The sequence below is a fragment of the Anopheles marshallii genome, chromosome 2 (assembly GCF_943734725.1).
Source record: "Anopheles marshallii chromosome 2, idAnoMarsDA_429_01, whole genome shotgun sequence".
Classification (NCBI taxonomy): Eukaryota; Metazoa; Arthropoda; class Insecta; order Diptera; family Culicidae; genus Anopheles; species Anopheles marshallii.
In genome coordinates, this window is record NC_071326.1 from 92,086,994 (window position 1) to 92,231,172 (window position 144,179).

General features: G+C 37.8%; 7 protein-coding genes across 7 annotated transcripts; 3 read left to right on the top strand and 4 right to left on the bottom strand.

Moving 5' to 3' along the window:
* The first annotated feature begins 37,580 nt into the window (after positions 1–37,580).
* LOC128708635 (protein folded gastrulation) lies at positions 37,581–40,104 on the top strand. The gene has a single exon (XM_053803615.1). The coding sequence runs from the start codon at positions 37,660–37,662 to the stop codon at positions 40,102–40,104; it is 2,445 nt and encodes an 814-aa protein (XP_053659590.1). The 5' UTR covers positions 37,581–37,659.
* Positions 40,105–42,732: 2,628 nt separating this feature from the next.
* LOC128709694 (phospholipid-transporting ATPase ABCA3-like) lies at positions 42,733–48,463 on the bottom strand. The gene is made up of 7 exons (XM_053804704.1): positions 48,192–48,463; positions 46,616–47,856; positions 45,169–46,540; positions 44,781–45,087; positions 43,752–44,701; positions 42,976–43,698; positions 42,733–42,910 (listed from the first exon to the last, which is right to left on the bottom strand). The coding sequence occupies exons 1-7, from the start codon at positions 48,461–48,463 to the stop codon at positions 42,733–42,735; spliced, it is 5,043 nt and encodes a 1,680-aa protein (XP_053660679.1).
* A 2,790-nt stretch (positions 48,464–51,253) lies between these two features.
* On the top strand, positions 51,254–53,415 carry LOC128707576 (NEDD8 ultimate buster 1-like). The gene is made up of 4 exons (XM_053802532.1): positions 51,254–51,642; positions 51,705–51,915; positions 52,027–52,269; positions 52,336–53,415. Exons 1-4 carry the CDS (start codon positions 51,254–51,256, stop codon positions 53,413–53,415), a joined length of 1,923 nt encoding a protein of 640 aa, XP_053658507.1.
* An 891-nt stretch (positions 53,416–54,306) lies between these two features.
* LOC128718845 (putative ATP-dependent RNA helicase SoYb) lies at positions 54,307–60,993 on the bottom strand. The gene is made up of 11 exons (XM_053812461.1): positions 60,817–60,993; positions 60,512–60,739; positions 60,183–60,441; positions 59,235–60,114; positions 58,533–58,788; positions 58,295–58,474; positions 57,319–58,161; positions 56,721–57,151; positions 55,749–56,654; positions 55,421–55,676; positions 54,307–55,347 (listed from the first exon to the last, which is right to left on the bottom strand). The coding sequence occupies exons 1-11, from the start codon at positions 60,991–60,993 to the stop codon at positions 54,307–54,309; spliced, it is 5,457 nt and encodes a 1,818-aa protein (XP_053668436.1).
* A 641-nt stretch (positions 60,994–61,634) lies between these two features.
* On the top strand, positions 61,635–62,403 carry LOC128707330 (28 kDa heat- and acid-stable phosphoprotein-like). The gene is made up of 3 exons (XM_053802282.1): positions 61,635–61,644; positions 61,821–62,291; positions 62,369–62,403. Exons 1-3 carry the CDS (start codon positions 61,635–61,637, stop codon positions 62,401–62,403), a joined length of 516 nt encoding a protein of 171 aa, XP_053658257.1.
* Positions 62,404–62,921: 518 nt separating this feature from the next.
* Positions 62,922–63,686, bottom strand: LOC128708510 (UPF0488 protein CG14286). The gene is made up of 2 exons (XM_053803489.1): positions 63,464–63,686; positions 62,922–63,310 (listed from the first exon to the last, which is right to left on the bottom strand). Exons 1-2 carry the CDS (start codon positions 63,684–63,686, stop codon positions 62,922–62,924), a joined length of 612 nt encoding a protein of 203 aa, XP_053659464.1.
* Positions 63,687–64,361: 675 nt separating this feature from the next.
* LOC128708291 (SET domain-containing protein SmydA-8) lies at positions 64,362–68,779 on the bottom strand. Its single transcript, XM_053803266.1, has 4 exons — positions 68,756–68,779; positions 65,923–66,059; positions 65,699–65,839; positions 64,362–65,640 (listed from the first exon to the last, which is right to left on the bottom strand). The coding sequence occupies exons 1-4, from the start codon at positions 68,777–68,779 to the stop codon at positions 64,362–64,364; spliced, it is 1,581 nt and encodes a 526-aa protein (XP_053659241.1).
* Between the last annotated feature and the right edge of the window lie 75,400 nt (positions 68,780–144,179).

A 144,179-nucleotide genomic window follows, 5' to 3' on the forward strand; every position in this document is an offset into this window, starting at 1 on the left:
ACAATAAACTGGCTTTTAGCTGATTAATTCTAATTCTGGAAAACACATTATCCATCCATATCCAGCTTGAGCTTACCTTGTTTGTGTTGCCTTTATGGGACGTAGATGCATTGCGTTTCAGTGAGAGAACTTGCACATTATGCAGGCAACTAAAATATAGATGTTTTCTCAAGAACTCAGGGCCATATTTGTGTTTACCATAATTACACCGTGAGTTCAAATGCGATCACCAGACATAAATTATCAATTTCCATTTATGCGTTTTCATGTTCCGTTTCAAAAATTCGCTTTTCCAATGTGTATTGCATTCTAGTAGTGGTGATGCGTCTGCTCACATGCGCATATTTTTGCATCTGTTGTGTGACGCGTTTTGTTCGCTACGGTCACTCATCATTGTCTGCAGCCCTGTAGTAAAGCAGCATCCTATACGTACGGCCTTTTCTTATGACCATATCGGAGGGAAGTTGGCAATCGAAGCTGGTGTTGGTTGGTTGGAGATCACCTTGTATTTATTGTACAATCAGCATAACAGGAAGGTAGAACCAGAACCCTCCTGAAGGAGCTCTTTGCAGATGGTTATGGAATGTGCAAGTCTATGTTTGTCGTCTCCTGAAATGAGTATTCGAAAACGTGTTTTAGCTACTCTACGATCTAGGTAAAGCTCGAACAACCTAAATATATAGTCTTTATGAGATTTTCTTTCCGTAAAACTTGTTCGTCATTTGTTTCTTCAATTTGTTTAAGGCGTATCCATCTGTTTTCAACTTCACTAAGTATTCGGTGAATTCTATCTGCAAGTTATCCTCGTTTTCACTTCTTTTTCACAAACAATTTCATCTAAGAAAGTTAAGCGAAGAACATGACCTGACAATCATCATTGCTGCAGAAAGTTTTAAATTATTCTAGGCAGCGACTTAACATACCATAAATTGGGGATTTTGTGTGGGAGCAATACAAATAAAGACGTTGTAATTGTGGTTACATTTTCACATCTTGAACGGTGCATGTCAGTGCTGGTGCTTAAGATCCTGCGTACCTCTGCATCGTACGTTCGGTACACAAAGAGCATTGACATTTTGATTGATTTATTTGTACATACATATGTACATGCACCTATTGGTTCTATTGGCAACTATGTAAAGGTTTCCTTTGAGGCGGTGCGTCTGGTGATTGATTGATATATCAAACAGGGATGGAAACAATTTTTAGAAAAGGGAACGATTAAAAAAAACTAATGTATTAGTCTTTCCATACACGCTCAGATACTGCAGATGCATCCTAAACATTCAAAACGCACTACGAGCAGAGTAATTGTTTTAGAGATGACTATGTGTCATTTAACTCACATATACTAGCTAGCAATCGAACTATTGCTAGATAAAGCAATCCTATTACAGTGGCTCTCCTCCATAAGAAGTGCATATCATTTGACCCATCACTTATTTACGGCACATTGGAAAACGTACGCAATGTATTTCCAATTGTGGTAGTCCGATTCAAAATCGAACGATTTTTAATTTGTCATTCCTCTTGCATCTTTCGCTTCATAATGTGCATTATGAAAGCCGTGAAGTGTCAACCGGACAAGATACAGCCACTCATTGGTCGGCAATTGTCGATCATAAATAAACTAGAACGTGACCTCTTTTTCCTCACGCACTTGTTACAAAATACAATCTAAAACATAACAAAACAATCATTTCCATTAGGAGAGAAGGAGAATTCTATTATTGCCTTTTCATGTGTTGTACCAATTAGCTGTAAACTGACATGCGATCAGGCACACTTGGACGCAGAGTGTTGGATAACGATGCTTTTCAAAGAATGAATTTTGTAGTCCGCGTACGGAGCAATATGTAATATTTTACGAATTCAAGTTTTTTCTGTTCAACCATCATCCATCAGACCGAAACAATTATCAATTCGTTAAAAAATCCATTTGGCTACTGTAGCTATAGCATTCCTTGAAGTGAAGTGACGTTTATGAAGTTAGATAGATATGTCTGTTACATCATCTGTGACATTAAGGTACTCGTATTACCAACCTCAAATTGAAGAGTTCAAAACATCTTCCTGCCGTACCGTAAACCACCGAAACTGATGGTTTGAATTTTATGCACCGGAGATGTTTTTGGACGGCGGTACTTTTTCGACAGCAGGTAGATAATCGGGCATTTGCTTTCACTTAGGGCATGTTTTTTTTTCTTTATTGTTGTTTTGTCGCATTTCCTTTTAGGCTTTTTGGTAAACATTCTGCGGCAAAGGGCCTTTATCACGGGGTGTTTCGTTTTTGTCCAGATCAAAACATGCGGAATGGACTGCTTCTTGATATGTGTTGTGATGTGAGTTTAATTTTTACCTATTTTACCTTTGGAATTTTACCTTTACATGCAGTATGTACGATATGAAGCAAAGGAACTGCTCCCAAAGTTGAACGAATTTTACGAAAAATAAAAGACACATTATAGAATCAACATGGGCCAATATAATGTAAATGACATAGTGCAATGAGGTAGAATTTAGACATTTTATCAATTGAGTAAGAGTCGCTCAAATGTTAAATCGAAGAAAGGAAATCAATCCCATTTGTATGAGGATGCTTGTATAAGTTTCATCATTTTTAATAAACCCGCTTAAGTGCCACTGCAAATGAAATATAATTCAGCTTTACTCCCCACACGATTCTTCACAGCACGTCCAAAATTTCAAAAGTGTAATGACTTCTTAAGCATCTGAATCATCGCCCGTTCCAATGGAATTAAAATTGGTTATCTCCTTGAACCTTTTCCCAGGTTAATAACGTCCCAAAGAGTGTCGTATAAAAGGGCATACAGGGCCGTCGACAGATTTCCCTTACTAGACGATCTTTGCGCCTGTCAAGTCGTAATTTGCTTTTCTCCTGATCGCTTCTCGTTCTGTTGTTATGCTCTGGTGATCGCTGTTGGCGGTGAAGACTAATGCACCGATGAAGATCATCCCAAAATGGAACTAAGCAGAGACTGCCACTTCTGTTAGTGTGCGCGATATTAAGGGCAAGATTTCGTTACGATTGTTAAGTGCTTTATTTTCTCACTTTTTCAACGCGACACACGTTACGAGAGGAAAGATGAGGAGTAGGCGAAGTTTACCATGCATTAGAACACCGGGTTTTACCGTTAGACCCGTACCGTTCGACCCTATGTTGGATTCTTGTTGCTAGGATTGATGATTCTTCTGCGTGCAGATGGGGAGAAGATCACGTGGATACTTCTTTTTCAGTTTTTTTTTTTAAATTAGCTTTGGCATATAGCGAGCAGTATTGTATAGACCGGCATTGTACTCGATTTCTCGGTCAATGTTTCTCACGATTGCAATTTTATATCAGTTTTGTGTGTATATGTGACATGTAACGTGTGTCGAGAAGCATGCAAGGGAGTATGGGGACAGTGTCAAGATTTGCAAACGTTAATTCATTATTCGTACATGAGTGGGCTACAATGCGAAAAGAATGAGAAACCTAAGAGAAACCAAACAAACAGCGAGAATTTTCTTTTATGAGTAGAAATATATGCCCGAGATTTTGTATGTCGTGTAATGTGATCCGCAGTTTGGCATTAATCCCACTTTAGGAATGTCGGTTACGTACGGAACCAGTTACTTGATATAGCAGACAGACCGCTCTGCTTCCCAGACGCATCGTTTTTTGCATCGATGCATTTGTCGCCAAGGTGATGTCACGTTCAAATGTTAGATTACGAAGAGGTGTTGTGATCTGCGTCGATTTCAGTGGAAAGTGTTGGATTACACATCCTATTTTTCGTGAATGTGTCAATTGATGTAGGCAAAGACATCAATAGAGTTATATTTTAAAATCAAACATGTATTTTTCTTTTGCTCCTCAAACCTCACGGTTGTGGAAATTGTTACTGTTCTATTATAATAATATATACTAAATATGGGTGTTATTATTATGACATGGTTTTAGCATGACATGATAGCTCCAAACATTTCATGGCAATGCATGCAATATGCCCATAGCGGGAAAAAATACGCCAACAATGTTGCAGAGAGTACAAATTGCCTATTCCGCAATGTGAAATCCGGTGGTGTAACTGGTAGCTGGTCAAATTTCAAACGACAGGACCGGTTCAAAATTACATACAGATCAATCCCCTATACCCAGAACTTTACAAGGACTGTTTTCATTTTGTTAATCGTCATATGATAACTAAATCCAATATGAAGCATCTTAATCGCTCTGCGATGGGCATTCAATGCATTCGGACGTATTGAAAAGTGAAGACAATAAGCTTTGTCCATGCGATCAAGCTCATCCAACCGCAAGACTAATTTAATACAAATGACTTTTCCAATTCGCCATTAACGCACCTATAATCTCTGACTGAAGGGGAAGTAGGCTGATGCATTGTGTGTGTATTTTTTTTCAATTTCAAGTGCGCCAAGTTCAAAGGGAGGTTGAATATCTTATAAAAGAACATTTGAAAAAAAGTGACATGTAAAAAATGACAAGGAAAGTTGTAAGGCGAGGTAGCTTTGTCGATAAGTACACATATGCGATCACTTGCTAGCGCTTTAATGATTATCCAATCGATCTAACCTGTCAAAAACGTAAACTTGAATTGATTTCATTATACCTAACTATTCCATTAGAGCGTAGCCTTTGCCCTTGATTAAGGGTGCGGTAACGTGAAAAAAGAAAGAGCTTTTGAACCAATTTGCGCTTGCGAATATCTCCTAAAGTTCGTCCTATACGATCGAATAATACAATCACGAAATATGTCTGCACAACATGTTTCGTTCGATTGGAAATGGTTATTAATTACAAGTAAGTCAAGAGCGTTCAAACTCGATTTGTTGTAATAGTTTGCTTTCATCTCATATCATCATCTCGAAGATCATGTTCCGAGAAGGAAAACGCATTGCGCGATTGCGTAGCTTATGTTTTTCAATACTAGTATGCTAGACCAGTTGCCAATGAGTTGCCACTTTCGCGCCATTCCCTTTGAGGTCATCAGCGCCGGTTATGAGGTTATCTGTGATGTTTATGAACCTACGTTCCAATATTTTTTTCAACTCGCGCACATTAGCAGTGTAGCGCGGTGCGTGATTTATCGGTGCGGATGAATGAGAGTGCCCGGATCGATTTGGTACCGTACCCTACCTCATGCTATTTTGTTACACTCTTTTGTCTCCAGTGACCGGTGTGAAATTGGTGAAGAAAGAAAGAGGAAGGTAACGGTACGGTCAACCAAGTTCATCGTGATGCGGAGATCATTGACATGCAAGTTCCCTCGAACTTCTTGTGGAAGTCGTCGTAGGGAGCCGTATAACTAATGAGTTCGCTTCAATCCTTCATTTCGTTTCAACTCCACAAAAAATACTCGGATCTTCCAAGGGCTCCTTTCGATACAGTAACGACGACATAATCATAGGCCGGAGGCCAGAGACCCCTTCATTTCACTACTTGAAATTGCGTAAAAATGATTGACGCTTGTGTCACGCCAGGTGCACCAGACATGGATGCCAGTTTGCGATCCATTGTAGATCACCCTATCCAGAAGCATTTAGGTGATCGGGAACATACCTGTTACATGATACCTGGCTCTACCATTTCCCTAACAGTTTCTTTAACGGAGTTCGGGTTTCAAAGCTGTTGTATAGTTAAAACGAACAGACACACACCTTCCTTCCAGCTCATGTCCATCCAGTACAGTTACTGCAGTCACGAGGAGAAACAATAAGTGCCGGTACATGAGAACCAGAATTAAGAGACCGCCGACGAAAAGTCAACGAATATACGAATCTGTCACTGAGATTTGTTCGTAATTTTTGTTTGTAATTTGTTCGTATTTCGATCGATTTTTGTGCCACTATAAAACAGTTGATTATGAGGCGAACATACGAAAAGCAATGGAGAAGTAGTATGAATTTGAAAATAGACAGACAGGAAGCAAAACAAAACTGGAATGGAATGCAGAACGTGGAATTCTCTGAGATGGTGTGCCTTCAGGGTTGAGTCGCATCGAGAACCATCTTGATTAAAAGTGATCAACATGGATGCTATGAAGTGGTTAATGTGTTCTCCCCAACATTATACTGCCGTTCGAAGGATTATGAGTGACCTAATCGCAAGCACACATACAAACATAAGGTTGATGTATGTAATTTCGCAACCCATCATCTTACGCGAACGATGAGGATTGGATGGAAGGGAAGTGAACGAAGAAGAATCAAATGCAAACCCACTGTGTAACTGTTTCAAAGTGGCTTAGAATAAATAGTCGGCTTTTTCCGTCGCTTCCTTGTTTCTGCTATGGAGGGACCGTTAGAACAAATGAAACAGTTACACTTTCAGATCTTGATGAGGCCCAAAAATCGCAATGAATTATTGATGTAGTAGTTGATGATTAAGCAAATCACATGCACACTTTAGCATATTCGCATTGCCATATTAATGTTGATTTCGTTAAAATGTTGTAAAAAACTAAAATAATTTATTTGCATTACCAGATAAATTATGCATATGTTATATATGTTTTATATAAACATATAATTATGTAGAAAGAAAAGAACGCACATGCGTACACGACAAAGGTTAGGCACAAAGAGAGCGGTTCGCTTCACGTTATGCGTTGACCTGTCAACGCAGCCCTGCTGCCAACCTGTAGTGTTTATTCTATTGCAGTTTATAAAGTCTCGTTAAAGGTGTTGATAATGATGGTGATGATGTTGCATTATAATTATATGTTTTTATCATCAGATGAAAATTCGATCCTTTTAGCAACAATACTTTTACGACCTATGCGTGAATCATTTGAAAGTTCAATCAACCGCCTTTCAGCATGATCCAGAATCGAATTGTATTTTTAGACTTCTGCTGATTTTATGTGTCTTTATTGCTATGAAATTTAGAGCCTGGGTGTTGCCCGTGAGTAGTTTTCCATGCAGAGCACATACGTTCCTGCTGCGGAAGTATCGAATTGCAAGTGCGGGGTGTCCTCTGTTGGGGTTTCCCTGCCTCGCTTCATCGGTGTGGCGAGGGATCGACATCTGAAATAGTTCGTATTTACACTTTGCTCTACCACTTCCGTAAAATTAATGTTTTTTACGACGTTAAAACACCAACGCTCGGAGGCAGATCGGTGTCTAATAACCTTCTGCGCTTACAGAATGGTTTAGAACATGCAAAATAATTTCTCTTTTATGTTTGAGTACGTTACACCTACTTTAGCCACTTCGTCTTTCGCGGTAGTGCAAAATTATTCCATTCAGAGGACCGTTAGGGTGTACCGTCGTCGGTAAAGTTAAATTTAAAAGTGTCGTAGTTTTTATTTTTTGAGTGCTGGTACGATTTACGATAATGACCTCAATGTTTGCACGGTGCTGTTGTTTGTCACCGTGATGGATGATGCAACTGTGCTATAACCGAATCGAGAAAGATTAGTTGTAAGCAACGACGATGAATAAGGAGAAAAGTTAAATTAAACCTTCACCTTTAGTTATGAAGTCTTTTTCTTCTAACTTTGTATTTATTTTATTTTTTTGCCACAGATTCTTGTATGGAATATTCAACATATCTGCGTTTGTCTTCCAAATTATGTTTCAACATGTAAAAGACTCCTAACAAAGGTAAGCAGATGCATAGACTTCTTTGGTTGATATTTAAAGCTTTGACGAGTTAAATCTATTTTTTCTAAAGTATCATTACGATATAAGTTTTTTTTGTTTTATTTACGCTTATTGTTTTAAATTTTGAATGAAATATTTCTTTTCTTTTGAATAAAATCAATTACAATTATAAAATCATTTAACTAGAGTGCTGATAACGCCAAAAAAATTCATTCATCGTTTGCGTTTCTCTTTTCACAATTCTTCACTGACTTTGGCTAACAATTCCACATTTTTTATCATACCAATCACTCGTTCTCCAAGCGAAGTCGTAAACGAATTCCGTGTTATATCCACGGCTATCAGGTTACAAGTGTGGTGCGATTCGGCACGGCCGGCAAGGTTGAATTGTTTTTTTTTCTGTCTCTTACTCTATTTAATCAGACCGTGCATATGTTCCAGACGGTCACCAAACGCATTGCGAAACGCATGACATACGCAGATAATATACATTTGGTCAGTTTTTCATCGTACAGTGGGAAAAGGGAACAAAACACAAGCTGGTAAAAAATGATTGGTTGCTGGTTTGTCGTGATTTTGGCTGCGATACTAAAAAAAGTGATGTTGTTATAATGGGGAATGCTTTAAAAATGGAAATTATTCGTAAGGTAGTCAATTGGAAAGGTCATTACAACCAACCAAAATTAAGCAAATGGGTTAAAAATAACTTCCAGGACAAACGCAACGAAAAAATTAGCGATTACACATCTGCTTGTGCATTATAAACTAATGGCCGTCTGGGGAATAAACTAATCTGTAATTCTCTTAATAAAATACAATTGAGGAAAAAAACACTTACGATAGGTCTGGCATTTCATAACTATCTTTTAGTTATTGTGGTAAATGAGGTTTACACTGGTGTATGAAAAGTTTATCTCTTGTAAGAAATGAAATTTCAATGTTTTACGCACTTGACGCAAGGTAAACATATGGCTCATGAGTTGTAAGATTCAATTATTAAATCATACACTAAGGCTGCCAGTTATCCGTAAAAATAAAAATACGTCATCCATTCTATGAGCATCTATGAATGAGAGCATCCGCTTTTATATTATTCATAATTCGGTGCTAATTCAATGACGCATTCAAAAAAAGCGACTTAAATAAAAAAAACGCATATCCTAAAAAAGAATCTCCAAAAGACCAAATTACGCCAAGGGACATCATCAACATCGTTAATATAGCACACCTCAATCACACTAACCGACCCAATTCTCAGGCGCCTCGAAATCAGGTCGTGGTGCATCAATCAGCCAAATGAAATGTGCCCCACCGGGCGAGAGTCAAATTGGGATCCGCCGAACTGCGATCAAAACACTTCTGCGCGTTCCTTTTTCTTATGCGTTTTGTTTCCTCTTCCATTTTAACCTTTTCTGTAGATTGCATTCCAAATTAGCTTTCACCTTGCCCTATTAGGGTGTGTGCTTCCTTGGTGTTACATATTTTCACTGCCAATTTTTGCAAAGGTTTTTTTCACATCACCGATATAGTATACGTATACCCCTAGTTAGAGAAAACATGCGTGAAAGAATTCTTGAATTAAAAAAGTATTAAAAAAAAGTATTAGTATTTATAATTTTTCTGCACTTGTTGCACGACAGAGTAGCACCACATCTTTAAAACCTTTTAAACCCAGAATGACTACTGTAAAACCTTCTACGTAATCCAAATCTTAGTTGTTCTACCACATTTCCATTGATTATACATTGATCCATTGATTGGAATATAAACGAAAAAACTTGATTCGTCACCTCAAATCATGTGCAAATTACTGATTACGGCACTGTTTTGAATGGAATAATTTTAAAGATGTTTTCAATCTAGTTTTTACATAATTTAAAGACAACCTGTACAAATTGCGAGACGCAACGATGCGCGACGAAAGGATTATTTTTGCCAAACCTGTTACGCTTTCTATCCCACGTACTTAATAACTCCATATCAAACAATGATATGGAAGAAATTCGTTGATTTTTATGGCTTAATTTTAGATCGATTTATTCATGATACCGCAATTTAGAAGCGCAAGAAAAAATAAAAGAAACAACTATTTATCTAGATTCATTGCGTTGTTTTACCATGGGACACTGAAAGGGCTGTCACATGGACAACTGACGATGGGTGCTGCACATTTCGCAGCTTGCGATATCGCTGAAAGATGACGATTGATACGTTGGTTACCATTCGTTTTGCAGATCCCAGTGTATAGGTGGGATAGGAGGTGAGCTTCAAAAATAATTATTTATGATCTTTCTTTCTCTCCCTTCGCTGGATGGTGGAGACAACTGGGATCGAATGAAATTTTCACTGCATTTGGTCCAGTTCGCTGTTTTGCTACATGCATCGGTCGTAGATAAAGGTCCGCACAACAGGGCTAACTGTTTAATGACGGATGCAAGATGACACGATGAGTTATTAGTGATGGTTTTTCGCTTCGGTTGGTCCGGTTCCGGCTTCGGGCGTAGTTGAAATAGAAGTGCTTATTGCTTAGAAGCGCAATAGAAGCGCTCGTTTGAGGTTGACTTCCGTCGATCATTACCCGATCGTTGACGTAGACCCCAACGTTGAGTTCATTTCGTTAATATCATTGGGTGCTACTATATCCGGTAAGGCATAATTTTTAGCGTGCTGATTACGCATAATATGTTAAAAAAAAATATTTAGGAACCATAGTCGGTAATCGACCGGGGACGGCCCGGTGGCATTGTGGTAGCGGCGCCGGTCTCCACACGAACGGACTGGACCAAAATCCCTTCCGGACCAGTCCTCCGTAACAAGGACTGACTATCCGGCTACGTGGTAAAATAAATCTAGTAAACCAGAAATGGCAGGCACATGACCTTGTAAAATAACTTCCATGTGTAACATGAAGGTCGTTACACCAAGAATGGAAAGTGAGACAGTTAATCATAATATTTGACTGCTTCGGGTACAAGAGGGTATAGTAAGGCCTGGTCATAATATCCTGGCCGGCTCGTGATACAGTTTTATTTGAGATAAGTATATTTTAGTACGTAAATTTAAGACAAGATGTATCTATCTTTTTTGGGCGCGTAAATTACCTCAAGAGATCATCCTAATTAAGATGGTATGGAACGGACTATCATGCGAAGGCCTGCTAAAATTTGGACCTAAGGGTTCATTTTCAACTTTAATAACTGTTGTCATTTTCATTTTTATCGGTCAGATAAGGTCATTAATAAGGTATTAAGGAAAATATATTTTTACATGATAGTGTATTTTATTACAATGTGCTCGTGCATAAAGCTCATGCCATTTACTGTAATAAAATTGTAATAAAATGTAATAAAGTAAATTAGACTTCGCCGATGCCAGAAGCTCACTACTGACGGTTGTTGCGGCAAATAACAGGGAACCAAATATTCCAATAAGGGACATTCTGGTGTCAAGAGACCTGCCGTACATGAAATTATTTGTAGATTCGCCAGCGAATACGGCTTAAATGTGTAAATGTCTACCATTCTTTCTCCTTAGTCTTCCATGTAGTAAGTGTTGTATCGTCTGTTTGTATTTATGTAAGTAGTGCTGCACGTAGCGCATAGAGGCATAACAAACATGAAAGGTGAGACGACTTCAGACAAGACCCCAAAGAAACGACAACAATCGAATGGACTGGACCCCGACCAACATAAAGAAGAACACTAAAAACCGAGTTTGCCCGGGATAAGGCAGTTTGGTAGGAGGAAATGCCTACCAATGAATTAAATGTTTGTAAACCCCAGCCAAGACCTCGTTCGACAATACGGCACAGACCATAATACTTGAAATAATATAAACAAAATAAATAAATAATAAATTAAGTTAGAAGATTTATAAAAAAACGAATAATCTAATGCGGATCACATAAAAGGAAATTGATGAAGATATGGTATTTTATTAGAATCACAGAAGTTTAAGCTAAACAGTAATCTAGGCTTTATAATTTCAAGTCTAACTGCAGTTACAAAATTAAATGATTGAATTAATCTGGTCGTGCGTACTCAGACTGTACTTGTCAACAGTCGGCAAATCGACGCAAAGCAGAAAGAAATACCATTAAATTATAGCATTCATTCGAACCACTAAGAAGGTGATGCATTTTGCGCTTTGTGAAGTAATGTGTTCATTTTTACGTTCCCCAGTAGAGAGAATTGAATAAGAACAGAAAGACAACCCTCGCAATGATACGATACAAGAAGTACATTCGTGTGTCGTTGTTGGTTGTGGACACAGTGTTTGCAAGCTTGCACTTGCAATTTAACCTCGGAACTTAGTCCCCCTGCTTACAAAAAACAATCCTTTTCTAAGAGACATTATTATTTAACTACTGTTTTATGCCTATTTTTCTTTCGCTCTCTTTGCCTCTGTAGTTCGCAGACTACAACTTCTGTCCTTCGCTATTGTCGCTTTACCTTACCAAATTGTATAAAATATTTGCTACACGTCGAATAATATTCGGTTCCATGCGCTGACATTCAGAGAAGGTGAATTGATCTTATTTTCGATCGTTAATACACCTAAAACCACACAAATATACCCCTTACCTCAAAAATATAAGGTTGCTGCGAGCGTTGAGAAAGAATTCTGTTTATTTGTCGTTCGTTTGGCTCGCAGGCTGGGAATCCACCTCAAACTTGTTTGAAAACAGGTTAACATTTAACAGGCTGATATCGAAAATAAATCTCAGTGCTCACTGCCGGGCCCCTTTCGATATTTGCGAGACAAGACAGACACAGCTGCCCACTATAAAACTCTGAAACCGAAAACTCGACAATCTCTTCTAGAAGCGAAATGCGAAACCTTGTAGCAGCTTAAGATTCGAGAATCAAAAGAGAAATAGATCGAAATAACAGGTGGATTATGGGTTCACATTATTTCATCACATCAGGAAGTTTTGTTTCTATAGTGACGCATCAATTGAAAAGATACAGGACATTAGATAGATTGCGATGTCATAGATTCATTTTCTTAATATATAGCATAGTCTTAATTACTTAACATGTATAGTATTATTGGATTACTATGCTTGTTAATTTATTCTATGACAGAGATGGTTGTTATGTCAAAAAAGAGAAAAAGCCTGGATATATGGATTTTATGCACATTTGTTAGGGTTTTTCATATGTATATATCTGTTATTGATGTGCATGTGGCTCTACTTTTGCATTTCCTTGCTACAAGTATTAGTGCGATACTCGATATGCAGCAGTGCATTCGTAGCAATGACTTAGTGGAGAAAGAGTGCCACAACGACATTAGTTGTTTACATTTTGTAAGCAAACATCAGCTGCATGGTTGTTGAGTAGAGGTCGAATAGAACGCTCGTTTGAGGTTGACTTCCGTCGATCATTACCCGATCGCTGACGTAGACCCCAACGTTGAGCTCATTTCGTTATATGTTTGCAAATTGATAGAAGAAAGAGAACGAAACGAAAATATGTAAAAGCTTTTTTTATTACGGGAGTTATGTATGTTAATTGTTTTCGTAGTTAAGCATAGAAACTAGTTACATTCATTACTTCTGCCATAGAAATCAGATTCATTCATTACTCGTATGTTTGAATCAACTAACAGTTAATGAAGAAAAGATTCTTGCTTCAATCATAGGTTTTACTATATGCGTTTTTAAGTCATGATTTGAACAGTTCTCAGATTGTCGTGAAATATTAAATAAAATTATTTTACAGACAAGTAAAAGCAGTTAAGTACTTTGAAACAAATACCTGTTAGGGAAAACTTATAATAATGATTTTTTGACATTGAAGTCATGGCATTGAGATTTGAACAGTTCTCAGATTGTCGTGAAATATTAAATAAAATTATTTTACAGACAAGTAAAAGCAGTTAAGTACTTTGAAACAAATACCTGTTAGGGAAAACTTATAATAATGATTTTTTGGCATTGAAGTCTTAGTTAGATGTTTTTTTTATAGCGAATCCTAACGAAATAAAAAAAAAATTGCAACTAAATTTTTGTCGTGTTGCATAATTTAAACACCTTGACGATATATTTGACGGTACATGTTTTAACTAAATTGTACCTACTTCATTGATATATTCTTGAAGATTATTTTGTATCTATGTTATCTCTGTGAAGGATTTCGCTATTTCTAATAACAAACACTACCAGACACACTTCAAGCGAATTAAGTAAGTATATAGTATTAGCTGATCATCTTCTCTTCTTTGATGCAAAGGCCGCACAGCTAGCTTTCCATCCTTCCTAACTTACCACGTCTCTCCCACTGGTTAAATGTCATTAAAACAGGCTTTCATGTAGCTTACTATTCAGTGGATGTTCCTTGATTAATGGAATCTTCTCAGTGAAAAAGAGAAGTCGTAGGGAACTACTGTTATAAGTAAAGGTTACCTAGAGATTTTATTTCCACGATTTTCATAATTAAGATTGGAATAAATAAAAATAATATATTCGTATACGTAAATAAAAATAAGATTGCAATTGTCAATATCATAGTATATCAGTGATCAATTGCAAAATCAATCAATCATTTGATTATAGGATTTTTCGACCTAGGTTTGCACTCCCATTACAGTTAATAATGAATAACTTTACGTAGGTAGCAAACTAAAAGCTAACACATTTTTCAACTACTAGATAACTGTGGGTTATGGCGGAAAGCTAACTTGATTGCAAACTCAAACGCAAATGCTTTCAGTGCTGTGAGTGTCCGTTCGATCTGTCAAAATCGATTATGGGAACCAGCAGCGGAAACCCAAGTGCAAACTAAAGCGTATACTATTGTAAACAAATATTGGAATATATTCACGTCAATTTCTTCCAAAACATCTTTTTCTTCTTTCATAAAACAGTTTCGCAATTGTTGACAAACGTCTGATCCATAAACGCACATCACGCAAAATCACTTTCATTCAACATCGCAAAAATGTGCAAAAAGTAACGTGTTCAAACGAAGCGATTAAATATGATTGTTGTTTTTTCGCAAAATCGTAGTTTTTGCTGATTTTTATTAAACCGATTTATGACACGCACAATCCAAAAGATAGGGTAAGAAAGAGAGCATACAAGACACAGTTAAAGCTCTTGTTATTGTGCTAATTTGCATCACAAAAGGAACGTCATTCACCCAGCCATTGAAATCGTAGAAGTTTATTACAATCATCATCAAAAAAACATAAAACCCTCCAAGTAGTATTATTTTACAAGCAACAATACGTAAATTTGAAAATTTTGAAAATAGAGGTTATACAATAACTTATACAATCTTTAAATGAATCAGCACGGTTCTGCAAACCATTACTAACGAACTACATATTTTTGCTTTTCGTTTTTGTTATTGCTGACGGCACTCATTCCATCGTTCAATTTCTACTAAACAGATTCAGCACAAGGAACCACCAGGGAGAAACTCCAACGAGTCCACCCGTAATTGCGTCGTGTCAACCTAGCTGGCCATGGATATCGTTTCTGGAATGAGGAAATAAATGAATCGATCAGAATCATTTTGCTCGTCTTTTTGTTGGAGATACCGAGATGGTTAGATGAACTCAAGGCAAACGCAAAAACTAGAACTATTTAGCAAGCAATGTCCCCGAGCACTGATGAACGCGCGAGGCGCGGGTGTTTCAGAATGATGGAAATATTGTTTGCAGCTTTCCATTTTCTATCTGATGAAGTTCGAGGCAGAAAATGGAGACATACGCACGAGGCGATGGAGCGGTGTAAACTTTAGAAAAACATGAAAAGTGCATTTGCGCTTCTTTGTGCAGCTGGGTACTCCTAACTATGCTTCCCAAGGGGTCTTTCGACGTCTTGAACTGCTTCCTATTCATCTACACACCAAGATCAGGCATTCTCGGCACCGAAGATTATCTAGGAATGTCGGCAGATTTTAAAAGCTGGCACAACTATGAACAACCAGCTAAGATACCGTTTGTCAAGTAGTAGAAACATGCCATTTTTACTCTGCCGGCTCTAACACATACGCATACATACTCACCCACTCATACTCACACAGAAACATGGCACAATTGAGGAATAATTTGTGCTCCAGTAGACAACAAAAACCACTGTCCTGTGGATAGAAGGTGTATTCCACGATCTGAACTGGAATGTTTAACTGGTGCTACTGGTGTGGTGTGTCGTTGTTTTATGATTTGAACATTACGATTACGACCAGCAACCCTCGGTAACTTGCGGGTTACATTTTTACACTTCTCTTGGGGAGGATCTCGCAAAAAATGTGTTGTTCCTTTTATCTCGTGGTGTGACTTTTGCTTGGATGATGAAGCACAACACAAGAACCACGAGAGAGCACCCCATGACGTCGGTTTTCTGAGAATGGGCAAAAAAAGAGGGGATTCTTCATTTATGCTCGATTCCTCTCCATCCCGGCAAAAAGCAGGAAGTAAATAGCCTGGTCACTTAGGATGAATTATTTACACTCTACCGAAATGTAATGAAGATATAAGTGTCTCTCAACCACCATTCGTCTGGTTCCCATGGTTTTATCTCTTGCAGCGTTATTTTTCAAATATGTTTTTGCTGGGTTTTGTTGCTTTGCTGTAGTTCAAATGAATACTGGTGAGAAAAATATAACAATAGGATAACATTTTTAAGAACATTCCATAACTGGTTTAAAGTATCTTTATTTAAATTTAGTTCTTTCGCTGTGTTAAACAATAGCTTTATTTGAAGCAGAGTATATACACTGCCAGAACAGTACATAATCGTTTGGTGTATACATTTTCAAAAAAACACATTAAAGTTTTCAAATAAAACTGCGTTTAAAGACCAGTTGAAGGAGAGCTAAATCTAGAACATTTACGCTGAGAGGTGGTGAAGTAATAAAGTGTAATTGTGCGATATGCTCACTTTCAATATCTGGTATCGCCCACAGCAATGTACGCCTGTTTGCAGCAATCTCCCTTGAGACGGATAACATCATCGTCGAATGCACAGCTCGCTTTGAGGTTAAAGCACACCAGTGAGGTGATTGGGGAAAGAAGAGAGAGGATTTAAGTAAGAGAAAGTCTGTTTCCAACAATATCCTTAATGTCCGATAATCTCATAAAATGCAGGAACAGATACCAATTCTTCTATTACAACAGTACATATTAGCATTATATCTTTTTTCTAAATAAATGTTTGTTATCTTTTATGTTTCTGTTTTGAATTGATTCACTTAATGCATGTAATTATTCTGTGTTTCAACTATTGAACTTTAGCACGGGCCTGGTGGTGTATTATTTAGCAGCGCCGATTTGTTATTATGTTATTATTATAATATTATTTAGCCACGGCCAGCAGTGATTTGGACCGTTTCTTCGTTTCTTTTTATATACTATATACTCATGAAAATATAAGTCGATACAGCATGGCCGTTGTAGCGAAGAAAATAATTATTGAACTTCAATTCCCCTTTGAATCCCCTTCAAGAAAATAGTTTTCATTAATGTACATACTCATACCTCGTTATGTAAAATATCCAACGCATGGCAATGAGCAATGCGAAACACATCGTTGTTGTTGTGCACATTTTCTTATCTTTCATTAAGAGAATGTTGGGCTGCTAAATAATTGCACAAAGGAGGATGGAAAGGCATCTGCACAACAACTTTGATAAGAGCAGTACAGTATTGTGGAATCGCAAACTTAACAAAACAACGGCGTACAGCGGTAAAGTATGAACCAATGATAAAATCCTTTTTTACGCGAGAACTGGTCCAACCATCAGTATTATCATACACGTCACGGCACCGGATGAACTTTGGTTCTGGTACACTGAAACGGTTACGCTCAAGTGCCTCGTAGTATGGCGTATGGCGGAAGTATGGCGGTTCGCCAAACAACACCTGCTTCAACTCACGTTCAATGGCGCCAAATGGAACAGAAATAGAAACCTGCTTGACAAAACTAGAGATCTAGTGGACGGCAATGAGAAAAAGTAAATAAATAAATGAAACAAAACACTTGGGTTATCAATTTGTAGTAGCACCGTGAGCAAGTTACTCGCTAGTTGAAGGGCTGCCATAGTCTTCATGCCTCGCCGAATGTTGATGTTGAAGTTAAAACAAGACACTTAAACAAGACAAGCCCGCAAGCCGCCGTCATCATGCTACGAATGTTCCCTAATCTACATAAATTTACACATTTTACGCCGATCGATGCTGGCGGCTTTGGCACCGATTGCATGAAATGTTCGCCAGCAATGATCCGGTCTGGTTCGGAAGCATTCTAGACTTTCAGGGGGCTGTCTTTGGTACCATTATAGGTTGTGTCCATTGGCACAACCGTTTTGTAACGTTTGTTGACTACATTGAATACGCTTGGGAGTACGCGCTATCTGTACGTACGTACGTACGTAGTACGTACGCGCTATCTGTACTTTGCAAGGCTCAACGAACCATGCCACAGATATAGTAGGTCCGTTCACCTAGTATATCTGTGGCGTGGTTCGTAGCTTCTTTGAAAGTTGAAGTTAATCACTTATGAGCTTTGTGAATAGACTATAACTTTGCGTATTCTCACCACAGGATTGATTTTCAGAAAGAATTTCGTTATTCGTTGGTATGTTCTAGATCGCCTTGAAAGGAGTACAATAGATAATCAATCTTGAGTTTTTAAGGGCGAAATATAGATAATGTCTGATAGTTTAAAGATAGCTTGAAGTTGAATTTTAACTTGTTTGAGTTGCATGTAACTTTCAATAATAATAAACTAGTCAGTTTCTGTAGTACAATTCACTATACAGTCATACCTTGTTAGATAGTAACTACTGTGTTACGTTTTATTTCTATTTAGTGCTGCTGTAAAAAAAAATATAATGTGTGCACAGCGATAAATACCATTGAGGATCCATACAGACAAAACTCAACTTTTGCCTGTGAACCTGTGCTGGTTACAGCCTTACTTTGCCCACCTTGTGTAACCAATAGCACACAATTCACATATCCTGGCTCTATTCGGTTTTCATTCTACAGGACACTCGCTTGCTCCAACTAGATATAATGCGCATGGGAACCCAAACACATGATACACAAATCAGTATTATCTCTTACTACGTCGATCAGCTTCCATCAAAAATGGTTGATATATAATCAGCCACCATCCAGATATTACGGCAACCAACCGCCAACAAATATATTCGAGTGGGAAAGTGTAGTGGTCGGAAAATTATAATTTTATTCGACTTTCATTTAAATTTTTAATTAACGTGCAATTCCCGACGACGACACCGAAACACAAACTCAACCCTAGTCAAATAATTAAGAACATACAGGACAAGACACGATGGATTATTGGCTGTAGGAATTTCTTCTCACCTCACTTTGGTTGGTTTTGAAGTTTGTGTACTGAATGTATCTTATAGAAATAAAAAACAGATTTATTCAGTTGTCTCGTTTTTTTTAATTATGCAATATTAAAACTTGGTATGGCTCCTTATAATACACATATGACAAGTTAAAACAAGACAAGGACGACAAGGTTTATTAGAGCTATAGTGACGCCTCCTAAAATCAATAAATACATATTTTTAATGTCGTTGTGTCCTGGGTGGTATATTACTATTTAACCTGCTTTATAGTTCAGAGGTTTCAATACTGTTTTGGAGAATTTTTGCCACTCATACAAATTGAGCAAACATTCGTCTATGTTTCAAGAATATTGCTATGGAACAATCACTTCTTATAAGAGCTAATAGGTTCACTATTTCTCATATATGATTTGCTGTTTTCACTCATTTTCAATGGCAATTCAGCTTTGCTCTTGTCAATTCTCGTCAACTCTTCCGCGGGATTCTAAACAGAAGATAAAATCGTATTAAGAAACGGATTTAACATTTAATCAACTTGCTTCACCAGTACACATTTCGTCATGTATTATCCTCCACAATTTTACCCTTTCGATAGCACAATATCACACCGATGTCATGAAATTGAACAATTAAAAATCGTAGTAACTCATGCTTCTCCAATCTTTGCTATCTAGTTTTGTATTACTTGGTCGTTGATTTTGCCCACTCTCTGTACGTTTGAATCGATTGCACATAAATTGAATTGTAATTAAATATCCTTCTTTGCCCCATCCCCAAGGTGTTCATCCAGGAATAAAACTGACCGAATTTGTTCAATGTTCGTTGTCCCTTTGCAGTAGAAGGACCGTGTACCAGCCGTCCTATGTGGCTTTTTATGTAGAACACACATTTGCCATACCACCCTCCACGCATGGGATAAATTAACAACAAATAACAAATAACATCACAAACGAGATAAATTGTTCATAATCGCAATACGCATAAGAATGATGATGTTTGCTTGTAATCTTTTTTTTATTGTTTTGTTTCTGTTAAAAAATAGTAGAGTAACAATCTTTAAGTAGAGTAACAAACATTTTTAAACAAGTTGAAAGAACGTGTATCAGGAAGTAATAACATAAAGTATGTACAATAATCTGCACATATTGCATACAAATAAATTTCTGAGATTTAACCACCACCAAAAGTTTGTTTGACTGTAAAATTGCTTTAGTATAATATTCCAATTTTATTTAACCACCATTATTACAAGTGTGTTTTGTGTCACTTCGAAGCATCAACCATTACCGTTTGTAAAGATGCGGATAATAATTTTATTATCGTTGTAATGCTGACTCTGTCGGACGTGGTTATCCAAAGAATTGTGGACAAAATTGTTGGATAAGATAAATTGCAGCCTATTCCTCTTTGAAGCATCTATACTGTTGTGATGTGGACAATGATGCAGAATTAATAAAAGATATGAATGTTTCTAGGGAGTGAGTTAATTCTAATCTTGAAGAAGAGTCTTTATAACGGTTTAACTCATTCACAATGAATTGAATCATTCAAAATAATTAAGATTGAATTCTTCACGGCGACCTTCAACTTACAACTTAAATCGTGATTTATCTCTTGTGGGAATTATCTCATGATTTAATTCTCTATGGCGACCTTTACCGCAAATCAAACCCCCCTCCTCTCCCGCCTTCCCCCTCCCCCCACACGCCTTCCCCCACACCACCCGTTGGTTAATTGAAATTTTAGAAATCTGGAAGATTAATTTTTTTTCAACTCTTTAACTCGAATTTAAATCGTTACAAAGAATTAAATTTCCCATCTCTACTGTACTGACATGAACCGTTCGATTACTTGTTACAGTCAACATTTTGCACTCACGTGAATACACGGAAGAGACGCTTTTTTCATCTCTGTATAATTTCCTGATCACATCAATGTGCGTCCTTTGTGATCGTACTCTCAACAAGACTCGTACCATTGACCCTACTGATTTTGCAAACCCGTGCAAAAATGCATCCCAGAGGATGATTCGACCATGACCAGGGTAAAATTTTGAACTCTTGACGATCTGCATTCTTCGCGTCCGTATTCTGCGTGTCCGTCTTTAAAAATGAAAGTGATTTGTAAATTGGTAATTTGTAGTTTGGTTTCGTAAATTAAAAAGCCAATTAATAAATGGAGATGGAATAAACAATCATTCATATGTTAGATTGATGAATATTGAATGATATTAGCGAATAACACATTTCTAACATGCGGCAGCTAGACAGTCAGTCCTGCTTAAGGGGATTAGTGGGATTTTGCCCCAGTCATTTTGTTTTAAGACCGGCGCCATTACCAATACAAATACCGGATCGCCCAGATGGCAGCGGGGAACTATTAACAATCAGGGACTACTACTTCAATTATATCTCTCGCTAAAAACCTATCAAAAAAAAGGTTTTGCTTTGCTGATAGGCGTAGTTGTCTTTCTGGGTAGTTAGGTGAAGTAATCGGATGGAAGGCAAAACGGAATGAAGGACGTTTTTACATCATCATCGGGTTTCGTCACTCTTTAACCATCTAAACATCCATCTGAGAACACCTACGAAGACTCTAACAGTTTATTCATTTTTTTGTTTTTGACCTGGTAGCGATACAGCGGTACCCGTCTTCGGTAAATCTTCATGAGCAAGCAGAGTGAGTGTATCATAGCCTCTAAGAACCAGTTGGCGATGATCAGTTGAAATTTCAAAATTCACTTACCGTTTATTGGTCAGTTTACGGATCAAATGAAGAACAAAAAAACGATCTACCGAAATAGCAACATCTCTGTCATGTGTGGTTCAATTTTGTTCGTTTTAAAATCTTGTTCGTTTTTCCAATTTAACTACTATTGCCGTTGTGCTTCTGCTGTTTGTGAATGAATTACAGGTACCTTAGGCAGTTAGCAGGTCATTTTCTTGGCAACGTATTTCCTTTCATGTGTCAAACATGATGGAAAAAGCATTATTCATTAACAAAATCAACAAATAATAACGTATCCATGTATTTATTTATTTGATGTATTTGGATGTATTTGAATTGAACGTAAATTTTAAAGTAGGTATTTTTTAGTAGGTATTAGGTATTTTTTTTATAAAGAGTAAGGTTATAATAGGAAGCACACTAGATTTTTTTTTCGGTTGCACGGCTATATCTTTATGCCAACATTTAAGTAGTTAACTTATATACCTATTTCCCAAACTACAGTAACTATAAGCCTTTTTATATTTAATGTATGAACTAGAAAAAAAAAATTCCGTATGAGTGACACTGTTTATAACGTGTCACGGTCTGGACATTTGTATCTCGCTAGTGATCAGGAGGTACAGCCCGACCATATTGTTGAATAATAGATAATATGACGAACTAATTGTTGCTTTTTGTATCAATAACACCTTAAATGGTTTTTGCTTTATTTTATCCCTATTTCTCATTCTGAAGCTGAGATAAAATGCCTTTAGTTTCGATTTAAATAAGGGAGAATAATGGAATGTGTTGCCAAAAGTTAACATTTGCGATGAAATACTCTTGAATGGATCTCGGCCAAAGAACGATTGATTTTCTGCTCTGATTGTTCTGAAAACAATTGGCAAACAGCCCAACACATAAAGAATTATTTGAGCTTGCTTTGCATGCATGACAACGTTACTTTATTTTTTGCAATACCAAATTAAAATTGGTTTGAAGTAAATTTCTAAATAATATCGATTGATATCTTATAATAATTATGCCATGAATTAAGAAATCACAAAATATATCAGAATCAAGAATCAAGAAAAAAATAATACTGACGAAATAAATATAAAAGGGGCAACAAAGAACTATAAAGAAAGAATATAAAGAAAGAAAGAAAGAATAAAATAAGTGAACACGATATGAAATGAAATCATTACCTATCGATTGCTTTATCAGTTTGGTTGTGTGTCCATACTCTCGTGTCAGAAGCATGCACGTGCTAAAAATAAATATCCCATATAGCATTGAATTGCAGTAAATGCTTCATCATTCAGGATTTGTATCGAAACAGCGAAGCATCTCATCGTTAATACAGATGCGATAGGGCCGTTCTGACCTTTCAACGTTTACCTCCTAGTATCTCGCGAAGGTCATGTACTGATGAAGCAGCATTGTACCGCATGCTGAAACTACAACGAAATGCAATCACAATCACGTAAAAGAAACGTTGGCAATCCCATCTTCGCGGATCGCAGCATTGTTGTATGCCTGAAGTGAGTGCGCTAATTACGGCATATCCGGAAAACCGTTTCGAAACCGAACCGAATGAGGTGCTGGTTTGCACCGGCACACATACGAGATGCGTATTCTTATAAAGCAGTGTATGAACTGCGATAAAATAAATATCAATACCAGTGCAATTGTTGACTTTACACCAACGGTTGTGGTCGTCCACAACCGGAGTTGAGAATATGTTATGACAAGTGAATAACTCTCACAGCTGGTGGCTGGATGTATCCGCCTTTTGGTCATTTACTACAATCTGACTGGGTTTTACGATTGTTTCCTTCGCTTTGTCCCTTCTATAAAAACGATCAAATCTCTTGCTTCCTGAAAGCGTATTTTCCATGCAGAAGGAAGGATGTCCAAGTATGTGACATTTCACGTCAAATATCACAAAAGTATTGCGATGATTATTAAAACCGCTCACGGAAAGCGCAATAAACACAATGGTATCCCTCTTCATTGCAAAAAATAATAATGTAAAGATAAAGAATCCAATCCGTTATAAAGCTTGTTGCAAACATTTCATCGGATGTGCATTATGCGATATTCGCAAACGCGTTTATTTTTACTAGCGCGTACGCTAATATACGAAATGTCATAAGTCTTTTGCTGAACATGCAAATTATTTATGATCAAATTAATGGAGAAAAGCTTTTTATACAACTGCCCTTTAAAGGGAAAAGACTGATAATTAATTACTTACTTATTGTATTTGTATTTGTATTATAGGCTTATAAGCGGGTGCTGACTACATACGGTTCGTAAAACTAAATTACAAAGAACATAGTCGAACAAAGTCTTAACAACCTCGTGGATGATGCATCCAATTTTAAGATTTGAAGATTTATTCGATTTCAAAAAACGCCCAACGGTTCCCAAACTCACACATTGTTTTATATAGTATTCTCTTTTCGAGTCACAGGTTGATTTATCATGCAAATTATAGCGGAACTTAAGCACCCCACTAATCACAACTTCTTTATTATTTCTGACTTTCCTTTTTTGCAGAAACATGTGGTCTGATTTGTGGCAGTAACTATTTAGGTAAGAACTATTCTATGGGGAAAAACTTTAATGTGAAATATTTAACAATCGTTTAATTTGTTTAAATCGTTTTAATTTGCTGAACCAAAATTTTTAATCCTGTAAAATATTTTTTTGGACAAGACATTAAAAATTCATTAAGCTACACGATTCTTAAAATGTAATGACAAAGTTGAAGTATGTTATGTTGTACCAAAAATTTAACCATCGACACCCTACCAAAATTATTACAAATCCACCATTTGTCAGTCATGACCTTCAGTACCATAGTCTGACAAGTCGGCTACATGTTATGCTTCAATTTGTTTGGTTCCTGTCCCCAACAACCACATCTGAATTATTTCTGGAAACCGGTAATGTTAAAAAAAACGTTAGTTTTATTCACCTCTTTGGTTGCTGAAACCCATAACCTGGTACATATTTTCACAGCCCTCGCTGGGAAACCGCCAAAAACATGGTTTGTTTTCTATCCTCCCGGGATGTGTCACTCATATGTTTTCGTTACAGTGCGGGACGGCGGCTCGTTCTGTCCGAAAACAAACATTCGCTTACAAATGTGGAACAAACCGCTAGGGTCTGCCATGTTGTATTACATCGTACATTAAGTTTAGCATTTATTATAGTTCTCGTGCTTGCCCGGACTTGCTCATATTTTGTATGTCAGTTCACACCAATAACTTTTTTTCGTGTGTTTGTTGCCTTACGTAGTGATGGGATAATGGGTTTATGTCACCGATTTATAAGACATTAAATGTTACTGTACCGCGAAAAGAGTTATAAAAGAAGGATAATAACTAATAAAAGATTTTCTGTCGTGGAGAAGAGATGTTAAGCATCATGCTTCCAATGAATCGGGTGCTTTAGCATTCCACTACCCACACTCAAGACGAACATGATGAGATAAAATGCCTATAATTACGTAAATCGTTACTTGCTAAAGTGCATTATTTCTTGAACTTATGTTTCGACTGCAAAAAATAATTAGGAGAGGATAGATATAAGTGGATAACTTTTTTTAGCAACGTAATGCATCTCATGAAATTATTTTTCTTCTCATCAAGACCTTAAATTGTTAAAATAGCAGCATTAATTTTAAATTCGGATAGTTTAAAGGGCAAAACTGATGAGGATTTTTGGAAATGACTCCTTCGAAAGCGAAAACACACGTTCACTATCATTATATCATCATTAAGTTAATTCTTTTCTCTTGAGAAATGGTTCTCACCTCTTTCGTTAACCATTTATGCAAGCGAAGATAGTTTCTTCCTTGCATATGTGTACCAATATCGGGATGGAAGTTCACGCAGATAACGTTCAGTGTTTTTATAATTTGATTGATTTTTCACGCCAGTTGGTATTAAAGCTTCACCGAAGTCCGAAAGATTTCATCAGTTTGAAAAGTTAAAATCATCAGTTAAAGATTGCTCAGTATTGCAGACGTAATGTCTTATGGCAGAAGGGGATGTGTGTAAAAATGGCGCTGGTTTGAAGCGCTAAAGGTATACTGGATCTTTATACCCATTCGGTAAATTTATGATCGTTAACTTTAATGATTTAGTTTTAGATGCAAGAAAAGCGTGATTTATGACATTTAAAAATGTCTGTTCATATTTGATAACAGTAATACATTTGACTCCTACGTAGTGGATGCTTACCAAAGGATTGTGCAGGAGGCAGAAAACCTCGGGTTGGAGATTAACAAGACAAAAACCAAGTTGATAGAAATCAATCCTAACTTACACAGAGGTGGCGTACAAATAGGTGAGCTTTTTAAGCTTTTTAGAAGTTGTCCAAAATTTCACCTATTAACATTGATGTTGAGATACGCGCTAGGGTGCTGGCTGCCAAGCGGTCTTTTTTCAATCTGAGGAAACTTCTACTCTCAAAATACTTGTCGCGACAAACGAAGCTTACAGAAATAACTTATATAGCTCCAATACTCACTCAATACAATACTCAATAAGTTATATATATAACTTATTTAGCTCCAATGCTCACATACGCTTTTGAGACATGGACTTTACCCATTACTGACGAAACCCTCTTAAAATCGCCCTCAAAAATTGAGCTGCAGTGAAGGCGTTGATGCGTCCGCCAGAAATGCCGGGATAATTGATTGGCTAATGAAGGCACTCGACAGTGAACGGTTTGGAGCAATCCTGCAGCAGGACAAGACCGCGAAGCCGGATAAATAAGTAAGTAATACATTTGACGAGGCATTTACACTTATATAACAAATTGATTCTGTAAATCGCTTTGACTTTGGGTTAATTAATTTTGCATATCACGTGCTATATGCAGCTTCTACAACTGGCTTCAAGGATGAATTGATTGCTTACGTTGGTCTTTTAATGCGCATAGAGCAAAGAGTTGTCTGCTGAAACAGTTATTTGTTTGAACTCAACGCATTCTACCAATTTTTCAAGTGCTACTGGTTGATTCACCCTAGTCAAAACTTTTTGGAAGTGTCACGTACAGAAGACACAAATGAAAGGCTCATACTCCGAAGGCTTTACATTCAGTCAACACAGCCGGCACACGGAAACCACGTACGGGTTTCGCGTGTCAGTGAATTTGGGTACAGCAATAGCATGCAGAATATCGTCGCAAACATCGCAACCTTGCGCTTGAACGTGCATTTTCAATGGCAAGTTCAATGGGTACCAAACTGTACATATATCATGTTTCAACTGTTTTGAAACTCCGAAACCCAATCCAAACAACAACATCGACGTAAGAATTCTTCAGACAATTATTTCAATTTCTTACCTCAGGTGATGATTTGCAAAACAAAAGAAAAAACATACTTGACGCACACCCTCGTTTGGAAATGCAGAATGGCCTTCTCTGTGATAGAAACACACTACATTCACTTCTGTAACGTTCCACCTAACCTGCCGGTGCTCATGTCTTCACCGGTTCACCGGTTTGTGTGATATTTTAGAGTTAAATTTCTTATCCAAACACAAACTTGCGAAATTTCGCTACTGTGAGAGATCGTCAACGCTACCAGCTACACCACATAAGATCTGAAACATTAATTACTTTTTATACATATTATATTACTTTTATAAAGAAATAGATCAATTGACTTATTTCCTATTAAAAGCACTTGATTCGTTCGATCACTGAACATAGTTGCACATTGATTTATACCCATACTACCCGTCAAATTAATCACACACTCAACCAACTAATTAATGTTAGACTGTTAGTCTGACTGCATCTATGTGCTAATGCACTATAGATTGCGTCATTTCGTTCCTCTCCTCGTGCGATCGCTTTCTTTCCTCTTGCCGTGTGGTAAAGATAGAGATGATGGTCGTCGACCAAATACCATGGTGATTGTTTGTTATGGCTAATAATTTTCATTCCTATCCGCTTTTCACTGTTGCGGAACCCTTCATTTCTCCATCAAGTTGACATCATGCTGTGAAAAGTCGTAAGCAAGTGATTTCTCTTAGCAGATCATTAGCACCAATAGTTAAGCTTAATGGATTTTCAAATAGTGGGATGATGGTGGGTTAAATAGGAATAAGGGAGTGGTTTTCCTTTTCCATGCTTGGAAAGTATAAATTGTAATTAATGTTTTATCCCAATATAAAACGGAAAAATTGAGAAGGAAAACACGCTTTGCAGCACAGTTGCGCTACATAATGAAAATATACATTTGTTGCATTGAAAGCGTGTTTGTCATTATTGTGCACTATTTGATGTTTTTTTTTTCAATCTTCTCAACACATCTTCTCAACAATCTTGTGGTGACCAACAACTCTCCCCAGAAAAGAAACGATTCTCCCCTTTTTGAAATGAGAAACATGATGAAATCGCAAAGAATTTAAAGTGATCCTCGACCTATAATAGAAAAGGCGATCTAGCTTTCAATCGACTAACTGTGATCGTAAATTTTGCCCTGCGTGGCCAATGCAAATCAATAAAAAAATCTCCAGGCCTACAGGGAACCGACTTTGGAAGACGGGTATGGAACATATTAGCTACCATTTCCACCCTGGTCTTGCTTCTTTGTGACAGGAATGGAAGCAACGAAACGAACAAAACGGAAGCTACAGCTCTTAGGCCTTAAGGCAATGCGAGATACTTCTTGGGTCAAAATTCAAACTCGAAACTTAACACGATCGTTTAGTGTTTTAACCATTATTGTGCATGATTTCATGGCATGGCTAATAGGAGGAAAGAAGAATTTAATAATAGGGCTAATAGGAGAAAGAACCCTACCAGAAGAATGACTCGGAAACGTATTTATGCTGCTTGATCGGTGCCACAATTTGCCATGTTCCGTTTTAGAGGTTTTATGTTGTGATCTGCGCATGCCGTTCTCGTTGTTTATCTTTCCGTCCTCAGTTTCAATCATCTGTAGTCCATTAGCCCAGTTCAGTGAGCATAGAAGTGTGCGGCTGCTGAGAGAAGCAGATCGTTTCAGTGGCAATGGTGCTAGCCTACTATTCTAGATTTGCTCTTCTGTAAACATGTATTGTCCCTACGAAGATTTTGAAAAAACGATATGGCAAACCGTACCCACTGATCTCTTGAGAATGTAAACCAGTATGTGGTTTAGTTATGCAATAGCATGCATTGTTTGTTCTTTCGCTCTATCTAATCTCACATTGAAAAACAACTAATGTGCTCGCCTGCCACTAGCTAACATCGAGGGCGTTAAGAGCGTAGAAGAGTATCTAAGTTTTGTTCTTGTTCTGTTCGCATTATTTTCCAACTTGGAGAAATATCGTATAAAACTCCTTGAATGAAAATATTTTGATCTTATTTCTGGCAAAAATATGTTTCATGCCTCGATCGCAAATCAACTTGTCAACTTGTTATCAAATCAAATTGTTATCATCGCATGAAATTCGTTTAATGCAATGGTTGCCTATAATTTTATTATTGTTTAAACGTCCTCCAGCTATACTGTCTATCAGTCTGTCATGTTATGATGTCACGTAGATTTGTTTGACCTTTCGCAGAAGCTCCTGTCCGCTTCATAGCTGTTGATGACGGCCTACAACTATTTTAAGAGCAATGGTGATCCCTTGCAGAAACGGTATGTCCTACACATATTAAAATTATCAATATTAAAGGCGGAGTAGTATGCATGTGTGCATTCTAATTAAACCCTTCGCATTAACATCCTAACGTGGAACCTTCCTTCATCAAGGTTCGTCGTACATCTCCTTGAATACGACACTACAAGGAGTCTTTGTTTAAACTAAGTCTTATTTTAAACGACACGTGTGATTATTCGAATTGCACGATTCATCAATGATTGTTTGCAGATGGTTAGCCATCAAGTTGGGTGAATAAGTCACCTTCGCACTATTATGTGTCGTGTGATGTATCGTGCAATATTCAGTTAACATGGTTGTGGGAAAAGTCATTCTTGGAACGGTTATTGAATACTGAATATAATGCTGAACAAAATAATTAAAAAAATAAATAATAACATTACATTTTATCATTTTAAAATGTAAATGCCACAATAGTTCACAGTGCATGTACATATATACGAATTTAGTAACGATAAAGAATTTTCGTTGCAAGAAAAACTTAAATACAGCTCAGAGATTAAGCAAAATTTTACGGGAAAGAGAATCATATTATATTTTTATCATATAGTAACTGCGTAAATATAATGTTAATCGGTTCATGAAGACATCTCTATGCATCGAGTTGTATTCCACATTCATTGTTGAACACCGTTGTGCACTTTTTTAAAGATCTCCATAGCCAATAGCATTATTGCGTGTACTAATCCTAAAAACAAGCACTGTCGATGGACACACTATACGAAATCAAATCAATACAAATTAAATGAAAACAACGCCGTACTAAACGGCATTATACTGGAGAAAGACCGGCTTACCTATATGAGTGCTCCTGCCTACCTTGCTGCGGGTTATAAGCTAATAATAACTTTACCGACACGTACCCTACAGCTCTTTTAATGGGCTTGATTTGTGAGCTTGAATGGCGGTACATTGTTGAAGAATAATTTTCGCAACGGCTTGCCGGTAATGGTGGCACACGCTTTTCGCTCCATGCGATTAGCATAACTGTTTTCAGTACGACCCTACTAGAGTATTGAAGTCAAGAGTCGGAAGGGAAATTCTGTGGTAATCCCCAAGATGGCATGACATTATGATTTCATTGACCGTTGTCGAGGTTATCCTTTGCAAAACGCGAAATGTGATCATACGGTGCACAAGTGCGGTACTGGTTCCGTACGGTGTTCAAGTTTAAGAGTTTAATTAATATATATTGATGGTGTTTGTTGTTAAGGGTACACACTGTTCAGATTCGTCGGTTACTTGGCTGTTATAAACACGTAAAGTGAGGATTACGATTTGGCACACTTTTCAATGGTTCAATAATAGCTATCCATTAGAAATATTTCACTAGTATGAAAGCGTACCAAAATCACAACTATTGATTCACGGTAAATAAGGAATAATGGCACACATGAATAAAGACCCAGCACTAGGTCGTGGGAGTAACGCGTACTTCATGGGAAGCGCTTTATTTATCGTTTAACAGCTGCCACTCCTCGCCACGTGAGTAGCACCATCCTAACCGTGTTTTGTTTTGTTATGTTTTTTACATAATTGAGTAGAGTCATTTGTTTTAGCAACTGTTCCTTCGCGCAATCGACTCGATTTGATGGATTGAATGTGTTATGTACCTAGAAAGAAGAATGATAGATGAGACGACGGTTTAGTCATTCTGCTCATGTAATGCGGTCAAATCGTATAGTGGTGTGCCGAATGAATGGAAATCTGCTGGTAATGCGCCCGTTTGTTTTGGAAATATTGGTCAACACCTACATCGCAATATCTGTTTCTCCTTTTTTCTAGATTTTTAAAAGTATTAAGGTATTTGATTACTACTGGTTTTCTAATTGAGTTAAATGAGTTTTGTGAATTCTTTGTTGAAGTGAAAAAAAATAGTTACTCTTCCATTTAATCCGACTAAATCTAAGTTGGAATAATCTAAATACAAAATATAAATTGGAATTAAAGAATTGGAATAAATTAAATATACATATTTGAATGGTATTGCTGTATGAATTGAACAGCCTTTTTATTGGATAAAAAGGTGTTATATTTTTTTCAAACATTAACATATATTTATGTTGTTGTTTCTTATGTTGCAGTTAATTTTAATAGTTTTGCCTCATATCACAGACTTCCGAAGCGTTACACACTCCATATGCACTTATTTATCATCTCATAATATGAAACATAGATATGACACTCCTACATACAACAATAAAAGCAATCCAATTGAACGATGGGTGTAAGTTTCACATCTAATTCCATCACTGGTGAATCAAACGCGCAAAGTACGAAAACAAAAATTTGATACCATTTTCTAACATTGTTCTGAACCGTATAACATATGAATACTTGACGTGTGCTAGCCTCGCATATTTCAACGCGTTTTGTTCCCCAATGACGCTATTACTATAATATTTAAAAATACCTATGATGCATCTTCATTTTCTAATACACTTCCGATAACTATTATTAAGCTGTTTGATTGGAATAGTTAATATGCTCACGAAATGAAACCTGAATGTAGCTGCTGAAACAATTCGACTATGTTTGTTACCTTATTGGAGGGTGGTTTTGTTACTCGGACCTCGGAAAAACAAGCTTTTTAGTGCTTTCCCATTGCTGAACATTACGTGAAAACATTTCCTGTAGTGATAAATTCCGATTAATGCGACTACCTCTGATATGGAAGAAAATGCGGAGAGACAAAGAGCATTAGACCTCTTTTAACACACCACATGAAGTATTTATAGCACGTCGACATCCTTCGGGTGTCATTATTTTCAAATGCATTTTAATGGTAACCAAAAAGTTACGAGTAGTGGTGAAATTTGAACTATTCCTAAAATCATCTTTAGATAAGAATTATGGTAGTTTCCGTTTGTTTCTAGAACCGAAGTATTTAAAACAAACAAACCTTGTTCACGGTCACGCGTGGTCTGTGGCCGATAACAGCCAGTGAACTTTCGTCAGAGATATTATCTCTTTTTCTCCATTGTTTATGTGTTTGTTCTGAATTTTACTGGTCACCTAATGTAATGGGCGTCATTTAGTTTCGTATTCTGATGATGTCTATTACTAGAAGGATCTACTTCTTGCAGCATAAATACAATTCAGTCAAAACTCTAAGCACTATTTTGACTAAAAAATGTTCGATGCATTGACCTTTATTGAAATTTCGATGAAAGGAAAATACAGTTAAACAAACATTTTAACATTACATAGCACAAAATATTCAAAGAAGAGCGCTATGTAACTGATGGTAGTAGAAAAGAAAAAATAATATTTCATTAAACGCCTTAGTCATATAGCTTAATGTTTTCTTTAATAGTGAAATGCTTCTTCAATTGTACCTGTTTGAGAAACACACCGTCATGAATCTTGTCACGCGCTTCGCTAAAAGCCAAGGTTACTAAAGTAATAACGATGGCGTTTAGTTGATTTATAGTTTGCTAGTATGTTTCGTATTCTCGCTTTTCTTCTTGACGTAGAATGGCTTGACATTACACCGATGTGAAATTTGCCAGAGTTGAAGGCATTTGTATTAGTTGGGAGATGTGTTTTGATTGATGATCTATCCACTAGATCCGTTTCATGATTATAGGGTTCTTATGGATAAAGTATAAAGGATAAAGATGGTATACAATAAGATAGCCAGTTAAATTACCCTTTTGAGCAGTTTTCTTCGTCAGGCTGTACCATTCGCTCGTGAGTTCTGGAGGCAGTGTGATGGCGTCTCAGAACACATCGTTTAGAACAATGTTTTAATGTTATTCTAACCTTAAAATATTATTTTTCAAACGTATTACATCATTTGCTCTTACCGTGGTGCATGCTCAATGAAAGATTTCTCCTAATTTATCGTTTAATTCCAGTTCCATTAATTTGCCGTTAAAGGGAAAATAATCATGTCTTAAGATATCAATGTGAACATGTCAGAACTACACGAAAGAGTAAATTAACATCTGAGAATTTTCACTAAACCCTTTTATTTTTGGATTTTTTTACCATAAAGCATATTAATTATTAATTATTATATTAATTGCTGTGAATCATTGCACAAACTAATTCGCTACCTGAAGCCCTGCTTCTATACGAAAATCTCAAAAACGTTTAACCTTAATCTGATTACTTCTACCAAGGTGTTTTGTACATCAATAGTATGCTTCTGGTAACATTAATCTCATACGAGAATACCATAACAAACGAACCACACAAATGCAGCGTACATGTACTTTACCTGTGCTGATCTATACAACTGCAAAATTATAGGCGACGACACGGCACTTTTCAAAAATTATGAACATTGATTTTTAGAAAGCTACGCTTTCCACTTGCTATTCCTCACCACATTTAATATCTGACTCAAACGTGGTCGTCAGTTAGAAAAATAAAGAAGCCGATAAGCTGCTTCGAGAAAATCATGGATGACAGTAACAGCATTAGGCTATCAGCAGGAGATTTGCAAGTCGAGAGAAGAACGAAAAGGTTTATCCGTGAGCGCTTGAAAGGAAAGTGTCTAACTCATCCTCACGTCCTTGACACCATTGTGGGTATGGTTTTTTTTACGATACTTCTTCCTGTTTTCCATTGCATCCCTTCGTGTGTCTAGTTGGTTGAGAAGTGAGGTTGCATTATGCCCAAAACTCGATTTTGATTTGCTTTATTGACCATACACCGTAATACACCGTTATTCACAGAAAAATGAGGATTCGGAAAAAGAAAAATGTTTCCGAAAAAGGGTCAATATGTGTACCATTGGTATAGTTGTACGGCTGCCATCCAGCTGAGCAAAAGCCCGATAGGACAATGAAAACATTCGTGCATGACGCAAGAAAAGTTTTTCGTGCGCTTTTGTTTTTTGGTTGGACAATGTGCAGAAAGTTTCGTATAAGGAACGCTCAAAATTGGATATAATTTTAACAATCATTTCGGGTTTACTTTACTATTCCACAGCCACCTAACGGCACAGCCAGGCATACCTAACGAATATTGTCGTATTTGGGCATTTGTAAAAAAAATGCATTCTTCTTTTTTGGAATGCATAAATACTCCTCGCAAATTGGCACCGGAGAACAGTTGTTCTTACGGGTTATTACAGTGAACATCGACATCCAATCTCTACGAGGATCATCTGAATGCACCGTTTACAATTGCTGAAATAGTTGTCAAATCAGACAAATTGGATAATCTTGTTCAATTGGTGTGTACATTTGTGTGTTTATGTTTTGTGTATTTGATTAAATTAAACTAGAAACGAACTCTTAATAGAAGAGAGAAGTGTGTGACATCATGTGGATAAGCGATTGTTCTTGAAACTCATGGCACGTTTATCACGTTCAACCAGATTATGCATAATCGCAGTGATTTTGTGATGCTGAGTGGATTGCGAGTAAATTAACAGGCGACGTGTTAATACAGCAATAGTCACGTAGCTAAATAGTCCTTCTTGTTGCGGTAAATGGCTGGTTCGAGGAGGTGATGATAACTACGGCAGAACACACATTGCTTTTACCCATTCAAAATTGTGTGTCATTCCTGACGTTGTTCGTATATGTTGTAATGGCTACATTCAATTTTAGCAAATCTATGTTTGATCTATGCGTGAGTTGCACAGTAACCGTATGATGGTTACAACATAGACAAATTTAAGCTTATGATAAATTTTCTCTTCTGCAATAATTTCACTCGTTTCAAGGCGTATGTCGACCACTCGATTATTCTGAAGTTTTACTATCAGCCAAAACTATTACCTTTAGCGGTCAACGCTTATGCTAACAGTAAGGTGAAAAGAAATTAAAATAGAAGCATTGATCGTAACCGAATATTTGATATTACGTTACACCAGACGAACAATCGCTTTTATTCAAAAGGCATGAATAGTACTAGGAAAAATTGAATAGTACCAACATGTGCCGGATAGTGATGATCAACACTATCGTGGGAGAGTCACGGTTGATAATTACCATCTGACCTCCATCGCTACTCTGCAGTGAAGTTCAATATAGATTTCTGCAGCCAATAAGGATCGCATATACGACTTCATTTATAATTTACGTTCCAAATTAATGTTCCTATTGAAACGCCATTCTATAATGTAATCGGCTTTTTGTATAAAAATAATGCCAAGGAAATAATACAAGTGCTAATATTTGCATGCCGACGATTGAGTGTTTGCTGGCAGATGGCTTTAAACCGCGTCGAGTGCTAAAGTTGTTGATTTATTCGCAAGTCAGAAACCAGATGCGAATTATGTTCAATGTGCAATATAAGAAAATACATCGGTGGAGTTAACGGGGGAGGAAGAGACAACGGTCAAATCTGCGTGGCAATATGTCGAAAAATTTATCAAATATTGAACAAAAAAAACTTTGTCAAACAACTTTTTTTTTATCCTGGTCCGGTGATTTATTGGTAGTAATTTTCACACGACAGGACCGAGACAAAATCTCATTCGCACCATTCTCCCGTTGTTAGGACTAGCTATCCGGCTACGTGGCAAAATAAGACGATTCGGCCTGGTCGTTTTTACGAAAAAAATCTATTCTATACTTTAACTGCCGCCTGCCTTCAAATTGTTTTTAACATTAACGATCATCTTCGATTAGATACTCCATCATCAAAGTTGATAATATTATCCGCACGACCATCTACTTCAACAATAACAGTTGTGTTTGGATCTGTCTACGTATCTGTATCGCTTAAACCACGCCGGTGGCAATCCCCATATTTTGTTAAGTTATCGATTCGTATGTGTATAGATTATTGCGTGTTTTGTATGTTTCCGTTTTACATCGCCATAAAATTGCTACTTGTGATCAATTGCAATAATACATTGAAGCGTGTTGTCGCATTTTGACTAAAAAAAAAAAGATTTTAATCACACAGCGCTGTACATTGATAGAAACGTAGTCGCTTCAACGAAAGATCGGTTTGAAGAGCGGTTCACAACCAGAGATAAAACGGTTTTATGGCGACCCTGGAACACATTTTGCACAACCCACCGTGCTTCGACCGAACCATACAAATTACTTAAAACCGGATAAGAAAACGTCCACACTGTCTGTTTTCCATTTTTCATGCACTTGAAACATACCATAAGATCAAAGTGGAATTCCCTTTCATAGTTGCAGTGAATATATTTCTTTATTTTTTTCATTCGTTTATTCATTCATTTTTCTCATATTTTGTCATCTGGATTACATCATGAATGGATTTCAAGAAAACCCCAAGTTTGCGAAGCGTCAGGTTTTAAATCAACAGCTTGCATCTTCACATACTTCACGTTTTGCAGGGTTTCATTTATTTTTTATGTAATTAAAAGAGGAATCACAACACCAAACAATCTTTAAAAACTAAACCAATATGCCAGAAAAATACCCAAAATATCTTTAGAACGTTCATCAAACAAACCCTGTTTTCTATTTCATAAGCAACGACCAGACCGTATTGCTATCAAACATAGCTTGAGTAAAATAAAAAAAAACGTGAATCTTACTCTGTTTTACGTAGTTCCCCAAAGAGATTAATTTTCCTCCAGGAACTCAATACAGAACATACCTTGAACAAAATAGTTTCGAAAGGCAAAAGGCCGCTTTCGTTATTTCTGTGGTTTTGAAAACCAAAAAAAGAAAGAAGATCGCTTCGTGATCGTTTTGCTTGATTCACATACATGAGATCTAATACGGTAAGTAGAATGATTCGGCGCTTAACCGTACATTTACATCTAGAGGTTCTTCCAAGGTACGTTGGCCAGCGTACCTGTCATTTTGGTCTCCCACAAATCGTCGGAAACTCCCAACGTACGTGGTAGCGTACCTAGCTCCTTGGTAAATGACAGTTACGTTGACTATCGTACCTGTGAAGACCGCTAGGTATAGACCGCTAGGTAAGGGTTCTTTTTCTTTATCGGCACGACAACCTGAAGAGGCCTGCCGTTTTTGGCTTTATTTGATTTTATTTATCCATAGCGGGATCCTGCGTACAAGGTATTAGTCCAGATTTGATTTTGAACCGGTCCTGTCGTATGAAAATCGCTACCAATTTTATTTAAATTTATTTATTTATCATTTATTTTAGATTATTTTATGATTTATATTATGGCACGATTAACATGATTATCTATATTCTCTCTCTCTTTTTCATCTCTCTCTCTCTTTCTCTCTCTTTCTTTCTCTCTCTCCCTCTTTCTCTCTCTCTTCCTTCGTTTCCTTTCCTTCATTTTCTCTATCGTTTCACAGATTGCCTAATCAAACCATGCGCTAGTGGCTACAGTTACGGCGGGAAATTTGAGTCATCTGTAAAAAACGTGGAAACGAATGAAAATAACGACTTTAATGTTATCAATGATACACAAAATGATAACACTGACCAGGAGCAAGATGGCGTTATGCTGCTGGTTTCTGCTGCTAGCAGTGTTAGTAACGGACGCATTACCGATCACTTCGAAACCACTGGACAACAATCCGGACCATCTGACGTGGGAGGCTGCATGGCTATCCGAGGACAACCGAGCATCGATACCTCTCGGAGGAAAGTCAAAAAAAATCACTCCCAAATCGATCTTCATCACACCGTTCCTCAATAGTTACAACACGTCATCGTGCCCACCAGATTACAAGGTTGACTACAACGGCAAATGTATTCAGGTGGTGAGCATCAACACGGCGGACATCCTGGTGACAAAGCTTCAGAGTCTTTTCTCACAGCATGGCGACGGTGGCAACAACGGTGCAGGTACTGGAGAAGATGACTACGACTATGATTATGATTCGACGGGACCGTTCCATGTTAATCTTCCACTCAGCATCGATTTACCGCCAGAACCACCACAACAACCCGTCCATCAAGCAACATCCAACCTGACTTACCAAGATATTCCCCAACCAAGCTTCTACGATAGTGCCATGGTAGAGATTGCAACAGTTGACCAGGATAAAGCAAAAATAACAACCGTATCGGTTAATGATTCAGAAAAGCCATCCTCCGTTAAGCCCTTTCTTGCCACGTCCACCCCCAGTACACCCAAACCGGCACAGGTGGACCATAAACTCGCCGACAGTACGCATTCCGACATTTCCTTTCTCGCATTTGAAACCCTTCCCAACGGAACGCTGGTTGGACAGGTCGAACTGGAAGGAAAAAATATTACGATGGTGCAGAGTATTTTTGTTTCATCCACTACAACTGATATACCGATGGCCGACAGAGGCAGCACAGCGGAGTCTACAGTCATTGAGCTCACTAGTAGCACCGGTACAACAACTAATCGTGATGTTGATACAACTTTTGCGGATGGTGATGCAGTAGCGAGCACATTGCTATACACACAGGACGTGTTAACGACTACGGCAGTGCAAGGTGACGGTGTTGGGAACAACACAGAAAACGAACAAGATGATGCAATAATCACTACTACAGACGACACAAGTAAGAGTGTGACGAGTACAACCGAACAAAATGACTTGGACATGGAGCGAATGAATCTGGAGTTGGAAGACGAATTATTGCTAATAGACAGTAATCGTAGTTCGCTAGCTCCATCGGCTCTATCCAATACGGACGTTTTTGAGACCGATCTAAACACACTTCCAACAGTTGAAACTGTTCCAAGCGATGAACCAAAAATGGTCGACAAAGAACCCGAACCTGTTACAGTGAGCACAACATTTTCTCCTCCTATCCATGCATATGTGGCAATACCTACTAAGCCTTCAGTTCAGATCATTACACCGATCAAGGGTAGTTGGGATCTGGGAATCAAAAGTGGATCAGCACACCTGATGGCTGCTAGCCATCTCATACAACACGATCGTACGACACGTGCCACACCGGAAACAACCACACTTGCGATTAATGTGGAGACATCGACCCAGAAACCGATCGACCAGATGGTACAACAAGACTCTCTGGACGATAGGAAAAACAGCGAAGGAGTTGGCCGTCAGGAGGCTCAGCATGCAATGCGTGAAGTAAACGAGGCTAGTAATAGTGTTGTGTATGCTTCACCAATCGCTTCTACCAATGAGCTGAGTGTATCCTTCCCCAAATTTGATACTACAACTGCCAATAGCATCCTGCAGGTTCTGCCAATCGCCTCAACGCCTGGCAGTAGCAATAAAAATTATTTAGAACAGTTACGTAAAATAAATGAAATCGTGGCTGAAAAGCGACGTCACCAGCAACAAGAGCATCATTTCGGTGGAGGTTCTTCTAGTACGCGCATACGATTCCCATCGCAAGATGAAGAACAAATGTCCGGTGCAGCGAGTAACAATTATCCTCAGGAAGCAAGCGGTATTCGATTTCCCGGTACGGCAACAAACCGTCTTACACCATCTAGCAATAATCGTCTTCCAGATATCTTCTCCAAGAAGTCACCGGACAGTACGACGCAACGTCCCGCCTTCTGGTGGCTCCCGTCTGGGTGGGAGGTCGACCAAACTGGCAATAAACCGATGTTACTGCGTTTCTGGTCCCGCATGCCACTTGTACGGGACAGTGCACTGCATTCAACATCGTCAACAAACACGGGAAATGTCAACCACGATCCTATTGATACTGCTACTGAAACTAGTAACAACCGATGGCGTTCGGCAACAGGCTTTTATCAGCAACAGCAGACAACAGGTGCATCACACCCGGTAGCAACAGCACGAGGCAACTCAAAGAGTCCAACCGAAAATTTCTACAAGGAAGTTTCCGCCCAGGAAGTTTACAAGGTGATGAACGCACGACAGCTGAACCACAATCATCAGAGATAAGCCAGTTAGTTTTCTCTTTTGTCTCCAAACTCCCCGAATTCCCAAAAGCCGTTTTCTTTGTCAGTGCTTCAAACGACCTCATCCCTGGGGACGCCGCACGCACGGGAATGGGAGTTCGGCAACCTTTACCAAAGTCCATACCAGCAGGCTTCGCAAGTCCAGCTTTAAGTATTACGTAATATGTCCATGTCTACCAGGCGCTAATCCCACAGGAAGCAAAATTTTTTTTGAGTGTTATTTAGGGCGTGTGTGTGTCTGTACAGGTTGGATATGAGATCAGATTGTCGTTGTTATTCATGTTTTCCGTTGCTGCTATAAGGTCAAGAAAAGATAGTAATCCTTCCATTACGATATGTAATTTTACCCGTCTTATTTGATCTTTCAGTACCACTCTGCTAACAGATCGTCCTCCATATCGTCCTACGTTGCAAATCAGACAATCTGTGATATTGCGTTGCAAAGTTGCTGTCTTATCTAACGTAAGAACATGTGGTAAACTTTTTTGCATTTTCCTTTTTCACATCCCTCTACAGTTATGTTACGTTTACGAGCTTCCGATTACGATTCTTTATGTTATTTCTTACATTATCTAACCCGTATTTCCGCTAAAAGAACCCAAAAGTAGTATTTTCGTATCTTGAAAGTACTAATCTTTCTAAAGGATCTTTCCGTTACGGTAGGAAGGTGCGATCTTGCAGTGTAAGTGGAATGAAAGATCTTATCACTTCAGTTAAGAATGTTTGAGGTACGATTGATATTTCCACAAATATATGCCATGAGTGTTTGGTATTGGTAAGAAACATAAACCACATGCAGTAGTTTTCCAACAAACGCAAATAAATTTTTAAACAATGCAACACATCATTAACTTCTGCGGCAAAAAAGGGAATTTGCTTAATTTTTTGTAGCAGTATCTAGTATCTTTCGTTTAACCTGACAAGACCATGAGTAATTGTACATATATTGGTAACACTAGTAGCAAACGATATACCATTGTATTAGAACGTTTTATGAAGTAGCTAACCTAGCCATTAAGATTTGTATTATCTATTACTATTACTATTAGCTGACTCAGTACACACCAACACGCATACATACACACACAGACGCTTTCACTCTTTTTATGATGATACGGAAGCATAAGCATAGTATTCTATGGATAAAGATAGGGCACAGAGATAAGCCTTATCTACTTATGAACATACCTATACTTGCTATATGTTTGTGTAAACCAGTTACTTATATGTTACTATACTACAAACATCGTGTTACGTTTAGGAGCATGTTAGAAAATGTGTGTATTAGAAACTTAAACTAGCCTGTTCTGCACATACCCGCGTTTACGATCAGGTTATTATTATTTTTTCACCGCGTGACCTCCTGCCTCTCAAATCCCATATTCCCATTCATTAAGTGCTACTAGTGCTATTAGTTGTTAGTGCATCAAAATGATTGTGTACGATTGTATGTGCCAAAAATATGTATATTGACATTTGTGTGGGTGTAAAAGTGTGTTTATGTTAAGCAAAAGGAAATGCGATCTAATTGTCATAAGTAATAACATATAGCACGGTTTAGTATGTGCACGGTATGTGTGCTCTGCCACACATTTGTAAAACAACAAAGCGTGTTAAAAAATTGTCGTCACACATCACAGAGCTAACTATTACTTCTGCATTCTGCTTTTTGGTATTTCTGTCAAATTGTCCAATTTCAAATCGATGTTTTTGTTTTTACTATAATATAATATCAATGTATTAATAAATTTTTTGAATTTATTTTAGGTGTAGAAGGTGCTAAACAAATCCCTTCTTTTCTTTTGATTAGTAGTGATGATGTACTGAAACGTCTGTAAATAGTATTGTCAGTCGAATAATTAACTGACCTAAAAATAAGCGTAGAAGCAGAAAGGTTATTACGCCAATTGTACTATACGTTGTTTTTCGTGTTTGCCTTTCTAATCATCCAGCACTACTTAGCTACTAATTCATCAGTAGCTTTTCAATTACATTGTAACGAATCTTGCTTAGGAGGTTGCAGAAAATATTTCGCTACACACGGTACAAGATCAAAGTTAGGGAGTATATGCATCACTTTGCAGTTGGACAGAGCTGCCAATTCGGAATAGCTATGTATGAAGTATTAAATGAAAATTAGCCGTTAAACGCACAAAAGAATAAGCTAGTAGATGTAAAGTGTTTCGACAACAAGCAACTAACACTCTTGCTTCTGTAAATGTAATCGCCACACGTAAAGACTATTTAAAACAAAACAAAAAAGTCCACCTTCACTGTACCGTACATTAAATTTCGGACATCAAAAATAAAATGGCCACCGGTCTAGCGAAAATAAAATAGGAAAGCAGTACTCATAATAGCTCCTAGAAGAAACGCACAGTAGACATGACTACATGTATCTTACAGTCGTGATTTTAAACAAAGGAAAACAATCAACAAACGAAGAAAATTATTGTAAACATTTCATTGCTGCTGTTTCCCTTCTTATTTTGGTTTACAAATTGATGACAAAAATGACATATTCCATTAAATACTATGATTCACTTGATGACCTATTGTATTAATGGATATTGTATGGATTGATAATTTTAAAGTTCTTCATATTATTCTGTTAATCCTCTCTTTGGTACTTGGTAAAAGCTAAGAACACCTGCTCCAGGCTTGTTTGTCCGATCGAGTAGTCCTCTATATTTAGTTGTTGTTTTGCTCGTTCCATCACACCAAATATCTGGGACCATTTCATACTATTGGAGCGGATGTAGTACGTCAGCAGATCCTGATATTCCTCCCTAAAAAAAAACCATTGAGCAAAATACTATGCAACGTTAAGTGTCACATACTGCATTGTTCTTACTTGAGATGCGAATCCGGAAACTGTATGACAATGTGATCCTTAATGTTCTGTAGATCGAGCGTATCGCTTTCTTTTACTTTTCCTCCACTGTCCGCACGCTTTGCTTTGATAGTCAGCACAAAGCCTTGTGAGAACTTATTCTTCAAGTGTTGCGTCGAACCGATGCATTTGAACTCGCCATTCACCATGATGGCCAACCGGGTGCAGAGTGCCTCACACTCTTCCATGCTATGCGAGGTAAGTACGATTGTTTTGCCGCTGTCACGTGCTCGACAAACACCGTTCCAGAGGTTACGTTTCGCTCCCGGGTCCATTCCGGAGGTCGGTTCATCCAGGTACACCACCGACGGGTTCCCGAGCATGGCAAGAGCAGTGCTTAGCTTGCGTTTATTGCCCCCGCTGTATGCCTTTATCTGCTTGTCCAAATGCTTTTCGAAACCAAACTCAAGCGCAAGGTACATGGTCACGCACGGTATGTGCAGCCTAGGCACTCCGCGCAACAGTGAGAACAGTTTCAAAGTTTCCCGTCCGGTAAGATCGTCGATCAATGCATCAAACTGTGGACAGTAACCTATATGTTGGTGAACTTTCTTCAGCTCACTCTTCAAACTGTGACCCTTAATCCAGGCGTCACCAAACGAGATCGTTTCATCGCCGGATAGCATCTTAAAGGTAGTCGTCTTGCCGGCTCCATTTGCACCAAGTAATCCGAAGCATTCTGAGCTAAAACAGGAAATAGGATATGATTTTTTTACAAACATTATCGATTGTCATACCTGTTTATGCCCACACTCAGTTGGTTAACAGCAAGGAATCGATTATAATACTTTGTCATCTCATGCGCTACTAAGTTGGTGCGTGATCGTTCCTCAATTGACATAGAGGCTATCCGTTCATTCTCTCTCCGCACGTCAGAATCGATCTCAACCGTATCCGAATCGGTTTTCGTTGTATAGTTCTTGCGATGGTACCATTCGCGTACTTTCTGGACGATCAGCTTCAGTACCTTGAAATCGAGCACAAACAATACCAGGAAGTACACAAGTGTCATAATAAGACAATAGAGAAGATGTCTTCCAATTCCGGGACGTTCCCATTGGTAGTATTGTAATCCATCCTCGCAGATTGGTAACGGAGTTACACCCGGTGGTCGCACTGCATCGCATGTGTCGATCGTAACGGACATGTGGCTCAGATTCACGATCGCGTCGCACAGGGCAAAGTGTGGAAAGATTAGAAACACGTTCGACAGGACCTCAGACAGTTCATCCAACTCGAACATATCTGTTCCGAGTAGATACACGAAAATGAACAGTGCCGTTCCTGTGACGATGTATGCCACACTGATTCTAATAAAGGCGGCAGGGGCCACATTGTAGTATAACGTCACGATGTACGTCAGGGGCAGAGCAGGAACTCCAACGAACAGGAACACTGAATAGAGACGAAACACTTCACCACCAGTGCTAAATCCGGGCTCCTGAAAAATGGCCACGGTTATGATGATGAAGATACACACGAACGCGTATGTTAGATAGTCCCAAATGAAGCCCGTAAACCAGTAAGAAATTCGGTTCACTCCGCTTACGAGCTGAAGCAGCTTGGCTTTCGTGACACGCTCGCGAATGTAAAAGATAACGTAAAATCCGACAACGAACGACATTGCGAAGCCGGTGTAGTATGCCAGCTGGAAACCTAGATTGTTGAAGGTGCGCATCAATTGGAGCTGCAAAACGGAACCGATGAAATTTCATTATTAACTTTTCAAATGTAAATGACTTAACTCTTAGGCCAATGATTCTTACTCTCGTCTCATCGGTATAGGGCAGTGGGAAGTTCGTCAGAGAAATATTGTATTGTCGCGACTTGGTAAACGTCACCAGCAGTGCATTGTGCATCATTTGTAAAGCGGCAGGAGGCGAATGAAGCGCCTCATTGTTGAACCAAGCGGTCAAGTTGTCGTTCAAGATACCAGCTCCAACAATAAACTGGCGATTTACCAGCATTAGATTCGCATCAGCAAATTGCAAAAACACATCTTCCATCCACTCTATACCGCGTAACGGAATGCTTGGTATACTGCGAAAGAGCTGCAAGTAGTTTTCTAGAATCCTAGAAAGTGGTTGGCACAAAAACAACTTTAATATGTCTCTACCAATATGGCTTGGTAGTTCGCGCAGTTTTGACACTTACCTTTTCTTGAGCGTACTAATCTGATTCTCCGGCTCCATCTGTATCAGCGTTACGGATGGATTATAAAAACGTATTCCTATTGCCCGAGGTGGCATATCTCCGGATCCCCCCCAGTTTCGAACGACCGCAATTGTTACTGCTACGAACAGTACCGGAATCAGCACCTGCACCACCAGCAAGAACCAATTTCGATAGGTCTGGTAGATCTTTTTCAGAAATAATGCCCATATTTGATAGAAGAACAACTGCGATCCCTCCAGTAGTTCGTAATCATCGATCGTCGTGCGTGACTCTATGTCTGTCCCGGTACTGTAGGAATGCAAACTGTGCAAACTTCCTTCTGCATTTACCTGCGACGACTCTGTTGAGTCAGAACCAACCTTCATGAACACTTCCTCGAGGGTAGTAAGTGAAATACCAAAATCACAGATCTTCAACTCATCGCCATGCTTTTCCAAATCTTCTAGCAATGTCTGGAACCCTCGCGAGTGTTCCTCTTGGAGCAGATAGGACAGCTCCGATCCTACATTTGATTCCACCTGTATGGAGGGAATGTGTTTACGTAGTACAACCGTCACCTGTTCCACATCACATTCCGCCCTTTTCACGCAGATCAACCGGTAACCTACACCATACTTTTTCTTCAAAAAAAACGATGATCCAACCGCTTTCAGTTTACCGTCCGCCATAATCGCAATACGATCACCTAGCATGTCCGCCTCATCCATGAAGTGTGTCGACAGTATCATGGTACGGCGCGTTTTCTCAGCGATTAGTAAATCCCATAAGGCTCTTCGTGCCGCCGGATCCATTCCTGATGTAGGCTCGTCACAGAGTACTACCCGAGATCCGGCACACAGCGCTATTCCGACGCAAAGCTTACGCTTCATACCACCGGACAGACTGGACGAGCGAACGTTCGCTTTGTCTACCAGCTCAAGTGCTTTGATGTATCGATCGATCTCATACTGGGCTTGTAGCTTTGAAAGCCCTTTCAAACGCCCGTAAAAGTAAAGATGTTCACGCACCGTTAACCCATCGAAGAGGATATTGTGCTGTGGACAGTACCCCAGCGATAAACGGACCGATTTCATCTCCGTTCTTATATCGTGACCCCAAATGATGGCAGTGCCGGAACTGGGGCGTTTCATACCGGTCAGCATCGACATGGTGGTGGTCTTACCGGCACCATTATGCCCAAGCAGTGCCGTGATTTGTCCTTCAAACATGTTGAACGTGAGTCCCTCGACGGCAATTTTTCTGTTGGAGTATACTTTCCGAAGTTCTCGAATCTGAATCCGCGGAATGCGACCTTTCGGTTCAGCTTCGATATTATCATCCATTTTATTGATCGCATTTTGACCTCTTGGCTCTAATAAATAATGAAAATGAGTGTGAGTTTACAGAACAAAAATTTCGCCACTGCGCCATGCGCCACAGAACTTACCATCAGAAGAGAGTCGTTCGCCGCACCAGAACCGTTTCGTAACGAAGAAATACCACGGTTGCGCCAATCCAAAATCCCCTGGAAACACCTGCTCGATGTAGAGAGCAATCAGCATGTAGATGGCAGCGTCACCGAGTAACATTAGCAGCATTTGCCCGATGTTGATGTCATCAACATCGCTATCATGAAATAGTGTCGACCACTGTACACCCTGCGTTGTGCCCTCGTACACTCCAACTAGTCGCATCGCAAACCCTATTGCCGAGTTAAGAAGTAACGCTGAGCCAAGCTTCTGAGAGGCGTTCAGATTCCGATAGTCCTGCACCATGATGATGTACGGCGCGAACGCTAAGAACCATATGATCGCCGCAACAGCTCCCCCAGAGTTAGCCTTAGAAAACAGTGTGCTCAGCATGAAGGAAAACGTAATGATTGCAATGCCGTACACAAAAAAAATCAACCAGATGACACTCCAATCGGAATAGGTCAGCACGGACACGTTCGGGGTCGAGTACCAGGGCACCTTCAAGAACAGTACCACCAAAACGATCGAAATTTGCGTAAATATAAAACATTTCACGAACCAGGAACTCCAAAGTACCCAGTTCTGCAGGCCCATAATCTTCATAGCTTCTTTGATTTGTTTCTCCTTCTCGAACAGAATGTTCTTAACGATGCTAATACATGGGTAAATGAATGCCAACATTACGGAAATCGGCAGGAAAGTGGTCAGGCTGGAAGGAAAGCTATCTTCCCGAAACGGTGGATAAGGGAAACGCTGCATATATACGTCCGGAACCGGGTCCGGAATTGTTTTAACCAGTTCCAAAAACGCTTTAAAGATGTAGTGCTGCAATGTAAGAAATCCTTCCCGAAAATAACCAGGTGATGGTCCTCCATCGCTGTCCTCAGCAAACCGGGCCCCACCGTCAGGTCGCGAGCCCCAGCGACGATCTGTCTGCCAGCTATGACCAACCGTGAATTGAGCGCGTTGTTCACCGGGAAACCGCAACCGGTAGTTTAGCCGCTGAGGTAGTGTACTTGTTGCATTGAGACGAATGTCGAACTCGATACCTGCGAAGGCATTCGTGCCGAGTAGGAAGTTCTGCAATGCTGACCCATTCGGTAGTCCATGTACCTCCAGGTTCATCCATTCACCAATTGGGCCCATAAGAGTGCGCAATGCAGGACCATTGGGTGAGTATGCGATAGTCTCTTGGAAAGGAACAACTAAATTTCTCCTGTGGAACAGAAGTAGTAGTTGTTTAGTATTGTGTTGTGCACCTTTCAACTAGGGCCTCTTAGAGGCTTGATCGGCCACAGGATGTGTGTGTGTGTGTATATGTGATGAAATGGAACAATGAAACTTCGTTGAACCAGCGTCTTATCAAGCGGTGAACACCTATAACTTTATTTCCTTTCCTTTTGCCGATACAGGTGAGTAAAGAATGTTTTTCAAACTCGATAAAACCTCCACACAATGACAATGACAGAAGGAAATCTATAATGGATTGTGATATCTTGCTCGGTCGAAGCTTCACCCACAAATCTAATGTTTACCTAATCCGTCGCTTACCTGATAGCGCTAAAATTGGCGACATCCAACGGCTGATACACTGAAACGTGCGGAACGTGTTCGATTTCAGTCAAACTGCGCAGTCCCACCATTAGCAGCATGAACAACGGGGGAATGAAGATCTCGACCATGCTGGAAATTTTACTTCTCCAATGTAGTAGGAAGTTTTTCCATAGGAGCAACGAAAACTTTGCCCAGCCAGATGTTCCGGTTGGTTGTGTGAGCGTTGTGGCCGCTGTCGTGCTTGTCGATTGTGCGGTTAGAATAGCCATTATGAATCACGTGAACTGTACGATCGAATTAAGCAGAACCATTCACTTGTGCTAATGGTGAAATTAATAGGATGCACTTTTTGCGCTAAACAATGTTGTAAAATGAAAAATGTAGCATAACACTGATACTGACACTTCACTTTGTAAAACCCGCTCTGTCGGCTGGTGGGTCAATTAATTACTGTTAGTTTTATCGTTACACTATCAGATAGTCTCTAATGTAACAACACACACACACACACACACTTAAATGCAGTCACACTCGATTTACTTAATCACGCACACCTTACTATGCGCAACGGCGCATGCGGTGCTAGCACCGTATCCAGCCCTGAGGAAGACCGTACAGTTCCTTCAATGGTCAGCTTCAAACTAACCAGTCACGGATGGCACAATTTCCGGAAAAATAGCTGCAAAACCCATCTTTATCCACCATATCAGATAAGCTGTAAGTCCTTCGTTCAGTGATAAACTTTCGCTTCAATTTGAACCAACTTTTGCCCATTGAAAATATGACAAGTATACGAAATAGCAATGTGGATAAATTGATAAAGTTAGCGGTACATGATAAGATATCACGATAAAGTAGTCGAACGGTAACAAACACTGGTTCTAGAAGTAATACCGTCTCTAGACAGACACATCGACCACGACTCATTCCCCATCGATAGTGTCGTTTTGATGAGTATGGAATTCACGACTTTAAAATAACTGATTTATGAGACAAGACAGCAAGTGTCATACAAACGGAAGCACATGTTAAACGATACAAATTAGTGGGAACAACCTCGTGCCACAGTTACTACATAATAGGCAAGTGAGGTGATGGGTTCGTACACGTTGGGCAAGTATTATCGCTATCTTTGATCTTTTAAATTCTTTACCGATTCGTTCCGTTGCAAGTATCTTTTGTAGCATTACATTGCAGATATTGTATTTTATTGGGTTCCAAGTGTCTTTGTCGGCGCACATCTCTACAATAAGTATCGAACTCACTGCCGTGCACTGGATGTCGCTCTGCCCGCTGCTGGTCCGTTAGAGGCCTCTGCAACCACCTTAGCATACCTTAGCATGTAGGTGTTGCGCAGTTTGCGTATCTCGTCCGTCCAGCAGTATATCGCTGGTCGTCCACTCCGTTTTCGGAGTTTGTTGCGGCATTGTAACGTCGCCGGCGAAAGTCATGACCCATATTATCTGTTCGTGGATGTGGATTTTCGCTTGAAGATAATCTCGCTCATCTCTGCTACGAAGAAGTTCTCGCATTAATCTTCGATGATACACTGGAAGAGATATTCTTCTGTTGATATTGTTGCAACTCGACCCGACGGATTAGCTACCCAGTTGACGTTGTTCCCCGGGATCCAGTAAAGACGGGAGACTAACACAATGTAGTAGCCCTCCTATCGCACTGTCTGAAGCAGCATATCTTGTGCCAGCTGTAAATGGTTAAGATTCTTTTGGAACACTTTAATCATGCATTAGCTGAGAATTTACCCCTTCCTGATTGACCCGTTGTCCGTCGTTGTCGCGCCGCTCCATATCCCATGCTCCAGACCAATAATTGACGTCGTCGCCCATGACGTTTCTTGGTTCTGTGGAAATACTATCGCAATCTCCGTTCATTTTCGCTTGTTGTCTTCCAGCGGTGCCTCGGTGTTCACCCTTTCCTGCATAACCCTCCCTGATTGTCGACTTGTCCGTCGCCCGAAGGAGTGGCCAACTACGTCGGAACCCTTGCAGACAAGGCATTTCCTATAATTGGTACATGGTCCCTGGTGTTCGTCTTCTGCGCATTGATGACTTTGCCGAACGGTCCTTGTCCCGACACGTTGCCGCGATGTGGCCTTACTCGTAGCACCTGATACATAGACGTCTCCGCTCTACAATTTCTGGCTTCAAACCATGTGATGGGTGGGAGGTGGGAGGGGGAGTAGTACAGAAATATTTTGCCGTTAATTACATTTTAACGTAACTGATTAATTATACTGTCTAAACTGTCCCTATTGGATAGTTTTAAGTGAATATATGTTAAGTGGAAAAAACACCCCCCTCCCCCCATTGGGTTTGAAGTTACATAGAAAAAGAAAATAAATAAATTAATTAATAATTATCAGTTTAGATGTGGCTCAAACTGCGATTAGTGTTATATCATGTAAAGATGGCTGACAATTCAAAATAACGGAATTAATAACTGAAGGCCGAAGCTGTTCATTCTTTCGAGGCTTAAACGATAATAATTTATTTTCAGTGCCTTTATTTCAGGCGTATGTTGGGCTGTCATTATGACAGCTGTCAAGGCCTATATACATCAGGTGGATAAAGTGGTCAAGGTTTATAATTTTAAACCGCCTACAATTACATAAGCATATGCTATATTGAGAACAATATGAAATGTCGTTTACCGGTTCGCGATCTTGTCAATCAATCAATCATCAGCGACCTGTACTAAAACCGCATGATTGTTAGTTGGGCATTGCGAGAAAACACATTCTTTTGGGTAGTTGGGCTACGATGAATTGTACATGCGATTAGCACACCTTTCTCTGTATATCTCGACAAATATTCATAAACGTCAACACAGACGGTCGCTTTGTTTTGGTTTTCATTGGGCATTCTTTCTGTCGATTACTCAGCGAAAACGAATTCCGGGAGCATAACAATTTTGCATGTGCGGTGTAGTTTTCCTGGTTTCTTTCTGAGCTACTGAAGATTATATTGAAGTGTGTTAGGAGCAAAAAAATAAATCAATTGTTTTATCTACTCGCGGTGAGTTGTTAAATTCACTTCATCATGTCAATGGATTTAGAGCTGGAAAATCGTTTGATTCAACTGCGCGCCAGATTGAACGATCGTAAAATAAAACTATGGGAGACGCCATATTTAACAGCTGAACGTAACATCGATGAAGCGAAAGTGCTTAAACTGGCTGAACAGCTTGGTCCAGAGCTGGGTATACCCACAGACCTGTGCCTGCAGGGGTTAAAGGCGCTGCAACGCAATGCCCTGGAGAAGCTGCAATCGAAGGATGAATTTCAAAGAATGGGTATTGCAACAGTAAAGACAAGAGCACCGACACAGGCTGGCTCTAACCGGGAGTTTGATTTGAAGGTGAAGATTACAGCACTGGGCAGTCATCTATGTGAATTGATTGGTCAACGCCTTTCTTTGGAACCACGAAAGTAGGTAACAATTTACAAGTGATGAGGAGATAATTTTAAAACGATTCATTTGACTGCCCTAGACTAAAGCTGGTTTGCGCGGGGAAAATTATCACCAATGGCCGTTCGCTTCAGGAACAGAAGGTAACAAATGGTTCGACGATAATGGCTCTGGTAATGGCTCATAGTGAGGAAGAAGCGAAGCGGGAATGCTCGACGTACGATCGTGTGTACAAAATACGTGCTGATGCTGAAATGTTAATTAACGAGAATGATAGCTCGAATTTCTTGAGTGTAAGTTAGTTGAAATATGGTAAACTAATGCGTTAGAAACGCCTCCAAACCTAGTGAAGCTTGTTTGTTGATGCTTTATATGTTTATCAATTTTATTACATGTATTTCAAGATTGAGGATCAATCGGGAAATGCGATTTTTCTGCCGAAAGAAGAAAAAAAGTCCCTCCTAATGGGGCTTACCCTTTACGAGAAAGGCAAAGCTGCTATGATGGTAGGAAATTTTGAAGAAGCGCTTCTCTTGTTGTTAGAAGCGGATCATGACATTCGTTCGTGCAACTCACAGCTGCTGGACGTTATTGACAATAATGCTCTGCTAAATCTGGACATTGTGTGGTGCTACTTGTGCTTGAAGGTAACAACACGCTCGTGCATTTACTAATCGGATAGTGATCTTTATTGTATTGCTTAAATATTACAGAACTTAAACCAGCTGCCGGATGCGGAACAGAGGCTCAAGTTATGCGAATTGAAGTTCCAGCAGAGTTATGGCAAGAACATGCAGCGTGTAGCTGCGATACGAGGGGAACAATCAAATGAAAGGATAGCGCTGGTACGACTCCATCTACTGAAGGCAATTCTTTATTTCTATCAGAACAAACGCGATGATGCTCGAACCATGTTTCGTGTGGTGGAAACGGAGCTGCTGAAGCTTCGGATCGATGATGACTGCCTAAGCCGGCTGATGGAGTGTGGTTACTCAATGAAGGAGTGCCGTGCAGCTTTACGTGCCTGTTCGAACGATGTGGAAGTCTCCATCGAGTTTATCCACAACCGTAGACAAACACGTGAAGCTAATGAAGTTCGTTCCGAGCGCGAAAGAAAATTATACAAAACAATCGGTCACGATGCGTCGTCAGGAGAATTTCAGCGAATCAAGCTTGAGCTCGTTGATCAACTAATGGAGATGGGCTATCCGGAGGAGTTGGCAGGGTTGGCGTTGAAAAATAGCCCTAATGACATAAACGGTGCGCTGAATGAGTTAGAAACAAACAAGGAAGGATTGCAAAACAGATTGCTTCGTACAGTATCCGTGAATGAGGAGCTGGAGAAGCAGCTTGAGGCACTCGGTTTCCACTCGCAAATAGTGCAAATAGCCCTAAAGCTGACCGCAAACGATTATGATCGTGCCACACACTATCTCTTAACAAACGTTCATAATGGTATATACAGCGAGGCACTGCAGCGAGCTGTTGCTGAGTTTAATCGTAAGAGAACTCCGGAGACTTCCGATTCCAGTTCAACTGAAGAAGGCACTCAACTAGCCAGTAACATTTCAAGTGAAAAACCATCAACAAGCAAACGCGCCTCCCGAAGCTGTGATCCTACCGATGAAGCAAAGACGCAAGAAAACAAGCGCAAAAAAGAAATGCTTGATATTCTGTTCAAAAGCTTCTCGCAGGATATACGGACGACGGACGAGGATTCACATTTGGATTTATTGCTGGACGAGGAGGCAAAGCTGCTTGAGCAGTACAAACAGTTACTCGACATGGATTGACCGATATGCCAGTCGCGAAAAAGGTGCCAAACAGAATCAGAAAAGTTGTCAGAATGTAAGTAACGAGAAAAAGTGTACATCATCGGTAAGCGATGTCTAACATTTTCCTCATCATAAATTTGTTGCCCTTTTGTTTGTAATACAAAATCACTCACTCACGAAAAACTAATATTTTATTTATATCGACATTTTTTTCATAAACATGGAAATACAAAACACATTTGTTATTATTCCCGCAAATGAATGGCGTCTATATCCTCTTCTCTCATTTGTAGAAAGACCAGAGTGCCATATAGAGGTCCTGTGCAGAATTTACAGTATCACAGCAGTACCGTAAATTCAACAAAAGATTACGTAATCGGTTAAAAAGAGAAGAAAAAGTCAATTTACCCGAAGGATTATTAACACTAGAACTACCGGACCATTCATTTTGACGGGAACGCTTCATTTTCATTACATTAAATATTGGGGTTAAACCATTCTACCATACTGTTACATGATTTTTACATATCTTTAATGTAGTATAAATTCAAAAATGTATTAGAAAATAATACAGGGATTCGTTTATAAAGTGACCATACATGAAAAACGCTTAAAACGCTTGGTAGTTCTAGTATAAAACATAAGATTCGAGTGAACTTTATTCCATTCAATTATCATTAATAGGTTTTTCCATCGTCGTTTCAAATTTGTCCCTTTTGTAATGCATACGTTAGTTCATTATATTTCATTTCTTCGTTAGTATTCATTTCTTTATTTCATTATGAAGTGCTTTTGGTCTACCAGTTTTGTTGTAACCAGTCCATTCCAGTACTTGCTTATGCCTAGGCGGGACAACAACGTTGTTAAAAACATCATAATTTGGATGGCGATTGCTCTAAATCAGAGATTCTACTTCATTGAAAGAAACACACCTTCCTCATCTTCCACATCGGAATCGATATCCTGTTCATTGCCAGACTGTGAACTATTCGCCGAACTATCTAGTTGGGCTTGTACCAAACCTTTCCATCGATTTTTTTTTATGCTTTCGTCCGAACTGGATCCACTATCATTACTGGTGGTGCTCGCAGCTTTTATCCATGCCAACTTTCGCCCGTGTTTATGAAGCTTAGGCCAGCGTATGTATGGCACCAATTTTCGCAGCCGTACGACTATAGCAAGGCCCCGTATTTGATGTTCCGTGTGCCGTGGGTCAATTGCACTGTGTAAGTTTAGTGGTACTATATACCGTTGCTCGTCGTCTGCCGTTAAAATTTCAAGCATGAACCAGGTGCAATTATTCTTAACATCGTATCGCTCCATGTCCGGTGCATGAACTCGTAGAACAATATCATAATTATCCTGCTGCCAAACAATCTTCGCAAAACGTTCATTTGAAACGAGTGATTTTGTTAATTGGAGCTTTCGATCGCTTCGTAACCGTCCTATCGATTCTTTCTCTTTATCCGATTTTGCTAATAATTTTGTGTTTGACATACGTAGAGCAGGTTCAGAAATCTCGGAAATACGGTGAGGTTCTTCGATGGGCCTCTCTTTGCTAATCTCATTCCGTGGTTCTGTAATTTCCTTCATCATGTTCATTAGCTCCTGTTGTGTAAAATTCACCTGCGTAAAATCATCGTCAGTATCGACGGTGCTTCCTTCGTCCTCGATATCCTCTTGCAGTAAGATAGCTAGCTTATCGAACACAATATCCTTAATTATTGAAAACTCATCCGAAGAATTCCCGTCACCCAAGACCATCTCGTAGCGGTGACATCCTTCGATGCGTTCTGCACTTCCCCACGGTAGAACTCTTGTGACGGTGGCAAACATCGTGCCTTGATTGTATTTTTCCAGCCATTTATCGTAGATTACATTAGCGATCTCTTCGCTCCATTCGTTAGCACCATCCGGGGGAAGAATGTGTGCTAGCGAACCCTTAATTGCCTGCAAAAATGTAAAGGAATAGTAAATCGAAACGAGGCAGACATCAATAAGCAAAAAAAAGAACTTATCGTACCAAAAACGAAACGGAGCGCAGCAGTTTGTCCGAGATTTTAAAAATGTCACTACATTTAAATATGCCACCAAAGTCAAGTAGAAATACCTCAGCCTCGATTTCAGCATTAACCTCCAACACTTTCATTATACGTGCACGATGATAAAAGTTCTCATACCGCACCAGGCAGTGTTGATTGATTGTCGGATTCTTAAGTGGAATTAATTTTCTCCCATCCTTGACAAATTCTCTAATCGCGGTATCAATTTCCGATATTCTACAGAAATGAAAATTTTTTTTTTAACAGAATAACACGAAATCGTACCGAAATAGGAAAAACATTGCTTACCTATCACATCGATATACGTAAAAATTGTCCGGTGTAAGATAATGTCCAATAATAACGTTATACGCTTTGTTCACCAACAACGTGTCAAATTGATATTGTTCTACGCTTCGACCGAGTGAGAGCTCCTCCAACGAGCTAGAAGAGGAACATGTACCATCCAATTCGACCGGAACCAATCCTGGTTGGACTGTTTGAACGTCTTGTTCATATTCAACCGATGAATTCGTCAGTTCTGCGCTATCCTCCACTTCGCCATAGACACTATGTACAGAATTTGTGGGAATTTGATGACATTTTACGTTAGTTTGTGTAAGCTTCATTGTTTGATCTGTATTCTGGTCATCAAAAAGCGTCGTTCTCTCCTCGTTTTTCATTTCAGGTTCCTCTATATTATCTGGTTCCTCCAGTTTATTCTGGCAGTCTTCATTGTTCTGGTTTTCCTTTTCTTGTACCTCTTGTCGCAGTAATTGCATGGCTAACCTTTCACAGTCATGCACAATTTGTCGGATTTGCTCAAACGACTTCTTATCGCCAATACCAAACTGCTTGGAAATGACAGTCGCACCGATCCGCTTAGTCGTTACCGTGGCTTTCACGCCTTTCAACTGTTCCATGAGATAAAGATCATCGACCCAAATGGTGTCCTTTAGCGCTAAAAGCACATTGCCCTCAATGTAACAATTCAATTGGTGTACATGTTCTTCTATCCATTGTCTTACGGCTAGTGTTGCCGTTTTGTCCCAGTCTTGTTCGTAATCGTGTGGCACTAGCGAGGCAACGCGAACGTTTAATGCATGCCCCGGCAGTTCACGAAACTGCTCAGGAAGAAATAGCAAGGCCGACGATTTCACATGAATTATACGACCGGTATCTATGAGCTGCAGTTGAACTTCGCAGTTATCCATACTGAAAGCAACACAAAGGGAATTGTTAGTTTTGAAACACAGACCTATCTGAATGTACGGTACATACTTAGCTTCGTCATAATTGATGATGCGACATCGTGAATAGCTTTGCTCGTGGTACACGGCACACAGGTCTTTCCGTCGGGGCTCACCATGCATCCTATGGCGTTCCTCGTTGGCATAGTGTGCCTGCACAGCAATATCCTGTATCATGTAACGTCTGCTATCGTTTAGCGCTGTCCAATCACTGGTATTCGCAGGTTGATGTGCATCCAGGTACACAGCAAAGTGTGCCGGTGAAAAAACATGACAAATTTGCACTCTTATTTTACCATTTGCGGGCACAGTTTCAGTTGCCACATCGTCCGGCGTAAGTGCATGCCGAAACACACAGTTTCGGATGCTACGACAAACTGCAAGACCTAAAACATGTGTGCAAAGCATGGACACCGCGCGCCCGTCGGCAATTCTGGCACTTTCATGAATGCTTCGAATTCGCTATAATTGAATAGAGCCGTTAAAAATGTATAAAATAAATATAAATATATAAAACATATACATTTAAAATGGTTGACATGTGTAAGCTGATGATGTAACAATCACTTTGCTTAAGCATTGATTACTTATAGACTAACATAAGTACGGCTCTGAGGAATTGTGATTACCTTTGCATAATTATGCAATTTCTCGGAAACCTTCGATAAGTGCAGTTCTAGAAAGTCGACCAATCTCGGGAGCTCTTGATTGTTATTTTCATTCAGCAATACCAGTGAAGACGGTTTTCCCTTCGCTTGCTTGCTTTCGCACGATAAATATGGAGAGTCGTAGTATTCGAACGAGCAAGCATAGCGTCTCGTAAACGTTGACCACGTTGATGGCAGAGAGTAATGTATAATATGTTGCGCTTTGGTTATCTTCAAATCTCCCAACACTTCATCACTGCATACAAAAACCACCATGTCCCCTTGAAGTTGCTCGTCCCAGTTGCTAAAGCCGGCGTGCTGCTGCAATACCATCCGTTCATTGCACACAATGTGATTGATCGAGTTTTGTTTCAGTGCGTTCACGATCGGTAACAAATCGTTACTGTCTTTGCCAAACACGATCGTTCGTTCGTTACGATAATCGTGTTGTCGAAGTTGTCTGATCAATTCGATCTCCTTTTGTTCATCGCTGGCAAATAGTCGAAAACTAAACTCCGCCTTTGCGTACACTGCAGCCTCGATGAATGCACCGATGCAAATGATCATGTTGTGATAACGCTGAAGAAAAATACCAAGTACCGGCATCCAATAACCAGCCGTGACGATCATCTGCAAACCCTCCTTTTCACAGTTTTTGCAAAGCAAACGAAGTTCTGGTGCGAAATGAGGCCAGATTTCTTCCATATTATCAATCACCACCGTTTGAATTCGTTTTTTGTTGAAGGCTTCAGGGACGCGTTCGTATAGCCGTCGGTAACCGGGTGCAGTAGTTATCAGGATCGCGCATCCATTAAAGAGCAGATTCTAATAGTATGAAGAAGAGAAAAAAAATATTACTGTGTTAAATATAAAAAAATAGAGATACTGTCTCTTCTCTTGGTAGATCCGAAAAACAAATAAATTTGACAAATAATAATAATCCTACAATAGAACGTACGCAATTTTTAGTAACGTTCCGTATGCCGTAACATTCGAGCACGGTTAGCTCAGGATGTGCTGCGGAGTTTAGTATCTTCCGACAGAAGAACGCAATCCGTTGCGCTTCTCGCGATGAGTAGCATACTATGAGGGCAACTGGACCGGCTACAGAGGGGACCAATGACTCTTCTATTTGTCTCTGCAACAAGAAGCGAATGATTAGTTAAACAAAGTAGACGATCTAGCAACAAACATACCTGTACGACTGAACAAACGGCTGGCAGGTAGGCAAACGTTTTGCCCGTGGTAGCCCCATTAACGCAAATGAACGAATTGTCACGCAGTATGTGTGGCCAAGAGTAAGCCTGCAGCCGATGTATTTTGGTGATGCCCAGCTGCTCCAAATTTTGATGGACTCTGGGACTAAAGTTGGCTGCCTCAATACGATCGATCGGGTTAGGAAGTTTAGAACCATGTACCAGTACGCGATAGTGGCTTCTGCGTGAAAATAAACTTTAAAAAGAGGAAGACGAGATATATTCAGGACGTCCTTTATGCAATGATTGGCCTACAGAATTGGATACCGTAGCAGTGACTCTTCGATACTCTGTGTGATGCAACAAAGTACATGAAGAAGGAACTTACTCAGTGTGCAAAGAGGTATATTTATTTTTATATTTTTATTATACTTTCTAACAACGTATCATATCAAACAGTTAATACGCTAAAAAATACATGTATGATAATGATCACCTGTAAGATGTTTGTGTCGTTGTAAAAAAATAAAAGAAAAACTGGATGAGAGCAAAAATTGTTGTCTAAGCGCAACACACTTGATAACATAAACAGTCCACCGTATACGTGCAAGAGAATTAAAACGATTCGGACGACATATTGAAAAATGGACGGTTTCTAACCCCTTCGTTTACGGACAGTGAAGAATACATTGAAGTTCTTACCATTTTTCGTCCTGTATTACTTTTTCAAACCGTTTCAACGCGGCATTGCTTTCACTCGTTGGCAATTTCTCGGATGTGAGAAGAGAACTAATCTGTACACCAGCTGGAGCAAGTAACGTTGAGCGAGGAGCCGATCGATCAGCGTCAGGAACGATGTGTTTTTGCTGGTTTAGGTTTGCTTTCACTTTGGTAATTTTTCGCATAAACTTTGGAGCTGATCCACTTTCTGTCGATGCTTGATTGTTAATTATCTTCACCGATAGAGCTGTATCAGGCTCATTCCGCACATATTCGCACGTCGCAGAACTCGGCGGTAGAGCTGGTTTTGTCGATTCCGTGTGCATTAGGTCATATTCGGATTGCGTCGATTGGGCAACGTCGATTGTCAAAGACAGAGGATTCATACGGATTCGCGACAGTGGATCGAGAACCTGATTGTCTTCTTGTAGATGCTTGGTGGTTGTTTTGAATAGCATTGTGGATGAAGTTGTTGATTGCACGATCGGTTTTACAGGTGTTTGCTCTTTACTATCGTTTAAAGAAGCGTTTTTCATTTTTTGCATTATTTGTAGCTGAATTTTGCGTCTCAATTTAGACATTTTTGTGCCAGTTTCACTAACTTCGGCTGTATTGTTTCCTTCACTTTGAGACGTTGCAGTGGATAAAATACTATTGGCCACAGATCTAGCCTCCATGTCATCAACTAGGGCTGGTTGCTTCATCGTCATTCCCACCAAACTAACCGAATCGTCAAAGTGTCGCTCATTAACTTCATTTGTATAAAAATGTTGTTTCGGTGTATTAACTGTTATATCCAAAGACCCAGAATCGTTCAGGGATACGCCACACAACGATGACTTTTGGCTACGTTCTAAAAGAACTGCAAGAAAATAATTCATTTTATAGCATTCAGTACTGCATTAACAAACAATAAATTAGTACACTTACGATTAATATAAGTCTCAAAGTCCACAATTAATCCTAGAGCCCACTGCGACAGAACCTCCGCAGCGTTAAATGTTTTACTATTAGTGTAGAACAGCAAATCGCCACAATCGATAATTTTTTCCCCCATCGGGTAAGGAGACACATTTGTAAAACAAATCTTTTGCGTTTCGTTAATGAGCGACTGAATCATGCTGTTTGCATTTTCATTCCACAATAAACATATCGCTTTACGAAACTCTTCCCCTTGCGGATCGTACACCTAAAAAAAGGTCGTTAAACCAAACACTTAGCATTAAACAAAATAAAGTAGATGGAAACAGCTTGCTTACGCATTGTGCTGGTAAAATGTTCTTTATCGCTGCCTGCTTTACGATCGAGTTTGATATGTCCTGAAATTCTTCCGGCAATGGTTTTAAGTGTTCCATATCTACAACCTTCGGATAGCCTTCATCGATCAACCAAAGCCGGTACGAACGCATTCTTTTATCCTCTTCCTTAATGCCAACCACACTGCAACGGGTCCAGCGTACAAGCGACGGCTCATAATACGCCACAACCTATACGTATGAATGGAAGTGCCACGCCGAAATGTACAAATGCTGCATTTTGCTGTGCCTGTGGCGTTATCTCTTACCTCTCCACAGATCGGTTCGTAGTCCACAATATCCTGCTCAATGTAGTGTTGCTCACAATACTCATCGATTGCATCCTGCATTTGTTTAAGCTGTCTTTTCTTGCTTCCCGGGTAAAATGGTTTGTACCAAAACTTATGTGGATTTGAAAAATGTGTAACATAAACTTGGTTCTCCATCGTAATGCAATCAGGGAGTTAACCAATATGTTTCTTTGTGTAATCTAAAAGCGTATGTGCGAAGGTAATACCGGCGTGCTTACTCGTTGTGAAAGATACTGGTTTTCAAGAAATGTTGCACGTTCGCGTCATTCCGAACGTCAATTCTGACAGGTTGTTTTGAAGGGGAGAAATAAAATAGATTTACTTTACTTTTCGTACGATATCAGGCCTTCTCTATATTTCGTATGATAAAGATTAATTTCTTTAAATTCATATTATCCAGACACGTTATTAATCAACGCAATGAGCGGAACAATCGATTAGGTAAGGTAATACTTCATGAATATCAAAAATTATGTATTCCAGACAAACGGAAGAACAAAAACAACCCCTGCCACATGATTTCACCCACTTTGCACCTGTTGGTTACGGGATGTCACTTTTGACAGTTCCCGTTGGCCTTTGTCAAAACTGAGGGATTTTTGCTGCATCGTTCCGTACACGTTTGGAGGGCAACAGCGGGATTATTTGCCTGAAGAGTAGAAGAGTCCTGTTGGTTGTGCAAAACTAAATTTCTCCGTTAGTAGCAGCTGGTGCACCGGAACGCTTATTAAACAGTGTGACAGGAACGCTCCCGTCTTCCCAACGCACGCTAAATTATGCCGCGAGGTAGTACTGTTTGCTTTGCTGCACAAAAGATTGTTGCAAAAGAGAGAGAAAGAGAGAGAGAACGAAAAAAAGCAAAACAAATGCACTGAGATGTTGCAGTTTTAATACACGCACACATAGCTTTTCTACAATCGATCAACAACTAAGCTTGGTTGGATCCTCTTGTCTCTTTGTAGGAAAGTACGTTAACCACAAGGGGCGCAATCGCAACTTTACCAATCCGGAAGAGCTAGAGGCTCAACGAAAGAAGGACGAGGAGGAAAAAAAATGGCGCAAGACACGAGAACACGGCTCGGGCGATGACGATGAAGACGACGAGGACAATGAAGACGGGGACGAAGATGATTCGGACGCATCGGAATCCGATGATGAAAATGCTAAAGGTGCACAGTCAGTGATACAGATTCAAAACCCAAACCGTGTGGCAAAAAAGTCACACCGAAAGGTGAACGAGGTTGAAGAGGACGAAGAGCCACAGTTGACACGTCGAGAGAAGGAGGAACTGGAAAAGCAGCGGGCAGCAGCGGCGTATCAAAAACGGCACGCAGAAGGCAAAACCGCACAGGCGAAAGCTGATCTGGCACGATTGGCAATCATCAAGCAGCACCGTGCAGAAGCAGCGGCAAGACGTGAGGCTGAGAAGAAAGGTAACAGTAATCGGGGGGACTGCGTATCAAACTGATTGTTATAATTAACTTCTATTTTGCCTTTCCTTCGCCACCAGACAAAGAAGCTAAAATGAAGAGCGCCGCTTCTTAGAGCTTGCCCGGTCGGCCGCAGATTTTAAGGTTAACCACGTTCGATATGAATTTCACACGCTCCTTTAGATCTACAATGATCATTATCGAACATTTTCTAGTAACCCTATTTTGATTTCTTCTGCGTGTGAATGCAACGTGATTCCCGTCCTGGAGCTATGTCAGCTGACCACAAACCCTAACTCTTTCTAGTAGCTAAGTTGATAATGCCGTAGAAAGTTCAGTTCTTTTTTATCATTTTTCCTACTAGAGTGTGGTACATCGATGCGCAGTAAATTTAATTGTACAATATAAATAAAACTAATCGGCCAAACTGTCTATGTGTTGTTCTCTCATATTTTTTGAGTTTGTCGAAGATAGTAGATACATATAGTCATGATAATTCGAATGCATTGGAAAATCCTGTTTTATTGCATTGCTATTTCCTTGCTTACAGAAGCAATTAAATTTACCTTGCAGAATAAAATCATACAGTAGACGTTATAATATTGTGTGCATTAGTTGTTTTATCATGCTTTCCTATTCAATATTAAAATTAAACCGAAACAAATTACCCGTCGGAACAATTTTGTTTGCATTCGTATGCATAATTTGCACTTCAACGTGCTTCTCAGCTGATGAAGCATTGACTGCTCCCGCGTTTTCAGAGTTGCTAACGTTCACTGGGAAGTTAAACTTAAAGTTGTTTTCTCCGATTGAAATTGCCGATTTCTTCACAAAGTGGTACTTTGGGGTCTTCTCTTTCGGCTTTTCGAACCGTACGTTGTCCGGATTTACAGTCAAAGTTTGCTCTTCGGAGGCCATCTTACTTCGGTAATCACCAAAGGTGGATCTCATAATTTGCCTTTTACGGATGATTGGTTGCGAGTCACTTTTCAGTTTGTTGATCAGTTTGGAAGTTTCCTCCACTGGAACCAGTAGTTGGTAATGTTTAATTTAGAGTGTCAATCTTTGGATACAGCATTTCTCGCGAAACCGACTTCGAACATTTTTTTTATTTATCTGAAGAACGGCCGGGCCGTATATCTTACATCGAACATTAGAATTGAAATAAGAAATACCTTTTTTGTTATTTTCACGAACATTTGGCAGATTGAGCGATGATTCTAGTTGCTGGATGCACCAGTACAGTTCAACTTCGAATTGCCGATCGGCTTCAGATGGTGATGCTTCCGGTGCATCGCCAACAGAAAATCCGTTTTCCGCGGATGGGATGGTTCTGGGACGAGGAATAGATTGAAGCTTTCCAGTATTGTTGTGTAACTTAAATTTTGGTGGTGCCATTTGTAAGAAAATTTGTAAAGCGGTCGTGAAGCCGCACTGAAGTATGTTTTTGGCTTTGTTTTTTTTTTTAATTTCTGGTTTTTGATTTCAAACGTCAGACTATTATGACGTTTGGTTTTTCCACTTCTGTCGAATATTGTCGGATGTCGACATTAACTAGGAGACCGAGTTGTGTTTCGACCAACTAGCATGGACTTGCATAACCACAGGCGTTTCGTGAACAGTATAGTCGAATATTGTCGACGTAAATGCAATACAGTCAATACCCAAGATACACGGTTAATGGCGCCAGAGAAAACCGCGTATCTCGAGATTCCTCTACACATCATTTATATGTCCTCATTATATGTTAATACTTATTTTCACGTTACGAATACGTTACAACGCACATTCAAAATTGAAAATTAAGCGTTTATTTCAAGAATTACAATAAATTGGTATGAACATTGATTGTTTTTAATAATGAATTGTAACGTATTTTTGAAATTTGCAATTTTAAAATTGAATTCTGCAGGCAAAACTCAGTAAAATATCAAATTTTAAAAATCCGCGTATTTCCGAATCCGCGTAAGTCGAGAACCGCGGAACTCGGGTATTGACTGTACGTTCATGTTTTATATTATCGAGGATTTTATTATAAACGGCAAAAGTGTCCCATTACAGCAAACATGTTGTTCATACAGATCCCATATTCTCAAGAGCATCCCTAGCTGCCTCTGCTATGCTATGCTCGGGTGATCCTTCAGGCTCGACCGACAAAATCCTTTCACTCTCTTTCAAAAGGCGTTGCACCTCCTTTAGTCGACGACGTAACTCGTTTGGTTGAATTACACCACTCTGAAACAGTTGACCCGCCTCTATCAACAATGGGACATGCATCTCGTACATTATGGTACCCCGTAGTCTACTTAATCCCGGCTCCAGCAGATCAACTACTTCTAGCAGATCGCGACAGAGCGTTTCTTTGTGTTTTAACTGGTCCGGATTCAGCTGCGGTATAAGATATCTCTCGATCTTTCCATACAACTCACACAGAGAATGTTTAACCGACAGTAGCAGATAGTGGTTATCGTGTAGGACAGTGTTCTGAAGGCGAAGAAATGATTCCAATCCGTTCACATCGTTACCACCTATGCATTCGAGCTGTTGGGATAGTTTTTCTATTAGCAATATGACCGAATCACATGACATTGCTGTGGGGCATTGCTGACAACGCCATTCTGATTTCTGCTCGAGTGGGTTCACTGGTAGGATTAGCCCTCTTTGACACTTGGTACACCGTAATGCACTACAGTACGTACCGAGTTCGGTAGGATCGGAACAGCGGCGGCAGTTACAATCGAAGAATTTTTCTTCTTTTAAATGATGGCGTCGTTTTAACGTACCTTGAAGAATGTGTGCGTAGGTAAGTGTAAGCGATTCACCTGTCTTAACATCTCGCAGTACCCTTACGGTTAGATAATGTGTTCGGAGTGCATCCGTGTGGCCTGTGTTGGGTGTACAGTCATGCATGAGAAGATACGCTTCTGGGAAAAGCGCACGGGCTTTGATGGGTTCTTGTCCCACCTCAAACGCATTGACCTCAATGATACCGCAGATGGTGTGTAGTTCCTGTTCGGTAAATTCCGCTGCAAACCCCCAATCGTTCCGAATTCGTTGTACAATCTCTTTATGGTTACGATTCCATAGTTTAGGAATCTGTTGGCGAACGTCATTCAAAGGCTCCATATCTAGTAACCGGTCGTAACTCGCGAAATCTACGGTTTTCAGTAGCATACAGCGTAAAGTAAGTATGGCTTCGTACATCAACTTCACCTGGGCAGAAGTGGACGTTTCGAGCAACTTGTAAACAGCCTTATCCCGCAGTGGAATGCATTCGAGCTGATAGTGAGCACTTGGTGCGAGGAGACCCTGGCAGTTTGGAGAACATATTCGCCAGTTACATCTTTCACATCTACGAGAAATTATCTATTAAGAAGAGTAATAGAAATAATGCGCCTGAAGAACCATACCTGTGAATAACACTGTCGGGTGTGAAGGTGCTATGGCATGCCAAGCATACTGGTTCCGTTTCTGCACATGGACCCAAAATTAGTGGTAATGTTTCGATGATGACATCGCCCGCTTTGAGGTCTCGTGAAGCCACGAGATATCTGCGAGGACGAGAGGAACAGAAAGGCTGTTAGTTTTACTGCAAGTTTTACTTTGTTGAAAAATGTGTTTACTAAAGCAATACCTTCCAATCTCCTCGGTACGTTTTACAGAGTAAGGAGCGCTGGCTTCTAATTGAATATGAACTAAATGACCCTGTTCAGTAGATGAGTTGTCATTTTCTTTGGAAATCCCGGATGGTAGGTTTTGTTTTTTATGTTTCTGTGAAGAAGAAACACAGAAGCGTCATTACGTTATTTTAAACAATGCTTTAAAAAGAATCAAATATCTAGCTACAGTGAAACATGGATTCATTTCCATGTCCATAAACCGAGGGCATTGGAACACCTTGACAACTTGCATCTTTACAAATTGTTGTCTAGGTGAATCAATCCTCCTAGCATTTTACAATCTAGCTGAAATGCTCCCAATTATAGATGTACTTTCCTGTTTACAGAGTTAATTAATTACCAGGTAGTTGAGTGGTCGAAAGCGAAAGATACTCAATGGGAAAGCGTGATATGCATTTTTGCACTCTTGGCTTTCATTGAATATTAACGAATGCTGTATTATTGCGAAAGGATTGCATTTGCATGCATTTATGCAACAGAAGCATGTATGTTGTCTTTGTTGCTCTTTTCATTGTGTTTTTTTTATTCTTTAGTGAATAACAACACGTACACAAGTGTTGAAATGCCTACATTCTGAAGGGCGTTTACCGGACATTTAATTCATAGAGAAGTTCATTGGAGAGTTTAATGGATTATTCTTGTCTTTTGCTCTTTTAATGTTTAATGGTACAAACAGCAACATGTAGGGATAAATTCCAATGCAAACACGAGGAAATCATTTTCTGTTGCTGATTAATCATTAATCAAAGGCTAGAGTTTGTTGATGATCGAATGACGGTGTTTTTTTTTCACTTTATTCATTTATTTAAGGTGTTTGAGAATTAATTATTAATGAAAAGCTGTACGTTATGTCCAAAGCACAGTTTTTTTTTAAAGTGAATTGATTATTGTTTTAAAACGTTTTAATTAAATTAATCGAAAATTTATTCCAGCAGAGAATGTGTGAGCACCTTTTTCATGAAGAACGGTGTGGGCATTTTGCTAAGTTCAAACTCCCGATGCTACTGTTAATGTCAGGTTCCGAAATAAACCATATATTTGAATTATTATAAGGCATTTCAATTTAATATTTCTTTTTAAAACGTCCTTACCCAACAGTCCAGCATTTGTTAACTAAAATAGATTTTGGCTTCAGTTATTCGTTAGAAGATACTGTGTTCAAGCTTGATTATTTTCTAGTGAACAGTAACTTCCTGCAAAAACTGTAGAATGTTTGAACTATTTGATTTGGTTTTTATTATCCAATTATTTAAATGTTATTATCATTATTCTAGTGTTATAAATATATCGCATGCGATAATATAATCATGCTATATAATATAAGCATGCGATGTACATAATCTAAAGCATGCGTTACACTACTGAAATCTACATCAATAACACTAGGTTGATCTATGATTGAGCCAATAAGTTATTTCTGATACTATGTGACTATCAAACCATTCTACTTCTTCGTTAATTGCATTTATGAAAATGGTTGACCACTTTTAAAAAATATTTTAAAACAAATGCAACCATAGAAAGAATGAAAGTTATCTTCTTTAGACTGCACGGTAATTCAAAACTGCGTACAATCCTGCTATTGTAGGTTCCCACGATTCACAAATCAAATAATATGTTCTTCAGCTTGATTCCTCCGTGTGGTGTTTATAAAAATAAATGTTTCAAAAAGCACACCTGTTAGCATGTTCTTGCCAGCTTAGTACTATGATGTGGGACATCAAAACAACACAGATAGATGAAAAGTATTTTTCATGCCATTAAAGTGCAACACAAGGAGAAGAGAACGATATTATTATCTCAACCGCTTGCAAATCACGTGCGTGTATGTTGGTGTATGACTTATGCTGAACGCAAAACTACCTTTACGTAGGTAATTAGAATGAAGTAAAAAACTCGGTTCAGAACTCGTATGTGTGCCTAACCGCATTACCGTTGGAAAGAACGATCAGTTTTTATGAAATTATCACAAAATAGCTATCTAGCGTACAATTGGCATAGGCGCAAAGGTGGTAGGCTGAGAGAAAATATTTTATAATTAACTTAATAGCTGTAGGCGTGTGTCTCGCACGAACCATACAAAACAGAATGTTGGCGACTACTTAGCTTCTTCGTCGCGAAGCAATTGTAGTGACAAGAAGGAATATCAAGCAGATGCTAGGCGAAGATGCAATTGCAATCCATGTATCATACGAAAGAATGTCTTTCAACACTATTCCGGCTATTTGTTGTGCTGCCTATACAGCTTTCAAGGAATATGTTCTTACATGTTTTGATAAGTGATCGATGGCGTAGGTTGTAATACATCGTGCCTTAAATGTGTGTGAAAACTGTGTATTGTGTCGATAGTATATAGAAGAGTAATAGTTGAGCTGAACACCGTAAAAGTGTAATATGACCATTCAATGATGCAACCAAGTTGTGCACGGCCTGGCCTTTTTGCTTTATAGTTTGTATCTAGTAAACATCAAATTGATGATTTTTTATGTTCTGATTAACTAGTGGGCGCCTCCATATTATTCCGATAATGTATCATCCTTGCTAATTGATATTGTGTGGATTTCAGCAATGTATATGTAAATGCGGCTCTGGCTGTCATTCAATTTACACTCTCTAATTATTATGACACTAACTTGCATATGGAAACACAGATTCTTCGTATGTAAAGGGAATCTTTAAGTGATCATAAAAAATGATCGATGAGAATAAGAAAGGGAAATCAATCGTGTTTAGGAGAAAAGCAGGAGAATAAGATTAAATTTATAATTTTCTGTTTCTGTTCCTTACCTTCTTCCTATGATGAGGCGCCATACTTTTCGTTTACTCCGGAACACTCCACTAAGTATAATAAAGTAACTGCTCTTGAAACGAAATTTAAAACTGTTCCTCCTCGATTGGTTACGAACACTTCACTATCGAGGGTGTAACCCGGCCAACCAGTTTAACGGAAACCTCACAGGGCGCTGTATGTGTGTGTTGTGTTTCACGACAAATTTCACTCTTCTGTCACTAGGCACCAACGTCCAAACGTCCCACCACAGCTTCTGATTGCAAACGAAGGCAAGGAAATCGTTCGTTGCAATACAGTATTCTTATTTTTAGAACTACAAATCAACGGTTCCACAAAGTTACAGAGATGCTGGTCTCTTCGCTTTCCTTCGCGTTGTGGACTGGTTGCTGTTCGGGTGATTTTGTTTCACTCGCCGCTCGTTTTAGTAGTTCGGATCGCGCTTGATTGAGCGTGAGGCCACGAATCGCTTTCACATGAAAATGTATGAAATTTGAGTGAAAACCAGCACGCCTTCGCGATGTAGCTATTTCTTTATTTATGGGTTTATTTATTTATTGCTTGATTGATTTATTTGTATTTTTTTAATATATTTATTTATTTATTATGGTTCCACCAAGAGTAAAATAGAGCCACCTGGTCCGTAAGATGTTACCGACCAACCGCTCGGCGATGGTTAACACCGTACCAGATGGTACCGATCAGAAATATAGTTTGGCATCGTTTCACGGTCATATTGCCCGATGACTGGTGCAACTTGTTGCTTTAAACAATTCGAATTTTGACACATCGACACACGAATTGCCCTGGCGGTACTCTTGTCCGTCGAGTGTCGCCGAACGCGTGATATACGGTCAAATTCACCGTGACAAATGATGGACCGGTTGCAAGGAACCGTTTCGCTGAGATGGTGAACATGTGATGTGAATGTGAAGTGACTTCTGTGCGTGAACGTGCGTGTGTGTATGTGACACCCGCCGTTGAAGGTTTTGGTAACTTGAGATGCGTCTGTCAAACAGTCAATTAAACGTTGCCTGGGGGGAGCGTGTGTCCCGCGAAGAACACACTTTTTCATGCTAATTTTACTCTCAATCAAAACGGTTCCTTAACTTGTTGAAGGAGAAAATGACACAGAAATTAAAGTCATGTAACAATTGTCTCTTCTCTCGTTTGAAACTCGTTCGCGCTGACATATGTCAGCTGCATTGCTTCCCTTTTTTACTCGTTCCACCACTCTAACAAGTAACCCTTTTGTCCTATTATAGCAATGTTTTTCCTAAAAATACAACAAACAGCAGTCCCACATATAGCGATAGCCTGTTTTAACGAACGTTTCGTACTGATGGTGTTCAGGTCGAGTTGCATTTTACGCGGCGGACGAACTACTATTTCTACACCGATAGCTGTAGACCTTTACTCTATTTTGTACGCCACTAATTAGTCACTCAGGATTACAATTTTTCATAAGTGCCCATTCTAAGTCAATTTGGCGTCTATCTGTCATTAGGTTTAACCGTTCCAACTACCGGCACGGTTAGTAATGAATAACAGATATAATTAATGAATGTTGTATGTTATTTTGACGCTATGTCTATCCTCCATCATCATCATCATTAATTCCTTGCGACGTCATCGTTTGCCGTACTAAAAATCATGTGTGTATTCCGAAAATCGAACGTTTTTTGACTGCTTTTGAGAACACTCACTACAACTTAAGTGCAAAAGGCCAACCAAGGGCGAAGGAGTGAAGATGAGGTAAGGAAAAAATCACATTTTTGGACCTGCGCCATTACATGACATTACATACGTCCTAGGAATGGTTTAAGTTGAAAGTAGTCAACACAGCTACCGTGCCAGTTGCTGATTCAAGCAAGCACGACGAAATGTTTTAATGTCATGCTAGAAGCTGCAGAAGAATTTGGAATTCGGGGGAAACCGAAACCACCACCGTTCAATTTTCTGGCAATGCATGTGTCAATGTATTACACGGTTACCGCGAGAAACATTGCGCACCATGAACGAGTAATAGTGTGTGGAATTGTTTTCTCCACTTGATTGCCAAAAGTCAACATTGTCTGCGGAAATGGATATGGGTTAAAGGAGATCTTCTCTTTCTCCTTTAACCTGTGTCCATTTCCCGCAGGCAATGTTGCAACTTTAGTAATTAGCCGTGTGTCATATTTAAACAAATTACACAAGGATTGATCCCGATTGGTTAAAATATTAAACCAATATTAAACATGCAATTGGGCGTTTGGTAGCCAACTATTATGTATAATAAGGATAAAAATAAACATTTTAATTTTTAATTCAAGACTCAAATAGCAGGATCGTGTTTTGGAGAGCCTTTGCGTTCAATGGCATCTTTTAATGTATGTTTGTAGTTAGCAAAACAGCATGCTGAAAAAACGAACATAATAATCAATTAACAGAATTAGCCTAGCAATCTATGCCGAATTTGTCCTCGGCTCCGAATCGAATGAGAATTGGAATGGAACAATCTGTAATACTTTATCTTTTGCAATTCATCGATGATGTAAATTATCACTCTTTTCCATATTCTTGACCAGCAAAACATTGACACCTTATGTAAATGGAAACACATTTGGCGGCTAATGAGCTAACACCTAACTAAGCATACAAGGTTAATGATGTTATGTTATGATTGTATTTGATATTAACGATAATCATGAGCCTCCCAATGTCAATATTTATCGTCCTCAATCAGATAATTTAAATGCAACACCACTGTTGGATGGTTAATGAACGGCGAAGGAATTATGTGTTTGTTCGTTCCTCATTCCACAAACAATTGATCACGGCTGTGTTGAAGTATTTAGTTCAGTTAGAATAATATAGATTGTTTTCTAAGGTTTACTTGTTAGATATTAGTTTAATATACACTTATGACGTTACGCAACCACTTCAGAAGTTTGAAAAGTGATTAATGTACATTATATTAAATACATTACTAACCGCAAAAACACATAATGGAGACGCCTAGCCCTCTGTGAAAACGAAAAATTCCAAAGCTAGCAAACGAAACAGTATCCATTACACTCGCAATACATCGTTGTAACGTCAACTATGATCATTATTTCATTTCATTACCTTCCCAAGCCCGTGATTCTGTAAGACATTATTAAAATATATGACGCTCCGAGGAGTAATAGACGGTGGAAAATGAATTTTAATTCATCATTTTAAATCAATCCTTCTGGGGTTTGCTTCGTGCTTGATTACTCCTTGCCTTATACAAGCCCATTTTTGCTCATTTTAACCAACCGCAAGAACCGCTGGTGCAGTGAAGTTTTGGTCGGGTGGCCGCAACAATATTTTAAATTTAATTACTGTTCGGCACGTAATCATGGTAACCTGGCAGACCCGGGACAGTTTTATAACTTCCGTAAGGTGCTGTCGGCCAGTGGGTACATAGAATGCTAAAAGTGGAAGAAATGATTGGATATTGTAATTATACCGCATTCTGGAAGAGTAGAAGAAAGGTAGACTCTATGCTGCGTTTAAGGCAACATTAATATTGCTTCGATGCAGAAAGCTTAATGAGTTTGAAACACCAGATAACACTAGATTGTAGTCGTATTAAAAAGGAATAATTAAACAACAAGTAACAGTACTTTTCACATGTTTATGTGATAAAAAATTTAACGGATAATATGAATTGATTAAAGTCGCTGTAATTAGATCTGAGAGCTCACAGTAGGAGAATCAACTAGCATGTTCAGAACATGCTTTTTTCCATCCCATATCCGGCTCCCATAATACGGCGAGGAATACAGTCATAATAGACATAAATAAATAAAATAAAAATTAATAACTTTTATTTACCAAAATATCGATGCTAATCCTTGAGAGTTGCAACACGTATAAGTCAATCATCTAATTATAAAGTTGTTGTAATTACTTGAGTTAACATATTGTAAAAATAACTCTCAATTCGGCTTCCGTATCCTACGCGTTGCGTGCGGTTGGGTCTGTTGCCTCTGAAAACTTATCGTACTCATGCTCAAGTATCCTTGATTGCTGCTTTTTTCTCAATAACGTTGATAATCCCTTATTGCATTCCTCTATAAACCTATATGTCCGCGGTTTTAGTCCGCGGTAAAAAGTCCGCGATGGTCTATGAAATGTTATAGATCATCATTCAGTTAATGCATTATATAGTTTTATCAATCTCAAAGTCTGTTACTTCCACCATACAAGAAAAAACTATCCCTTGCCAGTCTGTTCTGTAACGAACTTTACTGTATCAGTCGGGTCTTATGCTTTTCTGCATGTGTGCGTTCACATCTAAAATATGGTCCAATTAGTGGCGGTTGATTGAATTTCCCTTAACGATTCGAAATCTGTTTAAATTTAGGAGGTTTCCACAATTCTTTCGTCATCTCGCAAAATCAATAGCACTGGCACTACTCTATCCCGTCAAACCTACAATGCATCATTGATCGTTTCCCGGAACATGGCACAGCAGAACGCGATGCGTCGGCTTGATTTGAACCAGATAAAGCAAAACTCGGTCGCATTCGGTGTACTAGACGGTAAATTTATTAACTGTCCCGAATTCTCTTAGACAGATGCAAGTGCCGGGTTGATGTTCTTATCGCTCCCGTCACATATGAAATGTGAAACTCCCACGGTATACCACTCCACTTGTGACAAATCGAATATCCACTGGTGTATGATCTGGTTCTAATTTCGGATTGGAATCGCGTTCATGGGTGCATTTTGGAACCACGAATCCAACCTCGGTTACGAGAACGAGCTTATAAATGGCGTCCAGTTTTGGAGAACGATTTAGCTTAGGGTTGTTCCGGGAAACTGAAAAAAAGTATGTGCATTGGACGATGAATAAGTTCAGAAGACTACAGACTGTACGTTTCAATAGGTTGTAAGGTAAACTGTATTGCCAATGGCAATATTTTAGTCCGTTACCGTCGCAAAGAATGGAAAGTATATTTTTCTTCTCATTAATAGTCTCGATTCGTTTTGCAAAGAATTCACTTCGATATTATTTCAAAGACTTAAAAAGTTAAGCCAAAAGCCTTTTTTATGTTTGATTAAACTTTTCAGTCGTTTATCATAAATATCAGTAACCAGTGGTGGATCAATCCCACTGAAGACTCTGGGCGGAATGATAGACCCCATATTCTAAAATGGTTAAACCCGCGATAGGCGAGAGTGGTCATGATCAAATCTCAGAAAATGTTGTCGACGGAGAGGAGGGGGTGCCTTCGACGCCTTCTAATGAGAAGTCGTTGGTTGTGTCCCCTGAATTGTCTCACTTTGAACAGGTTGAGCGTAGTACGCTTCGAGGACCCCTCTAACTAGCGTGGAGGATGGGGTGGGAGGGAAGGGTGGTTTAAAGCATCGCTTTTTGGGCCCTTTGTTGGTCATTCATACACTTATTCCTTCTACACAGCCTACATGAAAAGCTTAGTCCTCACGGGGTCTCGGCAGCCGCCCATTCCGCCCATCGGTAGTTCTGTCTCTAAGTGCATTTATTTATTTATTTATTAATTTATTTATTAAGGCGTAGTACGATTTATTGTATGCGATCTCTACTAAGATGAATAAGGTAGTCAATTTAATGTGGGTATGAATTTATCTTCCGAAAAAGTGCTTAACATGATACACAAAAGTAAACTACAACGTACCAAACGAGCTATGCTCGTATAAACTTTCGTCCCTCTTCTGGCTCTTCCAATTCGCCACGATTGTTCGTAACGTGCAGTTCCAGTTTATCCACAACTAGGCATTGTGTCACATCGGGCATTTGCAACGTGCCAGTCATATTCACTCAGGCATATCTTTTTGAGTTGAGTTCTTTTGAACTAGTCAGAACTAACTTTTCCCATTGCTACGGGTAATGCTCTGAATTGACAGTATCGGCAATGTTACAGTTGCATACCGATTGGTAATGGAGGCTTTCACTTATTTGTGTGTGAAACGAAAGGGAAAAGCTTCGTTGGGTAAGGAAATTTAAAGCTAAGTCGACGTCTACCGTATGGTGCACCACCTGCATGTGACTGGTATTCCTGTGGAATACAAGGATGGGCCTCATCGTTTTTTAAACCTGTCAGTTCGTTGCAGAGTTCGGGAGATGGAAAAAGATACTACCGAAGTGCATAGAATCAGAACAAACTAATGCGTCATTCACCAACGGAAGATGTTACTGGTTGCTTATAGGGAAGCTTCTTGTTAGTTCCGCTTCGTAATGGAACGAGATAAACATTTTACAGTCGATACATCAGAGGATATGCAACGCCGAGAAAAGCGAGTCTGATATACTATAGGGCTCAGCGGATATACAGCAACCAGAAAAGGTTGTACCTCATATTGGCTTACTTTCACGGGTCTAGTCCACTTACTGTTTTATTGGTTTACCTACATTAACAAGGGAAGATGATACAGGGAATAACTAAATATATTATTTTTTTCATGCTTGAGAGTTCAATTCTAATTCCAAACAGCTCTCTGAGATAACAGTTTCCACTATCTTTCACAAAGGATGAAATTGAAATGGAAATTTATTTAATCTTGTAAACGAGATCTGATATTGTCCTAATTTTGTTTTATCGCAACATATCTGATTGACGATCTAGTTAAATGAAAGGTGTAAATAAATCGCAAGATCCCGGACCAAACACTCGACGCTAAGATGCTAACGATGATGGAGTCATAATTATCGCAGTTTTCCGAAAATCAAAATGGCAAAACCTTTGAAAGTTGTTCAAATATGAGTGCGTACAGGAAGTCTCAGGAGAAAAATTGATCTATTTTGTATGGTGCAACAGTAACATCAGCTTTAGATAAAATTGTAGTGTTTCAGATTTTTTATGTCCTATTTCCATTTAATTATCCGTTTTAATTCAATAGTTTCGAAAGACAAATCAGGAGGTTATTATTGGTGGATAGCAACGGCAAGCTTTGCTAAGCTCTTTTTCGAAAAATAAATGGTAAAAATGTATTGCTCTAGATTTTTTAATGATTATTCACAGTATTTTGTGTTAGTGTATCTGTGTGAGGTTATCTGAATTCGCAAGAACAAAAAGTAAAAAGTTCGAAAGTAAGCAATTGAAAGAAGAGTTAAACCGTAATTCATAGCCTTGAATTGGTAGTGCGAGAAAATTTATTTCCATTTTTGGGGATTTTCTTCTTGGGACTAACGGGACAACATAACAATGTAGCTTTTTGTAATTTTACGGTCCTGTGTCAGTCCGGTTCGCCATCTTATCACGAACCCAAACCGACCTAAGCTCACGACGAGCTAGGATGACTGAGGAAAAAATGCTTCATGCATCAGTGGAGAGATGGACCTTTTGGGCTAAAGGAAAAGGTCCAAGAATTAAGCCGTCAAAGTGGGTTTACCGATTAGGTGAAAATTGGTTGATAGTATGTAGAAGCGACATAGAAAATTGGAAAACAAACGGGGCTTGGGAACACATCTGTAAAATCACTTACCCGTTGTTGTCACGTTTGAGGATGCGAAATGATGGTTTAGCTGTATATTCTGTAAGAAGCTTTCGATGAGCAATCTAATAGCTTCTTGGCTGCATGCAAAAGAGAGTGAGTTTGTGGTTGATATTTTAGCAAAAGTCTTGAAACGCTCGCTGAAGCTTAACATTTTATGTCTTCCTTCATGTTTAGTGTACACTTCGTTTTTGAATAACTCAAAATTGCAATTTATAATCATCTCAACATATATTTCGATGAACAATAAATGTATTTATTATTTGCAGGATTCGTTTATTTGAACATAATAGTAAATTTATAAAATTTCTGCCATTTCTGGATTTCAATGACTCGTATTTACCCGTAGCTGGCTGGTCAATTCTGCGTACGGGGGATCTAGATGGGATTTTGGCCCGGTCCTATGGTTGTAATACCGGCGCCGCTTCCAATACACCACCACAATACTTACTTAGCCTTTCTTACTTTTCATACTATCCTTTAAATTGTATTTTTCCTGCTTATATTTATTTTTTATAATCGTTAGAACAACGCGGCCAGCATTGTACCGGTAAGTGTGAGTGATAAGTAAAATTAATAGTGTAATAGAGAGCTAAATTTGAGCAGGTAGTTGCACGAACTAGTTCAGAATCATTTTGAGCTGACGGTTTTGCACCTGTACCGTAATGAAAATTTATTTCCATTGTTAGGCAAGTTACGTGTTTACATGCTCTTTACTTTACTTTAATCTTTTTTTATAAAACAGATCACTTAAGTCTCCAAAATTACGTTTAGTACCCAAAACATTCATAGTGTATCGGGACGACAGTGTAGTCTTCTTGATAGGCCCGTTAACATAAACAGGATAATGACACCCGTTTCGTGATCCGCTTAGCCCTAGTTATCCCTGGCGAATTAGTAAGGCCAATTACTGTTCGCGTGAGACTCAAACAGGTGCCACACGTTCGATGTCGTGGCTTAGACACTGATTTAACTTTATTCTTATCCGAGAACACAATGAGAGTACAGTTGTTTGCAATATCATGAAATAGCTAGAGGTAGAACTTAGAATGTAATCAAGGGATGGAATGGAAAGGTTTCTGGGAAGCCTCTTATCGTGAATCGATGGAAATGGTCTAATAAAACACGAGGAGATCGTTTAGGGTAAAGAAAAATAAATTTAGGCATAGAGAATAAGTAGAAGGAAAAACGCTCGGTAGCAGTATTTTATATGCTAAATAGAATCGGCTCCAGCCTCCGGATTATTTGCATAATTGTCGTACTGATTTGATTAGGATTTACACGTTTGTTTTAGTTCATGTTCATGTTCAATTTGTTCATGTTGAAACAGACAACAGAAAAAAACGGAGATGTCAATTAATTTAGTAGTATTATTTAAAGAAGGTCATATATCACCCCAAATATTTGGTGCAAAATTGGTTTAAATGATTTAAATTTTTATTAAATGTGTCAATATTCTCAATTAGTAACTTCTCAAATAAAAGCTATTTAGCACAAACAGCAGTGGTAGTAACAAACAACCTGTTGACGTGGTGTTGAAAACCATGCATGAGTACGGAATCATTGGGAAGCTAGATATTCATATATACAACTAATTAAATCTTACGAATCGATGAAGAATAGGGTTTACGATATCTACGGATGACACTTGTCACAATAAAGATTATTAGTTAATATTTTCTACTACACACTATCGTTTCTAAAGATCACTTCTATAACAAGCTCACTTCAGATAATGTTTCATAATAATGCTAATGTTTCAGGGTCCGAAAATGACAGCCTCCTCCTTTACGAGGGTAAAAGCTAATTCCTGAGTATTAAAATAAAGCCATACAACATAAAAGCTCTTTCTCATTGCTTTTCTATTTAGTTGGGAAGAGTCAACTTCGGATGGATCATATTTCCCAGTACTTGTTTCAAACTACTGCATCAGCAATAACCAGTGGCCAAGCCCGAGATTGAAGATAGGTCAGTTCGGAAGGGCTTCTATTTTTGATTGATAGATGAGTATTGAAAGCGAAAAATTGTGTGAAGCAAACAAAAAATGATCAATGGCGGTGATGATTTATTTTCGTTTTCACCATATTGAAAATATAATTTATCACAAGTGGGTCACTCACTTGTCAATCGCAATTCCAATTGGGAGCAATGTCATTCGATGGTAGTCTATTATTTATGTACGAATCTAATCGGTTCTGGGTACATAAATAGGGTGAAATTACGTCCCATCAGTCCTGTTGTTAGTTCGACAATTCTACTGAATTTGACCCATTTCGGGATGAACACGTTGGATTGCCTGTGAAAGCTTTGGAGAAGTGACCTCGCACACTCAAAAACTAGAAGCTGTATAACATTGGACGAATGGTTACGAACCGCTGGAAATGTTTTTCTTCGATTAAGGTTTCACTTCAGCTGAAATTAGTTCGATTTAACAACGTCTGGTGCTGGTGAGTGAATCATCCTGTAGATTGGCTAAGTTGTAAGAGCTATCAACACACTCGATGATAGAACATATAACGATACAGTGTTGCAACTGAATGGGATTATTTGGTTCTTGATTCGTCGATACAGAATGGAATATAATTAATGTTTTCATGCACTTTATTTTACTAATACTCAGTGATTATCTCTTATGTATCTAGACATCTCGAAAATCTAGTCATTATGTGTAGATGTTTTTTGCAGGAATATCCTAGCTATCAAATTGACGGTTTTCATTAGGATTTACTTCTACAAGCCTGCTATTATTGCTCGAATTGTTCGAAATTGTCCGAAAGCTAATTGTTTAAGATGTTTTTGTTTTATTTTCATCTCATCGGACCTGACCAGGTATGTATAAGATCTGCATGCAGATGTTTATGATGTCTGCATGAGATGTTTATTAATTTAACTCCATTAATTATTTTTTATTAATGTATGGCTAAGGCAACAATAGCATTGTAATTTCGAACATTAGGCACCCGAATAATCAAATCTGGAACATACATTCACAATTAATTAACTCAATCTGTATTTGATTATGAAGATGCGTCTCATGTTCAAATCAGTACAAAGCTTCAAGATTTTCTACGAACTTGTTTTTTTAGTTTTGATTTGAACTTTATCTACCCCTGCGATGGTTAAAAAATACTGAGACACCATTCTTATGCCTTTATCAAGTAAAAGCAGGTAAAACTGGGCATCACGTATGCTGTAGAACACTTTCAGGCCGGTTCGAATACAGAATATGATACCTTTCGCCTGATTCATATACATCTCCGGCTTCATTTTGCATTTTCGTTACAATCTTGCGCATCCTTCAAGGTTTGTAACAACTGGTTGAGAGAATAAATAGAGGATTAACTTAAGAGCAAAAAGTAGCTGCAAGTAAACTTCCTAATGCTTAAATAAGTCATTAAACTGTGTTTGAAATGACAATATGTTAAATGTCGTAGAAGCATATGGACTAGATAATCAGTTGAATTTCTCTTACTGTTACGGCATTATTGTATCATTCGTCGGTGGGCAGACTTACTTCAAAGTTCCCTGCGAAATACAATGTTTATTTCTGGCATTTCCCAGCTTTTTATTGGTTTAATAAATAATAATTAATGAATCACAATGAATTCATGACTTCAAGCTGTGCTTTGGGTAAAACTTTAGAATTAGCATAAAAAACTACGTTACGTTAAAGGATAATAAAAGAAAAAAAAACATTTAAATGCTTGAAATAAAAATAAATAAGAACATATATATAAATAAATTTAACGGAATCTTTGTGGCGTTTTAATTGAATCCGTAACCACATTTAAACGTTCGACGAGAAACGGGTTTCCCTTCTCAATTGATGTATATTCATTTCCTGTTGGGTTTTCTTCCCGCTTTCAAAGCCATATTTCCGGAACTTAATCTGTACACTTCACTATGTTGGTGTAGATAGTACTGGATGGCACTTCCAATGTAATACTGAAAAGTACTGTAAGGCGAGGTGTTGATCGAAGCATAATTTTGATTCTTATTCGGTTGAGAGGAAGGCAAAAGAGAATGGATAAAAGCATCAATGGTAGATGATAAGACATACGTAATGCATGATAATTTTATTTGTGTAACGTGTTGGAAAAAGAGATAACAATGATATTGGTAAAAATGTTGAGAGTTTTTCTCTTGTTTCTCTTATAAAAATTGTCACCTGTTTTATTACTTTTTTGTAAAAGTTTTGGCTGTAAAATTAGAGATGAAATTTCGCTTCTTGATATTTTTCTTTCTTTTGTTTCATTTTAATTCTGTAACATCATATAGGGCAATGGTTTTTGGCGATATTACCGTAAAAAAGTAAGCACTTCTCTGGGTAGACTGTCAAGGGATTACAACACATAAATGAATCTATGAGATTAACAACACATTAACATCCTGCTCCCTCAAAGGCAGTGATGTTTTAAGCGAAAAGAATGCTTAAACCATGTTGGACATTGCAATGTCCATGAAAAATGATAAAGTTTTTTGGGATTATTCACAATAACATAATTATCTTCTTGCAAAGGTTTTTTGATGATAGAAAATAGGCAAATATTGATTAGAGAGAACAAATAGAATAAAGATATTTTATTTCAAATAAGCAAGAAAAATAATCAGCAAGACAGCAAGAGAAAACGATTAATTTTAATTCAGCATGATTTTTTTTTTCTGCTGCATTCCATAGATAGCACGAGAGTGGGCACCACAGAGATTGATTCTTAGATACGGTTGATAGAAAATTGTGTAGCCTAGAATCTAGGGTACGTAAAAAGAGCAATCAAGATCGCCTCATGCTGGTGTTGAAATTTACCACTGTTACGTGCCGAGTTTTAATAAGGAACAGGCCGCCGAAACGTCGTCTTGTACGGATGATGATGAACAATTGTACCACATAGTGCATTAAAAGCAATTTCGATGTTGATTATAAACAATTTTGGTGCACCTGAAAGCTTGTTGGATTCTGTATTCTAATAATACATATTGATTATATCACTAAAAACTATCGCGCAGTCTCTCATTTTTTCTACATCATGCATAATTTTTTTAATACATAAGTTTACATTTCACGTAAGGAATATTTCAATCAGATCATGGACATTGTTAATTCGTACTATGTAACTGTTAGCGCTAACGCTCGTACCTACGCCTGTAAACGCAGGTTGGATGCCAAACGTCAGGACACGCATCCGGCGAAAGGATTGTGCCATCCAACCACCGAGGAGACAAGACGAGTTTTAGTGATCGCATCACCCCGCTCGCACTCAAAACACCTGTTTAAATAAACGTAACAGTAACATAGTAACGAATAGTGGATTAATTGCGTAATTAGAACGTTACGTGGGGGTGTGTGCGGGTGTAAATGCAATCTTTATACAGAATTTGTCATCATTAGGATATTGTACGTGGAATAAAGAAATAATGTGAAGAAAATTAAAAAAAAGAGTTAAAATAAGGAAAATAAAGAAAATTTTAATTAGGGACGAATCATCGTACGTTCTTATCCGTGTTTTTAATTGAGAAAAGGTTATTTCTTGCTGCTGTTCCATCTACGAGTAACTGCTGCGACACAGTCATGATTGTTTTAGCACCCTCCTGAAGATTGAATGTTAGGGGGTGCTGAATTCCAAAAATAAGGGCAACCTTATTTATGATTCCTTTCCTTAATGGCTCAAGCATGCTTTCTCATTCCTGGAGTTATTCAGGCACTGTCCACAATACCTGTCGAGCAAAAAGCTTACATGAGCTAATAAAACGTGTGATTGAAAATCAGTAAAATACACTACAAAAAACGAGAAACGTGTGAGTTTTTTTTGCACTTTGTATTTTTTTTATTATTTTTAAATAAGTATGGTTGGTAACAAATATTACATAAAATATTCATAGATCACGTACAAATTTCTTTATTTTAACTAGCTGTTTCCTATCCTATATACATAAAATATTCATAGATCACGTACAATTTTTTTTATTTTAACTAGTTGTTTCCTATGTGTAATGATCTATGAAATATTCATAGATCACGTTTAAACCGCTTTATGTTAACTAGCTGTTTTCTATGTTTGATGATCTCGCTATAATGTTTATGATTTCAATTGCAAACCGGGATCTATATTTTTCTTCTGTTTTAAATGAATATAAAAAAGTGTACAAAGCAAAATGGTTATATAAATCCGTATTACAGTCCAATCAGTAATCTGAATGTTGATTATGATTACAGGTAGTTAAAATCGGCCTTTAAACTCGACTTCCAAAAGATGATCCATTTCGATACACATTTGCCGACTACAGGTCGTGCTAAATTATCTTTCAACTGAGAATGGGAATAGAAATTTACATCAATCTCTTCTCTACCGTACACGGCGAACCACGTTGCCAGGAAAGTACTTAGCATACCTTTATTTTTGCGCGAATACTACATTTTCATTTGCTGGGTTGAGAGAATTTAATTTCTCCGTTTTTAATTCGTTATGAACAGTTCAGGGTGGAACGATCGACCCCGAACGAGCGTGCGTCGCAACGAGCGTTGAAGGTCTACCCGACTAGTGGAAATTGACTGAGCTAATCACTTTTTGCCACTTACCCAGTAACTGGTTTTCTTTTTACTGGTATGCGAGCGAGTCTTATTCAATTGGCTTCAAGGATAAGAGTTGGGAAGTTTGGAAATTAAAGAGATTTTAAAGAGTCACGTGGGTGGAGTGCCAAGATCGAGAGTTAAGAGTGTTTGCCTATGCTTAGAAAGGTAAGTTTTTTAGGAACTATGGGAAAGAGTTTAAAAAAGCACTATATTTTACTTTTGAATAATAAATTTACGCAGTCACATACATTTGTTGTCGTAGACTTTCGTTAAAGTTCAATAAATGCAACATATTTTGTCTTGGTCTATTATTTCATGCGATCATGCATTTCCCAACCTAGTGTTTCAATTCATCAATTAATTAAGCAAATAAATGATCAAAATTCAATCATAGCAATCGCAGCTTGTGTATAACCTATCCCATAACCTATAACCGGAGCCCATTCCGTATTCCATTTTGATACTTGAACCGATTTTCGAAAGATTTCTGCTGGTCCACGTTGTCAGCGTCAATAGTAAGTGAAGATAATGCTGCGAATAAGTTTGAGAAGTAAAATAATATACACTGTATCAATGACTATTCTTATTTTAAACCCAAGGTGTACAACTGTGTATGGAATACTGCGTTAGGCCAGTTAGACGTGCAGAGAGTAGCATGACAAAAGTTGACAACCAAATAAATCAATACGACAATATGGGGTTTTGTACGTATTATCTACGTGTGGTAATTGTAGTTCATTTTATAAAACCAAATTTATTTTTAAAAAATGGTCTTGTACATTTTGGCTTCTTACGAAGGAACATTAGCATGATACAACTTATAAAGGATAATAATTCATTTTGAACAGTAAAACTGCTGTCACTTACACAAATAAGCTTATTCTAAGATAAGGCAATATGGGTTTTGGTACGTATTATCTACGTATGGTACATATATTTTTTTGTAAATTGCAAAACTGGTCTTGCAACTAGTGTTTTATCCGTATGTTTATCGGTCTTACCTTTGCATGGTATAACTGGTAAAGAATCAAGTGCAGCTAAACTGTGAACCATTTCGCACACACGTTTTCCGTCTTAATTGTTCTTGGTAGTACGCAATGTGAAGAATTTGTTTGGCAATATTTGTGGGATTATCTGAACAAACAAATCACGCCAACAAGTTCGGTGACAGTGGCGGTTCAGAAACAGAGGCAAAACAACGATGTCGATCAGGCGAAAACGATGCAATTTTCGTACGTACTACTGTTTTCTTCCTGTGAAAAATATTTTTTTTTTTAATTTTGTTGATTTTTTCATTCTTCGTTGTTGATTGTTTACTTTTTCCAATTTCAATTGGGTGTTCGATCTAGCATTTCGTCTAGCCTGGAGAGTGGCAAACCTTGCGCTTGTTAGGTGGCGTTTATTTATTTTTTTTATTTCTGTCTCCACTAGAAGAATCTCATCTCTATCGTCGTATTTTGGGAAACGCATCGAATATTCTGGGGTAGTCGGTCTAGAGCTTTTGATGGAAACGAAAAGACGATGTTTGACCGGAAATGATTGGTTGGATAGGAAGTGCTGCTAGTGTGCGTAAAGATGTGTGTGTGAGTGTATACTATTCAAACGAAAAAAATGAGAACTGGACTATTTGAAAAGAGCAAATCAAATTGGACCGCTAACGAACTGGGAAGTGGTACAACGCTCCGAACGATTGGCCAAGAACGCAAGAAGTGCATCGTCGAAAAGACTGTTGTATTCAGTGGGAAAGCCAGTTTAGAGCGCTTTTCATTCCAGGTTAGAAAATAAAGTGCAGTCGGAACATTTGTTTGTTTGTGTTTGGTTTGTAGATTTGCTATGTGGCCAGTACTAACTACCGTTTTGGCATTGCTGTGAAATCCGTTTATACTGTGAAATGTAAAGCTTCTCAACGCAATAAGGGAAATATGTGCCAATTTTCGCTTGCTTTTGGTACGCTTGCATTGTCATTGTTGGATCATAGCATACACAATCAATTTTACATGTATGAGGTTTTTTGCGTTTTGTTTAATTTCTCTTATTATTACTCTTGGTCAAAACTAATGCTCTTGCTTGGAATCTCAATCTAAATAACAATTTACAATAGTCAGAAGTTATTTCTTTTTCCGAACAATGAAAGGGCATTTTATCCCGGGTGTAATATGTCAGATTATTTTTGTGAGAACTGCTAGACCGTAAATTTAATGTACTCGTCCGTTCTCATTGAATTAATTCTCTAAAATTTATTTTCTTCGATGCCAATCAATGGAGACGTTACATGATTGAAGGCCACATGAAGCGCTAAAAGAGAGGATCTTGGATTGAATTGTACCTTTGAATAAGGAGCAGTTATAGCGTCTAGCAAAGGGTTAAAGACTCAATCTCAACTTCACATAGCCATTTTAAATAACATTAACATGAATAGTAATGCAGCAGATATACAGCCGGTAAATAATGGGTTTATTCTTTTATCGCATGAAATATTCCGGAGTTATTACAATATAAAATGTAAAATATAAAATGGAATTCTGTTTATCGTGCTAAGTATGAATGGCTCATCGTAATTTCATAGCCAGGCAAACCTGGTTAATATAGCTTAAAATAACAGTCAATTAAAAGTGTAAATTAAGGGTAACTTTACCGCTTATTGGGTAACCTTACCCATACGCGTTAGTATTCCTGTAAGTAAATTTTCATTAAATTTTCCTTTTAATTTTTAGGTCTATTAGACGATAAACTGAAAGAAAATCATTCATTGGGTATACAACACTTCACATTTACTTCAACCACGGTTTATGGCTTACGTACATTCGTGTTAGCTGATACCAATCGTGCTGTTATATTAGGTACATAGACTTCAGGGTTGTAAATTCTTAAAAAGAGCAAATGTTCAATTTGTTTCAAATAACAGCCCATGTATGTTATGAGAGTACTTGGGACCAGAGAATGAAAGCAAATAAATGGATCCTGAAAAGTAAAATGCAATATATCAAGCAAATCACGAACCGAATTCGGATATCGGCATGCCAATCTTTCTGTCACTTGTTGTTCGGTTATGGTGGATGTGCAGATGTTTTCTTGCTTGAGGGAAACCTATGCGCTTTGTTGGGCACTGTAATTTGTGGGGGAAGTAGTAATTTGTTACATAGGAAATTTTATTTCCATCTCTGACTGTCTCTGTTTTTCTTTCCTCTTCTCATTATGTTTGTATGTTTCATTGCAACTCTTCTTAGCCTGAGAGTGTGTTCTTGTTGATAAACATATTTTTCAATAATTTATATGTCGAATGCAATGTTGCGTAGCAGTCGACCGAATGCTCTTTCTTTTGCGGTGTTTCAGAGCCCAAAGGTGAAAACTTTTCTCAAAAGATAGGTTTACTAAAGAAGCATGTGAGCAAAGAATCACGTCTACTACATAAATTATATAGAAGAAAGCTAACTTTCCATCCTAAAATCGAACCCAAAACCGAGGATGTTTTGAGTGTTCCGTACGTGTTGGGGTTAATATTTGGTCATCTTTCTGAGTAAGTATATGTCAGGATATTCCGTGTCACGTAATGTGTTTGCTGCTGAACACTGCACAGCAATAAAGGAAATCAATATAAAGTAGCTGCAAAGATGATGCGAATTATTACACAGGTGATGAAGAATAGGAGGCACATCTGAAGCAGTTGCATAAAACGAAAAGAAGCAATTTTTTTTTTTTATTGCATTTATGCAACGTGATAATACGGCAAAAGCCGTCATGTTGGATAAAATAAACAAAACAATATTATAACCAATATGGCAATCAATAATGGGTATGGCTTTACGAAACACAAAACAATATGTAACTTTATAACTTATGTAAGTTTACCGTAGTGATGCTGGGATATGGTAAAATATGCAAACAGCTGCCATAAATGATAAACTCATATGTTCATTCTACTCGTATACATAACTGAAGTGCACATCGGCTGCATGCACTGCATATTACAATTACATTCGCTTCATGATTTAAAAAAACCGACCAAACGTACGAATCACACCATTAATTACGTTTCATTTAGTGTAGTGTGGATTGTAAATGCAATGACTGCTGAATTTTGCTTCGGAAAAGTCAGTTGCACTGCAAAATTGCGTGTCGCTTTTTCTCTGATAAAATGAATGAACCGGAAAAGAAAAATCTTCACCCTTGTTTGTTGAATGAACAATTGTTGTCTTCCATTATTCAGGCATCAATTGCAAAGTTTTAAATTTAAAATTTCACGTTAAAGCTATTACGGCTGGTTGGATACCTGCATGCAGGTACGCTATTCGTACTGTCTGTAGGTATAATTATTTATGGGTGTCTGTTATTTGCATTCTGAACAGTGAAACGATCAAAACTTCACCGGAGCTTGTGTAGATTCTCGCTGAATTATAATGCTGCGAGATCCAACAAATAAACATAACAAGTAGCAACAGACACTGAGATCACTATGGGTGCAGTGCTATGCAGTTGTGTATATTATTATACCGAGTTGTGTATAAGTTTCGAGTTAGATATGAAAAATATTAATGAATTAATAGTAAGACTTATTGGTGAAATTGAACGGCAAATTCTCTCTAGGATCTGGTAAAAGGAACTATGAACTATGGAAAATTTAAATACATTTTACTATTATTCATTAATTTTACCCAGCAAACAGTACACGTTATTGCATGTTCCAATTTTTTAAAATACTTCTGTGGTTAGTTAAAAAAAAACAATTCATTCGACCGTTCAGATTGAGCTATCGCATGTTTCTAGCCGATTATTTACGGGTTTAGTTTGATTTTTGCTTTCCTGTGCTTTACTATGCAAAGTGAATATGATTGAACAGTCTGTGCATTGCACTGCAACTAACTACTTCGTGATGTTAATCAAGGATGTTGTTAGGCCAAAGGATTCTCGCGTTAGTTATTTACTCCACCCGGCCCTCATTTGGGGTTGAAGAATTTTTATCAAACTAGACCATCTTGCATTGAGCCCAGCATGGTCGTACTCGGGATAGTGTTAGTTGGTTCACAGAGGTAAATCCGGGACGTTTGGATGTGTATGGTTTCCAACAGTATGGCGAACGAAAGATTAATAGCATCTTGGCCTCACATGCAGATCTTGGCCAGAGCCCGAACCTTTGATAGTATAGCATAAATGATTTCCCGAACGAGATAAAGTGGGAAGTCATTAAAACTCAAGTGATGCTTGCGGCCATGAGCAACATAGTAAATTCCGTTTTTTGTAAAACCGAGTGCTCGTACAATTATCAGTGTGCAAAAGGTGAATAAACGATAGAAGAATGTGTTTGATTGAATTTAAAAAATTCTGCAATATTACGCTGGTAGTTAACCACAAGGTTAACTGGAACAGTAGTTTTTTTTTGTTCAGTCGTACTATATGTAGGAGCTGCGCTATGTAGTAGTTATGTAGAAAATAAATAAAATAAAAATAATTAATACATTAAATGCGATAAAATATCGCTATTACGCTGTTGTAACGTCTAATTATTAAGTAAGTACTAACTTATGACGATAACAAATTAAAATTGTAAAAAAAGAGCATTCAATAAATATGCACTACTACTACTACTACTATTTACCTATGAAATCCATGTGGCGTGTGTGCAAACGACCTGTCCTATGCTATTTATCTCTCAAACTCGTCTCTCCTTCCAGGTTCTTTTTTTCTAGTGTACATAATTAGTAGGGGCAAGTTCGGGTAAGTATATGATGTTGAACCTAACATATCTATTGCCCGTTTGTGTGCAGAGTTTTGAGCTCAATTTGGTAACATTGACATTCCGGAAATTTTTTATTCATTGAGGCCATGTTGCATTCGCGATGCTACGCTCGTCTGGGTTCACTTCGAAACGTTATTATACACGCGGTGAGAGAAAGTTTAGCTGCTCACCAGGGAACGTAATCCAACGCCGAAGTATGTCCAGATCGATAGAACGCAAACCTAGACCGTAGGCCAAAATGTTTCAAAAGGTGGCGGGGTAAAATTTCAATGAACTACGCCAAGATCAAGCGTAAGTCGCAATGATGAAGAATTATAAAAATAAAGCGAGAGGAAGAAAAGACGGACAACTTGGCCTGTACTCACCAGTGGTTTTGGTTACACTTACTAGTTCAGTTAGGGAGATAGTTTATAAAAATATTCCATATGTTTGTTTTGTAGTTGTGAGTTGTCTTCATCGCGAACGGGAAAACGGTGTTGAGTTCCTAGCGTACGTAATTTGTTTTGGGAGAGTTTTTAGCGTTGGTTAGGTTATAAATTTTAAAGGGAACTAAGTGTTGGTACATGGTACAGTAAAAATGTGATGTCATTGAAATTACCGTATTTTCGCGTGTATCACAACCCACCTTATGGATTATACAATGTTTATGGAAAAAATTCATTCTTTTCTAATTTTACTCAATGTTAAACATTTTATAATAACAAATCAAAATTAACATTACAATTCAATTCACATTATTGTTCCATTTTGTCCTCACCGATTTTTTCTACCACATTATCAATGATGCAATCGTCAATGTTGTTAACCTCGTCATAACTATCTGCATAAGTTGCAACATCCCCAGTGTCAGAATCGAAAAGTTACTACCCATGTATAACGATCTCCTATTCTGACGTTGATCATTTTTCAACGGTACCTACTTACTTACTTTTCCGGCGATACAACCACTTCGCGGTCTCGGCCTGCTGCAGGAGTCCTCAAAATCGCGCTGTAAAGTTTTACCCTGACTATGCTTGAAGTCGATGAAGATATGGAAGGAGTGTAGCTGCTGCTCCGCCATTTTCTCCAAGATCTACTGCATGTTGAAGATCTGATCAGTGGTTGATTTTCGTTTCGGAATCCCCTCTCATGGCTTCCAACTACCATTTCTACGAATGGGACTAGATGATCTTGTAGTATAAGAGAGATTATTTTGTAGGCGGTATTCAACACCGTATTACCCCTGTAATTGCTACAATGCAGCTTATCTCCCCTTTTATATATGCGGTAGATGATACCAAGATTCCAATCACAAGGCATCGATTTACTATCCCATACCATACCGGTAATTATATGATCAATTTCGTTTTCTAGTGCTGCACCTCCATTTTTGATCAATTTGACTACTATTCGGTCAGTGTCTGGTGCTTTGTTATTCTTGAGCCCACGGGTTATGTCAATGCTATGTGGCAGTAGCATGATATCATCTGCTAGTGGAACTTCTAGCTGCTCGTTGAACTGATCGTTCAATAATTCATCAAAATACTGAGCCCATCGCGAGAGGACATTTGGCTGGTAATTGACCAGATCTCCATCCTTATTTCGATAACAGGTACCCTTAGGTCTGAAGTTATTTCGGTAACCTGCTATCTCATGGTAAAACTTTTTTCCAGGTCCGTAGCGCACTCTTATTTCTTGAAGTTCCCGCACCCGCTGTTCTTCCCAGAATTATTTCTTGGTGCTATGTACTTTTTTCTCCTCCAGTCTGTGCCGTGTGTATTCCTCTGCTCATACCTGCGTTCTATGCCGCTGCTGCATTGCTCGGCTTGCGCAGCTTTTATGTTCGGTCACTTGTCTACATTCTTCGTCGAACTAGCCGGATCTAGTGTTGCCTCAACGTGGTGAGATATTGGTATTGGCACAGTTGATGATATTCATTTTCAGAACGTTCCACCTTTCGCTCATAGTTGTTTTCTGGTAGTAGAGCCTCACCTATTACCTTCGGTGGCTTATGGACACGTGGGCGCTCTGATTGCTGGTGGGATCCGGGGATACCCACGTGGTTTTGCAGATATCCCGACGTGCAAATTTTGTACTTGCAACTACAAGATTGCTTGCTCCGGTAGGGACGTGAATGTTAATGAGGCTGATGTTGAAGAATCTGCCTCGCATGCTCAGGGTGCATAGCCTGTCAGCAATAGCCTTTAAGCCGATGATCTCGGATTTCAGCGAGGTCTTACGGCGAAACTTTATTTATTTATTTATTATTAATAATCATTTATTAATATTATTTAATTAGCTATAATTCCTTTAAACATATTTTAATTACCGCTTGTGTTGAATTTGCAACAGTTCGTACAAGGCGTCTCCTTTTTGCATTTCGTCTTTTCACGGGATTAGTTTTATTAAAAACTGTGTTTCCAAAAATCATCACTTCTTGTACTTTTAATTTAAACTTTCTAACTAAATTGAAGCAGAAACGCTAGAATTTACTGATTTCATTACATTGGAAGAAGAATGAGCATAAAGAGTAAGCACAAAAAGGATTTCGACTACTTGTATAGTTTTTCGCACATGAATGGGTGAAGAGCGAAAGTTAAATGGGTGAAGAGTGACTCAAAGTGTATTAACTCATGACTGAGGGGCATGATCAACTACGTATGATGAATAAGTTCCCCAATCAGGTTTAACGATTTAAAAGAAGGGCTAATGAGAATGCTTATAATTTGGCAAAACTTTAATCAACAGATTAAGTCAAGTGTTTAAATATAAACTTCGTCATGCTTGATCTGTATAAGCGCAGAGCCATAAATAAATAAAAAAAGAATTTAGCACAAACAGTGCGTCGGATTGAGGCAAAAACTTTCCCCAACGAAACCCACCACTCACAACGCAAATTGCCTAAAACAATCAGCCGCGAAATTCACACTGTAATCCACCACACCACAACGTCAGGTACATAAAGAAGGCCTGATGGCATGCAAACTTTGTCCATTACGTGATGTTTTAATTAATTGATGACCATGGAAAGCAAATGGAAGCGTTGGGCAAATGAAAAAGTTTGCGATTTAAGGCAAATGTTAGTCCACCTTGGTTCTACCACAAAATAGGAAATTTCCAAAATTAACGCGATGGAAATTAGCAAACACGGAATCTCGTCAGCTAAGAAGTTTAAGTTAACGAAGTCGCAGTGATCGTTTTAATTATTCAGCATTGTAGATAAAGATTATTTTTTTTAAGGGGAAAATTGAATTTAAGCACCTTATTGGACTATAATCCATCAGGCAAATTTAAAACCCATTGACATGTGAGGAGATATTGAAACGGTATTTATTTATTTTCCCGGGCCCGGTTCATACTATATATAAAAATTATTTACATTATTATCTCAAAGTAATTCCACATTCATGGGATACTACGTTTTAAATGTTTTAGGAAAAGTTTTATATTAATCCAAATTATAGAATTGAAATAATTGTTGCTGGTCAAAACAACGTTAAAACATTAAACATTAAAAGGTTTTCAAATGAGAGGATCTAAGGTTTGGAGTTTTAAATAGCAAATCTTAATAACTGCCAGGATAGCAGATAAGAATAAAAACCTATTTCAGAGTTTTAATTGAATTAAAGAACGAAATTCATCTACAATGAAATCCGGCACACGATTAAAACGAATAAATCTGAAGATTGTATCAGTACAGAACCTTAGTAGCATATTGAAGAATTGATTTCTAATGAATCTTTAGGACAAAAACTCTCTCTGAACTAAAATAACATTAATAAGACTGTAAACTTCAGATAAAATGAGATGACATGAAACATTGCCCGTGGTATATATCCGAGCACCACTATTTAGGCTTGTTCTATATTCGATGTACGATAAAAAGAAGATATTGCGTATTTTTTCCAAGGTGTTTTTTATCACCGTCCTACTTGAACTTGAATTTCAATCCTTTAGGAAAAATTTCGAATGGTATCTTCTTTATCAAAATATATAACGGATCGAAATCGAACAATCGAAATATATAACGGAAAGCTACATACGGAAAACATAAACTTATATGGTCCGGGAGTATGTCATCGTGCTTGAAGCGGCACGCGTCCTGGTCAACGTAACATAGCTGACGGTACAGTACGGAAAGGTAATTTAATTTAAAATATTGTTGCGGTTTTTCTCATACCATTCCTCCCTTAAGTATTGGGGAGTTACCGACATCCGGGGCCTCCCTTCGTTTTGCCGAAAAATTCACATAAAATTTATTCAGTAATCACTTCTCCTAGTGCAAGCAAAGAACGATGTACAGTTTCCCATCGTTTCGCACCCTATTTTGTGGTCAGATGAAAGTGTATGTGTGTTTGTCTACTAGTTTGGATAGAGCGTGGATACAGAAAAACAAAAGCTGTCGATGGGCTCAGAGAGACTGGAGAATAAAATTAACATTCATTACCCGTTGCCGTGTTAATGAGTTTTCCGTTCAAAAATGTCATCGGCAACCGGCCATTCGTGCGAAAGTGAATTTTAAAAGGAGTTGAAAAAAGAAAAAACTGGATCCGCTTCGGGTTGACTGAAATCGACAAATCGAAAAAAATAGTTTGCGTTTTTTTTTAACTTACGTGAGTTTTTCGAATGTCAAATTGTACATCACGAATCGATAAAAGAGAGTACAACCAACAAGCTGTTGATCGGGTGCGTTAAGTTGAGCAAACCCTTTGTATGCAATCTCTTTTATTTCTTTAGTTAAACGATACGATATTGAAATCTGTATCTTATTATGCGAGGAATGTTCCTCATTTTCGTCTACAGTGTTCACGTCTGACCGACCATTGTTTCAATCTGAAGTTGCATTCTGTACTAAAGTATAATATAGTTGGGGAAATTGTTTGTTGCATTCTATACAAATGTCTACTTGTATGGCACAGGCAGTTTGGATGAATGGCATTTGTTAGAATTTGTTGTTTTACATTTTGATGAACGTAATGGATAATTAATTAATTATCCTTATAATCAGCATACAAACAATCACAAGAGAACGATCGTAGCTTAGATGAAAAAAGGTAAGCTGTGCATTGAACATATTGTGCGGGTGTAGCGTCATTATCAATGTTTGCTGTTAACAATTCCCTCGATGAATAATTTTGATCCCTGCTTCGATATGGGTTTAGATATCAGTTGATTGATCTCATAGTCTCGTTGTTTTAGATACATGCCCTCCTTTGATCCCTTGCCTAATTTGCATCATCCTTAAAGTCAATTCGTTCATAGCTGTTGTGAGGTTAGAATTATAGCTATAACGAATCGTTATGTGTGGAATTACGCCTAAATGTATATACTTAGAATACACTGTACTGCGTGCATATCGCTTTTCTTTATGCGCTGACAGTTACGTTTCTGCAACAATTTTCTGAAAATCTTGCAGGCAGACTTAAAAGGGCATTTCAATAGCTTAAAAATGCTTGTAATCTACCTATCATTTATAACTTCTTTTTCCTTTGGATAAACAAGAGAGAGGAAACGGATTCAACGATTCAATAACGATCAACAGAATATATAGAATGTGATGCATACATTACATTATTTTGCTCTTTATTTACATATTTTGTAGATTTTACAATCGTTTGGTAGAATTGTATACAAATTTTCATACAAAACAGAAACAACAATGCAGATGTTCTTAAATGTGTTAAATGGTTAAAGCACCATTTTATTTGCATACGTATTGTTATGTATTTTTTACGAATGACGATTGACGATGACCGATTTGTCTTCAGCAAAATATTTGAAGAGAATTTTCCTAAAACCAATAGAATATTTTTCGTGAACACCAAGTGGCGAATAAATTTTAAATTTCTTACGACAAATGTAACAGACGGTGGGCCATCTCTTGATTGGGGTAATTAATTAAAAATGTTTTAATGGTTATTCTTTGCGATACAACAATCTATGAATTATGAATGAATTACAAACAGACAAATGAAAGCGTGTGGCAGAAGTGCTAGAGTTGGTGTTAAAATCTTTTGTACCAGCTGTTCTAATTGTGCCCTAAAGACACACACGAGTTACAAGTTGATAAATATTTTCCATATAAAATCAAATTTTGGATATCGTGTTACAAGTCCCTATGCAAAAATAAATTTCAAACAATTTCCTCGTAATGTTAACCTAAGTTCATCGATTAATTATTGTCGCCACATCAAAAATAAATTAACTATTAGCTATGTTGGACTTCACTGCCGATTTGAAGTATGCATATTAAACATTTAGCAAACAAAAGTCCCAGAACTCTAAAGGTTGATATTGAGCAACAAAGAATTTTCGTCTTTTATGTTTGTATGTTGTAGAAATTTTATGTTTGTTATATCATTATACATTTAATATGTGGATGTACAAACAATATGTTCTTGAAGTGATATATAAACGGGAACACAACTTTTTGTATGTTTCAGGAATTCATAGGGGCTCGGTGGTGTATTGGGCGCCAAGCTGCATACAACATGAACGGCCAAAATCCCATCCCCCGTACACAGCACTGACTCCACACCTACGGGTAAATAACTTGACTTACAACTTTATGCATGTCTAAGGAATTAATGGGAGGGCTGGTGGTGTATTGTTAACGGCGTTGATCTTCACACGACAAGGTCGGTCGAAATCCCCTACCGTACCAATACCTAGTACATAGAATTTACTATCCACTTATGGGTAAATAAAGTAAAAAAAAAGGTCGAAAAAGGCGACCATAGCCTCTAGAAAACCTATTGAGTTTTTTTGTGACGATACAGAAGAAGAAAAAGAAGAAGAAGAGATGTAAATCATGGAACAAACAAAAAGCAACATTGCTAGCTTTGTATACTTAATTCAAGTTGTAATTAATGAATTCGGTTATTATTGAATAATGAATACAAAACTAAAATTATTAGATATAATTATATATAAACACATGTTGTTACAATACAATTTTCTTCATATTTTTTGCTTTTGGTATATTTTATCATTTTTTTCTTATAATGACCATTGATATAGCCACAACAATTAAATAGCGCCTATAGCGATACAATAGATACGGTGCAACTGCCCGGATGGGATTTTGTTTTGGTCATGTGGCATGGGACCAGTACCGCCACCGCATACCTTGCCGCACCAGATATTATTGTAATATTAAAATTAAATTGAATGTTAAACATTAAACTACGATTGTTGTCACTTGGGACAGAACAACTTTAATCTCGGTTTATATGTACTCCCGAAACCGAATGGGATCAAAAAGACTTGTCACTGACAATGAATCTTAAGTAAATAATAAACTCAACAACCGAATGTTGACAAAATTAAAAGACAGTTGACATATCAATTCGCCTCGGCAATTACATATTTTTCAGGAAGGAGGGGAATATAATACAAAGAAACAAATTATTCTACGCCAGGTTCCTTAAATGGTTCTTGCTTAGGGTTTTGAAGAGAGTAATCATTTAAAATGAAATGAACGCGCCGAACGGAGAATCGTACAGCGAATGAATTCTCTCCCAATTCATTCGCTCCATTCGCTCTCGCCGCGATACGAAATTTCCCCCCCACGAAGCAGTTCCAAAACCGGCACGAAGCGAAAGATTGGCTGTTTTTGGGCCAGATAATCGGCCGGATAGCAGGATTATTCGGTCCACCGAGGGGGTGAGAAAGGAACCAGGAAGGTGTTGTGCGGATGCCTGGCTCTCACTGTCTCGCGACAGCGGTGATGGAACAGGTCTCGCACAACGGCTGTGCTTGCATCACAGCTGTTTCCGGATGAGAATAGAAACAAAATGTAACATTTTTTATACTTCATGATGCTCATTTTCCACACACTTTTCGTTGCACTTTTTTACTGCTCTTCTAAGCGATTGCTTAGATACCATACGCGAATGGCTATTGCGTTCCTGCAATGGCCACGCGTATAATTTCTGCTCCTTGCTCTAGGAGAAAATGGGAAAGTGGTGCTACATGTTGCTACTACCAGGACGTCTCGATAAAGCAAAACACTATGCAAATCCTTGCAACACTTCACGTCATGCACGCACACACATACACATCCAGCTCCGTTGCCGTCAAAGAACGCCGGTAGAATGCTGTTGTGATGAGTTTTCAGTGTACTTTTGAATAGACAGTATAAATAAACGTAGCTTGATCGATTATAAGTCATTTACTTACCATTTCAAACCGATATGCTAGGTTAACCTAGAATAATCCTAAAATAACTACACCACTCCAATTGCGAATGTATTCATTACAGTGGAAAAAACAAAGTCTCAGAAGAGCGAGAAGCAGCGGATTGTACGACAGAAATGGGAATATAATCTCAGGGAGAGCGACGCAGTTTTTGAAGTCAGCCGACGTGCGCAGTAAAACTGTTAGTTGCGGGGTAAAAATTGTTCCTTGGGGCTGATTTGCTCCACATTTGTGGTATCCAATGCACAGTCATGCGTTGTGCGGTTTAGTTTTCAGAAGAGCGCCAACCGGAATGGGGCTTTGATTTTGGGCTGCGGAGTGTGTGAGTGCGTGCGTGTGCCTCAAACGTCGCGTTTGCTTCATTCATTGTCAAAATCGCGTGTGTATGTGTGTGCGTATGTGTTTATGCATCTGTAAGGTGAAATCAACTGGATCGTCGGTATATGAAAGAGTATGTTTTTCGATACAGAAATAGCGTGATATCCCAAAGTTAGTAGTACCGATTCCGTGCCTATGTCAAGCCAATCAACGCTCTAAAGAAGCGTCAACGAAGCAAACCGGGAAAAGGAAAAGAATTTGTTTTTGTGTGGAAAAAGAAAAGCAAAAATCAATAAATAGATAACCATTCGCAATGCCGGCAGGAAAAATAATGTGAGCAGTGAAACATCTACAGCTTAATTCGGCAGTGTGTGCGTGTGTGTTTTTTTTTTGTTCTACACAATCAAACGTCATTTATGCTGTAACTCAAATTTGTACCAATTTTTCGTGTGTGGCGAAATGTAGCAAACGCCGACCTAATTGGTAACTATCTCCCTGTTCGTGGTTTGTTATCAACACAAAACCGGATAGATCCCTGATGGGAGGGAAAATTCCCGTTATTGTCGTGTACGTCGAGAGTACTCATGTACTACACTGCAAATTTATGTCTTCTTTGCTTGTGTGTAGTGATTGTGATGTGATGGTAGTTGTTGTATAAAGGCTTTGAGCTATATAAACAGCTCGAGCTTCTATAAAATCTGCGAAAGAAACCAAAGTGTATTGAAATCAATTTTCGGTGCGAATACGAGCGTTTATTCTAATTCGATGTATCAGATTAATATCATTTTCGCTTCATAACTTTTTGTTTAATCTAATCATATTCGTTACGAAGAATAGGAAGTGCCGGCGGAGAATAAGGGAAAGTGAAAATCGAAAAATCGATCAGAAGCACCATTGGAAATTAAGGGCATTTGTGTAATAAGGAAAAAAAAACATATGTTTCGAAGGATGGTGTGACTGTTTTTCCTACGTGTCAAGTTTGAAATATTTTATGGTGTTATTAATAAGAAGAAACAAATACTCTACTAACTTAAGCTATTTTGTTACATATTCGTTACGTACGAGTAATGGAAAACCTGATTTATACATGATTTATACAATTTGCCAATTAAGAATGAATATTGGCTTTAATTTGCTATCTTTTTCATTCTCTCTTAAGGAAGCCGTATGAACGTTATCGCTAAAAATGCATAGCCGTTTGATATAAATTTGTGTGTAGAATCAATTTGTTGTGGAAAATTGGAAAAAGGTAAAATAATCGGAAAAGCAAAAATCGTTTTTATTTTATTTGAAAAAAGTGTGAAAAACGTGTGCTTAAGGTGGTGTTACTGATGTGTTATCCTTCCGATGTAAATAAGTGAGCATAGTGTTTAATGTGCTGTGATTCCAATTTTGGGTTAGCAAATGATCGTTTTTTTTTTATTTTCATCTGTGTGTGTGCCACGTTTTACAACTGTGCACAATGGTTGTTCGATATAATGTTGTTCGATTTATTGGTAGAAGTTTCCTGAAATTTAAAGGCCCTTAAGTGCCCAAAATAGAGCAAACATAAAAAATCGAGCAGAAAAATAAATCAAATTTAGGCAAAGGAAACAAGGTGAAAGTACAGGATCACCCGGTTTTTGGATCTTGCGTGTAGTGGTATATTAATATCTTGCAATATCTCCATCATTAGGAAACTGCAGAGTTGTGGAGTTAAAGAAGGAGTAAAAGTTTTCGTCAATAATCAATTTATGGTAAGTAAAATATTACAAACCGTATCGTTGTGTCCGTTTAGGGTAACACAATCCGTAGGTTCAGGAAAAGGTATAAATTTGTGTTTATCACAGTTATTTGAAATACATACAGTACATACAAATCATTAACTCTGTCAGTATTATCTATTATTTGCAAAATTTATTTACGTAAAGTCGGTGGTGTTATTGATGTGATTTGTTTTTGGTTTTTAGTTTAGTTTTTAGTGATCATTTGTTCTCTTTGCACAGTACCGTGTTTCTATGTTTCCGACGGAAATTACGCTATTTTGATGGGCAGTTATGTGCTGGATTAAATTTCCATATATCTCTAAGCGCATATGGAATATGTTTAACATATCAATGTCCACGCTCTATAATCGAAAACAAGCCTTGTGCTAACACAAATATTCATAACAAATAATAATAAAACTTTACCAATTGCATGCATTTGCCATTACTGTAAAAATTTCTTACGTTGAAATTGTGTTATTTTTCTCCGCCACATACTGGCCGCCTGCAATAAATATATAAAAAAAACATCTCTTATCAATCAAAATGTATGCCCTGCATATAATTTTCGTACGATTGTAAAATGTGACATGTAGTAATGAAATAATTTCCACGTCCGATTTATGCACCTTTCCATTCGTACAGTGTGCAACTACCATTTAATAAAAGCATGGGTATAAGTATCGGAAATATGTAGACCGTCGGGTATTTCATACGATTGGATTAAATCGTCACATCAACATATTGATTCTAAACACTTTTGTGGAACTATCAACTATCCATTGATTGAAAAACGATGTGTTCTGTGAAGAAACCATCGTAGCAGCCATACAAAAACAATGTCTCATTGCCGAAGCTGACCGGAGTGACAACCATAAAAACACAACATCAACGAATACAAGGAGCTCACATGACAATGAATCTCCAAAGTAGCTGCTGATATGTCTTCCTAATTAGAAAAGCAGTGGGTAGAGCAGCTATTTAGGTTGAGGTTACGGAAATGTATCAACTTTAACGCCATTTTGAGGGAATGTTACGAACGATTATTTCTGCAGATACTCGTCCCCATGTTCGCTTTCATTTGAAGAGCAGGATATTTTGGACCAATATTAGTAAAATCAGCCACTAATCCCCTGAGATGATTTATTTCGGATGGGATTGGCTTAATTATATATAACGATTTTGCTATTTTCGATTGATTTTGTAATGTAATTGTATATAACTACCATAAGTGATGAGAAGTTGGAGGTGGATCGGTTGATCCGATCCGATCAGGCTTGATAAATTTGATCCAATTCTATAATATGGGATCAAATGATTGGGGATCACCATTGCATGGAAATATAGATCCCTTGAATGGGGATTGTGATCCCTAGCGATCCGGGATCACCACTGTATGGAAATAGTGATCCCTTGTATGGAGATTGTGCGATTGTGTGTTGTGATTGTATGGATCCCTAGCGAAATCTGTAAAAAAAAATCCTCTGAAAATCTCAGAAAAATCTGAGAAATTAGCATAAAAGTGTATAAATGAATGTACACAATATATAAGAATATATAAAAAATAATGTGTAGTGTGTTTTTTTCACAAAACTAACCTCGTTTCCAGTTCGTACGTGCTGTAGCCAATTGTGAACAGGAATCGAAAACGCAAAACAGTTTGAAATGATTATTTAAAGGGTTTCTAATAAAAGTTTTTAGCGTAATAGCTATCTCTTGCACGTGGTCAAAGTGTGATAATGTATTCAGGGGTTCTGTATTTTTCAAAAACATTCCCTGTACTTGGCATCTGCAATGCTTAAATGGCAATCCTCAAAGCCGCAGAACAATGACACTGGTCGAAGTTGTGTTAGAATTTCGTCAGTTGAAATCGAATTGAAAAAAATGCCGGTTTTGTTCGAATGAAATCAATATAAGCATATGTGCATCGAGAAGTGGTTAATAGTAATTATTTTTTAAATGTGTTACCCAACACATAGGTTAACCGTCGGCACGGTTTACTGCTGGTTGGTGAATATTCCCAAATGGAGAATAAAATGTTTCGTGGTCATTTATCAAGCTTTGTGTGTGGTTTAAGACTTTGTTTAAAATAAGAAGAATGGTGCGCCGATCGTGCTGCTGCTGTATCTCCCAGAAACTACAAATCAAGACATATCTTTTCTAACACATTGTACCGAGTCTGAGTGAACCGTGCATATCGATAAAAGCTATATCAGATGTAATGGTTTTTGTATTTGTATATGTCCGATGGAAGCATGTGTTAGCAGTTGGAGGAATGATGTAAAGTTCGAGGAAGTGTAAATAGCGACATGAAGCCTTAGTGCTATGTGAATCTATTTAGTGGTCAACAAGCGACACAAATTTTCGGAATATGAATATTCGTTCGTTAATTTTTCTTCGCTATAGGTACCTGTAAGGCAAAGATGACAGAGCAGCACCTTCCTCCCTAAAATCCTGCCCCCTTTAAAATTGAATTTGATTCTACTACGAAGTTGTTAGTTTTAGGAGAGTACTTGTATGAGATGAGTTACAATAAGAGAAAGTATGAAGATTTTGAAATCATTTGATTGCATCCTTGCAACATACACTCGAAACAGTGCTAAATCTGATACTCTGGGTAGCTTTTTACAGTTTTTAAAAAGTTTTACAGTTTTGCTCACACGTGCGCCCATCAGTGTTCGAGATAATCACCGAATGTAAAGTACACTGGTCACACGAGCAAATACGGATTGATTTTAGGCAACGGGACCGATAGTGCGCTGTTTTATGATAGTATCCGCATTATCCACGATCCGAGCAGGGTGGTTTCATATATGTGTGAACGTGTGTCATGGTATGCTTACTTATGCTGTTTGTATTCATTCTCCTGCGATACCAACGCATCCATTGCTCACAGTTGCTTTTTGTGCAACGAGACTATGAAATTTTAGTTCATTTGCATACATTATCAAATTTAAATTGCATCCTTTGCAGTTGACTGCAGCACGATGTGTCGCGCCCTTTATAGGATCGATTCCAAACAGCATGCTTCTCCACTCAGCAGTGAATCTATGTGCTTCGTTCGTCTACATTACTGATCGTAGTGTTCTGTAATTATGGTAACAATGATGTTGGCGAGTATGGTTTTGGCAAAGCTTGGCAGCAATTGCCTAATTGTCTGCGGTGCCAGTGGTTTTCACAATATCTGAGCATTTTAGAACGTGTTGCTGACTCGGGTTAACAATACTGCACTGTGTGTAATGTTTGTGAAGTAGTAAATGCTTTTTTTATTAAAATTTATTTTTTTATTTATTTTTATTTAAATGTGGTAAATGTTTTTATATGAATTTAATTCATGGCATGGCAGGCAAGCTCAGAAAATGATTTAAATAGAACTACACAAATTTCTGATGATTTCTCGAATATTATCTAAGTATTATTTATTTATCAAGATGTTAAATCGATGACCATGATCTAGATTGTTGTTGACACCTTGCATCATTGAAATACCACTCATATTTTTTTTAAATTGTTTCATACTTCAATCAACACTGCTAAGTTATTGCTGTTATTATTGCCTGTTATTGATATTTCCTTCAACTTTTTCTTTATTTACACGATAAGCACATAACACAACGAATTCCAGAGGAAGAAACCTTAGTAAATCCCAGCAAAAAGGTATATTAAAAACAGCACGCTCGAGCATCGAAATCAGTAACGGTTGATTAACATTCGTTGAGTATGCTTTATTTTTTTTGAGTTGCACTTTGCTACAATTCATTTCACATTTCTTTTAACGGAGAGGTTTTTTTGCGACGAAGTTGCCTTTACATCGGACAATTATTTAGCTCTTTATCGTTTTATTTTCCAACTGGTATCGGTTTCGGTTTGGTGCCTGCTAAAGTATTCGATAAAATTTTCTGTTCAAGATCGATGAATCTGATGGAAGCAATGCTTTCAACATTCGTCTCATTTGTTTGTCTTCCATTGTGCGAGTGTGTACTGCCACAGTTAGCGAATTGCATCGTTCGCGGATTTATCAGGAAAGAAGTTTGAGCACTTCGCTTTGGAAAGTCGAAAGCTCATTGATCTTAGATTTTATTTACTTTCGGAGTATTGGATCGATTAGACGAACGTGTTTGGGGTTGTTTGTTGTAATGGGTTTGCTCTGGAAGCAATGTATTTGCAGCGGAGCAATGCTATAGATAGATTTCGTTTGCTAAAGTCGGCATAGGAGAACTGTAAATATCGTCTTACGCAGTGATGCCAAACTCTTTGTAGCATGCGGAAGGAATAGAAAAGTTGAATTGTTTAACAATTGCATAAACTGTCGACATTGGCTCGTTTTAAAACATACAATTCCAAATTTAATAAAGAATATTTCAATTATTTTTTAGTTGAAAAGTAAATTTAAAATTTCTGGTTTTGTTTTTTTTTGCTGTACTGGCGTGCACACATTCACATCACATTAAAACACTTTAAACTCTTAAAACACATCACATTACATTTTAATGCACACATGTACATTTTGTTATACAGCTCCATAGATTTCCATTGCAAGTATATTGTTAAAAATTAACTCCCAAAATAATAAACCGAGCATGCCCGAGATAAGGCTAAAGACAAGGAGGAAATGCCTTGAGGAATCTGTACTATGCAGTCATTATAGGACTGATAATACGGCTAAGAGCCGTTATAATTATAATAAATTATAATAATTAATAATAACTCCCAAACTAAAATGATATCAATTTTGCTTATGTTTTCAGCAAAACATAACCGTATAAACAACCTCTCGTTAATCTTTTTGTTACAACTTTTTTTGTACAATACAGGGTTTTTTAAATGATAGGACAACGCAAGCGCCTATCACCACAAGCACAGCACGTTTTCAACGTCCTTACTAGATGTGGAGTATAAATGTGTTCTAGGTTGGATTTTCTCAGCTGATTGTTGGTAACATTTACTGTATTTTTCATTAAAGAAAGTATATTTAATTCGATAAATATAGTAAATATTTCTTCGGACCACAACAAATACCGTTTGGTTGTCAAAATCCTTCTTAGAACGCGATTATACTGGTCGGATCGTACTTGGCTGATACCGTCGTATGAGTTTTGTACTAAGCTGCGCTGCGATTGTGATATCATGTGATTGCATTGAAGTATGCCAACGCTGTTTCTGAATGAGAGGTTGTTTATACGAACTGAAAACATAAGCAAAATTGATCATTTTATTTGCGGTTGTGGTGAAAGGTGCTTGTGTTGTCCTGTCATCTAAAAAATCCTGTAATTATGTTACCGCATATAAAGCGCAAGTGCCAAAAATATAAAAAAATAATGAAAGCGAAAAAGTTACGCCACTCCTTCGCAGTGAATCAAGAAGGTTTGAAAATTTCGTTTGCCAAGATGCACCGGCAAAATTGATTCATTCTGCATGGGAAACACCGTCTTTTAAAGTACCAAAAAATATAAAAATCATAAGAAATAAATTAATTTTTTTTTAGCAGCGTGACGTTCTGCTTTTAAATAAATAGTTTGGGTTTAATCGTAATATGTATTGGATGGTGCATTATTTCATCACGTGTTATGTGTTATTTTAAACCCTCACGGAACGATGAAGTAAATAATACGTTAATATAGATAATAGGTTATACAATTTATTTAAGCATCCATATTTACAGAATAATACATACATCTAGCGGTGAACCATCAAGAGCAAGTAAACTAGTTCTACAAAATGGGCTTATAAATTGCCAATCTTGGCGATAATGTGTATCTGTTTGCGCAATTGCACTTGTAGCGTTCAGTCCAAAGTGGTATTTTTTTTAACCTAAACAAACCTAATCCTAAACAATACTACTTTGTTAAGCTAGTCTTAATTGTACAATATTTTGAATTGGTGTATATTGGGAAAGTTCATACAACGGTTGCAGAATTAACACTGTTGCAGCATTAACGAAGTTGCAGCATAGCATTGTAACTGAGATTAACACTATTAACAACAACTGTAATACTAATATTTGTCAATGGTATTAAACGATAAGATTTATTTTAATTTAAAATGAAACTCAGTACCTGTGTTGGATAGGGTTTAAATGGTGCGCCTTTTGTACAGATTTTGGATACAAAGAAAGTACTAGAGAAATCGTCGATGAAAAGGGATTGTATGCAAACAACCGTAGTGAAAATGATCATCTCACATTCAATATATACATAAATGATGCAATGTTTATGTGAGTTTGAAAATTGATACGACTTCCTCAAATGCTTTGAATTAAGTCCCGTGATAGATGACTTCATCGGTTGCAAATAAAATTGTTCACAGATTAGAGGTTGCCATTAGAGTATCACTTAGATTTCTATGTAAAGAGAAACCGTACCAGTCTAGCAACATCGTTTAGCGAGAGAGAAAAGACTTTGGCTACCAATAATAAATAACAATTGCACTGAAAACACGTACACGCTTTTATGTGTTGTCATTTATATTGCTAATCGCGAACAAGCGCATTTAAATCAAGTCAAACATAAACGAGTGTAGGAAATTTCTACATTTGCTTAGTTTAATTGTCGGTCTCGGAAGCGTATGGATAATTTATTTTTCCTTGACTGATGTGCTGCCAGCTGCTTTACCTCTCGAGTTAATTCAATTCCAGACTATGCTATATCAGTATCTTTCTTTTTGCTATACAAACGATGCTCTCATATGCTTCAAAATATAATGCTTGTGTATGTGTTACAGAAAACTTTTCCTTCATCGTTGTACAGCAAAGTTTCCACGAGATGGTTTATAACTTTCAACAGTGTATCAGCAGTGCTTCAAGAAAGGAAAGTAAATAAATATTAATTAATTTCCCTTCTATATTTATCCTCTTCTAGAAAGAATTAAATCCCCTCGCAACACACAGATAGATCGCACCCGTGCTTTATAGTCTCGTAATTTGGAGCAAATTTGTTTGTCTATTTGGATTTTTAACTGTGTTGCAACATGTGTGCCTTCGTTCATGTTTACGTTTTATTCACACGATATCGACTCAACAGCGCTGCTAAGTTATTCCGTGTGTTTCCCGGTGTTTTCGAACAGCGGTAGAGTTATGCTACTGTAACAAACCTGGAAGTGGGCAATTGGACGATGCAAACTTAAATGTGTGCGGCATTAATTCAAACAACAGAGTTCATGGTAGACAGGCGTTTTTTATGGGTTTCATATAGTAATGAGTTTGTTTGTCATAGTAATGTAATATAATTAGTTCTAAACTTGATTCAGAAATACTCGTGGATTAACATTATGAGCAATATGACGGACAATACTCGAACGATGTGCGAAAACTAATAACACCTATGTCCATACTGTTTGTTCTATGTCCATACTCTACACGAAATTGTTGTCTGTGTCCCATTATGCCCCAAGAGCTCCATTTTCTTTTGTTGTGGTTATTATTTGACACAAGTACAATTTTACCGTACTTCGTCACACATTGATGATAAATTTCCCATTTGATGTTGGAAGTGTATATTAATGATGCGAAAACGATGTTCGGAGTTGAATTTTTGTTTGTTTTTGTTTTCCAACGCAGTAACACGTAGCTACTCTAACCCATCCCTTCTTCCAAAAATTAAAAAAAATAAAAACCTTAAAAAAAATCATGTAGTTACCCACGGCAACGATGCAAAAGAAAACATCAACAAATATGGGCCTTTTTTTGCTTGTCAAATTAAGTTTCTCTGTTGGAACTAAACTTCTTCCTATAATAATTGTAAATTGTATTGTACCACTTCAATGCCATCGCGCCATGCCACTAGTGTGCCTTCGAGTTGTTTCATTGCAAACTCTAATTTTACTATGATATGAGAATGAAGTGTTAGTTCATATGGAGTTGCGAAAGCATGAAGATTAATGAAACACTATTTTGTGAACTATACTGGTTGAAAGTCATTACACTTCGTACTCCACTTCTTACTTAGTTACTTACGTTATACTTACTTAGTTACTAACTGATCCGGCTCAACAACCTCTTCACGATTTATCGTCATCGTCTGCCAATCCATTTGCAACCGCCAAGAAGATGGGCTAGCATATCTACTCTTCAATTAAGCGCTAGAGAAAGCCATCCTCGACTCGGAGGTGAAATCTTCGGGGACCATCTACTTCAAGTCAATCCAGAACCTGGCATACGCTGATGATATAGACATCATTAGTTTACGGCTCTTCTATGTAGCGGATTGGAAGGAGATTGAGGAAAAGGATTGACCAGGTGGCAGAAAATCTCGGTTTGAAGATTAACAAGGCAAAAACCAAGTTGATGGTGGCACCAACAGCGGCCCTGCTAACACATCCTAACTTACGCAGAGGTGACGTACAAATAGCTGAACGCTCTTTCGAAGTCGTACACAATTTCACCTATCTTGGGTCAAAAGTCTGCACCGACAATAACATTGATGTTGAAATACGCGCTAGGGTGCTGGCTGCCAACCGGTCGTACTACAGTTTGAGAAAACTTTTCCGCTCATAATACATGTCGCGACGAACGAAGCAGTCACTATATAGAACCTATATGGTTCCAGAACTACATACGCCTTTGAGACATGGACGTAGTCCAAAACTGACGAAACCCTCTTAGTCGCGTTCGAGAGGAAGATGGTCGGAAGGATGCTTGGCCCCGTAAGTGTGGAAAGACAATGGAGGAGCCGCTTTAATGCCGTACAGCGGATTAGACTCACCAGGTTCCGGTGGGCTGTTCACGTCATGAGAATGATACCAGACGATTCAGCCCGTGAAGTCAGAAATTGAGATGGAGTGATGGTGTTAATGCGTCCGCCAGAAAGGCCGGGATGGATTGGCAAACGAAGGCGCTCGACCGTGAGCGGTTGAGGGGACTTCTGCAGCAGGCCAAGACCACGAAGTAGTTGTAGCGTCGGATAAGTAAGTGAGTAAGCTCAATGCTTTGGTAAGCATCCGCTACGTTGGAGAGCCGCAAACGAATGATGTCTGTGTACGGTTGGAGTATGGTAATGGTAATTGTAGTTATTTATAAATATTATGCTTGCAAGCAATACCCCTCTAGTAGCTTTGACTACCACTAGTGTTGTGATAATGGGCATCAAGCATGAATGTATCATTCCATTTGTTGCGAAGGGGTTGTGCTTAAGTTTTTTGTGCGTACTTGAAGCGTTACATTTTAAAGCACACATTTCGAAAATATACGTAGGAGGAAGTGTTAGAATGTTACTAGAATGCTTACTAGTGAAATGTTTTTTTTTTTTTTATTCTGTATAGCTTCATTACATTTTAACAGCATTTCGTACGTGAGTAAAGGTGTTTAGGTATCCTCTGTATGCTCTTGTTTTGTTTCACTGATGTATTTTTTTAATAAAATGAAGCCATATAGCTTATCATCATAGTATGCTTGTTATATTGGATGACAGCTTTGGTTTAAGTAGTTGATGCTTAAAACAAACTGTTTCACGAAATCACAAATCACGAAGCGAAATGAATCCTTCAATGTAACCTTTATAAGGTTCGCCTGTTGTGTCGTTATGATATAGTACAAACTAAGTCAGGTCTTAAGTGTGCAGTAGTCATTTCACTCACCAACAGCAATTTATTGACGATCAGATTGGCCAGAAACAAATCCTACACTATGGAAGTGCGCGACTTCCTTTTGATAATAGAATGACTGTATCACTACGTGTGGTGTTTCGACGTAACGAGATTTACCGTGATTTGACAAAGTTGTTGTTTTTGTGAAGTCGTACACGGGATGCAGTGCGGCATAAAATATCTTCAAGCATTTAAAGATCAAACAGGAAAATGATATGCCGTGTAGTTAAGGGTTTGATATTTTTGACCAATCATATGAATGTGCGTGATTTCATAAAGGGATATTAAGCACAATGTACGCCGGATAGTACGTACCTTTTTTACGTACGTACCAATGTACCTTTTTTGTGTTGCATGAAAATTTTAAAAACAAACAAACAAAGGCAAAAACTATCGGAGTGCGTTGTATAACAGTATTACAGAGAAGTAGGATCAGTAGTTTGCAGGATGTAAACCCAGAGCGAAATGGTAGTTGGATACTGTAGCGATACCGTGGTACGTTTTTGGGAACCTTTCGAGTCTTTGAAGCCCAACAAACATGATGACAGGGTGATGTGACAGGGGGCAGGATGGTGGTGGGGTGTTTATCTCATCTCGAGATATGTTCGTTGTTCTGCTGATACACATATTTTTATACTTCGGCATATTTTTATTATTCGCTATACAATATTGATCGGATTGCGCAAGTCATGAAAATAACAAAGCATATATTCTCCCGTGTCTTGGAAATATATGTTGGAATAACGCAGACAGAGAAGTCGTTGTAGTCATGGCAGTGACAGATACGTATTGTGGCTGGGTAATAAATAAGCGTAAATCGCCTATAATAGCTACGATTTTATTTGTTTTAATCAATGCTAAAAGAAGTTGTGGAAACTATTCCAGGTTGTTGGTTGTTGGTCATAATTACGAAAAAATGTACGCAAAAGCGTGCATCGAAAAAGCTATACATATTTAAAATATACGATAAGAACAAAACAAACTTTCTTTTTTTGTTTAATATTGTTTTTTTTTTTAAACAGACAGGTGCATCTTTATCGAATATTTGCGATAAGGCATCTTCACATAGTAAATGATAAGACTGCACATAAATCTTTCTTTCCACCACATTAGGTGTGTAATCGAATGAAAAGTCATACTTGCAACGTATGTGAACGTAGTTTTTATTTGCATACGAAGCTTTTGACTGGAGCATTGATTGGCATTTCGCATTGTAGCCTTTAGTTAGCATGTCTAGGTTTAAGATTGTGCGAAAGGATTATTTCATTGCATACATCCCATACGGCTTGACCTTGCGTAAGTGTCACAGCAACGTACTGCTGACGTTGAAACAATAGTAGCCATCATCATTCCTCCATCTTGCTTCAAAGATACGTCCAAACTGGACGTTAAACGGAAATTAGATCGCATGCGACGTAATTATCATATTAAGCATGGAATGGTTCGTATGAAATATGATTTCTTTCTTTCACGATTTCGATTTATTAACCCAAAACTCGAAGGGAAGTTTCGTTTGGCAGCTAATATCTGGGATTTTTAATGAAATGGACATTTCCAGACCGCAAACGGGTGTGGTGTTATTTGCAGCTCAGTACAGCACATGGTTGTTTGCACCTATTTCTCTCTTCACATTGCATTGGACTCTTAAACCAAATGTGTTTCCAAGAGGATTAAAATTTGTCGTATAACATAATTAGAATTTTCCGTCAAATGTCATACTATCGTTTCGGTCCCATTTGCAGAACGCTACAGTATGCAGCCAGTGTCCGGTTGGAACCGTTCCAAAAAGCCTGAGGAAGTCCGGCATTGGCAGTGTGCAGGTGTTACTAAAACTTATGGCTTCAATTTCACATTCAAGCTGCCGTTCACGGGAAAAGGCTTGTTGGCGTTTGCGCTTTGCGATGCTCTCGTTTATCTAATGCCCTGCCAATACAGTAGGATTCTAAGGGATAACATCGTAATTATGCTCACGATTAGTATCGGAACAATAGTAGGACCGACATAATCTTGTGACGATAAACACATCCTAATCCCGGCCTATAAGGCAGATTAAAGTTCATAAATTAATAAAGATAAGTTATATTACAGCAGGAGTTATTTGGAAACGGGAAAAAGGTTTTTAAATGAAATTACTAATTGTTGTTTTATTCATTTTGTACATCAATTAATGTACCTAGGTTATTTAACGAAGCTGGTTGATGTAGTGACAGACAAAGTAGGGCTGATTGGGGCCCCTAGGAAAATTAACGAAAGTATAGAATTCCATTCCGGGTTTCCATCGAACGAAAATCGTCTGACCGATTGAAGTGAGGCAACATGTGTCATGTTGTTACCATGGTTCAGATGTAACAAAACAGTTAATGACTTAATAATACAGTCATTAACTGTGTGAATGTACCAAGTTTTAGATTTTCGTGAAGAAGGTCGTGACTCATCTACAATTACTTGTAAAAAGCGGCCGCCTTTGGGACCATTGAAAACTGTCCCTTATTTGTCAATATAGGTCCTAGGCGCATACTAAGCAAATATTGTACCATAAAATTGTAAGCAGAAATTCCTGTCAAACCCCAGAGCCTCCGGCATTCCTATTAGAGATAGTTCGGTGCACTATCCCCAATTCCATTGTGAACCAATCAAAAAACTTCCGTCAGTATCCGTCAGTATTGCACTCGGTCGTAGAACGATGTTTGTCCATAAGGAAAAGGTGTTCCAACTGCAGCAGGGTGTTCAGGTGCTGAGCAGAAACCCAAAAGGAGACTTAACTGTCATTGTTGCAAACTTTCGAAGTTGGTGTAATACTCATAACTGCCAAAATATATTTAAGTTTAAATATAAACCTTATTGAAACGTACTGTTTCATACTGTTTCATTAAAAGCATACAATATTCCTTGGCATATTCGAAATATCGATATAAAAAATGTTTAAATTTCGAAATAAATCTAAATTTAATTAAAACTGGCCTCCACAATAATGCATGTAATGAAGAAAAGTAAATGCATATTCATGGCCACAAACCGTCAGTCCGACCTCTGACAATTTCTTAAATCTCCGAGGCGATTAATTTCTTTCTTCGTTCTTACGTCGACAACAGCACGATGACATGGAGACAAAGACTGGAAGTTTGTTAGCATCGTCTGTCATCCCAATCTTTACATCTGCACCTCGAAATCTTGACACATTCCGTTTCCTCTGCAGAGAAGCGTGCGTAAAATGCTGACTGATTTATGTCATCACTATGAAAACAGAGCATGAATAACGCGCAGGTTGCCTGGTAAATCGTTGATTTTGTTGGATGCATTGTGTCTGTTTGAAGTATACTTCTACTTCTCATTCTTTGGAAAAATAGACAACAGAAATCTACACGTTGGTATTCGTTTTTATGAAAACATTGATATTAAAATTTAACAAAATAAATTAGCTACTGCTTGAAAATCCGTTTCACGAAAATTGGAAAAAACAGATTTCAATCTAAATGCAATATATTATTGAAACACACGGTTTCCGGTGGTATATAATAAATAAAACAAATGCAAATCGATCGATACAACCGCGGTTAACTCCCACGGTTACTTTAGATACGAAGCGCAATTGTTTCGTAATTTATCAGCCTAAAGATCAGCACCGGGTGTATCATAATCGTCATCATTTCGATGGTCACCCAACGAAGGTGACCATATCTGAAAATAGGAAGTTGTAATGCCCGTTTCGCTCATCACTTCAACTCTAACTTTATTGGCATATTTTACCTATTATCAGTATCTGTCTTGTACGTTAACACTATTAGATTGCGATGATACAATTTGGTAAATTGATAGGTAGAAAATAATATTTGATATTTAACGTTCACTGGTATATATTTCGTTTTTTTACCCGAAAATAGATGTTGTGACGTACATGGAACTCATAGATACATTGAACTCTTGCATCTTACTTAAACATGGCCTGGCCGAATTGGCATTCACTAAATTGTGCATCCTTATCCAGTTTTTGATTCAGTTTTGTGTTTTAGAATCAATTTACCCGTTTATTTTATTCGCTTGCGCTATCAATAAGTTTGGCACGCCATAACCTATCCATTGTAAAACCCTGTATATATTTGTTGGTGTTAGGAAAAAATCGATAATATGGTGCAATTTTACTTTGTTGTGTTTTTCGGTTTATTGGTTTGATTGTTACGTGCAAAACTGCCTTTAGTTCATTATATTTTATGTTAGGTCCGTAATTGGTAACCATTCTACGGAACATCTTAATTTGGCATCTAGTATGCCACATCAGTCTATTTTTTATTACATGTTCGAAATTTCATGCCTTATTTGTTGACTGTTTTCAAGAAGTGAAAATCCTTCCTAAAATACTCTCGCCATAATCGTGAAACATTTTTCATACAATTGGAACGATAATTCCAAAATCATCAAGCAAGAACAAGGGTTTATTGCATCAATAGTTGTTAAAATTAATCAGGAGAGTCAACCTACTGTGTGTGTTGTTTAATTATTATAAAGTTTGTAATCCATACTACTTTTGCGGTTTTTGAAGGTGGTAAAAAGAATATTATCAAAATTAATATTTTTGAATGTTTTAACGATCACTAATATATATATATATATATATATTTTTTTTTAAATTGATGTTGTGACGTACATGGAACACACGACAGGACCCAAACAAAATCCTATCTGGATCGTAGCCCCGTTGCTAGGACTGACTATCCGGCTATGTGGAAAAAATAAGTCATTATGGTTTGATTTCAACAATTATTTGTACGTTTACAGTACATTTATGCATTTTTCCCGTTATCTGTCGTATCAGTATTAGTATTAATTAGGCTCGGTGATGTGTTTGCTGGCGTTGTCGGTCCAACAGGATTGATACACAACCGGCAAAAAGGTTATAGTTAAAATATTATTTAGAAATATATAGAAATATTAGACAGATATTATTTAGAAATATTATTATAAAACTGACATTTGAAATATCCGTGACTCCGCTATGCTTGTAATCAATGTTTACACTTTCCATGTCCTTTCCCTGTGGCTATTTGTTGTTGACATTTTCTATAGCCGCTCGCGCTCCTGCTGATACCGTGAATATTTTCACTGGCGCAGCGTTATTGTTATTTGCTGTGTTAGTGCTAGAGCCGTTTCAGATTTGTAAATTTCTCACCATTGTACAACAAACCAGGAAATAGATCGACACGTACGCCGAACGGCCAACCCGGAACAATCGTTTTAACGCATTTCACTGGTTCGAAAGTAACACTGAAAACGCAACTTAAGGATCGATGGCGAACAATGATCTTTATCAATCTTTATAATTTGTATAATTTCATATTGAAATCTGAAATAATTGTAAGAAAAGAAGAATGGGTGTAAGATTTATTAAAAGATAACCGATTACAAATTTAATGTGCTTCCTATTTGGCCGTCGATACGCGAATCCCTAATCCTGCCGCGCGTGGCTGATTCTATTCTTTCTCTCGATCTCTTTCTCTTCCACACCTCTCTATTTAAGCTTGCTTCGCTCGCGCTCAGTGTTATACTCTTCCGTTTTCAATTCTCTTTTACTTTCTCACACATAAGCACACATAACTTCGTGTCTTGCTATAGTGTAACATTTAAATGAATTTAACTAAAAGATCCGTTTTGAATTCTCCCAATTAAAATCAAATGACATTTTCTCCTTGATATCGTCGGGGTTGAACTTCAAACATAACTCATCGAGACAGATAGATCGACGAGCTCGGTTCAACAACACAGGCAACGGATACATTAAATAGATTCAATAACCGTTTTGGTGACAAGACTCTCACAAACCAGAGTACCAGAGCGTTTGTGCAAAACCAGAAACATCTTGGACAACTATGTAGTAATTTACACAGTGCAACTGACCAAATTGTAGTGAACTTAAAAATATGGTTAAGCGATTCTAGTAATTATGTTTTCTTTACTGTACGAGCGGAACAACACTGCACAACACGTCTGAACCAATGTGTTCTAATGGAATGACGCAATGGCTTGAAAACTGTTCAATATACTGTAATTACTTGCCGCAAAATGTGATCGAAACCAAATCCGACAAATGTTGTCACAACAAATTCAACACTTTGGATCCTATACAACAAATCCAATACCATGTGTTTTTATCAGATTAAAATTATTTTATTAAATTGTAATGTAATTATTGAAAACATTATATGTACTATGCATAAGAAATTGCAGAGCCTAGTGTCATGTAGCTGGTCTTGTAACAACAAAACTAGAGGATGTCACATGATTGTTGCTCTAATTTCTGTAACTTGTAATTTAATTATAAATGTATTAGTGCGCTTTACAAGTGGTTGCGATTCATTATCGATTACATATACATTGATATCCATATGAAGATGAAAAACACGAATCTTTTGCTTGTAATCTATTGGCATTTCATGTACAGTTTACCGTACAGCGATTAATTGTTGGACAATTCTATATGAAAATGCTTCTTTTTCTACTTCTTTATCGGCACAACAACCTTAAGAGGTTGTTTCTTTGATTTCTGGCTTTCTTTGATTTTATTTACCCGTAGCCGTGTAGTCAGTCCTGCGTATGGAGGATTGGTCTGGATCTGATTTTGTTCCGGTCCTGTCGTGTGGAGACAGGCGATGCTATCAATTCATCATTTATGATCATCATACATCAGCTGGACTGTCCTAATGTAAGTCTTCAGGGTTGGAATATAACATAAAATGAATGAATCGTTTCGTTTGAATGCATGAAGATTGACCAATCAGTTGTTTATCGTAGCGTGCGTAAGGTTAGATCGAAGGATCGTATGGTTAAGGAACCCCTAATGAATGTTTTTCTTTGTTCATCGGTTAATCATGATATATTCTACATACCAAAGTCATCCATCAATTGAGTTCAAAGTAGATAAAAAAGAAAATCAAACATTCTCAACATTAATAGCCAATCGTGCAACTAAGAAAGTGAAATTTAATATTTTAAAATTTTAATATTCGCGCAATTTTTGTTCTTAACCTATTAAAAAGTACTTAGCATGAATTATGAAAAAATTGCATACTGACGCAATCGGATCATTGTATGCATTATTAGAATTTTGTTTGTTTTCTGCAAGCATATTATTCATCGTATAAAATTTGGTGGGTTTTTTAAACAAATTTTTAACGAAAAAATTCTGGAAACGTACCTTTTCATATCTGATTTAGTCTAGAGCAAATAAAACGAAATTTTGTGGAAATGGTTTGTGTTAACGATAGCTAGTCCATTAGGTTCAGGTTAATCTGTCATCAAAAGATCAAGTGTTGTTGACCACAATAACCTTAAAAGGGTTGCTGCATTGAAACAGAACCTTTGGAAAGTTTTAGTAAAAACTAAACAAAGTTGTACTTTGTATTTCACGTGTGTTAAAGAGATAATTTTGTTTTAGACCTTTCTTCCGCCAATAATTTTGTTAGATACACAATACTGAAAAGAACCCGAGGGTTCAACCAAAGTCGGTAATGACTTTGTTTTTGAAACAGACAATGATTTTTTTTCTCATTTTATGATCATTTGAATTGTTTTTTCTCCGTTTTGGCGTTTTTTTTATTTTCATGGTGTGGATTTGGATTTGCGTGGTTTGGCAAAGGCTGGAAAAAATCAGGATTTTTCTGTCTCTTTCGCACTTTCTCACAAAATTATTTTTTTTTCTTTTTTTTCCTCTATCCCTCTTTAATATGTTGTGTTTTTTCTTTATAGTTCCGTTCGGTGTTTAATTAATCCTAAAACGGCACCTCTCATTTTGCGCAATTCTAGAGCTATTAATTGACGCCGTAATTGATTTGATTTCACCTTAGCCATTTCTGAAAAATTGGTACTGGGTTGAAAAAATGTTGGAAATACTGGTATAAACTTTATGGTCGCTTCATATAATTACATACTGATGGAAGCACCTACAACCTTTGGATGGTAACCTTTTTCCGTTCTCGTGCGTAGAAGAGATGTAATATAGTTGTCTAATGGCACCTTAGCTGAGGATTCTTACGTTTTAGGGTTACCATCAAATATTGTGATTGAATTAGCTTAACCGAATTCAATCATCTTTTAGTTTATAGACCATTAAAACGTTACCTATTTTATTTTAACAGTAATGTACGGGAAATTAGTAACATTCCTAGTGCAGCTCCTCATTGTACTAGGACATTGTTTACATTGTGAATGCACTATTCATGCTTCGTGTTAGAGACTTTAGACAGTAGGCAGAAGAGGTAGGCATGAAAACAGCCTCCTCGGAAGATGGTGATTGTCTGTTTCACAAAATACGTCCCATAAAGCTATGGCGATAACTTTCAAAATGTAGAAAAATACGTTGTTCTTGTGCTAATAGAGGCAGATATTACAAGTTAGCGAAATCAATAACAACGGAATTAGAAGGAACAGCTTTAGTTCGCCGATTTTTTATATTACTTTTTTTTCGTTTCCGACAGCACTAGCTCGATATTTAATAGGGCGTGCTCTACTGTGTTATTCAATTCCCTTCGTTCGCTGCCCGTTCGTTGGATGATGGGTCTTGGTTATGCTCTATTTGTACTGAATCATTCATATATTACAATGCTTACAATTGCAAATCTATTACAATGTATGTAGTTATTATTATTATGCATTATGCATATTATGTTATTATTATTAATGTTATTATTTTTTGCAGTATTTTGTAAAAGCGACAAATTCGTAAGATTGAATATTATTGCTCTGGCTGTAAGTTATACGGCTCGGCCGTTGTACCGATAAAAAATATATATTATTGCTTTAAATAAAACTACTTTTTTGGCTGTTCGAATCGAGTTCTTCTGATTTTGAGGAATGGTGGAATAAATCGCAAGAACCTTTCGTTAGAAATAATTACTTTGTAGTGTCTTTATTTCGGATCAATTATCACCATTCCTGATGTTAAGGATCGGTATCAGAATAAGGGTAAAATCGGAAGGGGAAAGGTCACATATGCACTTAGTGTAAGTATGTAAATGACTACACGCAGCGGTCACGTCACACATACGCACGCGGTATGGTGTAGCATCATCCTAAACAGAAAAGATGGCACATTTATCTTAATTTGAAAACTACGCTCGTATTGACCTAATATTGGGTGAAAAAAAAGAAACAAGTTTCTCTTTTTCTTTACTGGCACAACAAACTCAAGAGGTCTAGGCCTGTAATTTCTGGCTATCTTTGACTTTATTTACACGTAGCTGGAGCCCTGCGTACGTAGAATTGATCCGGACGGGATTTTGGACCGTTCCTGCCGTATGAAGAACGGCACCGCCATCAATACACTACCGGCCGCCCCAAGAAGAAGCCAACGAAAGAAAAAGTAACGCGGGAAAAATACAAAACCTAACTATATTATGGAGAGGTTTATCGTTTGATTCTGCCGAATCGGCGGCAGTGATCGGAGATATTTCGTAGGAAACTATACGGTGTGTTGATGCTCATGCAAGAACGTGGTGGGTCTTCGTGGATGTTGAATGCAACCTTCCGTACGTGTCAGCATTTGGCAGATATTAATCGAGCATTAGTGCATTTACCTTCAATAAATCGGACTTGCTTTCGTTGCTGTAAGTAAGTGAAGCACTCAGGAAGACTGAGCCACTGAGTGTGTGACATGAATATCCATTGTATAGGATAATATTAGCTCTAATGAATACACTGCAAGTGAGAATTATTAGCATCAGCACAATACAGTATACTCAACAGTCATCACCAGAACGTTAAACGGAATGGAACACTGTTTTCTTTCGGAAATTAGCAATCTTGCAAACTTTGCTGTTGAAAGAAAGGTTTTGGGGAGAACGCAACATAATTAGTAATAAAGTCTATATACTGTGAAAGATACAAGATACTGAAATTGATACTGTGAAAGAAAAAGAGATATAACACTGAATTTCGAGCGAGGTATGACTAAGATCAATTAGATATTCGATCCAAAGATTGTAAATTACTGAAACAATTATTCATGACAGATTTCGATTAGATGCAATAATTCATGGTCTGCCTGTTTTTTTTTATTCAATTCAATTCAAATTTTTCATTGTTCTCATTGGGACCCGGTCGTATATTGGTAGCGGCAAAGTATTTAAGTCTTCACACGACAGGATCGGTCCTAAATCCCATCCTGACCAATATTCCATTCGCCTAATTTGCTATCCAACTACGTGTAAATGAGGTCATAAAAAGCCAGAAATTACAGCGCTGGACCTCTTGATGTTGTGGTGTCGATAAAAAAAGAAGATATGCTCTCATTTCTATGATATAAGTCATATGAAAATAACTAACATGGTACTCGGTTATGATGAAAGACATAACTCATCGCCGAAAGATTTGATTTTTACATGCAGTAGGAAATAAAACTGATCCACTAAACTTACATATGCTTGTTATCGTTGGTACCTCTGCTGCTAGTTCTTAAAACTACAACAAACTTGTGTTGCAACGCATGAGTAACGTGTTATGAAAATAAGTAGAAATTGGTGATGAGCCGAATTAAGCGTTCTAGTCTTAGCCAAACCGGATACTCACATCACAGGAGCAGTACCAAATCCCAATTGGTTTGTATGTTAGGTTGACATTTCAATGGGGGAAAAATACGAGTGAAGCTTATGATGTGGATGTTAGTTTATTATATGAGGTAAAACGCTGTAGCATGTTGCAAAAATGTTTGCATTTTGGATTCTATCTGGCAATATCAGCCTTTGACAGTTCAATGCCGAAATGATGAGAGCATGAGTAAAAGTCACTCAGAAAATGAAGAACGTGCTACTATATTAACAACAATAGTAACAATAGTACTCTATTTCTTATGCGTGGAACGTTTCTATCTTTCCAACACCAATTGAAGATGGAAACTAAATAAAACTTTCTTTTTGAGAGATGATTGCCAACCAAAACGAAATCCGAAGCGAGCATGCTGTAGTCGGATTTTCAGAACGGCATCTATATGTCAAGCCTGTTTTGAAAGATACATGCCGAAATCGATGACAGCGTTTCCCCCCGTATAATAAGCCCTTTTGTTAACACGAGCTAGAAGACAAGAAAAATAACTCCAAAAAGACTATTTCACAGCACCAGAGATTCATCCATTCTAACGCAACGCAGGCCACAATTAATGTGTCGCATCATGTTGCAAGTCGAGAAAATACTTTATGTAGTCGAGAAAATGTTATGTAGTTGCAAGTCGAGAAATTATGACATATAGAACCATTATGAAGTGAAGATAAACGGTTTCAGTTTGAGCCTGCTTGCATGGTTAAAGGTGTATACCATTTTGTGGTAAAATCAGTTTTGGGAAAATTTGAATAAATTGTTGATTTTCTTTAAACTAAGGCTGAAAAATTAGAAGGAATAACTGTGTGTGTTCGATTTGTTCGCTTTTAAGCATGCCACATCAACAACAATAAGACAATCTATTCGGAAAGCTACCTTCATAAACTATCCAGGAAATTAAGCTTTACCAGCGGAAATATTATTCTTCACTATACAGTGAAAGGCTCCAGCAAAGACTTCCGTACCCAGTGCTCGAGGGTGAAAATGAAAAGCGTGTTTAAAACGATTTAACAGAAGGCCGAAAAGTTTCCTGACATTTTGCCAAACCACTGGTTTTAATGCTGAGGAACTGTATGACCGTTATGGGGTTGGTACAGCGTACATGGTTTTACCGTAATATGGTTTGCCTTGTTGCTTGTTATTACACTATTTTCATATGCGGTGCAATCTTTCTCGGCTAACTTTATCAACTAACACGTGCTTTAGTAGTATGGAGAAGGGCTGAAAAGTTAGTCCAGCGAAAATCCCGTTTTCCCGAAAAGCATGCTTGAGTTCGGCAAAAGTTAGTATATGTCATTTACAATGAGGTCGAGATATCGGCAGTGCCGATAGTGCCATTGCGAGTGCATGAGAGATCGATAATCTAACAACAATGTTCGGTATATGGTGCTTGTGTTGAACGAGTGACAATGTCATACTCCTGGAGCTATAAGAGATCCACTACCGTACAGTGCCATATCCAAAATCAATTTTGTAAACATATCAAATTAGTCCCTGCCTCTACCTTTTTCTTGTATATGCCAAAGTTACGGACATTCTCGGGTACTATATATACCAAGAACCCCAATGAAAAGTAAGATGTGCCTTGTTGTTGTCAGGATAGTGCCGAGTTGTGCTTATATTTACCTTTTCCCTCCTTAATCAGCCATACACACTGGATGAGTTTACATCCAAGGACCACTTCTTAACAGAAATTAATGACAGAATTTGATGTCATGTATTTTCAACGATGCTGCTTGCATTTTCACACTTATACATCCTGTTGTTTTCTATGGTTTTTGTCTTTCTCTCTCTCTTGCTCTCTCTCTCTCTCTCTCACTCTCATTATTTCTCTATTTTTATACTTGTTCGCCGATTCTCAAAACTATACTTGTCTCGCCTAAAGCACGCTCTATGTTGGGCGCCATTATAATTGTATAAACAACGATGTATTTTACACAAAATGCATTCCGCTTCTTGCTGTCTCTGTCGGCAGTCCTTTTAGGCTTCTGCTATGAGTGTCCATGGACGAAGAACTGAAGATGTTAGAAAGTGCTCACTGAAATGCACCCGTTTTGCCAGTATAGATATATTGTAAGAACACGTCCGAGATGCCACTAGCGGAAGGATGTACAGAAAGTTTTGCGAACGAAAACACGTCATCTGGTGTTTCTATACCCGGACATTAAATTGATGCCATTGGGAAGGCACCCATTCCTTCTGTGGGCACCCATTCCTGTTTGCGTTATACCTAAGAAGCATACAATTACGAGTTTTTTTAACCTTCATTATCATTGGAAATATTATTATTACATAAGCTCTACGTATAAATTATACAATATTAAGACGATGGTTAGAAAGCGTTTACTTTATTTTTATTTTCCTAATCATTGAATTTCTCTTTTTTATAGAGTGCGAATTTGAACATAAAACACTGTTCACAAACCCTTCTACTTCACTTTAAATTTCCGATCTGTAAGTTAATGCTTGTGTTTGTCCCTGCCTTTTACCACATCTAAATAGCACTAACCGAAAGGCAGAACGAAACGGCGTTTAGTACAAATTGCGTATTATCATAATGTTGGTACTGACACACACTTCACAGAATGATGACGCGCGTGACCACTCTGTAACACAATAGCTGTTCGGAAGCAAAACTGTTTTTAACCGTAAGTAGTGCTGTACAATTAGATGAACGCATACCGCTACCAGACTGTTAATGAGTATATTCCGCCAGATATTAATTTCTAAGTAGAGCACGGTTATCAAAATATAGTTCTCGTTAGTATGAACACTGTGGATGCCGCTAGGATGACATAATTGATGTTGAAATTCATATCGAGTTCGACACTGAAGTTGGTTATCTGTTTTGTTATTTACGTTGCAAACGAATAGTTTTCATAACGAACAGAAACATCGCAAGAGAATCATCGAAGCAATTGGGTGCTAGTTCTGAATTACGTTCTCGATGTTTTCTGCTCAATTGTTTTTTTTATTTTTTTGCTTACTTGCGATTGAACATCAAATGAGGTTGATCGATTAGAAGACTTCTATTAAGTTAATTTTATTAATTGCCATGAATTCTAAATCTTGAAAAATTCAATGGCCAAGTTCAGTTGTACAGATGGATCAGTATTCACCTAGAACCTCCACCTACTGTGGGAAGTGTTAAGTCGGTAGTATGTAGCTTTGTAGCAGGATCTGCTGGCTACGAAAAGTATACTGTTTCGGTTAGTTTTGGTTCTGGTATACAAAGAACCTACTCGAATTGTCTTAACCTGTCATTTTGGTAGGTAGCAGTAACCTGTTTCAAATTCATTACCTGTGTACAAGCGGTTGATCGACTCTGCTAAACTCAACCTAAGAACACCTTGGGAGATTAACGTTTAACAAATTATGCATAGCCACAGCCGTTGCCTTCATGTGACGACACCGGGTCTTGATTTTCTTTTCAACCTGCAACCTTCTGCGTACATTTTTACGTTGGTTTAGCTCAATGTCGGTTGTATGGTTGTTCAAGGAATTCTAATATTGTACACGGTTCTAGGAGAACAGATTGCATTATTATTTTATTTTTTGAACGGAGAACATAGAAGTTCGTTGAAATTTTTGTTTTTCATCCTATTTTTCGTGGTTCGGTGCTTATATATCATGAGTTGCGCTGGTAAAGTACATTTAGGATTTTCCCAACAAACGACTCCAAACGATCTAATTCTGTGGAAAAATACTCGTCGTTGAACCCAAAGTCGTTTGACGCAGTTGTCACCGAGCTGCACTGAGCTGTCGGAATTACTCGACTCTAAATTCCTACAACTTTACATTACCAGCACCTGTACAGTCCGGATATAGGTGATTGAAGACATGGTGAGAGGCATATACTCTCGACGTGCAGCGTCGTGCAAATTAGCCTCTGCTTCTGAGAATACTTGATTGCAGACACACTACAGCCCACAGATGGGACTTAATTTTCAAAGTTTGGTAAATATTGTTAAAAGTTTATGATGTTGAAAAACACAAAACGGGAAACCATCACGTCTGGGTTTTTGGCATTTCAAAAGCAATTTAACCTAGGGATACTGAAAGGTAAAACTTTATCACGTTAAAGTATTCTTCCAGTAGGAAGAAAAGGATGGATACTTGATTTTGGATAGGTGTTGCTCGTTTGCAATATACAGTGAAGCATTCAGTTTCGAATTATGGAATCCAATTTTTGCACCAACAAACGAGTGTGTGTTTTATACATTAGTAGAGCAAACCAGTTACGTTCTAGCAAAATTACTTTGTTTGTGGAACACATTTTTCAGATAAAATCCGGTGGACGAACTGTGTTCGATAGTGCTAAATGTCAGTTTTGTTCGTCGGTTGTGTTTAGTCTATAAGGGGTAAATTTCGGTGTAATTATAAACCCTGTAGCAAGTATATTAATCTAGTAATATTAAACTGTTTTTGCTCAAGACATCCTGTTGACATCCTGTGGAACGATGAATTTGATTTTCACTCTACAGGCATCGAAACTGTGGAATTAGATTGGGATAGTGAGATAATTTTTTTTTTATTATAGGTAAGAAGGGCTTTATAAATAAGGATCGGTATATTTATACAGTTTTCGGAGATAGTTTTGTGTTTTTTTTTATTTCTTTACACCTTTACGCTTTCATGTAGATATTTGTTATATACGTGCTTAAAGTCGTGCTTGTTTCATATGTTTTTTTCATCATTTTCTTTACAGGTATGATGGCTCAGAGCTTTAAATTGGTTAACGTATACCGCGACCTTTACATGTGTGTCAATATATAAGTAGACCATTTTTCAGCGTCAGACCCTGCCATAATCAATTAGGTTTTTGTGTATGTGCGTACGTATCTCGGAGAGGATGTATTTTAGCACAGAGCAACACTCTGAAAACAACTTCCTTAACCCGTACGATGTTATATGATTCAAAAGAGCCAATAGGGGAAAGTTTTGAGTTGCTTGTTTTGTAGAACTTTTCGTAGTGTAATTAAACTTCATTATTTATTTGCCCGTTGAGGCTAGGACACCCACGCTCTCATCATCTTTTCAGGTTAGGTTTCCTTTCAAGCGCTGGAACACAAAATATGGTCTGTGGTATAAAGAGATTGGAGATTGCTTCTGGAAAAGCAAATTTAGTAGATATGTTACACATGGTCCAACCAGATTCAATCTGCTGTAGAAGACAAACTGATGGACATGAGTTCCTGTGCTTGTTTTTTTAAACTTGGAAGATATCAAATTACTTGGAGTTTATGGTTGAATGTATATATTTGAATTTGAATTTGGATGAGTTTGAAATTCTTGGATTCATTTTTTCATTTTTCATTTTTCATTTTCATTTTTTTATAATCATTTTTTTATAAGTAGCAGCCTCCCTTATTGTGAGGAACACGTCGTCCTGTAGAAAGTTCCAAACGTAGGTTTTTACAATTTTAAGTTCACTTTGCCTGTAAACTTACACATCTCGTTTAGGATCATGAACATGTTTCACAGAAGTTTACTAACATACTGGGGCAAGGGCTGTTTTTGAAATAGTTTTCAAGGAATTGTGCAGCTTTAGTTCGCAATGCATGTTAGTTGTAAATTAATAAACAACTAAAACGAAGCTGGTCGAACTCACGCCATCCTTAAAAAAACATCTTTTTGCTATTCATTTGTTTCATTATTTTTCAGTACTGATGTTTAAAATTCGCTCAGAACAATGTATTTACTCTCCTTAGTCATTTAGTTCCTTAGTCACACATGACGACAAACACAATAAAATAAACCCGATATATATGTCCTTAGCGGTGTCTGAGTAGTGTTTGGGAACAGTTTAGGAGTAAGGTACGAGCAACGAGCAAATGCTGGCTAGAAACGGATGTGCTCAATTTTGCTCAACCCAAATGAACATAGAGAAAAGGAGGCAGATTCTTGCATCGTTTTCCCTGCTACTTTTCCTACCTATTCCCGTTTCTACCCTTACTAAAGGTTCCATGTTACTCCTTCGCTTTATATTTCACAAGAGATATGTATGTTTACGTGTGCATGCTGTTGCTGCTGCGCAGCTTTTTGGAGAAAAAACACACATTATTTTAACTTACAATGTACCATTACCATAAATTGTTTCCTCACCACTCCTAGGATGACGTGCCCGGTAGCAAAAACTGATCCGAGTACTTTCTTCCTATTGGCCCATTATTTCATGTCAGTTGTGTAAGTTCCTTTCTGAGTGGTCTAGGCAGTGATTTCAGATTAGAACGCCTATGATTCTCTCTCACATAAACGTTGACACGACACCCAGAAACGGCGGAAAATTATTTAAGAACAATTAGTTCCTTCAGGACCATCCCCGAACGTACTTAAATCTTTCAATTGATTCCGGTTCAAAGGACCATCGCAAAGAATACTCTCTCAAAAATAGAAGAGAAACAAGAGCTCTTAGAAAATGAACAACTAAATCCGTGCTGGAAATGGGGGATTTAGTAAAAAAATTATAACATACAACAGAAAGGGCCACCAAACAAGTTTCAAGGTTCCATGGGCTCATGGGTGAATAGCGTACATTCCTCTTTTGCAAATTGTCAAGTAAGTTTTCCCTGGATGGTATCACTGTTATTTGCTAGTTTATGTAATCTCTTATTGTGTCCGTGTCAGGAGAAGCAAGGCAGATTGAAAGTTATAAAAAATCTTTTCTTAACTGTCCTCGTTGCTGTCTTGAACGCTAGAACGTGTAACTTTCATCGTTTGACATCGTAAATTAAGCATGTTTTGTTGTTGTGTTGACATCGATTTCAGAAAGGAATGTAAATATACAATTTGATGGTGTGCTATCTTCTCACATTTGACCGCTTTATCTAGCATGTTTGTATTTGTAATTTGTTGGGAAAGCTTTAAAAGAAATATGTTTGAACAGTTGTCTAAAAGTGGTAACAGCCATCGATAATTAGAAACCATTAAAATGTATTTCCTTTTCATTGATTCTATTTTCAATTCATATATTTCAATTTATATATTATATTCTATATTCACCGAAATTTTCATAGAAATAGAAGCAGTCGCTTCAGCACTTTGGACTTAATTTTTCGTGGCAAACATGCTGTGTGTAGCCGTTTTTAGTTGAAGCTGGATTTTAGTTTTTGCTGCAGTATTCTCCTTGCCATGAAGCTTCAGAGTTTCGATTAGTATCCACATTTAGAAGAGAATTAGAAAAAAATGAATTTTTGGACTTTTGCATGGCTCATCTACGCTTAAATTAGCAATATACGCATTAAAAATTTTTGCACTTAGTAAGTTAAACTCAAAGTTTTCCTTTTTGGAAAAGGGACCCAAAACTGAAAAAAATACCCATTTATTTTGCTTTGAGATACGCTAGAGATATGTACTATAATACGGGTTTGCTCCAAGTTCCTGTTGCATTCTGCTACCTTGCATTTCTTGTTGGCTTTCGCCAGTTTGTGTACGCTAAAGTTGTTAATTATTTATGATACCATTTTAATCCCATCTTCTAGCGTTATGCACTCTAGTCGAACGACCATTATTTTCTGTATTCCTAGTAACGAGGATTTCGGACGCCACAGGGCACATACGCTGGCTCCCGGTATTTTGTAGTATCCGTTAGAAATCCTTTATTTCACTAGTTTTGAAGTAATGCATTTTGGTGCATTAGCGTTCGCTCACCAAAATTCGATAACGCAGTACATATACCGGATTTTTTTGGGATGTACATATGGTTGCATCTATTATGGTTACTACTAACTTGCTTCCAACAGCAAGAGCAGTTGACTATACACAGAACATAACCGGACACCGATTGTAATACGCATTGGGGGAAAAGGAACAACTTTGGCATTTATCTTCATTGAACCACCGATCCATGAGGAGAGGAAAGAAGTTTGGGCGAGCGGTATGTTTCTAAAAGTAAAAATGTTCTCTTACTCCTGTGTATTTGCAAGTGAGGCCTGAAACCTGCTCTAGTGGATTGTATGCTAGGGAAATTAGTTTTCTCGACTGAAGCAACCAGCCTTTTCGGAACGTGTTTTCCGTGTCGAAAGGGTGACCACAGGTTGCGAAACATAATAAAAATTTGCTTCTACTCGTTGTAGGGGTTTCATTGTGTTGTTTTGGTTTAAGTATACCGGCAAGTTATGTGAAAATTTGCATTTTTTCTTTAAATGGTGGTTTCAAAAACATAAATTAAAGTTTGGTTAATAGCAATGAGATAGTTTATAGCTTTTAAGTAATCAAATGCCATACAAGCAGTAGTTTTCCTGTTTTTAGTGATAAATTGCTTTGTTGAACCTTTACGCGATAAATGAGCTAGACACAACTAACTTTTCATGTATTCACAAATCACATTTTGTTGATGTTTAATAGATTACACCAAACGAGAGCCAAAACTGTGTATCTAAATACTTCAGAATCAGAATTAAATCAAAAAAAAACATATTTTAATCAATCTTTCTAACCGTCTGATATAATACCTTGTGAAACGTACTCAAACTTTTTTTCTTATCAAAAAGTAAAGGTAAAATATGATATGCTATTTTTTGCAATGTTTATTAAAAATAGGCAACCTTCTGCTAGCTTGAGCATGAAAAAGAAACCGAATTTATTATTCTTCCATACCATTCTCCTGCCACTGACAAACACAACCAAGTATAAATAACATTGGAATGAGGCTTTACCAGTGCAATCAGTTGACCACGGTAGCAAAGAAACGATTTAACGTACGATTTATGAACTCTTAATCTATTATGGTTCAATCTTACGTATCGTGTCAAATGTATCGTGAAATAGGCCTGGCAATCGAACCTGCTTCCCGAATAGTAATAGCCTTAAGGATTTCGTATTTCACGAAACAGGAAAGATTTTTTGTCCTATACTTTTGTTTGTGAAAAAACGTTTTAACTTTAATACCATACAAAATGTCTCGAATAACGTGCAGCATCAAAATCGAACGATTTAACTTATTCATTAGTCAAGAATTTCGCACAACCTTCTTCTTAATTGGCACAATAACCTAAAGAGGTCTAGGCCTGCCATTTCAAGGCCTGCCAGTCAGTCCTACGGGATGACAGGGATTGGTTCGAATGGGATTTTGGTTAGGTCCGTTCGTGTGAAGACCGGTGTCGCTTTCATCATGCCATCGGGCCACTTCATTTCGCACAACCAGTACACAGTTATTCGTCAGGAGCAGCATAAAATTAACAATCGTCTGTCTCTCCTTTTCTCTTCATCTCCCACCTATGAGAACAAAAATTTAAGTAAACGCCTCATTTGTGTTAAAAATACTATAATTATTATTAATTAAATTAAATTAAAATTAAATACTAATTATTTTCCACAACGTATAGTGGACGGTAATCGATTCTTCGATTTCAACCGATTCAACGGACAGTAATCGATTCTCAAGAAGTGATTATATCCCCCTAAAGACTGATCCGATTCTGTTGTTGGACTAAGTTATGCATATTACAAAACAATTAAACTTTTATTTACAAAACAAACTGAACTCAACTAACAGATTTTTGCGATTGCACCTGTGGAAAATATGACCTAGAGTGAATAAAAACCGATTTAGCTATCTCTCATTGGATTTATTAACCTCACAGATCAAATTAAAACAAAAGGAATAAATAAAACAGTACGAAAAGTAAAACAATATGCTATAGAAAAGTCTGCTGCAGTCTCCCCTTCGTATTTCGAATCGAATGAAGTGGATGAACGTTACCCTTACGGGTGACATGTGGCGCGAGACAAGATGTACACCAAATAAATTTCGGTGGGTTGTTCATGCGCTCAGAAACACTAATGAAATTATGACGTAGATAAATGAATATTTCCTGGCATGTGGATTTAGATTTAGATTCGTCAGCACATAATAGGAATGGATATGAAAGGAATCGTGGGTTAATATGAATAATATTTTGAAACCCTCACTCTGTTACGGTTCTCACGATGTAAAACTTATGCATTAGAAAACGAACACATTTGGAACGATTATAAATCAATTAGGAAAACTATTAGGAATAGTGGAATTCAATAAAAATCGCTATAATCGTAGAAACATGTTACGAACTAACGCGACGCGACCAAACAGGATAACGCAATCTAACAACAAACAGGCTAATTAGGATGAAGTGACCTTTGTTACCGCTTTTGTTTCATTAAACCTCGCCAAATGCTGTTATATTATTGTGTTTACTGAAGGTTACTAAACACTGGCAAAACTCACATTGTTAATAAGAAAGGTATATCACGTACGTCGAGGAGTCGAGGGGTTGCAATCGCAACATAGCCAGATCGACCATATCAGACGAATGCGAAGAATTTTACCATGTAAAACATCGTTGGCTCTGGTTCCCGGTGCCGGTTGTCGTTTGAACAATACTTGTAAGGCAGTTAACATACTATTTTCGTAGTGGCCATTGCACATTAATAGATAATGCTGTAAATAGCTGGCTGTAAATAATAATAGCTAATTGTACTATTTTATAATGTCAATTACTTGCATTTGTTTAATTTGTATCCTAATTATACCTGCTTTCCACCTTCATACGTATTTTATATCATATTTCTGATTCTTCTGGAATCTCCCCACTCTCTTGAAGTCAATTACCAGACTAAAGGATAATGCAAAGAAAATATTTGATTTAGTTCCCCTAATCGAGTATACGTGGGCGAGAAATCGATTTTCATGCCCTCCGGGAACATTCAAGAATGAACGCAACTGTAAAGAAACGTAACCTTACGAACGGGGATTTTTCTTATAACCCTTCTGGATGATTCAACGAAGCTAGCTCAAAGGAAAGTGTAGTGAAATTGTGCTGTCTGGTCGGTAAAGTGGTTTTATTGTTTGTATAGGTTTACGCTTTGAATTTCATGACTAAATAACCGGTCTTTATTGAGCGCTTTCCTCTTGGTTTTTTATTGTTTTTATTGCTCTTTCACAAGCGCGCTTTCACTTGTCCTTTGTCAGTTGTTATCGAATAGTGATGAGAAAAATCGCTCCCATCAGGGATTCGATCCGACCATTGTATTGTACCGAATCCACCTTGGGATCGATACTCCGAATTCCGATCCGAATCCCTCTTTGGGGGATCCGAAAATGGAGTGTCTTCATTTTTGTGATTATACAGACATTATGTACATCCCAGAGAAGATGTATGCTGAACACAATTTCACCATTTTCTGAAAATACAGCATAAAAGATGACGAAATATATATTTTTTATGTGAGCATGTTTTGTTATTTTAAATATTTAAAGCTTGTTCAGACGTATGGAGTAAACAGACGCAACGTATCTATAAACCAACCAAAGCAGTAGAAGAAATATATTTATATAACAAAATTTGAGATGCACTCAAATATATACGAAATAATTCCATTTTTATAATAAATAATTTGGATCCATCATGACAGATCCGGATCCAAAAGGATTGTTTGGGATTCCATTCCAGAGGATCCTGGATTGATGATTTGATCCGATCCGATCGAATCCGAATCCGATGAATGATCGAATCACAGAATTCGATCCGTTCCGCCCAACACTACTATCGAAAGCTCGAAGCAGTCAGACGTGTTGTTCGATCTGTGCCAGTGTAAGTGTCAGTACTTTTTTTTCTGTGCGAGATAATTTTTGTTTCCTTTTTAATAGAAATCCTTCGTTCCACCCCTACACATTTTACAAATACAGCACCAACAAAAAACAAATCGCTGAGGAATTCATCAGATGAAACAAAACAATATGCTGGGTCCTCCGGTTCTGGCCGCCATGTTCTCCCTTCACTCTACTAGCGAACAAAGAGGGAGAACACTACCGGTTTTCATAGATCCGAACAATGAATTCGGAGAAAACGGTTTTTGGTTCTCTGCGCAGCAGAGGGGACTGAAAAATCCGTGGATATTAAACGAAACGATTAAGCAGACGATCGTTAAGATTAAACAAGACAAACAATTAGATTACTCCTAGAGGAATCCTCATCGAATCCTTATCCGAAAAATCATATATCGACCTGCAGAAAATCAATACATTTACAAAAGGGGACCTAGTAACAATAATCCCACAAGAGATTTGCAAGGGGCGTGAAATATGTGCAACATGTGGTAATTTCACTGTGAAGAGAATCACATAACATTTGACAAAAATTGCCCTGATTACATCAAAGAAAAAGTTTTTTTTTATTTAATTCTAGTGTTACGGCTTTTGAAGTATTATCAACACCACTTGCGTTGAGTATATTTTAAATGGCCCAAGGCATTTGCTCCTTGCAAGTTATCTTACGGCGGGCATGCTCGGTTCAAAGAAAAAGAATAATTAAAATTAAAATACTCAACAACCGTTCGTTCCATGACGCTAGATTACTATATGCGCAAAACAATCACAAACTAACATCATACAGATTTGCAAAACAGAGAATTGTTGCAGAGCAGTTTGAATCGATTCAGGAAAAAACTCCGACGATGCCGAGTAAATTCGTAAACCCTGTAAAGGCCGAAGCTCAGTAGAAATTAAAACTTACCCTTTATCAAGTAGAAACTTAATAAACACATATTATCAAGATATTAGACACGCTTGGCAAAAATCATGACAGAAAGACTTTACAAACAAACTTAGATCAATCAAGATTTCTACACTTTCCTAACCAGATCTCCAAAATAGTATTGATTAACAGGTTTTATCAAGACTGTGACTGAGGTGGATCGTAGGGATCCAATACATCGATGTACTGCGTTTTGTTGCATTGTTAGCTTAGGATTTGTCACAAAAAAACTTAGTATGAAAGTTAAAACAAACACTGTCATGCTGAATATCCTGCAATGAATGTTGGTAGAGCAGAGGATTGTGTACCCGACCATGACTTTTGTATTTCGACTCCTAAACGATCTATTGCCCGGGCATCTGGGATATAGAATAGTAAGAGGATCTTACGTCCATGGGTTACTTTCATGAATTAAACAAACTGTGTAATGTGGTATATGTGTAGATATGCCAAGTCATACTGTAATGTATAATTGCAGATGTCATGACAATGTGTATGATGATGATAAGATTATAAGTTGTTTGAAAAAAAAAGGAAGAGACTACACAGTTTGAGACACGCTAGCATTGAAGTGGACAATCGTAGGATACTCAACGGTTCTGTCGTTTTTATGCAGTATGCGAAAGTCGATTCTCAGAACGTTCCCCTGTCCCAGTAGGTAGGGGAATTCGGATATGGCAGTTTTATTGTTGAAAGCGTATGGAATTCGACGCGTGCTTTAGAAAGTTCCTTGCTGTCACCACTATCGACTAGTTTTTTTTAATACATGGTTTTTAGTGTTTGAATACTTGAAAGTTAATTTCGTCTCCCTCAAATTTGTGCTGGAGTTTGATGTTTGACTTTTCATCATCATTCCAAAATATTATATTTATGGGGTTGTTTGTATTTCGTTCATTTTGACAACAAATGAAAAAATACAGTGGCACCAAAATAATTAAACTAATAAATAAACTATAGCATTTTCAATTGTCAATTTTTCTGAACGAACGGCTTTAGAAATGTGGATTCTCCATTGCTTTCATTGACGGTGTTGAACTAAAGATACTGTTCTATTAGAAAACTAAATCGGAGTAAGAAAAATATTTTCATTTCCTTCGGAACCCGCATAACACATGGCTACCCCCGGGAGTGCTTTTCACATGTCCAAAATAGAAACAAAAGTAACAAATAATTCCCAAGATGATACTGCACAAATTCTACGAATGATCTGCGTCGGTGCCATCCTAATTGCCGTCGAAAAAGTTTGTTGAGAGAAAAGAAATAAGAAAACGGGTTTCCCACAGCGGGCAGCAAATCTCCGCAGTACCCTATACTCGTTATACGCGATGTCGCAATACGCGATATTTTCTAAAAAAAGACAGTGCATAGATAATCAGATCATATCTTTTCTGGAAACTCGGAAGCATAATGAAATAATAGAACAATTGAAAAGTAAATTAGTTTTGAGGATAGAATACATGTGAAATAAACGAATTAATGTTAGTTTACAAAATACACCTTTACACATCATTTGATTTGATTACGACATTTTACGGTTTGTAATGATAAATTTTCAATTCCACATATGTATACAAAAATAACATAAATATAAATAAAATTAATAATGTTGGACTATATTCAGTACATTTATTGCACTATATACGACCAGCCGTCCTTCATTTCTGGTTGATGAAACATCAGTAACTTTTTGGGTTGCTAGGGTTCTAGCTGCAGAAATTGGTTAGTATACGTTAAGAGTTTTTGCTTTTGATTTCTCCGAATGTTTTACAGAGATTGAGGGAGCAGTTTTGCAAGCCAGCAAGCAAGCAAGCAAGCGAGCAAGCAAAATTGAAAATTGAAAACTGTCACGTTGACCAGATAGTAGTAAAAATGATAGTCTGAGCAGGTGGGAAGAGAGAAAGACTATGTTTTATACCTAATCAAATTCTATTATATTGCATTTCAATATACATCTGATGATATTCACCATTCTTCGTTAAGCTGTTTCAAAACCTATGTATTTACGTTATTGGACTCTACACCACTCGCTGCTGGAGTAAAGTAGTTCGATTTGCGCAACATTCCGCACTTCTGTTGGCTTGTGAAAACAGTCACGTTGAAATAAAACGACCAGCAAAACAAACATTCACAAAAAGCGTTGAAAAGAAAGGAATACAAAACATTAATTTGCAATGAGAATTCCGAGTCCGAGGCCCACCTGACCTCTTTCAGCTCTTGGCTAATGGGTGGATCGAAAACCTTACAGTGCCTGTGCATATAGTCGAGATGGTTGACTGTGGAATTGCATCGTTTATCGAATTTCATGTCGAAAAAAGGAAAACGAATTTTCCATTTCCTTGGACACCCAGGATAAACGTTACAATCGGCCCGAAAAACTCGCCGGAAATCCTTCTTGTTCACGCCTCATTCTGCACCCAAAAGCACGAACCGTTTCTAAGTAGTACTATCGCATAAGAAAAATAAATTTAACTTGGAATATGGTTCAATACACCCGGAAACGGTATGACTTCCGTCGACGTGGTGTGAGATTCCCGTCACTACCATTGCCTTCATGGACAGCATCATTGACCAAACAACATACATAGCATGAAACCAAAAGGTGTAGTATCTGTCACAGTCGACTCAAAAACTTTCCTGCTCTTTTTTCGATCCATCTCTTGGCACTGACCGTGCAATTAGACGGTGACAATTTTCTCCGAGACTTTTTTGTCCTATTTTGTGGATAAAACTTGTATTTATGAACAAATGACAACAAAACACCAGCCAAAATAGTGCCACTTTATACACGCGATGTAAATGGGAAGCCGTTTTGTATGTATGGACTTTTCATCACATTTCATCGAAAAGTCTCGGAGAAAAAAGTCTCCGAGAAAATTGTCACCGTCTAATTACACGGTAATTGCACGGTGAAAGGATAAACAATGCCACTAAAAATGAGAAAAATAACAAAAATGGTCGTCACAAATCCAAGTGTACACACAGAAATCACTTTCTATGCTACAAAGTCAGTATTTGAGTCAGTCACTTTTTTTCTCTTTTGCCTATGCGCAACTGAAGTCTGTTTAATTTTGCTTCTGTTTTTCTTATCTTTTTTTCTTTTTGTTAAGCATTTCTCTCGGAAGTTTCTTTAATATCAAGAACGTTTGGTTACCAAGGCCTTTCAGTTTCTATTCGTCTACGTTTTAGCTGTGGCAGTCGTTCAAAAATCATAGAATTGTACTGAAGCTTATAAAGATAACTAGGAGATTGACCTTATTTTGTATTAGAATGAGAGCAAGGAGTATAAAGCCGTTTTTCCTCTTCTAAAAATCAATTTCCTTGCTGACTTTACTATTGGTAAACTTTGTAATCTAGAACAAAAATAGACATAATAAAGACACTTCGATACAGGATAGCGATTATTTCAGTTTTGTTTTGCTCATTGCTTCTAGCATTGATTGAAGCGTTCTGCTACTAACAGCCAATGAGATATCAGCTTCCAAAGATCCTCTCTGGTTTTTGGCTTCAGAAGACCCATTATTATCTTTAAGATCTCCTCCCGTTTCTGCTGAGTATCATTTTCGAACGTTTGTTTTGTACCCGAACAGCCGGTACCGTTATCATTATCAAGGGTCAACGACGTACTAGAGCAAAACAACATATAGAAACACTGAAATGTCGTAATGACACATTCCATGAAAATGGACAGGAGCCAAAGAGTGAGATGATGAGTGCACAGTCCACGCTGACCAATGTATTCTGTTAATAAGAACGCGGCAAATGTAGCGAATAAAAACAACTCGCTTCTATGGCCATGATAGGTCTTTGCCTCTCGGCTGCAATGAAACTGTGCCCGGTTATAACTCGGTTCCCGTGATACCAAATGTTATGGATACGAGTGTTTTGTATTGCCCTTGAGAGATAGTTGGCTACATGTATTGTGATGGGTACGATAGCCTTGACTGATAACGATAGCATATTTAGCAGACGAGACGACTTGAGGCGATAATGAAAATGCAAAAGAAAAGCCGAGATGGGACTGAAGTATTTATTTTTATGTTGTTTTTACACACCTTTAAAGGAAAGCTTGAAAGCGACATGACTGTGAATGTTTTGTTTAGAGTAGAAACGCTATTTCTTGATAAAAATTTAAGGTATGTATTTCTTCGCAACATCTTCTGTGATGTGAAGTAGTTAATTACTCACGATAGTCGTTTGTCAACAGTGACTTAAGATATCCATAATCTATTTCATTTTGTTCAGTCTTGGAATAATCACAAGATTTTATAACTGATTTTGCTGAATAAGAGTTACATACTGAACTTGTTATAATAAAATTCCAGAGTTCGTTTTATATACATCCAAGCAATTTTTATACATCCAAGTATTGTTTTATTTCATTTGAGTAAAATGAGTAAAATTGTCCATGTAAAATTATAAATTGTAAATTGTTATGTAAATTGTAAAAAATACTTTATTGTTTTAATACAATCTTTATACAATCTATATTTTATAATATACATTCTATTTTTTCAGTCTTCCATTATTTTCCAGTATTATTATTTATATTTAAACATTGTTAATAATTCGCACAAATTACTTATTTTCTGTTATAAGGAATATTTAACAGACGATAGTTTAAAATAATGCACTTAGCACGAGCTTCTTACGATGCAATAATTCTGATCGCTACATTTTACAAACCACACTCTCATTAAATTCAAAGCATCTTAAATATACGCTATGTCAAGACGATCCAGGAAAGTTTGATTGATCACGTTTTCTGGAAAAAGAATGCTGCAAAATAAGCCGCTTTAGGGTTTGTAACGGGGGTGGAAAGGGCACCCGTTATGCGCACTAAAAAGAACGTTTTATTACATTTCTTCATCTTTTTCACATTCTGTCTTTTATAACTTCATTCAGCATGATTCCTTTCAAGGGCATGAAGTAAAAAGTTTTTGACATCGTACACTTATTGTGTGATATTGACGATGAACGTTGACTTGCAAGAAGTCATGCTTGGATAACTGCTTTGGTCAATTGCTATCGTTGAATATGGAGATGAATTGATATATGCCGCTGTTGCAAGACTCCGAAAGTATTAAGTATTATTAAAGCATACTACGTGCAAAACAAAATTAACGGTTTTTTTTAACGATTGAGATGCATAAACAGAAAGGCATTTTGTAGATAGCCGTATCGCGTATCGATAGCGATTTGGCGTAATTGAAGATATAAATAAATTCTTTACTAAATTGCTCTGCTTTTGTACTTTACTCTTTTTACATTTATTTACAACCGAAAATGCCCAACCTATGCCGCTCGTTTGTGATTAGATACTTAGATGGTGTATGATGATGAGTTTGCGTTGGTGAATGGATGACACTGGAGCAAATTATTTTTACTGGTGATTATATAGCACTGAACAGTAAGGCGGTACTTTCGCATACACTTTGCAAACCAAGCATAAATGCAGTGCAACGAGCTTCGATGTTGATGTTGCACTATCGATTTGGTTGCTCATCACACAAAAACTAGGCATCATTGAGGGGTTACGAGAGAGAGGCCTGCGAGAATTTGGTAACGGTTTTAAGAGCACGGTGTTAAGCAATAAATAGAAAAATAGTTGAAAGGGATGAACATTCTGCTGGTATTGGGTTTTCTTTTCTTCAAATAGGTAGTGTCTATTTTGTGGTCGTTTAATAATAGTGGTGGTGTATATGTATCTGTTTATAAGATGCAAGCATCCCACCGAAACACATACATTCAAGGTTTGGGATATCGGTCTCCAAACACACGGCAAGCATGGCCGGCGGGTGTGGAACGTTGGTGGAACTGTATTTTATTTACTTAACAAGCATAACGACCACCGCAGATGTTTGCATTTTGCATAAATATGTGCACACTTACCAGTGCACGGTCGCTTCATCATGTAACAGGATGCAGTTAGGGTTACTTTTATGTGTATGCACTACTATATCGATTGGTATGGTTTTTCTTGCTATTTGTATGACCTTGTGTGCTGAATTTTTTATTACGTAACATACAACAGGATGAAGATCAAAACGCCTGTTTCAAAGAGGGGCTTTTGCCTGTCGAAAAGGGGTTTTTCGTTATCTGGTTGTTTCGTATCTGGTAGAATTTTAAACAAGCTGAACGCTTTACTAATTTGTTGCCTCCATGTGGCTTGATGTTGGCGGCACCGGGCTTCACACGAACGGACCAGACCAAAATCCCATCCGCACCAATCCCCCGTAGCAAGAATTGACTAACCAGTTACAGGTTAATAAAGTCACAGAAAGCCAGAAATGGTTGACCTGGACCTCTTTAGGTTGTTGTTGCCGTTTAAGAAGAAAAAAGAACACTTTAATTTGATAAAAATATGAATTTTCTTACGCAGAAACAAGAGGTTAAATATTCTCCATGGGATAAAATGTAGAAAAACAAATATTTAATTTTATGAAAATAGTGCTTTCAGTTGTTTCTTTAGCATGATGGCGTTGGCCATTTAGGTTTATTTTCCAATGCTACGAAGGCCTCGCAAAATAGATATATATTTCTTATAAGCATATAAGACTGTCTCTACACAGTTAGCGATTGTCGCAATTGCGACTGCGACTTTGTCAAACTCTACTTATATATATATATATATATAGTTTTCCCCATATTTCTCTACGACCATCACTCCCCATCAATCGTCTTCAACCACCTCCCCCCCTTCATCTCCATTTTCTCTACAACCATCACTATTACCGTTTCGTCCATACATCGTTACGTAAGATGTTTTATTAACCATAATTGAGTCTATCATCATCCTGTATCTGTCATCGCATGTTCACGCATTGTTATTCTCAACATTTTCATTTGAGTTAAAATTGCTAAAAAGAAATAAGTCTAAAAAACAGCGGAAAACCTACACACAATAATGTATATTTTGGAGAATGAACCACGTGCACACCTCTTCTTTTGAAACTTGTTTTTTACCCAGTTTCAACAGTGAAATGTTTTCTCGTTCATAGCTTGTGTTGCAGAGTTGCTCCACCTCACCAGTAGTGCTTTTATGTTTCGGGATGTTGTTATGCAGAAAATACATGAAAAATGTTTAAAAAATATGTGTTCTTTATTCATTCGTATGTATTTTTCTCATGATTGTTGAATTTTTTCCGAACAAGATATTCGCTATGGTACTCAACCAGCTAAATTTTAAAAAAATTGGATCATAAATTCGAATGGAAATGGGGGTTGCCTTCTACAACATGATTTTTTCGGTTTGTAAGTTTTTGTTAATGACACTGTGACCCATCTCCAATGCGTTTGCGATTTCACTGCTCTCGTCAGCATCTCGACTCATGTTGATGTAGATTCCATTGAATCTCATGAAATGGAATTTCTTAATCGGCAGAACAACCGTTTCTGTTCTGTTTATTTCATGGTATCTTACTTCAAACTATGATGTGGTAATGATGGTTGTGGTGATGAAATTCTCATTCATAAGGGAAGTGTGTGCCATCATCATTCAGTTAATTCAAGCCTGTTGGCATTTTTTCATTGTTCGCGCTTCGGAATGTAAAAATGGTACACCAGCGTAATGGACGAGAAGGAATAAGAAAGACCACATACATGGAGAGATGGAAAAATATATACAAACAACCACCGGAATGACAGCACCTCTTGAGTTTGGTTTGTCAGACTTTTGGGAGATGATTTGCTTTTGAGCGCTATGATACGAAGCTCTGGTTGTAGGTTATCCGACAGCAAAACATCAGTGTAAAAATATATTCCGCCTTTCTGGATATTAATGTTTAATGGATATCTACTGTGGTTGTGTGAAGAAACATACGGAACCAGCTGAGGCTACAAGAAGTAACGTAATTCTATTACGTTAAACCTTTCTAGTTGTCCGTAGACAAGCACGTGAACTTGTTTGGTGTTTTATTTTTGATCCATGTTGGAAATACAATTGACCTAGTGTGTTTTCCCTTTTTAATGAAAACGTCTAGAGTGGTGCTCGGTACCGTTCTTTTTACGCCTGAAGAAATGGTGGTGTATTGCTTTTCTGAAGTTAATGACTCATGGAGCCTAAATTTCATCACATTATCCTGCGTATCTACTGGTCACAAAACATTTTCAACGGAATGTTTTTTCCTTGTTCCGTTTTTGTGTCATGTTCCAAATGCTCGGAAAAATGAACAATCCCCAGCAACCCGAACTTGCATTGTTTAATTATGACATAGTAAAGCACTCGTACCAAGGGAGATATACGCTTCTTTCATGGTATACGCTACACCATCCTTCCCAAGTGGGATTATTGTTTTATAAGCTGGTGGCCATTATATTGCAACGTTTTTGTGCAGTGGTTAAACATTTTGGTTTTTTGAAATAAACATTAAAGAGCTCGCGACATAATACGAACAAAGGAAAATATTTTTAGGTAGAGCTAGAAGATCGAAAACAGCGCGCTGAGCCCGAAATTTTAACATATTAAGACCTTAAAAAACAAACGAAAAAAAAAACTTTTAAACCAACAAAAAAAAAACTCCACACACTGTGTGGACGTTGCATCATAAGAAGGTATAACTCCTTCGTTTTATTTTTGCGATGTCCCATCCATGCAGCGTATACCAAATATCATGAAATTAAGGAAGCATAACTTATTTACTTACTTTTTCGGCGCTACAATCGCTTCGCGGTCTTGGCCTGCTGCAGGTGCCATCTAATCCGCTCACGGTCGAGCCTTACTCTGTGAATATATCATCCCGGCTGTCTGGCGTTGATGCGTCGCCATCACTCCATCTTAATTTAGACCAACCAACCACGCCTCCTTTGTCCATGTGGACGATCGAAAAGGACTTTAAGGGTTGCGTCGTCCGGTGTCATTTTCATGACGTGAACAGCCCACCAAAGCCTGGCGAGATATTAGACTCGCTGTACGTGTTAGCAGGGCCGCTGTTGGTGCCACCATCAACTTGGTTTTTGCCTTGTTAATCTTCAACCCGAGGTTTTCTGCCACCTGGTCAATCCTGTTCCTCAATCTCCTTCCAATCCGCTACGTAAACCAATGATGCCTATATCATCAGCGTATGCCAGGTTCTGGATTGACTTATATAAAATGGTCCCCAAAGATTTCACCTCGGAGTCGCGGATGGCTTTCTCTAGCGCTTAGTTGAAGAGTAGACATGATAGCCTATCTGCTTGGCGCAGACCCTTGGTGATAGCAAAGAGCCCTGAGAGTTTTCCATTAGTTTTTTTCGTTAGTCATTGTTATTCGTACAAGTCTGGTAAGTTTGGCCGGGATTCCAAAAGAGCTCATTGCGTCGTAAAGTTTTACTCCGGCTATGCTTGAAGTCTGGTAAGTTTGGCCGGGATTCCAAAAGAGCTCATTGCGTCGTAAAGTTTTACTCCGGCTATGCTTGAAGTCGATGAAGATATGGAAGAAGTGTAGCTGCTGCTTCGCAATTTTCTCCAAGATCTACCGCATGGTGAAGATCTGATCAGTGGTTGAATTTTGTTTCAGAATCCCCTCTCATAGTTTCCAACTACCATTTCTACGAATGGGACTAGACGATCTTGTAGTATAAGAGAGATTATTTTGTAGGCGGTATTCAACACCGTAATACCACTGTAATTGCTGCACTGCAGCTTATCTCCTCTTTTGTATATGGGGTAGATGATACCAAAATTCCAATCACTAGGCATCGATTCACTATCCCATACCTCAGTAATAATTTGATCAATTTCGTCTTCCACCTCCATTTTTGATCAGTTGGACTACTATTTCGTCAGCGCCTGGTGCCTTGTTATTCTTGAGCCCACAGATGGCCTTTCGGGTTACGTCAATGCTATGTGGCAGTTGGACACAACGTAGAGGTTTTGTATCGATGAGTTTAGTAATCGTATCCGAGAAGAATGATAGCGTGTGCATCCGGTAACGAAATGTTTGAATGGTGCCCGAGAAAATAATTACAAGCTAATGTTGTAATGTAACAATGTGTTCCCCCATGTTAATAAAGGGCTATTGAAAGAAATAGAACTTCAACTATTTTATTCGTACCCCAATTGATCTGCCTCATTATTGCCTTATCAAGATATGCCGGCTTGTTTCTTGGACTATCACAAAATGCTTGAAATTGTTGAATAACCACCGACCGAGTATGACATCATTAGTTAGTATACTTAGAGCACCTTATACTTGAAGACTAGAAAGGCGCGAAGATCACATTTATCATTATTTTATTTTATTTATGGTAATGGATTTGAATATTTAATAAACTTACATGTCACAATAACGAATGCCACCGGAAAAAATAGTAGTAATTGTTTTATTTTAAATTAAATATTAAAGAATAACAATTTAGGCAGCCCGGTGGCATGATGGTAGCGGCGTCGGTCTTCACACGAACGGACCGGACCAAAATCCCATACGGGCCGGGGGGTTGGCCCGTAGTAAGGACTGATTATCCAGCTACGTGGTAAAATAAGTCGATACGGCCGTTCTAACGAAAAAAAAAAATAATAATAAATAACAATTTATTAAGCAACAATTTCTTTTTTTACGGGTATCATTCTACAAGCACTGTCTATCTTACTATCCTTAAACATGGTAGTGTTGCAGTTGAATGTCTAGTCTATCACCCAACACATATTTCCCTGTCGGTTTTCTATCAATAACCGGTTGCACAGCGATTATTTAGCTATATGTTGATGAATTAACGTACAGTTCTATGTCGACGAGCAGCAAAGTTATCCTTATCTTCTTGCTGCATCACTACGGTTTAGCTGAGAAAAAAATATTTATCGAAGCTAACATGAAGCCCATATAAAGGGAACAAAATGGACTAATCGAATGTTGGTTATGTGCTGGCAGTTTGGTAATGGAATATGGGTAATTCGATGAGAAAATATGTTGCAGTGCTTCACCACTCCAGCACTGTTGTCTTCTAGTTGCTTTTATCATATGCTTTTCTAAGTCTGTTGATTGGATTCTGTGGTCGCTCCTTGGGTTACCTTGTTTTTGTGTTGTTAGTTTGAACGAGTCACGAAATGGTACTTCATCGAATTACAAAAGATGGTTAATCTTTCGTGCTTTGCGTCACCTGCTGGAAGTACGTGACCTGGTCCGTGGGTGAAAAATGGCTCTGGCGTATTAGGGTTATGGTAGGTGATGAAACTGTGATGATAAATCGATATGATACAGCACTGCACGTTCGGTATGGTCACGGGTAAGGGGAACGGAGGTTTTATTACATATTATTGCCACGTATCTCCTGTTATTGAAATTGACACAATTTTTGGAATATTCTTAACATTCATTTAACATATGAGTTAAGGTAAATAAAACCCAATATTGTTCGGGAAAGCAAATGTTACAAAATAATGTTAAACCATTTGAAAATTGTGACGTTTGCTAGGTAAAACATTGAAGCTCATTTCATATGCTTCAGAGGAGTAACACAGTAAAAACAGGAAAGGAAATTTTTATTCTACCTTTACCAGTCAACGAATTTAAAAGATTAAAGATTTGTTCGGTTCCCAATTCCATTTGGGCATAGATTTAGGTCAAACGGGTGGTTATACTGCAAGAATTCAATGCTTTCTAAGGAGCCCAAGATGTATTTGTCAATTTTCCTACCATTTTTTTTTAACAACGAACTGATTTTGAAGAATTACTGAGAAAAGCTTTGTGGGGAAAGACTCCATAGGAAGGATATGCGTTGACGCTTAAGGACACTCTTAATTGAAGCTGTCCTTTTATCAAACATTCGTTTAGTTTTTCATTTAATTCTTTTTGCCTTTTTTTTTGCAATCGATTAAATTTGCCTCGATCATCCGGAAGTGGTTTCATTTTAGGATGTCTGGCCTACCCCTTGACACAGTATAATTACTTTATTGAAATATTGAATGCATTTTGCATTCTGCTTCAAAAACTGTTATATCAACTGCATGGTATGAATTTCGATTTGAAAAGAATGAAAGTGATATTGGAATTCATCAGAGTTGTATATTGAACAGTTTGTTCTAAGAACGTTGGTAGCGGGATAGATTGTATTCTTGTATGGTGCTTTTCTTTCCAGGAGTGCAAGAGAAAGAAAAAAATCTTGCATTTCGCAACACATTCGGACTACTCCTTTCTATGCAAAACTGCCTGTTCAACTGCGGGAATTGTTACTTAAAGAAAAAACGAAAGCCGAAACGACCAAAATTGTGTAAATATGCAATAAAGTAAATAAGAAAATACTTATTTATGCTAAATAAAAGAGAAAGTGTAAAACGAAAATGTAATAAAAGAATATATTGAACTTTACGCGAAGAGCAAAACTTTGCACAAGTTAGGTAATTGTAAGAATTGTTTTATTTTCATCATTTTGTACGGTAAAGTTACCATTTTGTTAAAATTTCCTGTTATTTATCTATTATTTGTTCTATAGTATCGAGGTTGTCTTGATTAAACAATGTGCAATCGCTTGTGATAAATGCGATGATGATGACATAGGAAGATTCACTCCAAAACAGACGTCGACGTCTTTTACAGAGCTTTTTTACAATTTGCCATGATTTATACAATTGTAGGAATATAAAAGAATGTTTCGTAAAAAAGGCCCTATTTAACCGGAATTTTACTCTTCTTTCATGAATGAAAGACGGTCTTCCGGTTGAAAATTGTTCCGTTGGATTGCTAGTAATTTTATGTTCATTTCATATCATCCTTCGGTGTGTATGTATGTAGAGCCCTTGGACACTGGC

Coding starts and splice junctions, on each gene's coding strand:
- LOC128708635 (XM_053803615.1), top strand. CDS start 37,660: ATGAAAATAACGACTTTAATGTTATCAATGATACACAAAATGATAACA.
- LOC128709694 (XM_053804704.1), bottom strand. CDS start 48,463: ATGGCTATTCTAACCGCACAATCGACAAGCACGACAGCGGCCACAACG. Junction 45,088..45,168: donor ATTAGTACGCTCAAGAAAAG/GTAAGTGTCAAA, acceptor ACCACTTTCTAG/GATTCTAGAAAACTACTTGC. Junction 44,702..44,780: donor CCTATACCGATGAGACGAGA/GTAAGAATCATT, acceptor TCCGTTTTGCAG/CTCCAATTGATGCGCACCTT.
- LOC128707576 (XM_053802532.1), top strand. CDS start 51,254: ATGTCAATGGATTTAGAGCTGGAAAATCGTTTGATTCAACTGCGCGCC. Junction 51,643..51,704: donor CTTTCTTTGGAACCACGAAA/GTAGGTAACAAT, acceptor TGACTGCCCTAG/ACTAAAGCTGGTTTGCGCGG. Junction 52,270..52,335: donor GGTGCTACTTGTGCTTGAAG/GTAACAACACGC, acceptor TAAATATTACAG/AACTTAAACCAGCTGCCGGA.
- LOC128718845 (XM_053812461.1), bottom strand. CDS start 60,993: ATGGAGAACCAAGTTTATGTTACACATTTTTCAAATCCACATAAGTTT. Junction 60,740..60,816: donor ACGAACCGATCTGTGGAGAG/GTAAGAGATAAC, acceptor TCATACGTATAG/GTTGTGGCGTATTATGAGCC. Junction 60,442..60,511: donor ACATTTTACCAGCACAATGC/GTAAGCAAGCTG, acceptor ACCTTTTTTTAG/GTGTACGATCCGCAAGGGGA.
- LOC128707330 (XM_053802282.1), top strand. Junction 62,292..62,368: donor ACGTGAGGCTGAGAAGAAAG/GTAACAGTAATC, acceptor CTTCGCCACCAG/ACAAAGAAGCTAAAATGAAG.
- LOC128708510 (XM_053803489.1), bottom strand. CDS start 63,686: ATGGCACCACCAAAATTTAAGTTACACAACAATACTGGAAAGCTTCAA. Junction 63,311..63,463: donor TCGTGAAAATAACAAAAAAG/GTATTTCTTATT, acceptor TACTGGTTCCAG/TGGAGGAAACTTCCAAACTG.
- LOC128708291 (XM_053803266.1), bottom strand. CDS start 68,779: ATGGCGCCTCATCATAGGAAGAAG. Junction 66,060..68,755: donor CGCCTCATCATAGGAAGAAG/GTAAGGAACAGA, acceptor TCTTCTTCACAG/AAACATAAAAAACAAAACCT. Junction 65,840..65,922: donor CGTACCGAGGAGATTGGAAG/GTATTGCTTTAG, acceptor TCGTCCTCGCAG/ATATCTCGTGGCTTCACGAG.